Source organism: Lithobates pipiens, unplaced genomic scaffold, assembly GCF_037356315.1.
Source record: "Lithobates pipiens isolate NorthernLeopardFrog02 unplaced genomic scaffold, aLitPip1_a1.2 Scaffold_23, whole genome shotgun sequence".
In the NCBI taxonomy this organism is placed as follows: domain Eukaryota; kingdom Metazoa; phylum Chordata; class Amphibia; order Anura; family Ranidae; genus Lithobates; species Lithobates pipiens.
The window spans coordinates 201191734-201335912 of NW_027507785.1; the positions used below are offsets into that span (position 1 = coordinate 201191734).

At 44.0% G+C, this 144179-nt stretch overlaps 2 protein-coding genes and 1 long non-coding RNA gene across 5 annotated transcripts in view; 1 reads left to right on the forward strand and 2 right to left on the reverse strand.

The window, feature by feature from the left end:
- Positions 1–7190, reverse strand: part of EEIG2 (EEIG family member 2) — a 65524-nt gene extending 58334 nt beyond the window's left edge. Inside the window, exons 1-2 of one of the 3 annotated variants that reach the window (XM_077452768.1) lie at positions 6913–7190; positions 5540–6112 (exon numbers count right to left, since the gene is read on the reverse strand). In XM_077452768.1, coding sequence (XP_077308894.1) covers positions 5540–5688 — 149 coding nt within the window. In that variant the 5' untranslated portion in view covers positions 5689–6112; positions 6913–7190. Of the gene's footprint in view, positions 1–5539; positions 6650–6912 lie in introns of those variants that run through there. The other 2 variants (XM_077452767.1, XM_077452769.1) reach the window with 2 other exon arrangements.
- Positions 7191–41215: 34025 nt separating this feature from the next.
- Positions 41216–109546, forward strand: SLC25A24 (solute carrier family 25 member 24). Its single transcript, XM_077452770.1, has 10 exons — positions 41216–41510; positions 51704–51830; positions 55313–55400; positions 67769–67880; positions 72606–72764; positions 73766–73915; positions 83722–83829; positions 89868–90035; positions 94893–95043; positions 102023–109546. The coding sequence occupies exons 1-10, from the start codon at positions 41328–41330 to the stop codon at positions 102196–102198; spliced, it is 1422 nt and encodes a 473-aa protein (XP_077308896.1). The 5' UTR covers positions 41216–41327; the 3' UTR covers positions 102199–109546.
- An 18492-nt stretch (positions 109547–128038) lies between these two features.
- On the reverse strand, positions 128039–129450 carry LOC143927016 (uncharacterized). The gene is made up of 3 exons (XR_013262205.1): positions 129295–129450; positions 128773–128951; positions 128039–128664 (listed from the first exon to the last, which is right to left on the reverse strand). It is a non-coding gene; the product is annotated as an uncharacterized LOC143927016 (long non-coding RNA).
- Between the last annotated feature and the right edge of the window lie 14729 nt (positions 129451–144179).

Here is a 144179-nt window from a genome sequence, read left to right on the forward strand (position 1 = left end):
CATTTTTAGGATTCCTGGACATACAGATTTAAGTTACATCAGAGTTTATCACTGATTTACACTGTTTAAAATACTCAAACAACATTACATTTAAAAAAAAAAAAAAATGTGTTGATTTATCCATAACAATTTTTCAGATGTTTTTGTTTACAAAGCAGCAGTGAGTAATGGAGAAAAAATGTACTAGATACTGCCAGGGCACATGAATCACCTCCCCAATTACTGAAATGCAAGGTGCCGTAAGCCCGATTGGTATAAAGATGCTTTTGGATTTTTTTATTAGTATTCAGTGGGGCCAATCCAGGGTCAAAAAAAAAGAGAAAATGAAGAGATGTATATACAAGTACACTGCTCTCTCAGCTGCTGCTACTCACTCTGGTCTCACACAATGGCTGAAAGTCAATAAATACTGGATTTTTGTGCTTTGGGAGAATCTACTGATGTTATCTTAAACGTTCCTAGATGCGGGCACGCTGGTTTCAAGCTGTCAAGAAAAACGTTCAGATGAGGGTGCCTGAGCATCCCATGTACATTAATTAGGCCTATTTAACCGCTTAAGGACCACCTCACGCCGATGTACGTCGGCAGAATGGCACGGCTGGGCACAAGCACATACAGGTACGTTGCCCTTTAAGTGCCCAGCCGTGGGTCGTGAGTGCACAGCTGGTGGCGCACTCGCGACCCGGTCCTGAGCTCCGTGACTGTGGGACCCGCGGACCCGATCGCCGCCGGTGTCCCGCGATCGGATCACAGAGCTGAAGAACAAGGAGAGGTAAGTGTAAACAAACCTCTCCTCGTGCTTCCTACTGAGCCTGTGACTGATTGTCTGTTCCCTGTTATAGGGAAAGATGATCAGTGACGTCAGACGCCAAGCCACGCCCCCTATAGTTAAAAAAACAAAACAAACAAAAAAACAAAACAAAAAAACACACACACTTAACCCCTACACTGCCAGTGACATTTTTACAGTAATCAGTGCATTTTTAATTGCACGGATCGCTGTATAAATGACAATGGTCCCAAAAATGTGTCAAAATTGTCCGACATGTCCGCCATAATGTCGCAGTCACAATAAAAATCGCTGATCGCCACCATTACTAGTAAAAAAAAAAAATTATTAATAAAAATTCCATAAAACTATCCCCTATTTTGTAGACGCTATAACTTTTGTGCAAACCAATCAATAAATGCTTGTTGCGTTTTTTTTACCAAAAATATGTAGAAGAATACGTATCAGTCTAAACCGAGGGAAAAAAATGTTTTTTTTATATATTTTTGGGGGATATTTATTATAGCAAAACGTAAAAAATAATGCATTTTTTTTTCAAAATTGTCGCTCTTTCTTTTGTTTATAGCGCAAAAAAATAAAGACCGCAAAGATGATCAAATACCACCAAAAGAAAGCTATATTTGTGGGAAAAAAAGAACATCAATTTTGTTTCGGAGCCACGTCGCACGACCGCGCAATTGTCAGTTAAAGTGACGCAGTGCCGAATCGCAAAAAGGGGCTTGGTCCTTTAGCTGGAAAATGGCCCGGGTTAAGGTGGCAACTTTTTCAAAAAAAAAAAAAAAAAAAATTATACTTACCTGTTCTATGAAGTGGTTTTGCAAAGAGCAGCCCTGTTCCTCTTCTTTTTGGGTCCCCTCACTGGCGGTCCTGGCCCCTCCCCCCTGCTAAGTGTCCCCAATTGCAAGACTCTTGCTGGAGGCAATCACTCAAGCAGGCTTGCTCCCGTGAATGGACATTGTCTATTCATACACAGAGCATGGCTTGGGCCCTACCCTCACCCCACTCTCTCCTCATTGGCTCAAAGGCTGAGATTGACAGCTGCGTAAACCAATGAGGAGAGGGGGACCCAGGAGAGCCACAGCTCTCATGCAAGTCGCTGGATCGAGATGAGGCTCAGGCAAGTATAAAGGAGGGAGAGGGCTGCACCCAGAAGTTTTTTTTTACCTTAATGCATAGAACATATTAACCACTTCAATACAGGGCATTTTCTCCCCCCTTCCTGCCCAAGCGAGTTTTCAGTTTTCAGCACTGTCACACTTTGAATGACAATTGCGGCGCTGTACCCAAATTACTCGGTGAGCAGAGATTGAAGTATGTCGGTGCGGTTATCATGAATCCTCTACAATTGGCTAGCACTAGGCACACAATAGGGCCAATTTACTAAAGGAGTAAAGGTTGTTCTTAGCAAAGTGAATGTTAGTAAATAAGGTGACTGTGTTCACTTTACTGATCATGTGCAAAGGAAATTAAAAGAAAAGTAATGGATTTTTTTCCTAGAACGTAACTGGCTTGTTTAAGTGAATACACTTTCACTTTACTCTCTGCGGTGGGCTCTGAAAAACAATTTGCATTGGAATGCCACCCCCAGAATTCCTGTTTTTCAATCTCGAAGGGGATTTTACAATGTTACAATGAAATGCAGTAACGCAACTTTTGCTGTGTAATGTAATGGCGGCCTAAATTGATATGCTGGGTTAAACCTAGCATGCCACCCGATAAAGAGTCTAGCCTGGAGTGCCCTGCTTGAAACCCTCCTAAAAGAGGTGCTCGACAGGCAGGAACCCTCCTAAAAGAGGTGCTCGACAGGCAGGAACCCTCCTAAAAGAGGTGCTCGACAGGCAGGAACCCTCCTAAAAGAGGTGCTTAAAGAGGAAGTAAACCCTAATGGGTTTACTTCCTCTTTCATTCCCTGCAAAGGCAAAGCATAATGGACTACTATGCATCGCATAGTAGTCCATTATGTGTCACTTATCTGACACAGGTGCCAGCGATGTCACCGCTGTCCCGTAGTTCGGCGCATCCATCTTCTCGGTGGGTCTAGCCGCTCCGCCGCTGTCATTCGGCGAAGCCGCCACTCCAGCGCATGCACACGGGAGCCGCCACTCGCGGCACATCGCCGTTGACCGCGGCGTGCCTGTCTTTCGGCAAATATAGGAGATATTTCTTGGACCTACAGGTAAGCCTTAATCTAGGCTTACCTGTAGGTCAAAGTTGGTTGTAAGGGTTTACAACCACTTTAACAGACAGGAACCCTCCTCAAATAGGTGCTTCTTGTTTTAAACACTTGATACTTCAGCCAGAAAACATCCCATTATGGAGCGGTGGCCAGGGAGCCCACCCTCACTCTCCCTGGCACGACACCACACAGATCCAGGGTCCTGTCCAATAGAATAACTCACCCTCAAGCCAACTAAATAAATAACCACAGAACTGACACCAAGTATTCACCAACCCCAAGTGATTGCAGAACCCATATAGCTGTGCGGCGTTGAATGCCTCTACCACCTATGATTGGCTGTTGGCTTTGACAGCTTCCCAGTGGGATAGTTCAGGCAGGTTCGGACTCATGTCTGAACACGCCTGAGTTCTCCCCTACAGGCAATCAGTAATTTCAGAAGAGGCCACTAATGCCAATCGCTACATTTTTTTCATGACTGCTATCCAGTTATAACATATCGAAAACCAATGTTAAATACATACCTTTCTGGTAGGCAGTGTGTTGAAAGAGAAGTGCAGAACATGATAAAAAAAAAAAAAAAAACCTACAAACCTGGGTGGATGTAGCATTAGTCCAATGCTGCATCTGTCTCCTGCCACCTCTAAGACTGAGAATTTAGAGATCAAAGACCACAGATCACTCAGTTCCCGGTTTTCAGTGAGCAGAGAACCAGTGACTGTCGGTCAGCAGCTCTCTCCTCCAGCATTTACTGGAGTGCCAGGCTGCAGGAGTGGCTGGCTCAGGCTCTCAGCAGTGCGCCGAGAGCCTGAACATCAAAGTCAGAATCCCTCTGAGCTCAGGCGTGTTTGCAACTAGCACGTGCAGAGCCCGCCAGGAAGTCGGCACTGCACAGAGCTAATCACAGGCAGTGAGACGTTTTTCCCGATGTGCGGTTGCAGAGATCGAGGAATATCTCACTGCCTGCGATTAGCGCTGTGCAGTGCCAACTTCCTGGCGGGCTCCACACGTGCTAGTTGCGATCACGCCTGAGCTGATCCTTATTGGATACTCCGTTTTACATGACAGTTAATGCAACAGGCACACCCAAAACTCCAAGGGAGCAAAGCAAAGAACTATACCACTGAAATCAGGCTGGAGTCCCTCATAGACTGTAGGTGACCTAGTCCATCAGACTCCTCCTATACTTGAAACATTACTTTTGGGGGTGAACTGAATCCTTCCAGGACATTTTCCATCAAGCTAAACACGATTTGACCAAGGTTACCACTGTCTGACTCACAAGGTGCTGGCAATTAAGGATGTGCTCAGGTGTGTTCGCAAACAGCACATGCCAGGAAGTCGGCACTGCGGAGCGCTAATCACAAGCAATGAGACATTGTCCCGATGCGCAGCTGCAGAGATCGGGAAATTTCTCGCTGCCTGTGATTAGCACCGTGCAGTGCCGACTTCCTGGCAGACTCGGCACGTGCTGTTTTGCGAACACACCTGAGCTCATCCTTACTGGCTGAACACATTTTTTTTTTGTTTCTCTATTCTTGCTGAACAGTGTTGATGGGCGTATCTCCTACTGGAGCTATCGTATTCTGACAGCCAGCGGCGCTGCCTGGGATTATGCCTGAACAGTATCTGCATCTGATTGGATATAGACATTGATCAGTCAACAACTTTTCATTCAAAGGATGATGGGCAGCCCTTGATTAAATGTGCTTTGTGTATGGCCAGCTTTATATAGCTTCAAGATGAACAGTATTTCACAGAATGAAAGATTACGTTTTAACAAATAAAGATCGAAATTTTGAAAAACAAAAACAAAAATTTTTTATTTGGACAGGTGGCTGGGGAAGGGGGTATAAATAGGCATTTGAGCCAAGATTTTACTGCCCCAAAGGCTCACCATAAAGAAAACACATAGCCAAGGGGGGCTGTACACATGCCATGGATGTGATACTTTTTTTTGTAGTGACTGCAAATTTAACTTGGCTTGCCAACTTTGCCATAGAGGTCAATGGGAGCATGAGCCAAAATGATCCAAATGCTCAGGTTGTGTGCGACATTGCAATTCCATTAAAAATCTCTGTTTGCGCAAAAAAAAAAAAAAAAAAAACACACACACACACACACAACAGGAATTCAAGAGATGGCAGGATAGACCAAGATTTGATCCATGTATGGGTGGGCAGGCTGACTGTACCAAAATCAATCCATCGATTAACTTGGGTAAAACCAGCATGTCAGATTTTTAGCCTGTAATTATTGCCAGCGGCTATAGCTGCTAGCAGTAATCACTGTGGTCTCTGGGTAGGAACGGCTCCCCATGCCCGCCCACCCACCTGGAGAACACAATAGCTCCACGGAAGGGATTCCCCCATCAGCACAGACTATGTAGATAGGGGAATCCAGCTATTTTCTTTCCTGCAACCCGTGGTTGCAGGAAAGAACGTTGCATAATCTATGGTCGGCTTTACCGTTTACTAGGTCTGAGAAGAGTATCATTATATACTGGCAGCAGGTTGTTATTGTCAAAGCACTCAATACACAGCCAATCATTAGTGATCCTTCTATCCTCTTACCTGCTTGATTCCACACTGAAGCTGCCACCATCCAGAAGTCGGATTTTGCAGAACAAGATCCCATTAACAAAAGGAACAGAAGACAGTTCATCCAACTCAAAATCTACCCGAAACTTGAATTTCTTCTTTTTCATCATCATGAAAGCCATACACTGGAGGAGGCGAGATGTTGAACAGATGATGCGGCACAGTAACAGAGGCAAGCACAAGCAATGACCTAACAACGGCAATGAGTTTTGGCCCTCGGGATACAAAAGTGAATACCAATACAATGTTATTTCCAGATTCCACTCCCAGAAATCTATAAAAAAAAAAAAAATGTTTTATTCCACGAAGCAGCTTGATGTCAGTGAGATGTAGATTTTCCAAGTCAGCTTCTTCTTTTCTTGGAAGACAATGATCATCCTCTGCTCTGTGCTGCAATCACCTTCCTCCCAGTGTCCACTTCCTTTAACTGGAGCTCCTGACTATGCACACTGTGAGGTCACATTCTTCTCTTCTCCAATTTAAATGTCAACATCGAGTCCCACCCTACATCAGAAATCTCCATGGGTTACATCAGGGCAACAGTCACTAGAAGGGGGTAGAAACTCATCAGATACCAACATAATCTCAAATCAAACCAAATACACTGCCCACTCCCTATAGTGTGCGTCTAGGAGGACGTCATCCCATCGTATTGGTATTACCTAGAGACTTGATTCACATATGTATATGTCCAGCCACTTCACATATCAGATGTCAGTGATCAGCAATACTCTAGGTCTTCATTTGATTGTATTATCCACATTGATTACAGCTGCCAATCAGATCTCATCAGTATGGCAGTCTCTGTATAAGGGTCAGTGTGCAGTTGTGGCCCCCCAATAGCCCCCTACTGCACACAGTTTATCAGCTATAGGTCTACAAATCAGATGTCTGGATGTATGAGATCTGTTTTTGTATGAGACATCTATATGTCAGATCTGTAGGTGTATGGGATGCGTATATATGAGATCTGTATACATGGGATGTCTGGGTGTATCAGATTTGTAGGTGTATGGGATATCTGGGTGTATCAGATCTGTAGGTGTATAGGATATCTGGGTGTATCAGATCTGTAGGTGTATGGGATGTGTATATATGAGATCTTTATGTATGGGATGTGTGGGTGTATCAGATGTGTATGTTATGTGTATATCTGGGTGTATCAGATGTGTGTATATGGGATGTCTGGGTCTATGGGATGTCTGGGTGTATCAGATGTGTATATGGGATGTGTGGGTGTATGGGACGTGTATCTATGGGATATGTATATATGGGATGTGTGGGTGTATCAGATGTGTATGTGTGGGTGTAATTGATTGTGAGCTCCTATGGCTCCCCTCACACACATCTATCACAATGCTCCTGGGAAGCCGTCCACAGATGTGCTCAGCTGGTTCCTGCACAGTCCTGGAGGTGTTTATATCGTCCTGAAGGTATTTTCCTGAGCTCTCCGTCCCCTGGAGTCCAGTAGGTTGCCCCCTCGGCAGTCCCTAAGCTGCAGCTCCAATATTTGCAATCCTAGTACAGGCTGCGGGTTCCCCGGTCTGAAGAGATCGCTTCCTCCGTGTCCCGCCCGGATCACTGTCTCTCCTTCCAGACCCCACCAGGCTTCCGTACCTGGCCGTGTGTCAATAGTGTTGTCTTAGTGGCGGCACCTGGTGGGGAGATCCGCTATTGCAGGTGTAGGAAGTCCTAAGCACACGTGTCGTACAGGGACATCTAGCGAGGCAAACTGGTAGTGCATGGGGAACTTTAGAGAGTCTTTCCTATAGCATCTACAGCACTTTTAGTAAGCCAAATAAGAATATTGTTACTGTGGTGGGACCCAAAAATAGAATGTTTACCAAGACAAATAATAATGGTCTTATAAAAAAAATAAAAAAAACACTCCCAGCTGCCTTCTCCATTTTTGTTAGCTTTATTTTATTTAGAGGTGCACTGAACAGAAATTTTGGTGCCGAAACCGAAAATACAGTACATATAGCTCCCAACTGTCCCTGATTTGTCCCTCTGTGCCCCTTTCTCCCTCATTTGTCCCTCATGTCTGTCTGATGTATATATTTGTATATAAAATGCACTTTTTATCTTTCAAAAAGTGTTTCCCAGTGCTAAACCTTTCCTCAAAATTCTAAATTGCTGCATTTGTAAATTTTAAAAGCCAATATAAAGAAATAGTAGTGGTAAAAAAAAAGCCCATGTGGATTTAATTAACCTTTTTTTTTGGTTAATTCTCTTTTAAGGGAGTGTGGCAGGGAGCGTGTCCTATGCCTACATACGTTTGCTAGTAGGCGTCCCTCATTCCCATCTCAAAATGTTGGGAGGTATGAGGATGCACTTGACTGAAACTGAAAACGAAAATGACAGTTTAAAAAAAAAATCCATATATATATATATATATATATATATATATATATATATATATATATATATATATATATATATACCGCTATATCCACCTACATAGCTGTTCTCTATTTGAGCCCACTTACCATCTGCAGGAGTTATTGGAAGTTGTGTGTGCCTCCAGCACAGCACAGTATACATCTGTATATACCCCTTTATCTCTGCTGTTCTATAATAAAGGCATCTGCAGGAGTTAGTGGGTGTTCTGTGTACCTTCAACACAGTACACACCGATCGTTTTCGGACGATTTTCGATCTTGCTGTTGTGTAGTGGTTGTTGTCTGCGTGCCCTGACCGCAGTATACACCGCTATATTCACCTCACCTATATAGTGATCTATCTTTTATAATAGAGCTTGCAGTCAGTAGTGTTAGGAGATAGTGCGTGCTGTCTGCGTGCTCTGTAACCAGTACATACCGCTATATCCACCTACATAGCTGTTCTCTATTTGAGCCCACTTGCCATCTGCAGGAGTTATTGGAAGTTGTGTGTGCCTCCAGCACAGCACAGTATACACCTGTATATACCCCTTTATCTCTGGTGTTCTATAATAAAGGCATCTGCAGGAGTTAGTGGGTGTTGTGTGCCTCTAGCACAATATACACTACCCAACTGCTTTTTTACCCAACTCCCTTCAGGCCATTACCATGTCTGGAAGGCCAGCAAGGAGAGGCAGACAGGCGCGAGCCGATAAAAGAGGGCAAGCAGGCTCTGTGTCTAGAGACAACAGTGCTGTTCGTAGACGCGGTGCATTGTCATCAGCACGTGGCCATGGGACACGCTTGTCCTTCTTTTCGGCAGCTGGACATGTTGAGCCGCAACATGCCAACGACTTGGTAGAGTGGATGACCAAGCCTTCTTCATCCTCCTCATCCTCTCTCACCCAGTCTCAGGGTACTAGCAAAGCAGCTGCCAACGCATCGTCTTCCCTCCTCTCAATGTCATCATCAGTGACTCCTTCCCTAGACCCACCACGTCCTCCTGAGGAGTCTCCTGAACTCTTTGAGCACAGTGTTGGGTACATGCTCCAGGAGGATGCCCAGTGTTTTGTGGGCTCTGATGATGACACTCAGCTAGAGGAAGGCAGTAGCGTGAGCGCAGAGAGAGGGGATGCTCAAGAAGGACAGCAATCTGGCAGTCATGTTCCACAAGCTGCAGCATACTGCCAGGTTTGCTACAGCGATGAAGAGGGAGGGGATGATGAGGGCACTGACTCCACGTGGGTGCCTGGAAGGAGAGAGGAGGAGGAGGAGGAGGCACATGTCCAACGAGGCAGGATGCCCTCCGGGGGCCAGCTTAGGGGCAGCACACCGACTGAATCACACCGCAGAGCTCCGCCTGTGCAGAGCGCTGCCTCTGCGCGTTATTCTAAAAGTTCTTTGGTGTGGGCCTTTTTTGAGACGAGTGCATCAGATCGCACCGCTGCTATTTGCAACATATGTCTCAAGCGTATCTCACGTGGCCAAAACATCAGCCGCTTGGGCACCACATGCTTGACCAGACATATGTTGACCTGCCATGCAGCTCGTTGGCAAGCGTACCTCAAAGACCCACACCAAAGAACAAAGCGGACCTCTCCTTGCTCCTCATCAGCTGGCAACTCCAACCCCACTAGACCTTCAGTCCTCTCTGAAACCTGCTCTGAGAGGAATGAAGGTGTAGAATTAGGTGTGTCACAGCCAAGTGCTTCCGGGAACTCTGCTAGCGGTACACCCACGTCCGATTATAGCAGGCAAATGTCCCTGCCCCAGCTGCTGGACCGGCGAAAGAAGTTCACTCCCAGCCATCCACATGCCCAGCGGTTGAATGCTAGCTTGGCTAAATTGCTAGCACTTCAACTGCTGCCTTTTCAGTTGGTAGACTCGGCCCCCTTCCGTGAGTTTGTACAATGTGCGGTTCCTCAGTGGCAGGTCCCCAAATGCCACTTTTTCTCACGGAAGGCGATTCCGGCTCTCTACCGGCATGTGGAAGGCAATGTCCTTGCCTCGCTGGACAGAGCGGTCAGCGGTAAGGTGCATATTACCACTGACTCATGGTGCAGCCGGCATGGACAGGGACGTTACCTGTCTTTCACGGCCCATTGGGTCACTCTTCTGGCAGCTGGGAAGGATGCAGGACAAGGTGCAGTAGTGTTGGAGGTTGTTCCGCCACCACGCCTCCAAAATGCTACTATTGGTTGTGACACACCTCTCTCCTCCACCCCCTCCTCTTCTTCTTCCTCCATGGCCTCTTCCAGTGCTCTGTCCTCAGAACCAGCGGTGCTCCGTAGGCGTTCCAGGGGCTACGCAAATACGCAGGCAAAACGATGCCATGCCGTGCTTGCGCTGGTTTGTTTGGGGGACAGGAGCCACACTGGGGCGGATGTTTTGTCAGCTCTGCAGGGGCAGGCCGAGAGGTGGTTGACGCCACGCCAGCTTAAGCCAGGAATGGTGGTTTGCGACAATGGCACCAACCTCCTCTCCGCCCTCCGACAGGGACAACTGACCCATGTGCCCTGTGTAGCTCACGTCCTTAACCTGGTGGTGCAGCGGTTCTTGGGCAGGTACCCCGGCTTACAGGATGTCCTGAAGCAGGCCAGGAAAGTCTGTGTGCATTTCCGCTGATCATTTAATGCCTGTGCTCGGCTGGCTGAGCTCAAAAAGGAGTTGAACCTGCCCAAGAACCGCCTTATATGTGACATGCCCACCAGATGGAACTCAACATTGGCCATGCTGCAGCGGCTGCACACGCAGCAGAGGGCCATCAATGAGTACCTGTGCGACTACGGCACCAGGACAGGGTCAGGGGAGCTTGGTTTTTTCTCACCACGCCAGTGGGGCATGATCAGGGATGCATGCACTGTCCTGTCACCGTTTGAGCAGGCCACAAGGATGGTGAGCAGTGACAGTGCATGCATCAGTGACACTGTACCTCTTGTCCACCTCTTGGAGCATACGCTGCATGGAATAATGGACAGGGCACTTGAGGCAGAACAGAGGCAGGAAGAGGAGGACTTCCTCTAAAGGCCCCCTTTATCCAGACAGTGTTCCTGCTGTGCCACCCATCACACAGGAAGAGGATGAGGAGGAGGAAGAGGAGGAGGAGGATGATTGTGTCAGCATGGAGGTGGAGGCTGGCACTCAGCAGCAGCAGCAGCAGCAGTCTTGTAGGGATGATTTACAGTCCCAAGAAACACGTGGACTTGTACGTGGCTGGGAGGAGGTAGCTGCGGATCATGTTGTCCTTAGTGACCCAGAGGACTCCGGACCGAATGCCTCAGCTAACCTACGCTGCATGGCCTCCCTGATCCTGCAAAGCCTGCGGAAGGATCCTCGTATTCTTCGGATCAAGGAGAGGGACCATTACTGGCTGGCCACTCTCCTTGATCCACGGTACAAGGGTAAGGTTGCCGACCTTATCTTGCCATCGCAGAGGGAGCAGAGGATGAGACATCTCTGGGAGGCCTTGCAGAAAGGTCTGTGCAACGCGTTCCCAGAGACTGGGAGGTTACAAACTCCTGGTCCTGGACAACGTGTTGCTGAGGCATCGGTCAGAAGGAGCGGTGGAGAAGGTGGCCGTCTGACTGATGCTTTCAGACAATTTTTTAGTCCGCAGCCCCAAGGTATGATCGGTTCCAGCACCCATCGCCAGGGTCTGATTTACATGGTGCAGGAATACCTAGGGGCAAGGTCAGACTTGGACACCTTTCCCACCGAAAATCCTCTGGCTTACTGGGTCTTGAGGATGGATCACTGGCCAGAGCTTGCACAGTATGCAATTGAGCTACTGGCCTGTCCTGCATCCAGCGTACTTTCGGAACGCACCTTCAGTGCTGCTGGTGGCTTTGTTAACGATCACAGGGTGCGCCTGTCCACCGAATCAGTTGATCGACTGACCTTCATCAAGATGAATCAGTCTTGGATCACCCACAGCTACCAAGCACCTGAAGCTGATGTAACAGAAATTTTTTTTTTGAAATATCACATCCCTTCAGGACTGCCTATGCTGATGCTGAGTGACTGTCCTGTTATGTTGATTGTCTATCCTCTTCCTCCTCCGCTGATATGTTGGAAGAACATTTCTGATTCTGGTTGATGCCATCAGCCCAATTTTTCTGCCCCTGTTTAACAGGGGCGTTTAAGTACAATTTTTGATGCAATGCTTTGCAGCAGGGCTAATTCCTGCAATCAAACAAGAGTATATGGGAGAGGTTGCAGTGTGGTGGCACCAGCACCAGTGCCTAAGGCCCAATTTTTCTGCCCCTGTTTAACAGGGGCGTTTAATTACAATTTTTGATGCAATGCTTTGCAGCAGGGCTAATTCCTGCAATAAAACTAGAGTATATGGCAGAGGTTGCAGTGTGGTGGCACCAGCACCAGTGCCTAAGGCCCAATTTTTCTGCCCCTGTTTAACAGGGGCGTTTAATTACAATTTTTGATGCAATGCTTTGCAGCAGGGCTAATTCCTGCAATAAAACTAGAGTATATGGCAGAGGTTGCAGTGTGGTGGCAGCAGCACCAGTGCCTAAGGCCCAATTTTTCTGCCCCTGTTTAACAGGGGCGTTTAAGTACAATTTCTGATGCAATGCTTTGCAGCAGGGCTAATTCCTGCAATAAAACTAGAGTATATGGGAGAGGTTGCAGTGTGGTGGCACCAGCAGCAGTGCCTAAGGCCCAATTTTTCTGCCCCTGTTTAACAGGGACATGTAATTACAATTCTTGATATAATATTTCACAGGAGGGCCCCTTCCTGTGCCCACCCAGAGTAACGGTGAGGACTTATAGTGTTGTGGCACCAGCACCACAACCACCAAAGGTCAATTTTTCTACCACTGTTCAACAATGGCATGTAATTACAATTCTTGATATAATCGTTCACAGCAGGGCGCTCCAGCGCCCACCAAGAGTCACTTTGAGGGCTTACAATGTTGTGGCAAAACCAACACCTTGTTCCGCCATTTCTGCAGAGCATATAGGGCAGGCCCCTACTTTCAAACATCCAATTTACAAACATCTCCTACTTGCAAACGGAAGGAGACAACAGCAAGTGAGATGAAAAAAGATGTACGACAAAACAAATTATACAGGGGTGATAACCCTTCCCTATGTTTTCCAAAAAGCTTAAAAATCGTTTTTTTTGACAGGAGCTACACTTTAAAAATGTACCAGTTGAAAATTACAAACAGATTCAACTTAACACAACAAACCTACACAGTCCCTGTCTTGTTTGCACTGCCTGTATACTGCTGTTCTGAGTATATAGGGCCTGGGGGCCACACGCATTTCCTTTTTTTAATATGGGTACGGGGTTCCCCTTAATATGCGTAGAAGACCTAAAGGGGCTGGTAATGGGCAGGGAGGGCTACCCATGCCATTTTTCTCAATGATTTTCAACCATATTGCAGGAACCAGATATAACATTAAAACCGCAAGCAGTTTTAAATGGTGTTATTTCCGTTTAATGTCATTTTGTGCAGGGACTGTTCTAAACACGGGAAACACGTGGCACTTCACAGGCATACTACAGACACCCCCCAGGCACCATATTTAAAGGAATATTTCACTTTTTTTTTTCACTTTAATCGTCATTAAAATCAGTGCTCCCGCCAAAACGGCCATTTTTAAAAACATTTTAGGCATTGACCCATGTCCCCTGGGGCAGGAGCCAGGTCCCCAAACCCTTTTTAGGACAGTATCTTGCATATTAGCCGTTAAAATTAGCACTTTTCATTTCGAACGTTCGAGTCCCATAGACTTCAACGGGGTTCTAAAGTTCGTTCGAATTTGGGGTCCGTTCGAAGGTTCTGGTGCGAACCGAACCGGGGGGTGTTCGGCTCATCCCTACCCCTAACTCACATTCATGCATACACATACTAGGGCCGATTTAGACTGGAGCCTATTAACCTACCAGCATGTCTTTAGAGTATGGGAGGAAACCGGAGTACATGGAGGAAACCCAGGCACAGGGAGAACATGCAAACTTCAGGTAGTGCCATGGTTGGGATTCAAACCATCGACTGTAGTGCTTCAGTAAAGACAAAAGAAATAAAAATTTTATTTATTCTCTTTTATCAGTGATATTTCAAACTAGCGCTGGGCCTCCTCACTTCCAGGTTTTGTCTAGATAATTTCCTCTGCTCTCCGTCTTACATGTGCTCCAGCTCCAGGCCCTAATGTGTCTGTGTTGTCAGTCATAGTCAGTGTGTCTTCCGATTTCAGACTTGGACACAAAGTCAAGTGGTGACCCATCTCAAAGACTTCATCCATACTTCAGTACTGAAGCCATAAAAATGTAAATAGCCCAGGGCCCCATGTTGCACCACATCTGCCACCGAAATAAAGTGTGCCAAAATAAAAAGCAATGATTCCTGATTTACCGACTGGCCCCAATGTTGTCCACAAATGGGTAAGAGCTTTTTACTTCACTTTCACCTCACAGCTCCATCAGGCTGTGCTCACTCTATGCACATGCAGGAGATACATCATCAGTGCCTGCCTGGTGGGTGAAGCAAGAAGACAACATACCTGGAAGAAGAGGTAGATTACATGGAGGCCGTGGGGATGGAATGGAGGGGGGGAGCTTGGAGAAGAGCACACCTAGCACGAGTGATTATGTCATAATGGGAAGGTATACTATAGCAAATGCTGGCCACTCCCACTACCCTTTACCTCTGCTTTAAGTTGTGTCTAAAACAAAAAATGGAATATACCAGTCCTTAGGTGAGGCGGCTGCATTTGTTTTTTTGTTTTTTTTCTTTAGGCCACCATAAGAGTGGGACGATGAGCTTGGGAACTCTAGGCTTGCCTAGAGTTCCCAAGTCGGTGAGGTCATCTCATGAGATGACCTCTCTTTAGGCCACCATAAGAGTGGGACGATGAAATTACCTCACCGGCCTGCCTAGAGTTCCCAAGCCGGTGAGGTCATCTCATCGTCCCACTCTTATGGTGGCCTAAGAGTAGGATGATGACATGACCTCTTTAGGCCACCATAAGAGTGGGACCATGAAATTACCTCACCGGCCTGCCTAGATTTCCCAAGCCGGGAAGGTCATCTCATCATCCCACTCTTATGGTGGCCTAAAGAGAAAAAAAACAAATGCAGCCACCTCACCTAAGGACTGATATATTCAATTTTTGGTTAACAAGATCACAGCCCCACTATAAAGCCCACATGCTTTCCTTTTTGTCACCACACACAGATCACGATCAGAAGAATCATACACATTATGAATGGAGGAGGGGATCTCCCCTGCCCATTCTTAGAACACGCCGCATTGTGGGACAATAATATATGAATCCTATAAAGGGGGCAGGAAGGGGCAGGCGAACAGAGCAAGTCTTTCACACTCACACCTGCTCCTGTTAACCCCTGCAGCCCTGGAAGTTTTCTGCTCTGGGCAGTATCCAGTGGCATGAAGGAAAGATTTTCACATGCAGCAGCATCCTGCACCACGTCGGAGATACACATCATTACAGGTAATTCATGTGTTTGGTGGTGTACCTCTCCACTAAAAAAAATATTAGTAAATGTCAGTTTTAAAGTAGCACTATATGCAAAACTTTTTTTTCCCATTTGGATAGAGCAAGTGAGGTTTATAACCCCTGTCAGATTTTTTTTCACCATCTGTGTTCCATTGCAGAGATTTACCTTCACTTCCTGTCCCATAGTCAAACAGGAAGTGAGAGGAAATCCCTGCAAATTAAGGGAATTCATTGGGGACCCCGGGGCATAAGAACTAGATGTCCTTGACCTTGGCACCCCAGATGTTTTGGAACTACATTTCCCATGATGCTCAACTACACTGCAGAGTGCATGAGCATCATGGGCAATGTAGTTCCAAAACATCTGGGGTGCCAAGGTTCGTCTTTTGACTAAAATGCCATTTTAGTTTTAGTCGTATTTTAGTCTTATGACTAAAATGCCATTTCAGTTTTAGTCGTATTTTAGTAGACTAAAAAAGTGTTAATTTAGTCGGCGAAAATATTTTAGTTGACTAAATTAACACTGCTGGGGATAACCCAAAATGAAGGATTTTCTTTTACTTTCAATGATAAACAGGACAACTAGAGAGGGTGAATCACCTTAATGGGGGCTCAGACAGCAATAAAAACTGACAGATGTTCTAATCTCCCTCCACCCTATCCAAACCTAAAAAAAATGTTTCTCTTATATTTACCGACCAACACAGCTCCTCTCTGCAACAAATGGTTGTTAGCCTTATCACTATGAGAATACTAGGCATAATTGTAACACAACACTCAGAACTCTTAAGCCCCGTACACACGAGCGGACTTTTCAACATCCAAAGTCCGATGGACTGAGTCCGTCAGACTATTCGATCGTGTGTGGGCTGCAACGGACTTTTGACTCGCCAAAGTCCGAAGGACTTTAGAATATGGAACATGCTTCAAATTTTTCCGAAGGAACTCCGCCGGACCCGGTCCCTTCGAAAAATTCGCTCGTGTGTATGCTATTCCGACGGACTAAAACCGACGGTAGGGCAGCTATTGGCTACTGGCTATGAACTTCCTTATTCGAATCCAGTCGTACGTCATCACGTTCGAATCCGTCGGAGTTTAGTGTGATTGTGTGTGGCCAAGTCCGCTCAGCCGAAAAGTCTGTCAGAACTCCGTCGGAATTCCAGCAAATCTCCGACGGAACTCCTTCGGAAGTCTGTCGGACATAAGTCCTCTCGTGTGTACGGGGCTTTAGTTCCGCCCAGGGGGCGGTCCCTGAGGTTACAGCCCTCCACCCTGCAAAGCAGCCTCAGTTTTACTTTGCCTAGTAAAGGAGAAGGATCTAGGAACCCTGCGGGCCCATCGGTCCATGCTTTTTTACGCAGCTTGGGTTTTTGAGCAAGATGAATGATCCTGTGATCTACTATCAACAGCCAGCTGAGTGACAGGCTGGATACCCTTATCCTTATCCCAGTCCGGCCATCGAGCGTGTGCAGGTCGCAGCTACGGCTCGGCAGGCCATGACATACCTCAGCTCCAGAGGTGGTCGTGAGCTTTTATGCTCCGGGGCGTACATATGACCGGGCTACTGATGTCTGTGTTACAGTATGCCGAGGCCAGTAGCTACCCTGTACCGATCAGGTGTAGTTCTACAATGGAATGTCTCCCAGCTTCAGGACTGGTAAGTACAGCTCTCCCTGCCCCGGTGGGGTTGAGCAGCTTGGCATTCCCTGGGAGGTCAATTCGGGGGTCCCTCACCTTCCTCTCTTCTCTCCCCTGTCCCTATCTTCCCTCCCCTCCCCCTCACGGGGGGGGGGGGGGGGAATGCTGCATGTGGTACTGAGCGGTGTGTGTATAAGATCCCTGAGGGCTCTCACCTGGGATAGGGGACTGGCTGGCTGGTGGTGCCTGGATCCTGTGTGTTAAGCTACTGGGAGGTGCCTGTGAAGGTCTGGCTGTGTCTTCGGTGCAGCGATGTGTCTCTGCCACATTTCTGTCTCTGTCCTTCATGCCTGGCCGGCGGCCATTTTAGGTGTGGGCAAGGGCAGCAGGTCTTCTGGGCTTCAAGCGGCCATTTTCCCAGTGCTTCCCTATTCAGGACACTGGCGGCCATTTTCTAGAAGCCTGAGCACGTTTCAGTATTCTCCAGCAGCAGCTACATGTGCCATCAGCTTCCTGTCTGTTTTACTGGACGCTGGGCGGCCGTTTTATGCAGTCTGAGCATGTTTTTTCAGATAGTTTTAGCAATCGTTCTGACGGACTGCCACTGGCACAGTTTGGATTTCCTCTGCACCTGGGAGCACTAGGGGTCTACAGGCACTGCTGTGAACAGTGCAGAGATTCTCAGGGTGGTGAGTCCGGCGGGTTAGAGCCCCTCAGTCGGCGGCAGCAAGGAGGCTGTCACTGTCCTAAGTCCCCTTCGGGTGGCAGACAGGGTAGGGTCAGCATGGCTCCAGAAACTGATGTTTCTTCCCCCGAAATCCAGGCAATTGAAAGGTGCTAAAAAGCAGCCCCTGCCCCCCCCTCCTCTGGGAAGAGCTCTGACGCAGACTCGGTTCTGCTGAGGCCGGTGACCCCTGCTCTGTCTTGTCAGACGGCGCTGACCAGGACCATTTGGACAGTGAGGATGAGTCCCCTTCCGGGTCCGGGTGCAACAAAGCGCTAGTTGGAGCACTTATCACAGCTGTTCATGATACCCTGAAGATTCAGGAGCCAGCGGATCCCTCTGCTGATGTCCCATCCCTTTTGGGTCCCGCAAGCCAGCACGTTCACTTAAGCTGTTCCCGTATCTGACTTATTTTGACAAGTTAATTTACAAGGAATGGGGTCACCCGCAACTGACCTTTTTGGTCCCCAAATACATGGCAGTGCGTTACCCCTTTGAGGAAAGCCTTCTCAAAACATGGTCGGCTCATCCGGTTGTGGACTCCCCAGTATCCAGGTTAAATAAAGTAACCACAATCCAGGTTGAGGGGACGCTTGCATTCAAGGATCCCACGGACAGGAATGCCAAGGCAGTGGCTCGTTTTCCTTGTTGTTGTGGGGTCTGTCGTGCGACCTGTACTGGCATCCGCACTAGTGTCGCAGACACTGACTGAGTGGGCAAAACTCTTGCACCGCAAATTGGGAGAGCAACAGGCTTCCCCTGTCTGCGTGGAACTAGCAGACCAACTAGTGCAAGGCCTTAAGTACATCTGTGACGCGGCCCTGGATACTCTCCTTCTGTTGTCCAGGGCTTCAGTGCCAGCTGTGGTGCTGAGGTGCCTAATTTGGCTAAAATGCTGGTCTGCTGACCAGGCATCCAAAAAAGCCCTGACAGATCTTCCCTTCCTTGGCAACTGGCTCTTTGGAGCCTCATTAGATGACATTATTAAAAAAGCCACCGATGGTAAGAATACCCTACTCTCACAGGCCAGGAAGGCTAAGGAGCCACGCCGTAGGCAAAGGCCCTCTTTTTCCATTCATAAACAGATTTTTTGTCTGCCCGGAGCTTCGACAAAGCTTCCCCAGCCTGACAGGGCACCCACAGACGTTCAAAAACATCCCTGGAACCGCAAGCCTAACAAGCCTGCGAATAAAAGTGCTACCGCATGGAGGTTTGCCCCCACATATGTCTCCAGTGGGGGGTCGCCTTCGGGAGTTTGAAGCCCGGTTATCTGACCAATGGGTCTGCGATCTGATTTCCACAGGCTACAAGATAGAGTTTCTCTCTTGGCCGCCAAACAGATTCTTCCCCTCCAGCATACCCGTATCCCCAGCTCGCCGGGAGGCCCTCTTGGGCGCAGTAAGGGATTTGCTGAATCGCGGGGTGATTGTACCGGTTTCGGACTCGGAATGCTGCCAGGGATTCTACTCAATCACCAAGGGGGAACAAGAAGCACAGCCGCTGCACGGGAGGTCGCTCATATACTTCGGTGGGCAGAGCGACACGTACCGGCCCTGTCGGCCATTTACATCCCGGGAGTGGAGAACTGGCAGGCGGACTATCTGAGTCGACAGATGCTGGACCCAGGAGAATGGGCATTGCATCTGGAGATATTCAGGTTGCTGTGCCTGAAGTGGGGCACAGCAGACGTGGATTTACTGGCCTCCCGTCTCAATCGAAAGGTGCCAAGATTCGTGTCCAGGACAAAAGATCCATGGGCCGACGCGTCAGATGCGCTGGTGGCTCCGTGGGATCAGTACCAGCTGATCTATGCCTTTCCTCCACTGAAACTGTTGCCACGTCTGCTTCGCAGAGTGGAAGCCGAGGGGATTCCAGTGATACTGGTTGCTTCAGCGTCCTTCTTACGCAGACCTGGTGCGTCTGGTGGCAGACGCTCCCTGGCGACTGTTGTTGCGAGAGGCCCTTCTCAAGGTCCGATTCTCCATCCTGCTTTACCATCACTGGCTTTAATGGCATGGCTATTGAGAACCAGGTGTTGAGGAACCGGGGTCTGTCGGACTCGGTGATTCCAACTATATTGAGAGCACGGAAATCTTCTTCTCGGAAGATATACCATTGTACCTGAAAGGCCTATATCTCCATGTGTGAGGAGAAAGGATGGCATCCGCGCTCCTTTTCCATATCTAGGATCCTGCTGTTTCTCCAGCAAGGAGTAGACCAGAGATTGGCATTAAGCACCATCAAAGGGCAAATTTCAGCCTTAGCTGTCTTTTTTTTTTTTTTTTTTTTTATGTGGTTCGCCACGCAATTAAGCGCGCCATCCTTGCACAGCGGCCATGCAATCGATCCACTTTAAGTATATGTCCGTTCAGCTAATATTGGCCAAGGACTTAGCTGTCTTTTTTCAATGACCCCTGGCATCGCACTCCTTAGTGAGTACCTTCGTTCAGGGGGTGCGACATGTAGTCCCTCCGGTGCGTCCCCCATGGGATTTGAACCTGGTGTTGTCGGTGCTTCAAAAACTGCAGTTTGAAAACATCAGGGAGATTCCCCTGTTGACCCTTTCCCAGAAAGTGGTCTTTCTAGTGGCCATCACATCAGCCAGGAGGGTTTCGGAACTGGTGGCCTTGTCCTGCAAGTCCCCCTGACTGGTTATCCACAGTGATAAGGTGGTGTTTTGCGTCCGCACCCGTCTTTTTTACCGAAAGTGGTCTCGGTTTTTCATATCAATGAGGACATTGTATTACCATCTCTGTGTCCTAAGCTGAAGCACCCTAAGGAGGTGGCCCTTCACGCTCTGGACATGGTTCGGGCTCTGAAGGTGTATTTGTCTGCCACGGCTCCCTTTCGGAAGTCAGACTCACTGTTTGTTTCGGTGGCTGGTCCAAAGAAAGGCATGACGGTCTCGTCGGCCACCATTTCCAGGTGGATCAGACAGATTGTAGTAGAAGCCTACGCCTTGAAGGGGCAGGTGCCCCCCTTTTCGGTCATGGCCCACTCCACAAGGGCAATCGGAAACGTCTTGGGCCTTCCGACACCAAGCGTCGGTCGCTCAGGTGTGTCAGGCAGCAACCTGGTCGTCTGTCCATACGTTTACCAAGTTCTACAAGGTAGACGTCAGTGCATCGGCTGATGCCTGTTTTGGCCGCAAAGTTTTGCAGGCGGCAGTGTAGTTGCAAATGAATATGCAATGTATATTTTTTCATGTTTTTTCGAAAAAAAAAGCAGTACTGTTATGTTAATGCACTGTTGCATTACTTCCGTAGTTTGGTGCGGTCTGAGGATCACTCCTGTTGAGGATGCCCTGTTTTTTGTGGTGGTTTTCCACGCACTGCTGTTTTTTTGTGGGTATAGTTTCACTAGTTCCCACTTGCCATAGCGGATGAAGTTTTTATGCTGTTTTTCCCACCCCTTGTTTTGGCACTGCTTGGGGACGTCCCATTTGTTACAGAGAGGAGCTGTGTCGTTTGGTGAATATAAGAGAAATTAAGATTTTTTGTACTCGCCGTAAAATCCTTTTCTCTGTAATTCACCAGCCGACACAGCAACTGCCCCTCCTTTTATATTTACGTTATACTGGTTGTTGACATACTGAGGCTGCTTTGCAGGGTGGAGGGTTGTAGCCTGAGGGACTGTCTCCTGGGCGGAACTAAGAGTTCTGAGTGTTGTGTTATACTCTTACTATGCCATACTATGCCTAGTATTATTAGTGTTGGGGTGCAAAGCTATACTAATAATTTAGGGGTAGGTATCCTCATTCTTATATTGCATATAGTCAAGAAAGGGAGGCATGTGCACAAAACCCCCCCCCCCCCCCCCCCAAAAAAGCTTTTTCAATGTGCCGTGCCCAGATATTTGGAGGATTATCTCGATACCACAAAAGACATTAAATTTAACATTTTTATTACATAGAAAATTAAACAATTTATAAAGTACAAAAATAGAGAGATTAAAAAAAAAATTACAAAAAATTACAAAAAATTACAATGACAGCATATAAATCATATATTTAATACAGGGAGTTTTTATAATACATATATAATACATATAATATATTTAATACAGGGACCTCCTGGGCGGAACTTAGAGCTCTGAGTGTTGTGTTATACTCCTACTATGTCATACTATGCCTAGTATTCTTCTAGTGATAAGGCTAACAACCATTTGTTACAGAGAGGAGCTGTGTCAGTCGGTGAATTACAGAGAAAAGGATTTTACGGTGAGTACAAAAAATCCTATTTTTGCCTTTAGTTATACTTTAAATAGACATGTAAAATTACATTAATTAGCCTATGACAGTTTACTATGCCTCCGCTATGAATGAATAAAAAAACAAAACAAATGTAGCATTAACCCCCGAAGGAGCTGCTGGTTATTTTTGGGCTTACCGTTACCTTCCGTTTAGGGGATGTCTAGGGGATGTCCCGTGGTAGATGACCCAGTAACTTGAGACTGACAATAGATGCACTTGAATGGATTTTATTTGCATAACTCAAACCATTGAACAGTCTTTCAACTTGGGATCAGAGGGTTGGAAAGAGAAGTTCAGGTACTCTGAATGTCAAAGTCCAAAAACGTTAAAGAACTTGCTTACTTTGACTGCATCCAGAGAATAGCCATTCGCAGCTGGATGAACACTCAGGTTGGACAGTCCCTCTCTCACAAGGCCTAGCAGCATACAAGGTGCTTACTCAGGAACAAAGTCTTTGTCACAGACGTTGTTGTAGAACATGTAGGGAAACTAAGCTTTAGAACACTTGTAGGATACCTGGATCTTTCAGCCTGCTTTGCGATATCCACAAGACCGGATTCTTTCAGTAACTTCAGCCCTTCCAGGCTCTTGTTAAGAAAACCAACCCGTACGTGGTGTTCTTCTAAAGAGTCCTCCCTGGAATGCTCGAAGTCTCTCCTGAACCGGAGACGGCGCCCAACCACCTCATAATCCTCCTCTAGTTTCCCTGCCCTGGGCTAGCCACCCCCGAGGCATTAGTCGGGTGGATCCACACCCCAGGTCAGAGCCTTTCTGGGGGCTGGTCAGGAGGACCAGGACCAAGTAGACAGCATATCATACTGGACCAGAACCCTGAACCACGTGACGTCAGCATCTTAAATACCCTCCCCCAGATGGAACAGCGGGAGGGCCACTCCCACTGACCTGACTCCAAGGGAGAGAGTAATTTAAACACCTGACCAGACCCTAGTTCCACACCTGCCAGAAGAGACAGTGCCCCCTGTGGCCAGGCTGAACATTTCACAGTCCAGTCTGACTGATACAGAAGTCAAATTTAGACAAATAAACCCAAACCTAACTGCAGTTTAGGCAAAGTTTAATTTTGAAAAACACATAGCACGTGCTCTTCAGGAGCCCGCCGCTACACAAACAAAAAAATTAAAGCAGAACTTCAGGCACATTTTTTTTTTCCTGGTCCTTGTTGCTGATCTCCTACCTTCACCAAGTTTGCTATTCATGTTCTTCTGAGTTCTGTAGTTCCTCTGCAATAGGCTGCTGATCTTGCTAAAAAAAATGTTATTGCCTGGTGACTTCCTGTTTGTAAGACCGCTGGCTTCTATCCCTCTCCTCAGCTCAGCCAGCGGTCTGACACGCCCAGTTGCAGTCCTCTGAAAGAGCAGGAGAAAGCAGACAGGTTGTTGTAGGCGGAAGGGGTCTCACAGCCCCCGGTCTGTGCCGCCCATGGAGGAGGTGTCCATGCAGAGTGGGGTTTATTATTAGAAATCAGTTGTATGACACAGCGGGGATGTCCCGCTGTGTCAGGTATAGTATATCAAAACACTGAGCGTGATGTCTACCTCCCTCCGGTATTGGCACAGTGGGGTGTCAATCATAATACTGGGAGGTGGGACATCAGCGCTCAGTGTTCTCACCCCCCATGAGATCCCCGCTGTGTCATACAAGCGATTTCTAATAATAATCCTCACTCTACACTGGTGGTCCCTGACAAGCTACACTGGTGGGACAGACATGCTGCACTTGTGGTCCCTGGCATTCGGTACTGGTGGTGGTCCCTGACATTCGGCACTGGTGGGACAGACATGCTGCACTTGTGGTCCCTGGCATTCGGTACTGGTGGTGATCCCTGACATTCGGCACTGGTGGTGGGCCCTGACATTCGGCACTGGTGTTGGTCCCTGGCATTCGGCACTGGTGTTGGTCCCTGGCATTCGGCACTGGTGGTGGTCCCTGGCATTCGGCACTGGTGGTGGTCCCTGGCATTCGACACTGGTGGTGGTCCCTGACATTCGGCACTAGTGGTGGTCCCTGGCATTCAGCACTGGTGGTTTTTCTGACATTCGCCACTGGTGGTGGTCCTTGACATTCGGCACTAGTGGTCCCTGACCTTTCGGCTCTGGTGGTCCCTGAAATTCGGCTCTGGTGGTCCCTGAAATTCGGCTCTGGTGGTCCCTGACATTTGGTTCTGGTGGTCCTTGACATTCGGCACTGGTGGTCCCTGACATTCAGCTCTGGTGGTCCCTGACATTCGGCTCTGGTGGTCCCTGGCATTTGGCTCTGGTGGACACTGACATTTGCACTGGTTTGCATTTACAGTATATTAAACTGCTTTGTATTTATAAGGCTGTAACCTATCATACTGTGTGTTATGTATGGCTTGCTGGCTGCAGAATGAGGGGTGTGATTTATGTTGAAGTGGGCGAGTTCACATTTACATGTACAAGCCTAGTGCACCTCCTACATTCACTCACATCCCAAGGATTCATGGGAAATGTAGGCTGATTACAGTTAGACAGAGAAAGAAGAGGATATGATCCAATCACTATTCTAAAGCCGCGTACACACGGGCGGACTGTCTGGCCAACTTAGTCCGTCAGACAATCCGACGGACAGTCCGTCATACTTTCGAATGAACGGACTTGACCACACACACCACTTTTTGAGCTGACTAATACGGCGTACTAAGTCCGCCATACTATCCGCCCTACTTTTGAAATGAACGGACTCGCCCACACACGCGGAGGAAAGTCCGCTCATTTTGAGCGCGTCTCCAGGTAGGCGGGGCCCGCGAAGGAGACGTCGCTGACCCGCCGCCTGGTATGGACTTAAAGGGGAACCCCAACGCCAAAAAAACATGGCTTTATGTCACATGGGTTGGTCACATGGGTTGATGTCACATGGGGACTATGACATCGTAAGGGGGCGGGGTCACCATGTGACACCAACCCATGTGACATAAAGCCATGTGACACCGCCCCTTGTCCCTATATAAGTGGCCGCGCAGTGCGTCCCTGGCATTCCGGCCGGAGAGATCGTCGAGGCAACATCTCCTGGAGAAGAAGAAGAAGAAGAAGAAGAAGAAGAACGGAAGGCGGCGGCAGCGGCGACGGCAGCGACAGAAGACCGGGCCACCGCCTGTAAAAGAGCTATAAGAAGGCGCGGTGGCCCGGCAGAAGAACCGAAGAGGGGGACAAGACCCCCGAAGTCGGGAGAAGAGGCCGGCGGCGAGGAAGAAAGCTGGACTCCTCCGCTAGCAAAAGAGCTACAAGAAGATAGCGGAGGAGTCCGGCGAGAAGACCCCCGAAGACGGAAGACCCCCGGAGCTGTGCAATAAAGTATTTTATCTCGTGTGTTGTGTTTTTTTTGGTACTTTTATTTTACAGGTGAATGGGTAGGGGTACATTGTACCCCATACTCATTCACATAGGGTGGGGGGCCGGTATCCGGGGGCCCCCTTATTAAAGGGGGCTCCCGGATTCCGATAAGCCCCCCGCCCGCAGACCCCGACAACCAACGGCCAGGGTTGTCGGGAAGAGGCCCTTGTCCTCATCAACATGGGGACAAGGTGCTTTGGGGTGGGGGGGCCGCGCGGCCCCCCCTTCCCCAAGGCACCCCCCATGTTGAGGGCACGCGGCCTGGTACGGCTCAGGAGGGGGGGCGCTCGCTCGCCCCCCCTTTCCTGGCCGGCCGGGTAGCGTGCTCGGACAAGGGTCTGTTGTGGACTTGGGGGGGACCCCCACGCTGATTTTTTTCGGCGTTGGGGTTCCCCTTTAAGTCCATACCAGGCGGCGGGGCCAGCGACGTCTCCTTCGCGGGCACCGCCTACATGGATACCCACTAGAAATGAGCAGACTTTTCTCCGGGCGGGAAAAGTCCGCTCATTTCAAAAGTACGGCGGACTGGCATACACACGGGCGGATTGTCCGCCGAAATGCGAGTACGACGGACAGTATTTCGAACATTCCGAAATACTTAGTCCGCCGTACTGCACGCTGAAAAAGTCCGCTGAAGCCCACACACGAGCGGACTGTCCGCTGAAATGTGTTTCGGCGGACTAAGTAGGCCAGACAGTCCGCCCGTGTGTACGCGGCATTAGAGATCCTTCTTGCCAGAAAAGATGATGTGTTTTTTGAATCACAGAGCTGACTTCCTGAAAATTCGATCAGTCATTTCTCTTAAAGTGATACTAAAGGATCGCTTTTTATTTATTTTTAAATAACAAGCATGTCATACTTACCTCCACTGTGCAGCTCGTTTTGCACAGAATGGCCCTGAACATCTATTTCTGGGGTCCTTCGGCAGCTCTTGCGGCTCCTCCTCGCATTAGATAACCCCTTGGAGGGCGCGCTCCAGAGTCCAGCATTTGGTGTCCATAGAGGCCGAATGCAGGACTCAGTTCTGCCCCCCGGCGCCTGCGTCATTGGATTTTATTGACAGCAATGGGAGCCAATGGCTGCGCTGCTATAAATCTATCCAATCAAGAGCTGGGAACCCGTGGTGAGAGGGACGGCAGGGATGCACTGATGTAAATTCGGGCTCAGGTAAGTAAAATGGGGGGGGGGGGCTAGGGGGCCGCTGACTGCAAGGTGTTTTTTTCACCTTAATGAATAGGATGTATTAAGGTGAAAAAACACGAGCCTTTACAGCCCCTATAAACGGTAAGAAATTTCACAAATGTAATAACTCTTTAGTGTTTTGTGTGGGGGTGTACTAGTGGGGGATTTTTTGAAAGTTCTGCTCTAATGAAAACAAGGAAGGTATCGGTAAATTTACCGGCCCCTTCCCTGCTTTCAAATCTGGCAGATCCCCCACAGTAGCTGGCAGGAGGTGGGAGGGAAAAAACCTGGCAGCACTGTAGGGTGGGCGAAGGGAGCCAGGGAAGTACACAGGGGCCGAGGCAGCAGGGCAGTGATATAGAGGCAGTGGGAGCAGCATGTAGAGGAACCGATGCCCTCCATATCCCTCCTGCAGCCCCACTCCAAAATTTAAAATAAAAACGGTGAGGGGTCCCCCCCTCAGGATTTGAAGGGAAAACACAATGCCAAAAAAAAAAAAAAAAGGCAAGCGCCCCCCTGGACCAGGCCACATGCCCTCAACATGGAGGGTAAGTGCTTTGGGTGAACCCCAAAGCCCCTTGTCCGTATGTTGATGGAGACAAGGGCCTCCTCCCGACAACCCTGGGCAGTGGTTGTGGGGGTCTGTGAGCAGGGGCTTATTGGAATCTGGAAGCCCCCTTTAACAAGGGTCCCCCAGATCCCGCCCTCCATGTGAATGAGTATGGGGTACATTCTACCACTACCCATTCACCCAAAAAAAAGTGTAGCGTTCCAAAAAATAAAAGACGTTTTTGGAAAAGTCTTTTAATAAACATGAAGAATGTCCCCCGTCGTAGCTGGGTCCTCTTCTTCCAGTCTTCTCCCTCCGCTTCTTCTCCTGGTTCTTCTGCCTCCGCTGACCTGGTCTTCTTCCGACTCTGGCTGCTGCTGCTATGTCAGGCTCGGTGTCTGACATTTCTTATATTGCCATGGGGCGTGGCCATCCAGGGGATGTCACATGGAGATCCCGTCCCTCACCCCATGGCTATATAAGAAATGGCAGACACTAGACCCGACATAACAGCGGCAGCCAGCGTTGGAGGAAGACCCGGTCAGGAGAGGATAAAGTCATTGGCAGAGGGAGAAGAACCGAGAGAAGAAGCAAAGGGAGAAGACCGGAGGAAGAAGACACGGAGCTAGGACGGGGGACATTCTTCATTTTTAATAAATTACCTTTCCAAAACTCTCTCTTGTTTTTCTGTAACACTACACTTTGTTTTGGTAATCGGGTAGCGGTATAATGCCCCCCCTACTCATTAACATAAGGGCAGCGGGATCCGGGGAAACCCTTGTTATAGGGTGCTTCCAGATTCCGATGAGCCCCCTGCCTGCAGACCCCCACAACCAGTGGGGTTTCCTCCTCAAGATTCATACCAGACTCAAAGGGCCTGGTATGGTCGGATCAAAGTCAGATCCCGTTAATTGAAGTCCCATGGAAGTCAGACATGGAGTCGTAGGGCAAAGTCGGATCCGAAGTTGTACGGAGTGTCAGAGCAATGTGAACATAGCTTTAGTGAGACGTCACTCTGGAGGAATGAGCACAGGAAGCAGCAGTATCAGTCTGGGGGGAGGGGAGTGTTAGATGTACTAGCAGATTTAAATACACTAACAAATTGAAGCCAAACTCCAGGCAATACTTTATAATCACTTACAGAAAACTGTTTTTTTGCATTTGGGATAAGGGTATAACAACAAATAATCCATAAATAAAACCAAATCATTGTAAGCCCCCCTGTGAGCACTGCATATTTGCATACCAATTAGCAGACACAGCTGTTCCCAGAGAGCGCTCCTTGCACGCTCCCAGCACAGTTACTGGCGGCTAACAGAAAGCTCCCGATCTCTTCTTGTGGTCATTAGCTTTCTGATCATGTGACAGCCAATCACAGCGATCACATGATCATAATTCCTGCCACACTTACTGGCGTCTGAAACCTCTTAAAGGGCCAGGAGGTGCTGGCACAAAGGGGTAAATATTCAAAGCAAACTCCCCATCCATCCATATCTCCATGCTTTATTTTGCTCAGAGATCACTTTGGGAAAACTCCCCTAGCATTTCTGGCTGCAGCCATCTTGAGTAAGGGCAGATGATTCATGTAGCATTTACTTTCTGAAATCAGCCTGCCCTTAGCTTAGGCATGCAGGAAGGTGTGTTTAGCTGAGAAAACCACTCCTCCTCTCCTGAAGACTCCTGGGATGTTTGACATCATTTGCCTAGGCCTGAAAACCAAAAAGTAACAGAAGAAATGTAAAAAAGTTTAAAATAAGTAAATATGATATATTTTCCTATATATTTACTAATGCTAGAGGCATAAGGATTAAAAGTAGTCAATGTTGAATTAGCCCCAATTAGTGATGGACGAACTTCCGACGGGACGTTTCGCAAACGCGGACCGCGAACGCGGCCGATAGTTCGCGAACCGTAATGTTCGCGGCGGGCCCCATTGACTTCAATGGGAGGCGAACTTTGCAAACCTACAGGTCAAATTTGCAGCCACAAAATAATTACTAGCTGTGCACACATAGTCCCACTACATGTCCAATGACATGACACATGTATGAGGTGATCCTGGGATCGACAACTACAAGCATTCTTTTTTTATATGTGAAATTGTGACAATTCAGGACTGTGGAGCGCATGAAGGCAATGGAGGAGAGGGAAGGTCAGGGTAGGCAAAGAAGAGGGTGCAGGACATGATCAACCGCACCGTGATAGAGAGCACTGACATCAGCAGCGTGACATACAGCAATGACACCTGCACCGTGATAGAGTGATCTGACACCTGCACCGTGATAGAGTGATCTGACACCAGCACCGTGATAGAGAGCACTAGAGGTCGACCGATATATCGGCCGGCCGATATTTGGCATTTTTTAATTAATCGTCATCGGCCGATTGTGCTGATAAAAAAGCCGATTACATGTTCAGCTCGACTTGCAAAAGACTTCTGTAATTAATAGAAGTCAATGTAAGTTGCCTGAAGACATCAGTGAAGGACTTTCCTCCTCTCTGGGCAGGCTGCCAAGAAAAGATCAAAGTGATACAATGTTTCTTCTTCAATGGGCTGAACTCCCTGTGTAGAAGTTCTCAGTTTAATCATTTAAAGACTAAATCTTTTCTGACACTTGTTGCTTATAAGTAAAAATCCAGTATTTTTCTGCTAGAAAATCACTCAGAAGCCCCAAAAATTATATATATTTTTTTAGCAGAGACCCTAGGGAATAAAATAGCGGTTGTTGCAATATTTTATGTGACGCGGTATTTGTGCAGAGGTCTTTCAAACGCAAGTTAGCCCTTTTTTTTTTCGTCCAAAAGTTTTGAGTACCTGTTTTTGTGTATTTAATAAATCGTTTTTTTTTAAATCTAAATTATACATACAAGTGAACTGATTGGAGGTTTGTTTTTTTTAATAAATGTGTAAGAAATTTTCTGCATCACTTATTAAGGCTGCTTTCACACTGCATCGGGCAGGCGTTGACGGTAAAACGCTGCAAGTTTTAGCAGCGATTTACCGTAATTTTAGCCCCGCTATTCGGCTGCTAGCGGGGCAGTGAAGCACTTGTGCACCATTCATTTCAATGGGTAGGAGTGGTGGAGGAGCTCCAAAGATGCTGCTTGCAGGATTTTTTTTTTTTTTTTAACGTCCTGCCAGCGCATCTCCTCATTGTGAAAGAGCTCGGGCTTTCACACAGACTGCAGGGGAGCCGTTTTGAAGGCAATTTACAGGCGCTATTTTTAGCCCAAAATCGCCTGAAAAACGCCCCAGTGTGAAAGGTGTCCAACTTAGATTTTATGAGATGAAGGGGGGAAAAAAAAAAGGAAAAAATAAATAAAAAATCGGCCTAACATATTGGCCCAAAAAAATCGGCATCATATATCGGCCATCGGCCGCCACGATTTCTAAATATCAGCATCGGCCAGAGAAAAACCAATATCGGTCGACCTCTAGAGAGCACTGACATTAGCAGCGTGACATAATACAGCAATGACACCTGCACCGTGATAGAGTGATCTGACACCAGCACCATGATAGAGAGCACTGACATCAGCAGCGTGACATACAGCAATGACATCTGCACCATGATAGAGTGATCTGACACCAGCACTGTGATAGAGAGCACTGACATCAGCAGCATGACATAAAGCACTGACACCAGCACCGTGATATACAGCACTGACACCTGCACCGTAAGCAGCCCCAGGAGGAAGTCAGCATAGCACAGGGATGGTGGGAGCCCCTCATAATGAGCATAGCACAGGGATGGTCGGAGCCCCTCATAATATGCACAGCAGAGGTACAGCCCCAGGAGTAAGTCAGCATAGCACAGGGATGATGGGAGCCCCTCATAATAAGCAGCCCCAGGAGGAAGTCAGCGCAGGGATGGTGGGAGTCCCTCATAATATGCACAGCAGAGGTACAGCCCCAGGAGTAAGTCAGCATAGCACAGGGATGGTGGGAGCCCCTCATAATAAGCATAGCACAGGGATGGTGGGAGCCCCTCATAATATGCACAGCAGAGGTACAGCCCCAGGAGGAAGTCAGCACAGCACAGGGATGGTGAACTTTACAAACCTACAGGTCAAATTTGCAGCCACAAAATAATTACTAGCTGTGCACACATAGTCCCACTACATGTCCAATGACATGACACATGTATGAGGTGATCCTGGGATCGACAACTACAAGCATTCTTTTTTTATATGTGAAATTGTGACAATTCAGGACTGTGGAGCGCATGAAGGCAATGGAGGAGAGGGAAGGTCAGGGTAGGCAAAGAAGAGGGTGCAGGACATGATCAACCGCACCGTGATAGAGAGCACTGACATCAGCAGCGTGACATACAGCAATGACACCTGCACCGTGATAGAGTGATCTGACACCAGCACCGTGATAGAGTGATCTGACACCTGCACCGTGATAGAGTGATCTGACACCAGCACCGTGATAGAGAGCACTAGAGGTTGACCGATATATCGGCCGGCCGATATTTGGCATTTTTTAATTAATCGTCATCGGCCGATTGTGCTGATAAAAAAGCCGATTACATGTTCAGCTCGACTTGCAAAAGACTTCTGTAATTAATAGAAGTCAATGTAAGTTGCCTGAAGACATCAGTGAAGGACTTTCCTCCTCTCTGGGCAGGCTGCCAAGAAAAGATCAAAGTGATACAATGTTTCTTCTTCAATGGGCTGAACTCCCTGTGTAGAAGTTCTCAGTTTAACCATTTAAAGACTAAATCTTTTCTGACACTTGTTGCTTATAAGTAAAAATCCAGTATTTTCTGCTAGAAAATCACTCAGAAGCCCCAAAAATTATATATATTTTTTTAGCAGAGACCCTAGGGAATAAAATAGCGGTTGTTGCAATATTTTATGTGACGCGGTATTTGTGCAGAGGTCTTTCAAACGCAAGTTAGCCCTTTTTTTTTTCGTCCAAAAGTTTTGAGTACCTGTTTTTGTGTATTTAATAAATCGTTTTTTTTTAAATCTAAATTATACATACAAGTGAACTGATTGGAGGTTTGTTTTTTTTAATAAATGTGTAAGAAATTTTCTGCATCACTTATTAAGGCTGCTTTCACACTGCATCGGGCAGGCGTTGACGGTAAAACGCTGCAAGTTTTAGCAGCGATTTACCGTAATTTTAGCCCCGCTATTCGGCTGCTAGCGGGGCAGTGAAGCACTTGTGCACCATTCATTTCAATGGGTAGGAGTGGTGGAGGAGCTCCAAAGATGCTGCTTGCAGGATTTTTTTTTTTTTTTTAACGTCCTGCCAGCGCATCTCCTCATTGTGAAAGAGCTCGGGCTTTCACACAGACTGCAGGGGAGCCGTTTTGAAGGCAATTTACAGGCGCTATTTTTAGCCCAAAATCGCCTGAAAAACGCCCCAGTGTGAAAGGTGTCCAACTTAGATTTTATGAGATGAAGGGGGGGGGAAAAAAAGGAAAAAATAAATAAAAAATCGGCCTAACATATCGGCCCAAAAAAATCGGCATCATATATCGGCCATCAGCCGCCACGATTTCTAAATATCAGCATCGGCCAGAGAAAAAACCAATATCGGTCGACCTCTAGAGAGCACTGACATTAGCAGCGTGACATAATACAGCAATGACACCTGCACCGTGATAGAGTGATCTGACACCAGCACCATGATAGAGAGCACTGACATCAGCAGCGTGACATACAGCAATGACATCGGCACCATGATAGAGTGATCTGACACCAGCACTGTGATAGAGAGCACTGACATCAGCAGCATGACATAAAGCACTGACACCAGCACCGTGATATACAGCACTGACACCTGCACCGTAAGCAGCCCCAGGAGGAAGTCAGCATAGCACAGGGATGGTGGGAGCCCCTCATAATGAGCATAGCACAGGGATGGTCGGAGCCCCTCATAATATGCACAGCAGAGGTACAGCCCCAGGAGTAAGTCAGCATAGCACAGGGATGATGGGAGCCCCTCATAATAAGCAGCCCCAGGAGGAAGTCAGCGCAGGGATGGTGGGAGTCCCTCATAATATGCACAGCAGAGGTACAGCCCCAGGAGTAAGTCAGCATAGCACAGGGATGGTGGGAGCCCCTCATAATAAGCATAGCACAGGGATGGTGGGAGCCCCTCATAATATGCACAGCAGAGGTACAGCCCCAGGAGGAAGTCAGCACAGCACAGGGATGGTGAACTTTACAAACCTACAGGTCATATTTTCAGCCACAAAATAATTACTAGCTGTGCACACATAGTCCTACCACATAGCCAATGACATAACACATGTATGAGGGGAATCTGGGATCGACAACTACAAGCATTCTTTTTTTATATGTGAAATTCTGACAATTCAGGACTCTTGAGACAATGGAGGCGAGGGAAGGTCAGAGTAGGCAAAGAAGAGGGTGCAGGAGATGATCACCAGCACCAGCACCGTGATATAGAGCACTGACACCTGCACCGTGATAGAGTGATCTGACACCAGCACCGTGACATAACACATGTATGAGGTGAATCTGGGATCGACAACTACAAGCATTCTTTTTTTATATGTGAAATTCTGACAATTCAGGACTCTTGAGACAATGGAGGCGAGGGAAGGTCAGGGTAGACAAAGAAGAGGGTGCAGGAGATGATCACCAGCACCAGCACCGTGATATAGAGCACTGACACCTGCACCGTGATAGAGTGATCTGACACCAGCACCGTGATAGAGTGCACTGACACCAGCACCGAGATAGAGAGCACTAACAGCAGCACTGATACCAGCAACTTGCTGCTGGGCCCCAAAAATATGACACGGCTCAACCTCTTCAAACAGGAGGGTACGGGCATATAGTACGGTGTGCTTTTTTTGGACAAGGAAGTGAGCCAAATGAAGAAAGAAGGTCTGTGTGCTCGATTAAAAAAAATAGTTTCTAGACATATACATGGTCTACTGGTCACATGTGTTGAATTCCTCCGAGATCCATGCCTCGTTCATTTTTAGAAATGTGAGGTAGTTAACACTGTCGTGAGCTAGGCGAGTATGCTTATCGGTCACGATCCCCCCTGCTGCGCTGAACGTCCTTTCGGACAGGACACTGGACGAGGGGCAAGCCAACAGTTCGATTGCAAATTGGGCAAGCTCTGGCCAGAGGTCAAGCCTGCCCACCCAGTAGTCCAGGGGTTCATCACTCCTCAGAGCGTCCACATCGGCCTTAAACCCGATGTAGTCGGACACCTGACGGTCTAGGCGTTCCCTGATGCTGGATCCGGATGACACCTGTCGATGGGTCGGCTGAAAGAATGACCTCATATCAGAAGTCACCAACACATCTTCAAACCGGCCTCTTCTTGCAGGCGCTGTTAGATTGGTACCCGCAACCCCTTCTCTGGGAGTGGGAATTGCTCCTCTGCCAGTGCACACAAAAGCAGAATGCAGCATTTCTCGAAGCAAGGCCTGGAAGTGCTCCATTCTGACAGCCCTCTGTGACAGCTGTAACATTTCCGCCATTTTGTGTTTGTACCGGGGGTCTAAGTACGTTGCCACCCAGTACTGGTCCTTGACCCTTATGCTTTTTATACGGGGGTCCCTATTAAAACACTGGAGCATGAAGGCCCCCATTTGCACTAAACTGGAAGCGGTGTGGTGGCCTGGCTCCTGCTCATCATCCAGGATAATGTCGTCCTCTTCATTCTCCTCTCCCCATCCACGCACAACAACAGGGATCCCAGAAATGGTTAAAGCATGCTCATCTTGCTCCTCCTCATCCGCCCCGCACCATCCTCCTCTGACTCCTCTTCAGACTCCTGTTGTTCACTTCACACAATGCAATGCACGCTCCATAAAGAAGGCATAAGGCACCATGTCACTGATGGCGCCATGGCTGCGACTGACCAGTTTGGTGATCTCCTCAAATGGCCGCAGAAGTCTTCATGCGTCGCGCATGAGCAGCCACTGGCGCGGTGAAAAAAAAAACAGCTCCCCAGAACCTGTTCTGACGCAGAGTTCATACAGGTAGACGTTAACTGCACGTTTTTGCTGGAGCAGCCTATCAAGCATATAGAAGGTTGAGTTCCATCGTGACGGGCAATCACAAATAAGACGTCTGACCGGCAGATTGTGTCGCCGCTGAAAGTCAGCAAGGCGAGCCATGGCCGTGTAAAATCTTCTGAAATGGGCCGAGAATTTCCTTGCCTGCCGCAAGATGTCCTGGACCCCAGGGTATTTGACAACGAATCGCTGCACGACCAAGTTTAAGACGTGTGCCATGCATGGCACATGTGTAATTTTGCCCTGTTTCAATGCGCTAAGCAGATTGGCACCATTGTCACACACCACTTTACCAACTGTCAAATTGAGCGGTGTTAGCCACTGATCTGCCTGTGAACGCAAAGCTGAAAGGATCGCCGGGCCAGTGTGACTCTTGGCTTCCAGGCACAACAGACGCAGCACGGCATGGCAACATCTCACCTGGCATGTTGAATAGGTTCTGGGGAGCTTGGGCGGCGCAGCGGAAGAGACGCTAGCAGCGGAAAAGGAGGAGTCAGCCGAGGAGGAGAGGGAGGAGGATGGAGTAGGAGGAGGAGGAGAAGAAGAGCCAGGCCTGCATGCAATCCGTGGCGGTAAAACCAAATCTACACGGGTGCCACGGGTTACATGCTTGACGGCCTTCAGAAGGTCCACCCAGTGGGCAGTAAAATTGATAAACCTTCCCTGCCCGTGTTTGCTAGACCACGTGTCTGTGGTCAGATGTATCTTGGCACCGACACTGTGTGCCAGAGATACATTCACTTGCCGCTGAACTTGGCCATATAGCTCTAGGATGCCCTTCTCTGAGAAATACTTCCTTCCTGGGACCTTCCATTGTGGTGTTCCAATGGCCACAAATTTTCGAAAGTCCACCAGTTTATATGGCAGTAGTTGGCGGGCTATCAGTTCTGACAAGCCAGCCGTCAACCGTTGGGCAAGAGGGTTATCCGGCGTCATCATTTTTTTACGCTCGAACATTAGGCCCACGGAAGCCTGCCTTTTTGCAGAAAAACGTGAGCTTGGCGTGATGGAAGGTGGAGTGGAGGACAAGTGTGAGGAGAGAGGAGAAGTAGAAGACGAGGCTGGACAGTGAGAGCCTGGAGTGTGGCTTTGTGTGTTCCGTTGCTCCCACTGGGCTCGGTGATGGCAGCTCATGTGCCTTCTTAAGGCGGTCGTCCCTAGGTGAGTGTTGGGCTTACCGCGACTAATGCGTTGACTGCAAAGATTGCAGATGGCAACACTATTGTCAGCAGCGGACACGTTAAAAAAAGCCCACACTGCGGAGCCATGTGCCGGCGTCCTGGGAGCGCCAGGTGTGACCGCACATGGTCGATGACTCGCTCCTGATACATTAGCAGTCTGCTTTGTCCCTCCTGTGCAATGTAAGTTATTCCTGCTTCTCCTCCCTATCTGCTGGTCCATATCTCCCTCTGAACTCCCCTCCTCTTCCTCTCTTGTGGGCATCCACGTGACATCACTAGACACGTCATCATCGATGTCACCTTCCCCACCGCTATAAGTAGAGATCTTGGAGTAGGCAGCAACACCGGGGACCAACCTCCTCCTTGAGCTGATCTGGGTACTGTCGTCAGACTGCTGAGTGGCGGTTGTTGCTACCTCCTCTTCCTGATCCAATGCCAAGAGTGGCTACGCATCAGAAATGTCTTGATATGGATCGGAAAATAATTCCTGTGACTGAAGCGGAAGGTATGTGGTGGTGGTGGTGTCGTTGGTGGTAGTGTCTTTGGGGGTGCACATAGCAGAGAGTGAAGAAGAGGGTGCAGATCAAGAGGATGAGGAGGGTGCAGAAGAGTAAGGCTGAGTGAGCCACTCAACCAATTCTGGTGCTTCCTTTGACGTAATCGCACGCACCATCTGCAATTTCCCACTTTGGCTCAAGCCTGTTGCTCCTGCCCTACCCCTACCACCCCTGCGGAAGGGCCTGCCTCTTCCTCTGCCTGTCATTTTTTAAATGACCCTGTGACAAAACTCTCAGTCCCTATACTGATAAAGGACTGCTACAGAATAGGGCAGCAGTAGTGCACCTCAACCCTATATATTGTGGACCTATACCAGTCCTTAAGGATTAGCAGACTGTACCTCACTCAACCCTATAGACTGTAGTATGCTATACCTTACCAGTCTTTAGAAGGACCTTTGTGGAACTAGTAGGTTGTGATTAGCAGACTGTACCTCACTTAACCCTATATACTGTAGTACACTATACCTTACCAGTCCTTAGAAGGACCTTTGTGGAACTAGTAGGTTGTGATTAGCAGACTGTACCTCAGTCCCTATACTGATAAAGGACTGCTGCAGAATAGGGCAGCAGTCAGCAGTAGTGCACCTCAACCCTATATATTGTGGACCTATACCAGTCCTTAAGGATTAGCAGACTGTACCTCACTCAACCCTATAGACTGTAGTACGCTATACCTTACCAGTCCTTAGAAGGACCTTTGTGGAACTAGTAGGTTGTGATTAGCAGACTGTACCTCAGTCCCTATAGTGATAAAGGACTGCTGCAGAATAGGGCAGCAGTCAGCAGTAGTGCACCTCAACCCTATATATTGTGGACCTATACCAGTCCTTAAGGATTAGCAGACTGTACCTCACTCAACCCTATATACTGTAGTACACTATACCTTACCAGTCCCTATAAGGACCTTTGTGGAACTAGTAGGTTGTGATTAGCAGACTGTACCTCAGTCCCTATACTCATAAAGGACTGCTGCAGAATAGGGCAGCAGTCAGCAGTAGTGCACCTCAACCCTATATATTATGGACCTATACCAGTCCTTAAGGATTAGCAGACTGTACCTGACTCAACCCTATATACTGTAGTACACTATACCTTACCAGTCCTTAGAAGGACCTTTGTGAAACTAGTAGGTTGTGATTAGCAGACTGTACCTCACTCAACCCTATATACTGTAGTACACTATACCTTACCAGTCCTTAGAAGGACCTTTGTGGAACTAGTAGGTTGTGATTAGCAGACTATACCTCAGTCCCTATACTGATAAAGGACTGCTGCAGAATAGGGCAGCAGTCAGCAGTAGTGCACCTCAACCCTATATATTGTGGACTTATACCAGTCCTTAAGGATTAGCAGACTGTACCTCACTCAACCCTATATACTGTAGTACACTATACCTTACCAGTCCTTAGAAGGACCTTTGTGCAACTAGTAGGTTGTGATTAGCAGACTGTACCTCAGTCCCTATACTCATAAAGGACTGCAGCAGAATAGGGCAGCAGTCAGCAGTAGTGCACCTCAACCCTATATACTGTGGACCTATACCAGTCCTTAAGGATTAGCAGACTGTACCTCACTCAACCCTATAGATTGTAATACGCTATACCTTACCAGTCCTTAGAAAGACCTTTGTGAAACTAGTAGGTTGTGATTAGCAGACTGTACCTCAGTCCCTATACTCATAAAGGACTACTGCAGCAGAAGGGCAGCAGTCAAGTATAATATTCTTTCTATATTTGGAAGAAAGAATATTATACGTGTACAAGCCTATTACCATACCAGTCCTGAAAAGAACCTTTGTGGACCTAATAGTAACAGCTACTGATTAAACTGACTGTCCCTCACTGCCACACACAGCTTCCTGTCTGTCCCTATTTAAACTGACAAAACACAGGCTGCTGCAACAATAACTTGAATAGCACTCAAAACTATATCCTGTACTACTTTACCATACCAGTCCTGAAAAGGACTTTTGTGGACCTAATAGTAACAGCTAATGATGAAACTGACTGTCCCTGCTTCACACAGCGTCCTGTCCCTCTCTCAGCACTGACAAAAGACAGGCTGCTGCAACAATGACTTGAATAGCAGTGCCTCAAACCTATATCCTGAACTACACCTATACCATACCAGTCCTTAAAAGAACTTTTGTGGACCTAATAGCTAGCGATTTGGGTCACTGCAGTCTCTCCCTGCTCCACACAGAAACCTCTCCCTATAGTGACATACGAAAGAATGTAAAATGGCCGCCGGATCGGGTCTATTTAAAAGTTAGGGGGAATGTCCAAGTGTCAATGTGCTGTAATGTCTCAATTGGCTGTCCTGTACCACATGATGGATGTGTCATCATAGGTCAAAGTTCTTTTACACAGTAAACACGGAAGTCCGCCGGGCGAACAGCGGCAATAGTCTGCCGATCGGGCGGACCGCGAACAGCCGAAATAGATCAGAGTAACAGATCATAGTAATAGATCATAGTAGTAGTGATCAGAATAATAGATCATAGTAATAGATCATAGTAGTAGTGATCAGAGTAATAGATCATAGTAATAGATCAGAGTAATAGAGAATAGTAATAGATCAGAGTAGTAGTGATTAGAGTAATAGATCATAGTAATATATCAGCGTAGTAGTGATCAGACTAATAGATCAGAGTAATAGATCATAGTAGTAGTGATCATAGTAATAGATCATAGTAGTAGTGATCAGAGTAATAATAGATCATAGTAATAGATCAGAGTAGTAGTGATCAGAGTAATAGATCAGAGTAATAAATCATAGTAATAGATCATAGTAATAGAGAATAATAATAGATCAGGGTAGTAGTGATCAGAGTAATAGATCATAGCAATAGATCATAGTAGTAGTGATCAGAGTAATAGATCATAGTAATAGATCAGAGTAGTAGCGATCAGAGTAATAAATCATAGTAATAGAGAATAGTAATAGATCAGAGTAGTAGTGATCAGAGTAATAAATCATAGCAATAGATCATAGTAGTAGTGATCAGAGTAATAGATCATAGTAATAGATCAGAGTAATAGAGAATAGTAATAGATAGTAGTGATCAGAGTAATAAATCAGAGTAATAGATAGTAGTGATCAGAGTAATAAATCAGAGTAATAGATAGTAGTGATCAGAGTAATAGGACCATAGTAGTAGTGATCATAGTAATAGATCATAGTAGTAGTGATCATAGTAATAGATCAGAGTAGTAGATATCATAGTAATAGATCAGAGTTGTAGTTATCATAGTAATAGATCGGAGTAGTAGTGATCAGAGTAATAGATCATAGTAATAGATCATAGTAGTAGTGATAGTAATGGATCATAGTAATAGATCACGGTTGTAGTGATCAGAGTAATAGATCATAGTGGTAGTGATCATAGTAATAGATCATAGTAGTAGTGATAGTAATAGATCATAGTCAGGGCAGGACTTACCATTGGGCTTGACTGGGCTCAATAGGGGGCCCCGCCGAGATACATAGACGAGTGTACTCGGCTCAGCTTCGCTCACAGTGACACCCAGTCCCAACCTATGATGGACATAACACAGGGAATGGGCGTGACTGTGAGCCGAGCACACTACTCTCGACTCCACTCGGGACTGCGAGAGGACACGAGAGTCGCCGAGAGGACCCGAGAGCCGCCGAGAGGACCCAAGAGCCGCCGAGAGGACCCGAGAGCCGCCGAGAGGACCCAGAGAGCCGCCGAGATACACGGGACTCTGTATCTCGGTGGCACCATTTTTAAACTTCAAGACTGCAATGGCACTGGGGCAAGGCTGTAAATTACAAGGCTACACTGACAAGGCTGCAAATGACACTGCCACTGACACTGATGGGCATTTAAATGTACGTTTTTTTCCTTAAAATTCCCTCCTAAACTTGGGGTGCGTGTTATACGCTGGCGTGAGTTATACGCCGATAAATACGGTAATGTATAGAAGGTAGGGCCCTGAAAGTGACAAGCCCAGGGGCCCCCACCACCCTAAGTCCTGCCCTGATCATAGTAATAGATCACAGTAATAGATCATAGTTGTAGTGATCAGAGTAATAGATCATAGTAGTAGTGATCAGAGTAGTAGTGATCATAGTAATAGATCGGAGTAGTAGATATCAGAGTAATAGATCGGAGTAGTAGTTATCATAGTAATAGATCAGAGTAGTAGTGATCAGAGTATTGAAGTTGGGAGTGATGAATGTGGGAGGAGATGTCAGGCATGCAGTATCTCCCCCCCCCCCCCTCCTCCTCCTCCTCCTCCTCCTCTTCTCGGTGGAGGGAATTCCCTGCTCGCCCCTCCCCCTCTCTGGGCGGTGTCCTGTCACTGCACTCTTTCTTGTCTTTCTACATTTTTGGGTTGTCGGCCTGAGCTCTTCCTGATCCCGACCTGCAGTCCCCATAGACAGAAACCGGAGATGTACGATCAGGTCAGGAGATCGGTGCTGTGTCGGGCGATGTGTGAAGGATCGGACACTGCGTCTAAGTACGCCGAGCTCTTCCATAAGCTGGACATCAATCAGGATGGGAAGGTGGACATCCTGGAGCTGCAGCAGGGGCTCCGAGCCTTGGGGATGGCGGTGTCCCCTGGAGCCGAGGAGGTAAGTCCCGGGGAAGTATGTGATCTTCATGTGTGTGGGGACCATCATAGTCCATGTACTGTGCATTGGAGTCAGTGGAATTCTACTATACATATTCATGGTGTCAGGCCAGGATCCCTGAGGATCGCCATGTCCATGATGATCAGTATTGGTCAGGCTGTGTAGTAGTAATGATCAGGGTGGGTGCTCTATGATTGGACAGTGTACAGTATCTATGGCAGTACAGAGTTGGCGGTGTGCCAGCACTGAGTATAATGGGGGTTGTCAAGTGATTGAAATAAGTTTATTTATGTCTGTGAAGGTTTTTCTCTATAAGAGGAATTACAGAACTATGTGTGGATATAGCTGACTACAGCTGGCCATACACTGAAAATTGTGGCCACTTTCTGAGCAACCAGCTGAACTCTGCTCCGTGGGCGGCCTGCTTTATCCACTTCATTGGATAAAGGTTCTACTTTTGTCAAAGGAAACGGTTGGGAGATTTTTGTCTGAACAGTGGTTGCGTCCAATCAGATGCAGCCGCTGTACAGATATTTGGACAGTTGGTGGGGCCGGCTGTCAGAACACAATATCCACAGAGGGAGATCTGTTCATCTGCACTGATGATGATGAGCATGGATAATGGCCCTCAGGCTGGTAGGTTATACTAGTAAGTCTTAAGCTGGATACACACTATACAATTTTCTCTAGATTTTTCATTCATATGTACCAAAACCATATAATCTGAGGTCAAACCTTAAGAGTTTCAATGCGTATGCAATCATGCAGGCCCTTGCACTACAGGGTCTTGGTAAATCTAAAGGAAATCGGACAACAAAAGTTGTATAGTGTGTATGGGGCCTAATGCCCTGTACACGCGGTCGGACTTTCCAATGGAAAATGTGCTATCGGATCGTGTTATCGGAAAAGCCGATCGTGTGTGGGCTCCATTGGACTTTTTCCGTCGGATTTCCGAAACACAAAGTTTGAGAACTGGATCGAAAATTTTCTGACAACAAAATCCGATCATTGAAATTCCGATCGTGTGTCCGACGCATAAAGTGCCACGCATGCTCAGAATAAATTATGAGATGAAGGCTATTGGCCTCTTTATACTCCCGTCGTACGTGGTTTATGTCGCCTCGTTCTGAACGATCGGATTTTCTGACAACTTTGTGCGACTGTGTGTATGCAACACAAGTTTGGGCCAAAATCAGTCGGAAAAAAAACTGATGGATTTTGTTGTTGGAATGTCCGACCGTGTGTACAGGGCATAAGGGCCGGTTCACACTAGAAATCGCACGGGAACGCACTGCGTGCTCCTGTGTGATTCACATGCAGTTCAGTGTAGTGTCATTTGAGCCTGTTCATCTTGAATGGGCTCAAAGCACACTGCCCCACACCAAAGGTAGTCCATGCGCTATGGTTGCAGTGCATTTCCAAAGGTATCGCATGTACTTCTGTACCATGCGATCTGGTGCAAGCAGATGCACTGCATTTGTGATCTGCGTTTGCGGTGTCGTTAACTTATCATTGACACCCACTGCAGATGACAAGTGCGCTGCGATTTGAACACTGGGTGGGAAATGCCCATGGAATGCGGGTTTCCAGTACCACATTCTGGTGTGATTGGTGATTATAGCGGGATGTACACTCCTACTATACATTACAGGTGGACAAATCTGTGATGCCCACTATTCAATGGAAGCTGTCAGAATGTCCTAACCCATACCCAAAGCTGCTGTTCAGCTAGAAATTTTCCACCTGTCTCCCTTCCAAATTTTCAAGCAAATTTCATCCAGCTCAACAGTAGTGTATGGGCAGCTTTAAAGAGATACTAAAGCCTTCTCTTTTTTTTTAAATTATTATAATAGCAATCATGTTATACTTCCCTGCTCTGTGGAATGGTTTTGTACAGAGCAGCCCCGTCATCTTCCTCTGGGGTCCCTTATTGGTGCTCCAGGCTCCTCTTCTTCAGCAAATGCCCCCATGGAAAGCCACTTTCCATAGGGGCACCCATGCCTGCTTGCTCCCAAGCCCCCTGTCTGAGTCTATGACAGAGCAGGCGGCTCTGCCCAGCTCTTTTGGTAAAGTATTTGATTGGCAGCAGTGGGAGCCAGTGATTCCTGCAGCTTTCAATCTGCCCAGGAAGGAGGGAAACAGCGGCGAGAGCCAATGCTCTTGTACACTTCACTGGATCGGATTGGGCTCTGGCAAGAATAAGGGGGGGGGGGATTCTGCAGCATAGGTTTTTCATCTTAATGCATTTTGTTTACATTCAGCAGGGACTGTGACATTATGGCGGACATGTCGGCCATTTTTGACACATTTTTGTGACCATTGTCATTTATACAGCAATCAGTGCAATACAAATGCACTGATTCCTGTGTAAATGACACTGGCAGTGAAGGGGTTAACCACTAGGTGGCAGTGTAGGGGTCAAGTGTGTCCTGGGGGCATGTTTATAACTGTGGGTGGGCGTGACTGGGTGTGACACATCACTGAACTCTGCTCCCTGTGATTGGGAGCAGAGATCAGTGACATTGTCACTAGGCAGAATGGGGAGATGCTTGTTTACATTGGCATCTTCCCGTTCTTCCTCCCCGTGAGACGATCCCGGGTATCCCCATGGCGATTGAGTCCATGGGACCCACAATCCGACTCACGGAGGTCCTGACCTGTGCGCATGCGATGGCATGGCGGCAAATTTAAAGGGACATACAGGTACACCCATTTGCCTGTCCGTGCCATTCTGCCAACGTTCATCAGCGTGCACCGGTCGGGAAGTGGTTAAGGAGGCAGCGGCAGGCTTCCCAGCCCCCTCCTTAGCAACCAGCTATATACAATGTAAAAAACACAGTTAAAACACGTGTCCAAAAATGTGGCAAGCACCGCAAAAAGCACTGCAGAAACGCTCAAAAGCAACATGCATAGATGTGAATAGAGCCTAAGGGCCCATTCACAGCAGATACAATGGGATCCATTTTTGATTGTACTCCAACTGCATAGACCATCCAAAATTCAGGTTATTCTATGGGCATAGTTCACACCAGTGCAATAAAAAAGTACAGCAAGTTGCATTTTCCGCACTGCAAATGTACAAAAATGTGCTCAAATCCATGTAAATAAACTTAAATTCCCCACAACGCAGTGCACATAAAAGTCCAAAGAAGAAAATAAACTCACAGGAAATGCAAGTTTAGGAAAAGTGCACTGCAAATGCAGGTCACCGTGCATGCAAAAATGCGCAGTAAACATGCAGTTTGTGGTGTGAATGGGCCTTAAATTCTTGTGCGATTTGACTTTGGACATCAAAGTTTCATGACAAATCGCACACCGATCTTTTTAATGACACCTGTTCAAATCTTTTTTTCTGTAAACACGCCTCCCTTTGCTGTGATGTCCGAATTTATGTTTTAATAAATGTGCTTTCCCTATAGAACTTTTGTTTTACTCCTAGTTATTCTAACCTTGCCTATTCTCGACTGCTTCTATCTCCTCTTGTCATCAGTTCCTTATTGTCCTGCAGACTCAATATCCACAGGGAGTGGTGAGGAGGGGCACATGGATGTGACTTTGTTCACTTTACTGAACTTTATCAAGGGTTGTGTATTGCGTAAAGAAGTGTCATTTTATAGTGGAGCAAAGCTTTCATATCTTTTAGCAATTTGTAAGGAAAGGTTTCTTGATAAATTAGAACCCATATCCATACATTGCCTAAGCATATCCTGAAATGGATCAATATATACAGTGGTGTGAAAAAGTGTTTGCCCCCTTCCTCATTTCCTGTTCCTTTGCATGTTTGTCACACTTAAGTGTTTCGGAACATCAAACCAATTTAAACAATAGTCAAGGACAACACAAGTAAACACAAAATGCAATTTGTAAATGAAGGTGTTTATTATTAAAGGTGAAAAAAAATCCAAACCATCATGGCCCTGTGTGAAAAAGTGATTGCCCCCTAAACCTAATAGCTGGTTGGGCCACCCTTAGCAGCAACAACTGCAACCAAGCGTTTGCGATAACGTGCAATGAGGCTTTTACAGCGTCCTGGAGGAATTTTGGCCCACTCATCTTTGCAGAATTGTCCTAATTCAGTTACATTAGAGGGTTTTCGAGCATGAACGGCCTTTTTAAGGTCATACCACAACATCTCAATAGGATTCAGGTCAGGACTTTGGCTAGGCCACTCCAAAGTCTTCATTTTGTTTTTCTTCAGCCATTCGGTGGTGGACTTGCTGGTGTGTTTAGGATCATTGTTCTGCTGCAGAACCCAAGTTCGTTTCAGCTTGAGTACACGAACAGATGGTCGGACATTCTCCTTCAGGATCTCTTGGTAGACAGCAGAATTCATAGTTCCTTTTATCACGGCAAGTCTTCCAGGTCCTGAAGCAGCAAAACAGCCCCAGACCATCACACTACCACCACCATATTTTACTGTTGGTATAATGTTCTTTTTATGAAATGCAGTGTTCCTTCTACGCCAGATATACTTGGACACACACCTTCCAAAGAGTTCCACTTTTGTCTCATCGGTTCACAGAATGTTGTCCCAAAAGTCTTGGGGATCATCAAGATGTGTTATGGAGAAATTGAGACGAGCGTTGATGTTCTTTTTGCTCAGCAGTGGTTTTCTCCTTGGAACTCTGCCATGCAGGCCATTTTTGCCCAGTCTTTTCCTGATGGTGGAGGCATGAATGCTGACCTTAACTGAGGCAAGTGAGGCCTGCAGTTCCTTGGACGTTGTTGTGGGGTCTTTTGTGACCTCTTGGATGAGTCGTCGCTGCGCTCTTGGGGTAATTTTGGGATACCTTGATTGTGAACAGGTGTGGCAATAATCAGGCCTGGGTGTGGCTAGAGAAATTGAACTCAGGTGTGGACAACCACAGTTATAGTATGTTTTAACAAGGGGGGCAATCACTTTTTCACACAGGGCCATGATGGTTTGGATTTTTTTCACCTTTAATAATAAACACCTTCATTTACAAATTGCATTTTGTGTTGTCCTTGACTATTGTTTAAATTGGTTTGATTTTCCGAAACACTTAAGTGTGACAAACATGCAAAGGAACAGGAAATGAGGAAGGGGGCAAACACTTTTTCACACCACTGTATGTTGGGGCACCCAATATAAATTGCTTCTGGTCATTGTTCTCCAAATAGTAAAACAAAAATTGGGACCGCAGAGTCTAGACCTTTAAAAACAAATTGGCAATAGGAGCTCCGATTTATATTCTGACAGGTTCCCTTTAAAGCGGAACTAAACCCATTGTTGAAAGCATGTAATAATAACTGTGACAGTTGCTTGTGCTCTCAACTGAACTGTCAAGTCATCACAAGGCTGGTGTTCTAGCAGATCACATGTGCAGCACCATGGTACATGCAGACCAAACAGAGGCTTATGCCGTGTACACACGACCAGACTTTCCGACGGACTTCCGATGGACTTGGCCACACACAATAACACCAAAGTCTGACAGATTCGAACTTGATGACCTACGACCGGACTAGAATAAGGAAGTTCATAGCCAGTAGCCAATAGCTGCCCTAGCGTCGGTTTTCATCCGTCGGACTAGCATACAGACGAACTGATTTTTTGACCGGACTCAAGTCCGTCGGAAAAATTTGAAACATGTTCTAAATCTAAAGTCCATCTGATTTTTCGACAGCAAAGGTCCAATCAAGCCCATACACGGTCAAATTGTCCAATGGATTTGTTCCGTCGGACCTTTGCTGTCAAAGCCCGGCCGTGTGTACACGGCATTAGGGCGGCCATAGATTGTTAGAATCTTGGCCAGTTCAGCAGGAATCTTTTGAGATTCAAACCATATATGGGCATGCTAAATGTACCAAGTTGATCAACTGGGTACAACCAGCCTATTGGATCTTACATGTGATTTTTTTTTTTTTTTTTTTTTGCTATAACCACTGGCAATAATCCCTGTCTTCTCCTGGTGGGGATTACTAGATTATTACAGATTGATAGCAGTGGAAGCAATTTGCTCCCACTGCTGTCAATCAAATCTGTTGATGCACGGGGTGGGGTTGAGTTTTATTTTTATTTTTTTGCCATGATTAGTCATATTCTCAATATAAATGCCAACATTTCACAATTTCTGCCAGGGTATCCAAACTTGAGCACAACTGTCATGAATTGCACTGCCAAAGAGTTGTATATTGCTCCTATGGGTCACAGGAGTGCACTTTCTGTGCTCCTGTGACCCTGATTCAGCTGATAGTGTGCTGACGTCACAGAGCCAGTCCAGGCTCTGCAGGGATCCCAACTATAATTTCGGGATCTGCCCAGATACCTGACTGCCAGCTGCCTGTGCCTGTGCCTCTCAGCGTGCTATTGAGAGCCTGAGCCAGTCACGTCTGGCACTCCAGTGAGCGCTGGAGGGGCAGAGCAGAGAGCTGGAGACATTCTCTGTGCTCTGCTTACTAAAAAACCTGAGAAGGAGCGATCAGCGTTTTTTTGATTGCTCGGCTATCGGTCTTGGAGGCAGCAGGGGAATGATGCAGCATTGGGGCAATGCTGCATCTACCTAGGTGTGTATGACTGTTTGATGTTTTTATTATTTTTTTTTGATTGAAAACCCACACTTCACTTTTAATGTCCCTTGCAGTAACGTTCTGTACTATTTACCGCAACACATACTGTAGGTGTGATGGCAAACTAATAGTTACTGCATTTTGCACATCATTTTTGTTCTGTGCAATGCTTTGTTGCATAAACCTGATGTGGAAAGAATGTTCCCCCAAGGAATAATGGAGACCTATTCCCTATGTAGCTGTTCTCTTCTTCCTCCCTTTTTTTTTTTTTTTTTTAATTGTTTTTAAACCAGACTGAACTAATAGGTAGTGTATTGGGGATCATTTTTTTTTTCCACGTATATAAATATGTGCAGACCACATCGTTATATTCCTGCTTACCATTCATACTTTTGTCACGAAATAAGTAACCTTTATAGATTTGCAAGTAGTGACCTGCCTCACACACCTTTAAATAAACAACTCTCCTTCTAATACGGTTAGCTATGGTACTCTGTTTCTATGTAGTGAGTAAACGGACTGAACACCTATCCCTGGAATGGCTTCTGGTATGGTGACTACAATAAAACATGAAAACATAAAAATAATGGCTGTGTGCCACACGCTCCCTGCATGCTGTGCACCACGCGCTCCCCGGCCCCCCCTGCATGCTGTGCACCACACGCTCCCCGGCCCCCCCTGCATGCTGTGCACCACGCGCTCCCCGGCCCCCCCTGCATGCTGTGCACCACGCGCTCCCCGGCCCCCCCTGCATGCTGTGCACCACGTGCTCCCTGGCCCCCCCTGCGCGCTTGTGCGGCACGCGCTCCCCGGCCCCCCCTGCGCGCTTGTGCGGCACGCGCTCCCCGCCCCCCCTGCGCGCTTGTGCGGCACGCGCTCCCCGGCCCCCCCCTGCGCGCTTGTGCGGCACGCGCTCCCCGGCCCCCCCCCTGCGCGCTTGTGCGGCACGCGCTCCCCGGCCCCCCCCTGCGCGCTTGTGCGGCACGCGCTCCCCGGCCCCCCCTGCGCGCTTGTGCGGCACGCGCTCCCCGGCCCCCCCCTGCGCGCTTGTGCGGCACGCGCTCCCCGGCCCCCCCCTGCGCGCTTGTGCGGCACGCGCTCCCCGGCCCCCCCCTGCGCGCTTGTGCGGCACGCGCTCCCCGGCCCCCCCCTGCGCGCTTGTGCGGCACGCGCTCCCCGGCCCCCCCCTGCGCGCTTGTGCGGCACGCGCTCCCCGGCCCCCCCCTGCGCGCTTGTGCGGCACGCGCTCCCCGGCCCCCCTGCGCGCTGTGTGGCATGCACAGGGCTGGATGTTGCACCTGTGCCCCTCAGGCAAAGTTAAAACAGCAGGATTTGACGCAGTGCAGTTGCTCCACAGTTTAGTAAATGAGGTAAACCTTAACTTTGCAAAGAATACCCAATCTCGTTCAAGGAAAATTAAAAAATACAGCATTTTTGCTTGCACATGATTGGATGATGGAAGTCAGCAGAGCTTCTGCTCATTTACTAAGCTCTGGAGCAACTGCTCTTGAAGAGTACAACTGTACTTTGCAAAGTGCACAGTATATTGGGTTTATTTACTAAAGGAAAATCCACTTTGCACTGAAAGTGCACTTGGAAGTAAAGTCGCTGTAGACCCGAGGGGGACATGCAAGAAAAATAAAAAAAACAGCATTTTAGCTTCCACATGATTGAATGATAAAATCAGCAGAGCTTCCACTCATTTCAGATCTACCCCTTAGATTTAGAGCGACTGCACTTCCAGTACAAAGTGGATTTGCCTTTTGTAAATAACCCCCTATTTGTCTTTAGTAAATCAACCCCACTGTGTTTCTCAATTTAAGCTTCTGAACAGTGTCCCAAATGCTCAGTTTTACATAGCAATGACCCCAGCCACAGCGCATCACATCTTTATTCAATGACCCCAGCCACTTCAGTAATACAGAGCAAGTCTAAGTTGCCATTTTTACAGCAAGTAATTTTTGGCTAGAGTAGCAGAGAGATGGATTGGGCCTATGCCTTGTGCACCTTGATGGGGTTTTTCAGCTGTACGTCATACACCACAAATCTGCAACCAAAGAAAACTTTCCTTAAAGTATAACTCAAGGCAAAACTTTTTCCAATTTTAAAATAGAGACCCGTCAGGTTTTTATTGCTGTCTGGACCCCATTAGAGAGATTATTCCTCTGTATTTGTCCTGAAAGTGAAGGGAAAATCACACATTTTTAGTGGTTTCCAGAACAGTAATAGGGAAAATGATCTTCTAGTGGGGACACTAGTTCTGGTGACTACCATGATTCCCTCACTTTGGGGGGATGTCTTGTCTTTGGCTATGTGACTGAAAGTGAAGGGAAGTCTCCTCAATGAGACACAGATGGCAAACAAATCTAACAAGGGTTCTAAACCCTCCCTAATGCTGGCCATACACTAGCTGAAAAATCATTTGAAAATCTGTCATTTGGACCATTCATTCGTTTTTTAATTCAGGTGCAAATAAAAAATAGTTTAACTTTTCAGAACCAAAAAATCCAAAGAAACAGGTTGAAAAATTCTGCCGAACGATTAATTGAAAGGTTAATGTGTTCCTTCCCCAAACTGTTTGCACTAGGCATATGTGACAAAATGAACAAAAAATTGATTCATTTATGTCCATTGAACAATTTATCAATCAAAATTCGGTCATTGCATGATGGCAAAATCGTTGCCATCGGTCGAAAAATCATTCAAACGCATTTTTGAAAAAACAAACACTTGGTCATGAGAGCAAACGATATTGCCACCATGTAATGACCAAATTTGGAACAACAAATCGTTCAATGGACATGAATCGAATGAATGAATCTCGTTTTTGTTTTTTGCTTCTGGGTCACACATGCGCAGTACCAACAGTTCAAAATTTTAACGGGCGAGAAACGCATTAACCTTTCAATTTATCCGCTTTTCGGCAGAAGTTTTCCAAACTTTTCCTTTTTTGATTTTATTTTATTTATTTATTGGGCTCAAAAACATCACAACAGGTTTTCGCCCTTTTAACTGGATGAAAAACAAACTGTCCAGATGACAAATTTTCAAACGATTTCTCGTCTAGTGTATGGGCACCATTACGTTATACAAAATGAAAGAGTTTTTTTTTTCTTCATTTCTATTTTAATAAATACGGAGGCTGCCATCACTGACCTAGCTATCTTAAAATGCTGTTTGTTTGTTTCTTCTGGGCATGTCCATGAATGCATAGGGTTCTGAACACAATCTACACAGACTAGACATCCAGTGTGCATGTGGCCTTACAGTAAACCTGTGCTTTTCATGATGGCAAAGCTCCTTTTAATCCTTCCTTCTCTCCCATGCAGTAAATGCTTACCCTTCCTTTGCTTTACCACTACTCCATTCTGCTGCGGGGATCAGGAGAAGCCCCCCCTGGGTAGGCTATAAGTTGTAGCTTATAGGACTATGGGTTGACTCCATGTGACAACGATGGAGCTTGTTGATTTCCCAGTATTGATACATGGCGTGAGTCACATTGACCCAAAAGTACCTAGTATTTCTTATGGTTCTGCAGTTGGAGAACAAAGGAAAGTGAAGTCCTATGGTTCTGGGTAGTGTCAAGGTAAGCAGAGCTGTTGCTTTGGCCTGTAGGATATCATTTTAAAATAACGGTTTGTCTCTTGTTACCTTTTTTTCAGAAAATTGTTGCAGCTGGTGACGTTAATAAAGATGGAACACTTGACTTTACAGAGTTCATGAAATATCTAGAAGAACATGAGAAGAAAATGAAAATTGCTTTTACAAGCTTGGACAAAAACAGTGATGGTGAGGAAATAAAGTCTTCCTTCCTCTGCATGCATGTATTCAAAGCCCAATTCCAGCCAAATCTTATATACATTTTTTTTATTGAGTAAGGAAAGCTGTGTTTTTTTTTTTTTTTTTTTTTTGTGTTAGCGTGGTTTTAAAGGCAAAAGGGTTTTTACCCTAAAGCATTCTCTGCTTTTCTTTAAAATAAACAAACCTTTTTAAAAGTTCTCCCCAAGACCCCGTTAAACACTTATCTGAGCCCAATCTTGATCCAGCATGTGCCTGTTTTACAGCAGCTCTTCTCCCCTCTTTCTCATCTCAAAGAAGACGCAGCAGCATCCTGGACATTGACGTTATCTATAGTTGCACACAGCCCAGTTCTGGAGATCTGTGTTTATTTCAATATATACTGGAGAAGTCTACCCAGGATGGAGGTGACTTGGAGAGTACAACAAAAAAATAAAAAAATCACCTCTGTTCTACAGATCTAACACTCTTTTCCTCTCCCATAGGGATTTGCAGTGATGAACTATACATATATTGTAAATGCAAGCTGTTTTCCTATTCTATACCTACTCAGAGTCAATAGGTATCTGTAGTCTGTCCATTTGCTGAACATATATGACCAGCTGTATGCTTGAGCTACTGCAGACACTGCACGCGAAACTCCTCCCTGTTACCGATTGCTCCAACTTTTATATCCATTTAGATGTTTTCTTATCCTGTGTGCAGTCTTGAAAGCATCCTGAGGTCCTGCCTTTTGACATCACAACCACATTAAAGTGGTTGTAACCCTAAAACTGTGACAGTCTCTCCCCTCTCCCTCCCTGTATACATGAGAGCTCTCCTCCTCGCCCCTCCTGCAGCTTTCCAGCTGTATCCTCTACTGATTATCCTGCCATTAACAATAGTGTATTTGTTTTTTAAATGAAAAGGCTAAATACCTTTTCCACACCGCCGGTGTGCAGTCACATGATTTCCCCCCACTGTGCTGGCCGGCTGATGTCACAGTAGAATCCCACATAAAAAAAAAATCGCAAACTTTTGTTGATGGCAGCCTAAACCAAAAGGGGTACATGTAAAGCCACATAGTGACTTTACAAATACTTTAAGCTGGCTATAGACAATACAGTCTGATTTTACAGTCTCCATATACAGTGGGGGAATATAATTATTTTATCCCCTGAAGATTTTGTAAGTTTGCCCACTTAAAAAAAGAAATGAAGGGTCTATAATTGTTATATGTGTTTTAAATGATAGAGACAGAATATCAACTAAAAATTGATACAAATGGTATAAACTGGGTTGCAGTTCAGTAAGTAAAATAAGGATTTGATCCCCTACCAACCAACAATAATTTTGGCTCCCGCAGACCGCTACAGTAGGTGCTCATGTGGTATACAGATTAGACCTGTCAATTTAAGAAGGTGATCCTAAAACTCGTTATGTGTATAAAGACACCTATCCACAGAATCCTTCTTCTATTCAAACATCCGCAAGATCAAAGAGCCATCCGAGAATGTCAAGGTCAAGATTGTAGACCTGCACAAGGCTGGAATGGGCTACAAGACAATCGGTAAGAAACTCAATGTGAAGGAGACAACTCTTGGAGCAATTATTCACAATTGGAAGAAATCCAAAATAACCATCAATCTCCCTCGGTCTGGATGCAAGGGAAACAGCCCAGAACTACATGGGAGGAGCTTGTGAATGATCTCAAGGCAGTTGTGACCACAGTCACCAAACAAACCATTGGTAATTGAAATCCTGCAGTGCCCACAAGAAGACACATGTACAGGCCCATCTGAAGCTTGCCAATGAACATCTAAATGATTGGGAGAAAGTGCTGTGTACAGATGAGATCAAAATTTTATTATTTGGCATTAACTCGATTAGCTGTGTTTGGAGGAAGAAAAATGACCATGACCTTAAGAAACATTATGCTTTGGGGCTGTTTCTCTGCTAAAGGTACAGGCTAACTTTGCCGCATTGAAGGGCAAATGGACGGGGCCACGTATTGTAAAATCTTGGGTGAGCACCTTCTTCCCTCAACCAAAACGCTGAAGATGGGTCATGGATGGGTCTTCCAGCATGACAGTGACCCAAAACTTACCGCCAAGGCAACAAAGAAGTGGCTCAAGAAGAAGCATATTAAGGTCATGGAGTGGCCTAGCCAGTCTCCACACCTTAATCCTATAGAAAATTTATGTAGGGAGCTCATACTTCGAGTTGCTAAGCGACAGCCAAGAAACCTTCAGGATTTCGAGAAGATCTGTAAAAGAGTGGACCAAAATCCCTCTTGAGATGTGTGCAAAACTGGTCACCAACTACAAGAAACGTCTTGCCTCAAGGGTTTTCCCACCAAGTACTAAGTCATGTTTTGCTTGGGGATCAAATACTTATTTTACTCACTGAAATGCAACAAATTTTATAACATTTGTATCATGTGTTTTTATTTTTTATTTTTCTAGATTTTTCTGTTGATATTCTGTCTCTATCATTTAAAATATACACCTATAATAAAACTTATAGACCCCCCCCCCCCCCTTTTTTTTTTTTTTTTTTTTGTAAGTGGGCAAACTTACAAAATCCGCAGGGGATCAAATAATAATTTTTCCCCAATGTAGATTTACCATTATTACATAAAATGATGACAGACCTAAGCAGTCTCTTCAATTTGTATTAAATCAGGCAGGCCCTTGTACTACATAGTTGATGCTAGATCTAAAGGTAGCTTCAAAGGAGATTGCATAGTGTATGTTCAGCCTTAGACTTTGTTGCAGATGTTTTTCCAACGCTTCATTGTACGAGTAACCAAGCCGTATGCTGTTTTTTTATTAACATTTATTTCAAGCAATTTTTAGGCCACCGTTTTACCTAAAAAGAAACCTAAAATATAACATGCAGCTTCTTGAGGTTTTACACATGCCACAGCCATGCTTTTTGTGGCCCCAGCAAAAATATTACTCTGTCAGGTTTAGCAGGCAGTACCATTACCAAATGCAATCTATTCAAGTAAATAGGATTCCACTGCAACCGCAAGCCAGAAGCTTTTCTCGTAGTTGTGACTAAGTACGTATTTATATAGAAAATCCCCATTGTCTGTCAAAAAAGTAGTCTATCGCAGATGGCTTTTTAGAGGTGCAGTAAAGTGCTGCAGGTGTGAACGATCCTTTTTAGCCGATTCAGCAAATTTTAAAGTCTATAGCAGAGATTTCCCCAGTACATGAAGTTGTTATATTGTACCTATCATTAGTTGAATTGTGTTCATTTGTCTTCTGCTAACAGTCGCACTACAAGGAAAGGGCTGGGGGGTGTTATTACATAGTAATGTATACGTCTCTTAGAAAAAAACACTGTTCCAGTTGCAGGCCGTGGTTTAACAGCACAGAGATTACATATGTTTGTGCTTTTTCATTTGCAATAATCTTGGAGCGTATTTTTTTAATTTTACACAGATAACCTTTTCATCCACTCGTCTTTCACCTTTCTCATTCCAGGAAAGATTGAAGCATCTGAAATCTTAAATTCCCTTAAGACTTTAGGTATCAACATTTCAGCAGACCATGCTGAGAAAATCCTCAAAAGGTAAGTACGTTACAGGCAACTTCCAGGTAGCCCTTTTAATAATACTAATAGCATCTGCAACATGAAATTGAAAGCACATATATAGCCAAAACGTTTTTATCTTTTGGATTGAGTAGGGAAGGGTTTTACCCTCTGGGGATTCCTCTTAAGCTGGCCATAGACAGGGCAATTTGCTTTCCTGCATCCACAGGTTGCAAGAAAGAGAAAATCATTTGATTTGAATCCTTTCCTCTGAGCCATTGTGTTCTCCCAGCGAGAAGAGTCGTCCCTGCCAGGAGAACAGTGATTACTACCATAATAGCTGCATGTAAAATGCGACAGGCTGGTTGTACCAAAGTTGATCGATTGGTGTGACAGGGGTCTAAAATGTGTTCTCATTTAATGACTTCCCCTTGCCTCTTGTTCTGGGGGCAGTTGTAATTATTTTCAGTCTCATTTCCTGTCTGGATGACAGTGGGTACTGAGACAAAGCTGAATCTCCCTATGAGGGACATAGCACGAAAACTTGACAGGGAATCTAATCTATTCCTGTTCTAGCCCCCCAAAAAATTGCCCCCCCCCCCCGGGCAGTTTAAGTGATAATGTGCTAGTATGCACTGCATACTAGCACATTATGATTGACTTAACTTAAAATGAAGCCCTCCAGTGGCACGCTGTCAAAGCTTCTATCGGTCTTCCTTCTGCATGGGAGTCATGTTTGCAGCACTCTTAATGGATGGCATACTCCAGTGACTTCACCACCCACTACAAATGTGAATATCTCCTAAACCAGTGATGGCGAACCTTGGCACCCCAGATGTTTTGGAACTACATTTCCCATGATGCTCATGCACTCTGCAGTGTAGATGAGTATCCTGGGAATTGTAGTTCCAAAACATCTGGAGTGCCAAGGTTCGCCATCACTGTCCTAAACTGTACACTTTTTAGCAGCTATTCACTGTACCTACAGGTAAGCCTTAATTGTAAGTCGTATCCCCTTTTAAATGGATTTACAATACTAGTTACAAATAACAAGACAAAAAATGAATGGTCCATTTAAAGATGAAATAAGAAATAGTTTTTTTGTGCACTATTACCCTTCAATCCAGAAATTTCCCATGCAGTGTTCGTTCATTCGTTCATTCTTTCTCTTATGGACAGTATCATTTTAAATAGGTTATAAAACTCTTTGTGGAAGTTGTATCTATAGGTAAGCCTTATTCTAGGTACTGTAAATATCTCCTAAATGTGCACTGTTTAGGAGATATTTACTGTGTTTTGCGCTGATGACATTGGCGCATGCGCTGTGAAACCCCCCCGTGCCATGACTAGCGGCTCCGGACAGTCACAGAGCCGGATTCCGCGGCCCCGGAAGGCAGAGGGGCAAACATGGATGTTGCCTGCAGGCGGGATGCAATGCACACTAGCACATTATGATTTTACTTTGAAGGGGCATAGGAAGGAAGTAAAAGCCATCAGGATTTACTTCCTCTTTAACCTACTTGTTCTAAACCCGGTGGTCCTGGACCCGCCCCAGACTGTGACTGGACAGCAAGAGGAGAAACCTAGCGTGCACGATACGGTCCTCTCTCTGTCACTCTGCTTTCACATCCTGCCCACATGTTTCTTGAACTGATTGGCTCCTTGTATTGCTTGTTTCTCTTGCACTCCGGCCCTGCTGGAGGTACTTGCACTGTTTGCAATTAAAAAATAAAAAAACATTTAGGCCTCATGCCCATGGACATTTTTACAGCCACTTTTTTGAGCGTTTTTTTTGCAGCTTAAAAACGCCTCTCCATGTTAGCCTATGGCCTCATGCCCACCATGGCGTTTTTGAGCTGTAAGTGGCATAGGCGTTTTTAAGCTCCCAAAAAAAACAAAAAAACAGTACCAATGCGTTCTGAGGCTCCAGCGTTAGAGCTGTAAAAATGCCAGATGCTGGTTTTATGGTGTTAAATGCGATTTAACTGGGCTTAACGCTGTATATACAGCATTATGCACAGTCCCGTGTCTCCCTGTCTCTATTCAAAATCAATGGTTCCCTGTGGGAACGCATTAATTTGAATAGAAGTCTCACCAGAAGTTGGATCAAGATGATCCAACTTGCGGTGCGACTTGTGTGCTGAGAATCTTGAAAGAGGAACGCCAACAAAATTTTGCGTGAGGTTCCCACCAAGATCCATACCAGATCCTTATCCGGGCACACAGCCCGGCAGGTCAGGAAAGTTCTTCGGGGGAACTTCATGCTAAATTTTGTCGGGGTTCCCCTTCAAGATTCTCAGCACACAAGTCGCATCATCTTGATCGGTCTTCTGGTGAGACTTCTATTCAAATCAATGGGCTCCCATAGGGAACCATTGATTTTGAAAAGAGACAGAAATGCGGCTGAAAGCTAGTGTGGCTAAACGGGTATTGACGCCAGTGCAAAACTCCCATAAAATCTATTTTTTTTCTAAGGCCGCTTTTTTCCCTGGCGTCGGTACTAGCTTTGCAGCTTGTTTTTTTTAACACGTCCGTGGGCATGCATTAAAAGAGAAGAGTGCTGAAGGGGTTGCACAGAGAGAGGTGACTGACAGTCAGTGTTCTCTGCTCTGTGCAGACTGAGACCCCACTAAACAATGGTCATCACACAGCTTTCAGCCTTGGAGCTGGCGTGGGACAACTGCAGTGTCACACCGATGCTGTGGCATGGAGGGGAGTATGGATGTGTCTTTTTAGGTTATGTGTTTTTCCTTTCTTTTTTTTACATTTCTTCATTTCCAGGTCTAGACAAACAATGTTATACATCCCAGGAATTTTCAGGAGGGGAGGATGAGTTTTCCCAGCTAAGCACATCCTCCTACCTGCATGCCTGAGCTAAGAGCAGATTGATTCCAGGAAATAAATGCTATATTTGCCCTTACTCAAGATGGCTATAGCCAGAAATGCGAGGAGGGTGTTTTTCAATGTGATTTCTTAGCAAAATAAAGCATGGAGACATGGATGGTGTAGTTTTTTTCTTTTGAATATAAAAAATGAATTAAATATCATTTTTGACTAGTGGTAGTCAGCTGCAGTGTAGTTCCTTTTTAACAGTATACTATAAAAGCCTACTACTGCCCTTTTGCAAACATGTTGAAAAAATTGGTCATCACCTGTATTTTCAGCAGTATGTGGGTGTGTCTCGTTGTTATATTGTCTATGGACATTATAGTTATACGGTATGTCAACATGGTGACTCATCTTTGTTAATGGCATAGATGTTAATGCTCCCTTAATCCCATGGAACATGCCAGCAATTATGCTTGTGTTTTATATACTGTGGGCTGGAGTTACTAAAAATTGGGGAGAGAGATGTCCCATGCAAAAACATGTATTTTTAGTGTAAATTGCTTTATTTTTTATATCTAGTGCCACCCCCGAAGGAGTCGCTGGTTACATTTTGGGTTCTTTGTTCTGTGCCTTGACTCCAAAAACATCCTCGGCTCTTCTGACACACCTGGTTAAATAAAATTACTGCAAACACATTGGACACATGTGGTAAATGCTATTATCCCGACTGTGGATTATCACCAAAAATAGACACAGACACACACACAGACACACACACAGGTAGTGATAAACAAGTTGAATATATTGGCATGGTTTAACGCATATGGAAACTTACAACACTGTTAAACCTTGCTACAAATAACTACCGTAATACATTAGAAATGACAACCTTCAATATTTAGCAACTGCAGGTATAGAAAGGGTAGTAATCTATATGCCCATAACCCAGGCGCTGAGAGGGAGGAGAGAAGACTTGACAACTTCTCAGCTCCTTCTGGGCCGCAAACTCCTTTGAGAGGCAAACCCACAACAAAAACAAAAGGGTTTCACAAGTACAGTAATGTTGCAGGTCCTGAGGTGAAGAATACTAGTGTCTTCTGCTAGCAAACGGTGGGGCCCTTGTTTTAAAAGAGTAGGTTTAAACAAGCTTGCATGGAGCAGTAATCCTCTAGAATGTTCCGTTATATCCGCAGATATTTAAAAGGGCAAACTAGTAGAGATGGCAGCTCCAAACAAGAATCCCGTGACAATAAAAAGGGAAATTGGTGTCTGCATCCAGTGTCCGTATGGTGTCAAGAAGGATGTTGGCTTTGCACCTTCTCGCCAGTCCTCTGTGATGACACAATGATAATCCTAAGTGCTGGTTCAGGCTCCTGATGCTCCTAGTGATATAAGGCACTGGATCCCCTTCTGAGGGCCGATTGAGATGACTGGTAGCAAAACTCGCAAGGTGAAAAGGCAGCGGCTGACCCGATACCTGGTGGATATTGCAATCCCTAAAATCGCGTGGGTTGTCTCCACAGAGCTGGGTGCCGCTTGGGTCACCAATCAGGGTTCCTGAGCTTAACCACTTCCCGACCAGCGCACAACGCTGTACGTCGACAGAATGGCACGAGCAGGCACATTGGCGTACAGGTACGTCCAATATTCAATGCCACCCTGCCATCAGGAGCGCGCCGCCGGCGGCGCGCTCCCGCGCTGGTCGGGACCCCCGTGAGTCCGGTTGCGGGACCCGCGGACTGGATCGCCGCGGGCATCCCCACGATCGTCTCACGGAGCGGCCGAATGGAGGAAATGCCGAGTAAACAGCATTTCTCCATTCTGCCTAGCAACTAGTGACGCTGATCTCTGCTCCATGTGATTGGAGCAGAGATCAGTGTTCACTAAATGAAAGCCCAACCCCCCCACAGTTAGTAACACACCCCTAGGAACACTTAACCCCTACACTGCCACCCACTGGTTAACCCCTTCACTGCCAGTGTCATTTACACAGGAATCACTGCATTTATATAGCAGTGATTACTGTATAAATGACAATGGTCCCAAAAATGTCCAATGGGTCCCCCACAATGTCGCAGTCACAATAAAAATCGCTGATCGCCGCCATTACTAGTAAAAAAATAAAAAAATTATTAATAAAAATGCTATAAAACTATCCCTATTTTGTAAACGCTATAACTTTTGCGCAAACCAATCAATAATCGCTTATTGCGATTTTTTTTTTTTTTTTTTTATTTTTTTTTTTTACCAAAAATATGTAGAAGAATACGTATCGGCCTAAACTGAGGGAAAATTTTTTTTTTATATATATTTTTGGGGGATATTTATTATAACAAAAAGTAAAAAATAATGCGTTTTTTTTTCAAAATTGTCGCTCTATTTTTCTTTATAGCGCAAAAAATAAAAACCGCAGGGGTGATCAAATACCACCAAAAGAAAGCTCTATTTGTGGGAAAAAAAGGACGTCAATTTTGTTTGGGAGCCACGTCGCAGGACCGCGCAATTGTCAATTAAAGCGACGCAGTGCCGAATCGTAAAAAGTGGTCTGGTCTTTGACCAGCAAATTGGTCCGGTCTGAAAGTGGTTAATAGTACGTACGGTACGGGAACGTGTGGTTGACACATTCTGGCTCACCTCTAACTTGCAGCGCTCTCCTGGTCATCTCAGGAAAAAGTCTCTCTCTCTCCACTCTCTGGTATCAGTGTGTGTGTGTCTCTCACACTGATGCCTGATGTCGGCATGTGTTTCTCTCCTCACTCTGGCATAGGGTTGCCACCCGTCCAGGATTCACCCGGACAGTTCGGGTTTGGAATCTTGTGTCCGGGTTTCAGTCTGCCTGAAACCCGGACACATTATTTAGACTGGGCTGTGGCTCTCCAAGTAACTGAGATACAGTGGAACCTTGGATTATGAGCATAATCCGCTCCAGGAGAATGCTTGTATTTTAAAGCACTCGCATATCAAAGCGAGTTTCCCCATAGAAGTCAAGGGAAACTAAGATAATTCATTCTGCATTGACTTCTATTGCATGCAATACCGCATGTGGCCAGAGGTGGGGGGCACCGAAAATACTCTGGGATAGCTTGGCTGAACTCAGAAAGCCATCAGAAAGGCTCGGAAACACTCAGGAACTGAGTATTTCCAAGTTTTTCCAAGTATGTCCGAGTGATTCTGAGTATTTCCAAATGGCTCCGAACTGTTCCAAGTGTCACTGGTGCCCTCGTACCTCTGGCGAAATGCGGTACTGCACACCCCATTAGCTTGAATTCTCAACGTTTTGCGAGACAACACTAGCAAACCGAGTCAGAATTGAAAAAAGTTGCTCGTCTTTCAAAATGCTCGTTAACCGCGTTAACCAAGGTTCCACTGTAGTCACACAAATCTGTTGCCATTCGGGAGCTACAGGTCGCTGTCTGGGGGGGACAGGTTTGGCATCACTGGGGTGGACCATGATGTCAGAGCAGTTTGGCCACACCCACTGTTTGCCACAGCGAGCTGCATTACTACCACTCTCCTTGGGGCACCCAAAGGTGTCCCAGGTCTTTTATAATCCTATTGTGTATACCACGAAAACGAATGTACCCTGTGCTGCTAAAGTGTTCGGGTTTGGCTTGAAGAAAAGGTGGCAACCCTACTCTGGCACCTCAGTTTCTTCCCCTCACACACTCCTCTCTTTACTGTTAAGTGTCACTGTGTCCCAGCAAAGGACTTTTTGAGCCTTGTTATCTCCCTCTTTTAAGAAATCTCCTCTCCTCTGACTCCTGTAAGCACTCTTTCTTTTACCTCAGTACTTCCCCCCTCTTCCATCCCCTCAGCACTTCCTGAATCTCCCCCTTTTTCACAGTATGCTCTGTGTCAGAGTTTTTCTGGAAGGATAAGTCAGCATCTCTCTGTCTCCATCTTGTGGCCAAAAGGCGAAATTGCATTACAACATGCCTACTACATATATTAAAGAAGGAGGAGCCCCATGGTGATGTCATGGGCCGTGGCACAGACTCCCAGAAGTGGGAACAGGATACCTGTCAAATCCAGGCAACAGACCCAGAACAGTCTTAATTACTGAGATGGTGCTCGGAGAAAACTGCAGTGGCGTTGGATGTTGTGTGTTTTTTTTTTTTTTTTTTCCTTTCTTACTTTTGAAGTTATGTTTCTAAGGGCAGGTTCACACTAGTGTGATGCCAGACATTGCAGGTGTTTTGCACTGATTCGCTGTGCAGATCGCATGCGATGTGAATTCATCCATACAAACTATGGCTGAATTTGCATCGCATCTGGCCCAAACTCATACAGGACCCTTCTTTTTTTTTTTTTTGTTCCGCACTGTGATCTGCAAACCAATTAGGGGGTGTCATTAACTTTATATTCAGACACTCAGCGTTTCTCAGAGGGCACTGTGAACCACCGGTGATTCAGGTGCGATTTGGGGAACCTGTACTGGATTCACAGGGTTTCACACCAGTGGGAACTGAGCCTAGAGGAGAGACAAACCTGTTATGAGGAAACTGTATGATGTGAAGACACAAAGTTGTTACAAAGTTATATATTGAATCTTTAATCTGTAAAATGTTGCTGTTACTGCAGACGTGCTATTAATGGTTACTGTGTCACACCAAGCTACAACAAAAGGACTTGTGCAATACTTCAATAATCAAAACTTGGAATTATGGGGAAATTGCATTTCGGAAATGTCCTTTTTGTTGGACCACAGCGTGTTACAAAGGAGCACTTTCTTTTCAAACGTAGTCCCCATTCACATCTGAGCTTCTCAGAATTATGTCAAAACATGCAATGTGTGTGTGGTTTTATTGTTTTATTTAGTAAAGTTGTTTATTTTTTTTATTTTATTTTAAGAAATACAAACAAAACATACAACACATGTCATGCAGGACGTCATAAATACAAAAACAAAACAAAAACATTGAACATAAAGCAACTTCCTAGAGTGGGGGGGTCAGCAACCAGATTGTGAACAGATGTCTGGTAGATCACAGTCGCCATCCCAGAGCATCAAACGTGGTTTTCATCGTACTATTTGCCAGAAAGTATTGGGTCCTTTCCCACGGGCTTGTCCGCCCGACGGACTCCACTTGTTCAGCGGGGGATCGATCTTCTGATCCCCCTGAGCAGGCGGATGACAGGTCCATCTCTGCTCACTGTGCAGAGACGGACCTGTCAGAGCCCTGCTCTCCTCTATGGGGAGATCGGATGAAAACGGACTTGTCTGTTTTCATCCGATCTGCCAGACGGATGCAAAATAGGGTCTCCATCTGTCTGGAGTTCACAGAGGATCGAATAGCGGTGGGTGTCAGCGGACATGTTGGTAACCGCCCCAATTTACAACTAGCCTTTTCAACAAGGTGCACATTTAAGGGCAATGTACATCACAAACCAGCAAAAACTTTTGACCTTCAATTGGGATTGCTACCTCATCCCTTTAAAACCAAACCCATATTAATTACACAGGTTCTGTGGCTGATTAAGGTGGTAATTTCACTTGGTGCCTTAACTGCATTAAATTAGCCCCAGAACCTGTATGATGTGTGTTCTTCAGCTCTGCTCACCTAAGACAACAAAGCTGAAGAGACACCTACCAGAAATAGGTACCTACCAGAAAAACGTTTCCAAAACTGGCAGAGGAGAGGAGAATCATCATTTTAGGTGAAGTTCCTAGTTTTAAAGCAGATCTAAATGGGTGGTTCTAAACCTTTCTACTGCCATGATGCCTTGATAAAATTTCCCAAGTTGTGGGGACCCCTAACAGTAAAATTTTCGTAGTGTTGGTTGTCAGCACCCAAGGCAAGACAAGTAATTTGCCCCCCTAAACCACAGACATTTAGCACTCCCTAAGTCCCTTCCACTCAGACAGTATTACAACCCCTTATGGTACATTTTAGGATGTAAACAAAACAAAAAAGGAAGGCGCACTGACCTAGTGCATTACCATAAATGGAGCTTTATTGAAAACAGAACAAATAGCAAAATGGCTACTCGCAAACGAGTATTGATAAAAGGCAAAATCAATACAATTGGATCCATCGCACCGAACATCGACACATCCAGATCTGATGTCAGATGAATCCACAAATACCTCAACGAAAACACTGACTCATTTCAGGGGTGAACCCCTTTCTTCAGAGCCAAAATAAGCAATGGTCATGTTCTCAAATTTTCTGAGCATGTGTACACAGTTCCGACGCACAAAAGTCCACGCATGCACAGAATCAAGCAGAACTGGCTATTGAACTTAATTTTTCTCAGCTCGTCGTATGTGTTGTACGTCAAGGTGTTCTTCACATTCTGAATTTCTGACGTTTGTGTGGCCGTGTGTATGCAAGACAAGTTTGAGCCAACATCCTTCAGAAAAAAAATCCACGGTTTTGTTGTCGGAAAATCCTATTGTGTGAACGAGGCATTACAGTTAAATTCTTTTTGATCCTTTTGGATCCCTTTGAGGTCTGTTCAATAGATCATTGGAAACATTTTATCTGTTCAGTAAGTGAAAAAAAATTCCTATTAATCCTACACAGAAATCAAATAAGCATGTAACTTTCTGTGCGCTCTGCCTCTTCTGCTCTGATGTCTCAAGCACTCTTACCAGCCCTATTCTGTTCTCCCCTCTAGACTACAGAACACCTCCCACCTAAGTTATGGAAATGAGGCGAGCCTCAAATGAGAAGTTATGTAGTTCAAATCTGGAGCGCACAACCTAGAAAAAAACAATCCTAATTCACTATAGAGTACAGTGGGTGGGTGTATTCACCTTAGGACAGGAAGCATATTAAGCATATTCACACTGGTGGAATTACATGTACACCGGTGTAAGGGCTGTTTTTGCCCACATGGGATGCACAATTCTGTGTATCTATGTGCAGTTCTATTTTTATTGGCATGTAGAGGCTGCACCCAATCTAACATCTGTGTGTGGGTGCCTGTCCCTGTCTGCATTCATGAACATGTGCCCGCAAGCTCATGGATATCAAATTAGAAACGGTGGCTGTGTCTATGCAGCCGCTGTGTCCAGTTGAAATAAATGGGACTGCCTGCATGGGGATGCATGAAACGCCTGTGTGCCCCATGTGAGCAAACACAGTCCTTGCATGGGTATACGCTTAAAGCCGAATTAAACCGCAGCCTTTTTTTTTTTTTCCCCTTCAATTGAAAGGCATGACGTGCTAGTATGCATTGTGTACTAGCACATTATGAAATGCTTACCTTTAGAACGAAGCCCTCCAGTGGCAAGCTGTCACCCCTGACAGGGCTTCCATCTTCACACGTTTTTTTTTCTGAGTTTGCATGCGCGCGGGAGTTAGTGACTGTGCCACGGTGCTCTGAAGGGACGGTGGTATGCTGTCCCTTCAGAGCACATGCGCCAGTGATGTCATTGGCTGCATACAGTGTGAATATATCTTAAAGGGGTTGTAAAGGTAAATGTTTTTTCACCTTAATGCATTCTATGCATTAAGGTGAAAAAACATCTCACACTGCCGGTGCCCCCAGTCCCCCCCGTTTTACTTACCTGACCCCTCGAAAGTCCCGCGCTCGCCCCCGCCGTCATCTTCGCCGCTCAGCCTGGCCGCTGATTGGCTGGAGTGGATGGATTGAAGGCAGCGCAGCCATTGGCTCGCGTTGCTGTCAATCACATCCAATGATGCGGCACGCCGGGGGGGCGGGGCCGCGTCATACAGCGAGCGGCTATAACCGCCGGCTGTATCATAGGAGTGTGCCCGCAGGTGCTTCTCACCATGCGAGGGAGCTTGCATGAACGTGAGAAGTACCTGCGGGAAGAAGCGGAGACAGCCGCCGAGGGACCCTAGAAGAGCAGGTTCGGGGCCACTCTGTGCAAAACGAGCTGCACAGTGGAGGTAAGTATAACATGTTTGTTATTTAAAAAAATAAATAAAATTACTTTACAATCCCTTTAAATCGTACAGGTTTAGGAGATATTCACTGTACCTACATTAAGCACTATTATAGGCTTACCTGTAGGTACAAGTTCACAAACAGGGTTTACTTCCACTTCTAGTATGATTTTGTGAGGTATATATGTATGTATATATGTATGTATGTGTGTATATATATATATATATATATATATATATATATATATATATATATATATATATATATATATATAATGAAATTGTGATTTGTATTTATTAAAAAATATATATATATATATTTTTTGCAATCCCCCTCAACAGCAGCACTAGAAAGAGGCAATGGCAGTACTTTTAGCCAATCAATCCCTGATTTATTGTCGTATGCTTACAAGGAACATTCTGAATGCCAGGGGTGGCCCTTCCATTAAGAGCGCACAGGCCCCCTATCCATACGTTCGACCCCCTGATCTACATATAGGGCGGTGGACGCATGGATTCCAATGGCGGGAGGGGGGTTTGAAGCACGTGATTTGTCAGGGGCTCTAATAGGCTTAAAAAAGGATGGGCTTTGTGCCCCAATCCTACCCAGTTGTGTGATAGTAGCGAATGAAAATTCGTTATCGCCACACTGATCCTTCTGGCCAATTAGGAAGCGGGTCTTGAGACCCATCACCCAATTGGCTGAAAGGACAGACTAACCTATTTGATGCCTAGAAGGAGGGAGGAGCTGCATGGTGGAAGCCGCTGTGAAGCTCCGCCGCCCTTAGGAGCCTACATACCTGCCCGCAACCTAGATGAGGTAAGTGCCGGGGGGGGGGGGGGGGGTTGTTTGCCACCCCCCCCCCCCCCATCCCTCCCAAAAGAAAAAAAAAAAACACCAGCCACCACTGCTAAAGTCACGAGAGCTTGACTGTAGCAAAGAGAAAAGTCCAGCCACCAGGCTGGTTCTGCTATCTGCTGAGACCGTATAAGGCTACCCATAAAGGCTAGGATTTAACTACTTTAGCCCCATTCACTCTAACTTCATATTCCTGATATGTGCCTGCTGTACCATGTACGTGTATGAACACTATCCTGTTCTCTTTGTATTGCTTCATTTGTGTGAAATCCCTTGTGTTTTTACCAGTTTCTCTGCTTTCATATAAAAAAAACAGACCATGCTAAGCATGAGGGCACAGCATGGTCAGTTCTCTAACTCTTCTGAGAGCTCAGCCTCCAATGAACAGACCTGTCCTGACATGCCTCCCCTGCACAACCATTCACTTGGAAAATCACCGCACTGCTGTTTCTCCTCCCTCAGCTCTCTAAGCTACTTATTTAGCCGAGAACCGAAGTTATGTAATCATTTTATAAAAAGATATTTAGTGTGTGTGTGTGTGTGTGTGTATGTGTGTGTGTATGTATATGTGCATAGAGATATAGATAGATAGATATATCTCTATATCTATTTATATCTCAATAAAGCTGGAGCTCAGGTTGGAAAGAGGGAATTGAATGTTTTTTGTTTTTCCATTTATAAAATATACGGTAATGAAATATATGAAGTTGTGCCCCAGAGAGGTTTTTTCATTTATTAATTTTTTTCCCCTGAAATTACATTGAGTTATATTATTATATGGATAGTATAACAGCTTTTTTTTTTAATCAAAATAAAAGTTTTGATTACACGGAATTTATTTATTTATTTTCACTTGGCAGTATGGATGCAGATGGCACCCTGACAGTAGACTGGAATGAGTGGCGGGACCACTTTCTGTTTAATCCTGCAGATAACATTGATGAAATTATCCGTTACTGGAAACATTCCACGGTAAGTTTGATCAGAAGCAGGGACTGGTGGGAATATTCTTCATACTGTCCTAGAGATGCGAGAAGACTATGCTAAAAAAATCATCTACATACGATGATTGATAAAACAAACACTGGCAATAACATAATTACACATGAAACAATATCTTGCCATATAAATGTGATGATACATATACAGAGTAGTTTCACTCCGATGTCCGGTAGCACTTTCTCGTGTCCAACATCCAGGATAAGTCCTAGCGGTACCCAATGTGTTTCAGGTTCAAAGTCCTTTCATCAGGGGTAATTATATAAGACGATTTATATTCTGATGAACAGAAAAGTACAGTGTAATTTTATGAGCAAAACCATCATTTAAACTGGCATAATGAGCATAGTGTAACTGAGATCAATGAAGGCAGGGGAGGGGCTAGTGTGGAGGGGAAGAGGACAAGCCTAGAGGGGATAAGGGGGAATACAACGTACCTAGACCGGATGAGTGGCATCATAATCAAGAACAGAATGGCGATATTGCAGCAAGAATACATAAATATAGAGTTATCAGTGGATGGCGTGTATAGAGGCTTTTGCTTTAACCTACACCCTTGGAATATTTTTGATCCAATGGGAGATGATCATACAAACTGGTCCTTCTGATAGAAGTTTAAATAGGCAAAGACATACAGCTGTACAACCACTATCATCTGGTGGTCCCCCCAGCTTACCAGACCGGGGTGACCACTAGATGATAGGTTGTCAATATGCACATGTGGAATTAAGGTCTCCCTTCAACCTTGCTGCATCCAACTGGACCCAGTAGTGCTCAGAAATGAATACATGTAAAGAGCGAGCGCTCTTATAGTGCAGTACATTGGTATAAAAGCTTTAATGACAAGGTAAAAAGTGTGCACTTAAAAGACGCTGTAATTGTTGAGGCTTCTCAACAAACAGACATGTACAGCGTTCCTAGGGGCTCCACTCCAGGCAGACGGTCATCCAATGAGGAGAGAGAGTCCCTGGAGTGGAGGCTTTTGTGCACATCGCTGAATCGAGAGGGGGCTCAGGTAAGTATTAGGGGGGCCTAGAATGCATGAAGGTAAAAATAAAGTCTCTTCTCTTATTGATATAAAATTTGTGTGCTATGGTAGTGATGGTGACCAAAATGGTAGTGGTTTTGAAAATTGGATAGGATACCTTTTTTTTACTTGTAAAAAGAGTACATGGCCTCTCCCAGATAATTACAGAGTCCCGAGGTGGTGGAGACATTTGATATACTTGGAATGAGTGTTCTCAGCCTTGTAAACGTGTGGCTGTAGACAGCAGTGACGAGCAGATCGGAGGCAGGTAAGTGCTTATTGTAGTAGATGCAGGTTTAGGAGGCAAATCGAGAAAAACAATGGACAATACATGTATGGACTATGCAGTCATTGTATGACCCTGTTGGTCCCATCGATGGGTACATTTTGGCTCAGGTTTTTCATGTCCAGGATATTAAAATTTGGCACAATGCTTAAAGTGTTTGTTAACCCTAAGAATACAAACACTGCCAGACCGTCTATTAGAGCCTGGCAGAGCACACTGCAGTAGTCTTTCATAAAAATGAGCATTGTAAATACAAAAATCCTCAGGCCAGTCACATGATACTAACAAATTCAAGCCAAACAAATGTTTTTTCCTTTTTGAGATAAAGGTTTTACATAAATACAATGGGATCATTGTAAGCACCCCTGCCATTGTTAAATGGTTTGTTCCTCAGAGTAACTGCTACATCTGCAGGAGAGCCTGTTCTTTTGAAAAACAGACTTACTGGCCAAAACAAGCAAAAAGGTGCAGTGCAGATACCTCAAATTGTAGTACCCAATAGTCCAAGGGTAGAGATAGAAGAATGTGTGTATGTACACATATATATATATATATATATATACACGCGTAAATATATATGGCAATGGGTCAGTCAGGGCGGCCACCAAGAAAGGCAGAATCGGGTTGCAATAGGCTAGAAGAAAAATAAGGAAAGGGGCGCCTCTGAGTATGCATCATAAAAACAATTTATTAAACAACAATATCCACTCACATGAAGGAAAGAAGAGTTGCATTCAGGTCCGTTTGCTGGGCTGAAGGGATGATATGGGACTGCAGGTCACAGCAGATACTGTAAAGCTGGCACCACATCAGATCCAGGCAGGAAAGGGTGGGATGGCTGAGCGCAGCGCGGTCACCTTCAGTGATCCAGACTAATTCGTATCAAAGTCAGCTGGAGTCAAACAGTGTCCATCGAGCAAGGATAAAGGTTCCAAAAATAATTAATGATGGAGGACCTGCGCCAATGCTTCTGAAAGACAGACACGGACGTAGAATCAGAACGAGGCTTGGGGAGCAAACACAGCGTGGCGCCTGGCAGTGACGTCACGGATATGCGACATGTTTTAGAACTAGCATGCCATTGGTGGAGGAATAGCCATGTTCCTTTATCGAGCATAAAGTGTGTGGGCACAAAGGGAAACTTGTGTCCACACACACCATAAAAAATTGAAAAAAAAAATGACTTATTGCTATTTTCGTATGAAATTTTTTTTCCTTATCATTCATCAGTTTTTTATGGTGTGTTTTATTCTCCAGCATTGTGTCTTTTAATGTGACTTTTAACGTTCATTTCCTTTTTAAGATTGCTGACTTTTTTTCCCCTATGTATACTCTGGCCCCACACACTTTATGCTTGATAAAGGAACGCAGCTATTCCTCCACCAATGGCATGCTAGTTCTGAAACACGTCGCATATCTGTGACGTCACTGCCGGGCGCCGTGCTGTGCTTGATTCCTAAGCCTCATTCTGATCCTGATTAAAGGCCGCGTCTTTCTCCATACTGATGCCGACCAAACATTGTGGAGCCGTGAGTGGCCAGCTAGAAGCACTGGCGTCTGTCCTCCACCATTAATTATTTTTGGAACCTTTAGGCCCCTTTCACACATGCGGACATTATGTCCGTATTTCATCCATCCGTTTGCAAGCATCCCTATGGGATAGCGGGTGTCTGCGGATAAACATCCGCAGACACCCGCTATCGTCCGCCTCCGCTATTGTCCGATTCTGCAGACGGAGGAAAATCCTATTTTTCTATCCGTCTGCAGAGCAGATCGGATGAACACGGACATCCGTTCACCATAGAGGAGAGCGGAGAGCTGACAGGGCGGTCCCTGCACAGTGTGCTGGGACCGTCCTGTTATCCGCCAGCAAGCGGATCATCACGGGGCGGATCATTACTGATCCATCCCATGTGAAAGGGGCCTTATCCTTGCTCAATGGACCCTGTTTGACTCCATCTGACTTTGATACGAATTAGTCTGGATCACTGAAGGTGACCGCGCTGTGCTCAGCCATCCCACCCATTCCTGCCTGGATCTGATGTGGTGCCAGCTTTAGTATCTGCTGTGACCTGCAGTCCCATCTCATCCCTTCAGCCCAGCAAATGGACCTGAATGCAACTCTCTTTTTCTCCATGTGAGTGGATATTGTTTAATAAATTGTTTTTATAATGCAACTCTTTTTCTCCATGTGAGTGGATATTGTTTAATACATTGTTTTTATAATACATACTCGGAGGAGCCCTTTTCCTTGTTTTTAGACTTACTGGCCAGATAATGAGATGAAAAATAAAGGAAAACCTAAAAAAACAAAACTAATGCAGCCTTCACATATAGGAATGGTTAAGCTACAATATAATACACGTTTGTTTGTTTTTTGGGGGTTTAATACTGCTTTAAAGTCATTGTAAAGCCCCATACACACTATCAGATTTTCTGCTGATTTTTGTCTTCAGATTTACCAAAACCATGTAGTGCAAGGGCCTGCCTGATTTGCATACAAATTGAAACTCCTAAGGTTTGACCTCCATATTATATGGTTTTGGTAAATCTGAAGGAAAAACTCAGCAGAAAATCTGATAGTGTGTATGGGGCTTAAAGGTTTTGTGTGTTTTTTTATTTAATTTTTTTTAAAATAACAAATATGTTATACTTGCCTCCTCTGTGCAAGGGTTTTGCACAGAGCAGCCCCAATCCTCATCTTTTGGGATCCCCCGGTGGCGCTCCCGGCTCCTCCTCTGCATCAAGTGCCCCCACAGAGAGTCGCATTCCAGGGCGCTCATGTGGGAGCGCTCCCGAGTTTGGCTGCTGCGTCCATTGACACAGACAGCAGAACTCGGCCCTGCCCCCCTGTTCCTGTGTCACTGGATTTGATTGACAGCAGTGGGAGCCAATGGCTCTTGCTGCTATCAGTCTATCCAATGAAGACCTGAGATAGCAGCTGGAGCTGCTGGGCTTGTGCTCCTCGCTGGAACGATCAGATTCAGGTAAGTAAAAGGGGAGCTCTGGGGGGCAGCTGCAGCACAGGAGGTTTTTCACCTTAATGCATAGAATGCATTAAGGTGAAAAACAACAAAACTTTATTCCTCTTAATTCTGTAATTTGTGGCTTACTGTCTTAGAACAAACCTACAGATGAGTTCCTTTTTTATTTTTATTTTTTTTCTCCCTGACACTCCTGATCTGCATACGTTTTCTGGGCCAGTGACTTAAAAAGTAATGAAACCAGAGGTTCTGCATAAAAGCCAGGCAGGTAGTATTTTCAGGACCACAGCAATGAGAGCATCCATACTTTCTCAAATGTAAATGTAATATCTCACTGTCTGTATTCTAAATGAAATTAAATATTGAGAAGAGCCGATTTGATTATTTGTTAATGTTTTCAGGTCCTGGATATTGGTGACAGTCTCACTATTCCGGATGAGTTTACAGAAGAGGAGAAGAAGACTGGTCAGTGGTGGAAACAGCTTTTGTCCGGAGCAATGGCTGGAGCCGTGTCCCGTACAGGAACTGCCCCTCTTGACCGTTTAAAAGTCATGATGCAGGTATTTCAGCTCGTTCTTGTTCTATTTAAAGCTTTTTATGATTTATGGCATTTTTTTTAGATAAATTATAAATGTACAGTAATTATTTTTATCCCTTTTTTTTTTTTGGATATGCTGTAAACAAAAAGGTAACTATGCTCTGGTGTCTAACAAGTCTAGTAGCTCCCCCCTGCATTCGTTTGTATCAAACTGTTGTGCTAGCTGTCCAGCTACCTAAATTCACTGGAATAAAATTTACCTCTAAAGCCCCGTACACACAATCGGAAATTCTGCCAACAAAATTCAGACGAGAGCTTTTGGTCAGAAATTCCGTCCGTGTGTATGCTCCATCAGACTTTTGCTGGCGGAATTCCCGCCAGAAAAAGATTGAGAGCAGGTTCTCAATTTTTTGGTTGGAAAAATTTACGATCGAAATTCCGATCGTCTGTACCAATTCCGACGCGCAAAATTACTACGCATGCTTGGAAACAATTTGACTCATGCTCTGAAGCATTGAACTTCATTTTCTCAGCTTCGTAGTGTTGTTCGTCACCACGTTCTTGACGGTCGAAAGTTCAGAGAATTTTTGTGTGACCGCGTGTATGCAAGCCAAGCTTGAGTGGAATTCCGTTGAAAAAAACATCTTTCTGACGGAAAATCAACTCGTGTGTACGGGGCATACCTCAGTCACCTATAAAATGGTTATCAGATCCCCTATCTGAGTGTGGGTCAGAAAAATATGGTCTTTTATAAGGTTTTAGTGATTTTTTAGAAAAATTGAATAACGCCTCTTTGGGGATCAGGAAGCAATTATTTCCCCTGCTGGAGCTCATTGGATCATGCTTTATTGGGTTTTTTGCATTTCAACTGTTAGTATAGGATTGTATAATTTTTTATTTTTTACCTTTTTTTTTTTTTTTTCAACCAGACTATGTAACTACTGTATGTAAAAAATGCAGAAATGTTGTGAATTACATTTGTAATGTCATTTTTAAGAAGAACTCTATATATAATTTTGCTAGGTACATGGGACCAAAGGAAACTCAAACATGTTGGCTGGTCTGAAGCAGATGGTGAAGGAAGGAGGTGTGCGATCCCTCTGGCGGGGAAATGGAGTTAATGTCATCAAAATTGCCCCAGAGACAGCCATGAAATTCTATGCATATGAACAGGTAAGGCTGAATGTATACAGACACAAATATAGAACAGAACTTTGTAACACTCCAACAATTTGGGCAGTGTAGAATGACAACAAAATTGGTATGGCAGGCTAGTATTTAAAGGACTCAGTTCACCTTTTGAAAAAAAATTGACTATTCGGGTTAGGGGCCAAATTAGGTTTAAAAAAAAAAAACGCTGTGCAGCTCTAGAAACATTTTGCTTAGCTTTAAATGCCATACCAATAAGCAACTCCAAAGCCTGGCCAAAAAACTCCCATTGTAAATGATCAACCCTGTCCTGCCGTGTGTATCTGGGATGTGCCACACATTGAGGTGTACCCTTGCCATCACAGGAGAAAGCATTCTCTCTTATTCAAAACCCAGGCATGCGCAGTGCGCTCTCCCGGATGTAGCTGCAGCATCCGGAAATGTGGTGGCTGCATATATTTTAATTTTTTTTTTTTCCCCTGTTTATTTTCACGGAGTAATCCTGTGAAAAACATCTTTCCTGTCCTAAGGGGCTACTCTTACTGCTCCTCCAGTGTATCTATGGACATGGTCATGTCCATGGTCTACAACACCATCCTGGTATAAGGAGGCTGGTCAGAGTGAGCCATCGGGGTCATCAGGGGCTGCAATTGCTTCTGACACTTAAGCCCCTGTCTATATAACTGAGCAGGTTTTCTCCTTAGCTATGAGTGGTTTGGAGGAAAGATTAGTGACTTTAATCACATCTTCCCAGAATGGAAGAAAATGCATTAGGTCCCCTTCTAACACCCAGGATCCTCTAATGGAGGAACAGTGGGAGGGGGAAGATGAGTCCCCCTCAAGGGACCGTGAAGAGGCTGATGATTATTCTTCTGAGGAATCGAGTGGGGAAGGACCTTCTTCAGCTTCACATGCTGAGAAGTTGCTGGTGCATTCTCTTACTGAAATGGCCCACTCCACATTTAAGCTACCCTTAACGGTTTTGGTTGAAGAACCCACTTCCTATTTGGGTTCTTCTAAAGCCTCCTCAAGACTTGCGTGCCTTTCCTGTCCATTCATTACTAGGACAGCTGGAAATTACTAGAAATTCTGAGTGGGATCACCCAAATAAGCACTTTTTCCCTCCTAAAAAGTTTTCATCACCTTATCCTATGGAGGAAAAATTTACTAAGATGTGGAGTATACCAGCAATTGATGCTACTATATCCTTTGTGAATAAAAGTTTGACTTATCCGGTGGACAATGCGCAAATGCTTAGGGATCCAACTGATAAAAAATTGGAATTCCTGTTAAAAAACATTTTCTCAGTGGCTCAATCTGCAGTGGCGGCAATTGGGGTATGTAAATCCTTGAGGGACCATTTGAAACAGGTGCTCAAGGTGTTCCCTGAACAGCAGGCCCAGGAGTTAGCCGAGCTACCAGCAGCTTTGTGTTTTGCAATTGACACATTCAGAGATTCTTTTCTTCCAACCTCTCGCCCTATGCTTGGGTGGGTACATATTCATAGAATCTTATGGTTGAAAAGTTGGTCAGCTGAAGCGCCATGCAAAAAGCTCCTGGCTGGATTTCCTTTCCGTGGTGAAAAACAGTAAAAAAATATCAAGTGGGAAGAGTACCCTTTTGCCAGTTAAGAAAAAGAGTAAATGTCCCTCATTTAAACAAGCTCTTTCTTCAGTGCCAGGGGCATCAGCCTTCAGGCAGTCGTGATAGCCTCCCCCGTCAGGTTCAAGAGGTAAACCTCAGGGTCAACCCCAGGGACAAAAGAAATCCTAGGAGAAGAAACCCACAAGACAGAACGCTAAAGCCTCTTTATGAAGTGAGCTCCCCCGCTCGCTCGAATGGGGGGAAGACTTCTGCAGTTCTCAAAGGTCTGGCAGAAAGAATTTCAAGACAGATGGGGGGTCTCCACAATAGCTCTAGGTTACAAACTAGAGTTCCGAGAATTCCCGTCTCCTCGTTTCCTCAGGTCAGATGTCCCCCAAAGATCCAGAGAAAAAGAAGTCTCTCTTTCTAGCGTTGGACCGACTTTTGTCGCAAAAAGAGATCATGTGATCCCCATGGAAGAGCAGGGGTTTGGGTTTTATTCAAACCTTTTCACGGTGCCAAAACCAAATAGGAATGTTAGACCCATTCTAGATCTCAAATATCTAAACCGGTTCCTGAAAATTCGATCTTTCCGCATGGAATAAATCCGATCAGTAGTCTCCATCCTACAATGAGGAGAGATTCTGCCATCAATCGACATCAAAGATGCATACCTGCATGTACCTATTTTCCCCGCTCACCAGAAGTATCTGCGTTTCGAAGTAGAAAAACTTAATTTTCAGTTTGTAGCCTTGGCTTTCGGTCTAGCTACTGCACCTCGGGTGTTTACAAAACTTCTGGCCCTTCCTCTGGCCAGATTAAGGACTCAAGGTATAACGATAATAGCATCCATGGACGACCTACTCTTGATAGACCGGTCTGTAGCCCGCTTGGACCAAAGCATGGTCACCACAGTTAACTACCTGAAATACCTAGGTTGGGTCCTCAACCTAGAGAAATCTTCTTTAAAGCCAGTAGGAAGATTAGTGTACTTGGATCTGGTCATAGATACAGCCCAGAAGAAGGTGTTTTTTCACCCCAGACAAAGATCAGCGCCATAAAGGAGCTGGTTCAGGGGGTCAAGGCAAAGAAGGGTCCTTCCATTCACCTTTTGTATGAGGTTGTTGGAGAAGATGGTGGCTTCATTCGAAGCAGTTCCATATGCTGAGTTTCATTCAAGACTGCTACAAAACAGTATCCTATCGGCCTGGATCAAGAAGATTCAGGCACTAGTTTTTCCAATGCGTTTGTCGCCAGAAGTGCATCAGAGCCTCAGTTGGTGGAGGATATCCAAGAATCTGCAGAAGGGGAAATCCTTCTTACCTGGAAGGTGGTAACAGATGCCGGCCTTTCAGGTTGAAGATCAGTCCTGGAAGAAGCGTCTGTCCAGGGGAAATGGTCCAGAACCGAAAGGACCTTGCCCATCAACATTCTAGAGATTCAGGCAGCACGTCTAGCCCTAAGAGCCTGGATATTCAGGTTGCAGAATTCCCCTGTCAGGATTCAATCCAACAATGCCACAGCAGTGGCTTATATCAATCACCAAGGGGGTACCAGAAGTCAGGCAGCCCAGGGAGAGGTAAACCATATCCTAACCGGGGCAGAAAAACATGTGCCGTGCATATCGGCAATCTTCATTCCAGGGGTAGAGAACTGGCAGGCAGACTACTTAAGTCGCCAGCAGTTGTTCCCAGGGGAATGGTCCCTTCACCCCAACATCTTCCTGGCTATATGCCAAATATGGGGGACCCCAGATGTAGATCTGTTTGCTTCCAGGTTCAACAACAAAGTCGACAACTTTGTGTCAAGAACAAGGTTCACTTATTTATGCATTCCCTCCTATTCTGCTGCTACCTCGACTTCTTCGTAGGATCAAGCGGGAAAAGAAGTCGGTAGTTCTTGTGGCCCCAGCGTCGCCAAAAAGATCTTGGTATGCAGAAATAGCGAAGATGGTGGTAGGAGCCCGATGGCCCCTACCACCAAGTCCAGACCTGCTATCACAGGGACCAGGGTTCCATCCTACTTTACAAACGCTAAATTTAACGATTTGACTATTGAAGCCCACATTCTGAAGAATTGTGGGCTTTCAGGCTCAGTGATACAGTGGTGCCTACCTTGATTAATGCAAGGAAGCCAGCTTCCAGAGTCCTCTATTATAGAGTCTGGAAAGCATATGTTTCCTGGTGTGAATCCAGGGGTTGACATCCTAGGAAGTATGTTATAGGTAGAATTCTTGATTTTCTGCAAATGGGGCTAGAGATGAAACTGGCCTTGAGTACCATCAAGGGCCAGGTCTTGGCCTTATCAGTATTGTTTCAACGTCCTCTTGCTTTGCATTCTTTGGTCCGAAGCTTTTTACGGGGGTAACGGTAATCCACTGATTAGAGCACCCCTGAACCCTTGGAACTTGAATTTAGTTCTGCCGGCATTACAGAAACAGCCTTTTGAGCTGATACAACATATTCCTTTGGTCCTTTTGACAAGGAAGCTAGTTTTTCTGGTAGCCATTTCTTCTGCAAGAATTGGCGGCTCTTTCTTGTAAAGAGCCATATTTAATCATTCACAAGGATAGAGTAGTATTGCGTCCTCATCCTAGCTTTCTGCCAAAGGTGGTTTCAGGTTTTCACCTAAACCATGATATTGTTTTACCTTCATTTTTTCCAGAACCCTGTTCTAAGGAAGAAGAGTCGCTACATTCTTTGGCTGTAGTGAGAGCAGTCAAAATATATTTGTAGGCGACTGCTCAGATTCGGAAAACAGATGTTTTCTTTGTGTTGCCTGAAGGTCCTAGGAAAGGACAGGCAGCATCGAAATATACTATTACCAAATGGATTCGGCAAGTGATTATTCAAGCTTATGGCTTGAAGAGGAAGGTTCAATCTTTTCAAATCAAAATGCACTCCACCAGAGCTGTTAGTGCTTCATGGGCAGTGCATCACCAAGCCTCCATGGCTCAAATCTGCAAGGCGGCAACCTGGTCTTCAGTACATACATTCACCAGATTCTATCAGGTGAACGTAAGAAGGCATGAGGATATTGCCTTTGGGCGCAGTGTGCTGCAGGCAGCAGTATAGGTCCCCAGGTCTACTTGCACCCTACTTTATTTGTGTCCCCTCCCCTCAGGTGGCATTGCTCTGGGACATCCCATACAGTTATTACTATGGCTCTGTGTCCCGTGATGTACGATAAAGAAAATAGGATTTTTATAACAGCTTACCTGTAAAATCCTTTTCTTGGAGTACATGACGGGACACCCAGGTCCCTCCCCTTTTTCTGGTTACACGTGTATTGCTTTGCTACAAAACTGAGATACTCCCAGTAAGGGGTTATATGGGGAATTGAACTTCCTGTTTAGGGTGTGCCAGTGTCCATCCCCTGAAGGTGCCAAATAACCCATACAGTTATTACTGTGGCTCTGTGTCCTGTGATTTACTCCAAGAAAAGGATTTTACAGGTAAGCTGTTATAAAAATCCTATTTTTGTGTTTCTAGTTCAGGTCACAGGAGGCGACAAGAATTTTAGCATTTCAGGTAATGCGTGAAGTAGAACTGGTGAAGCAGTCCCAAAAGCTTGCATATTTAACAGCTTAAACCAGAACTAAAGTTCTGCTGTAATGAGCAGGCAGGTTTTTCATTGAAACACACCTAGCTGCCAGCTTGCTGTCTTTTCCAACGATGTAAACTGAGCTGCATTTGCACAGATTGGCTTACAGCATTGGCACAGTCCCCGTGTGCTGGAATGATGACCTCCTTTACATGTACACGTCATCCTGCACCATTGGCAGAATATGGATGAAGATGCCGGAGAGGCTACACCATAGATGATCTGAGGGCTATTAGCTTTAATTTATCCAATAAAGGCTATTGCCTGAAATCGAATACCATGGTAATGCCTGGACATACGCTTTAAAAAGTAGCATATTGCAATGCCTCTTGAATGTTTAATACAGTTTTCCTCCTGAAGGTGTCAGTGTTGCTCTTGTTAATTTGTAACTAGTTCAGAGTAACCTAATGCCATCGTTTTTAGAGCAACTCTCACCAAGAGCTAACTGCATTAGCATTCCTTAAAATATTGCTTACCATAGTTTAACATCTTCATGACCAAGTTCAAAACAAACCTTTACGACCCAAACCCAATTTTACAACTTTGTGTTATTACAACTGTACGTATCTTCACAACTACTTAGTGTATCCAGGTGGATTACAGTGCCTTAAAGTAGTCATACCCCTTGAAATTTTCCACATTTTGTCACGTTACATCAAAAATGTAAATGTATTTTATGTGCTAGACGAAAACAAAGTTGTGAAGTGGAAGGAAAATGATAAATGGTTTTCAATTTTTTTTTTTTACAAATATCTGAAATGTGTGGCATGCATTTTGTATTCAGTCCCCTTTACTCTGATACTGCTAACTACTATCTGGTGAACAAATTGCCTTCAGAAGTCACCTAATTATTAAATAGAGTCCACCTATGTGCAGTTTTAATCTCTGTATAGCTACAGCTGTTCTGTGAAGTCCTCAGAGGTTTGTTAGAGAACCTTAGTGAACAAACAGCATCATGAAGGCCAAGGACCACACCAGACAGGTCAGGGATAAAGTTGTAAAGTTTAAAGCACGGTAAGGTTAAAAAAAAAATATCCCAAGATTTAAACATCTCCTGGAGCACTGTTCAATCCATCATCCAAAAATAGAGTATGGCACTGCAAAACTACCAAGACATGGCTGCCCACCTAAAACTGACAGGCCAAGCAAGGAGAGCATTAATCGGCGAAGCAACCAAGAGGCCCATGGTAACTCTGGAGGAGTTGCAGAGATCCACAGCTCAGGTGGGAGAATCTGTCCATAGGACAACTATTTGTCGTGCACTCCACAAATCTGGCCTTTATGGAAGAGTGTCAAGAAGAAAGCCATTATTGAAAGAAAGTCATAAGAAGTCCAGTTTGCAGTGTGCAAGAAGCCATGTGTGGGACACGGCAAACATGTGGAAGAAGGTGCTCTGGTCAGATTAGACCAAAATTGAACTTTTTGGCCTAAAAGCATAACACTATGTGTGGCAGAAAACTAACACTGCACATCACCCTGAAAACACCATCCCCGCCGTGAAACATGGTGGTGGCAGCATCATGTTGTGGGGATGCTTTTCTTCAGCAGGGACAAGGACGATGATCAGAGTTGTAAGTGTGGGAAGATGGGTGGAGCCAAATACAAGGCAATCTTAGAAGAAAACCTGTTATGCCGCGTACACAGGATCGGAATTCTCGTCGGAAAAAGCTCTGATGGTTTTCCCTTTGGAATTCCGATTGTAATTTTGCTCAAAATGTCTTGCCTACACATGGTCAAACCAAATTGCGATGGTCAATAACACCACGACATACAACACGTTCGACTGCACTATAAAAGGGAAGTTTAATGCTTCCAAGCATGCGTCAATTTGTTTCCGGGCATGCGGCGGAATTTTGCGTGTCGGAATTGCATACACACAATCTAAAAATCCGATAGGTTTTCCATTGCAAAAATTAAGAACAGGCTCTCAATCTAAAGACCGTCGGAAATGCCGACAGAAAAAGACCGATGGGCATACGCACGGTTGGAAAATCCAATGAAGAGCTCCCATCGGACTATTTCCATCGGAAATTCTGGCTGCGTGTACGTGGCATTAGTCTGCAAAAGAATTGAGACTGGGGTGGAGGTTCACCTTCAAGGAAGACAACGACCCTAAACATACAGCCAGAGATACAATGGAATGGTTTAGATCAAAGCATATATGTGTTGGAATGGCCCATTCAAAGTCCAGACCCAAATCCAATTGAGAATCTGTGGCAAGACTTGAAATTTACTGTTCAGATGCTCTTTATCCAATCTGACAGAGCTTGAGCTATTTTGCAAAGAAGAATGGGAAAACATGTCACTCTCTCTAGATGTGCAAAGCAGGTAGAGACATACCCAAAAAGACTTGCAGCTGTAATTGCAGTAAAAGGTGGTTCTACAAAGTACTGACTCCAAATGAATACAAATGCACGCCACACTTTTCAGATATTTAAAAAAAAAATTGAAAACCATTTATCATTTTCCTTCTACTTTACAATTATATGCCATTTTGTGTTGGTCTATCACAAAATCTCAATAAATGTGGAAATTTTCAAGGTAGTATGAATACCTTTTTAAAGGCACTGTATGCTTTTTTTTTTTTTTTTTTTTTTTTTTCAGGACACATTTGGCTTTTAGTTTGTGGTTACTATATACTATCTTTTGATACTGCCCCAAAATAGTAAAAAATAAATTTAAACTTGCTCTGTATATTTTTATGACGATTGTGGCATTACCACATATGTGTGAGTTATTTACCTGTATTAGGGCCAAGGAACGATAGTACTTTTTTCTTTTAGTTTGTCCTACCTAAACAGACTGAAGCTGAATATAAAACCTTGACTGACACTTATACAGATTAATTAGATCAAGCCCTGATCTAATTAAAGTGTCTGTAAAGCCTAAGCATTTTTTACCTTAATGCAGTCTTAAAAAAATGTTTAGGCATCAAATTTGCTGTGCCCTCAAAATAACTTGCTACAAAGCCATTAATGTCTAAACCGCTGGCAACAAAAAGTGAGCACACCCCTAAGTGAAAATTTCTAAATTGGGCCCAATTGGGAGCCAGTATTTTATGTGACCACCATTATTTTCCTTAATTAACCCTCTTGGGCATGGAATTCACCAGAGCTTCACAGGTTGGCACTGGAGTCCTCTTCCACTCCTCCATGACGACATCACATAGTGGTGGATGTTAGAGACCTTGCGCTCCTCCACTTTCTATTTGAGGATGCCCCACAAATGCTCAATAGGGTTTAGGTCTGGAGACATGTTTTGGCCAGCCCATCATCACCTTTACCCTCAGCTTCTTTAGCAAGGCGGTGGTAGTCTTGGAGGTGTGTTTGGGGCCATTATCATGTTGGAATACTGCCCTGAGGGAGAGGATCATGCTCTGCTTCTGTATGTCACAGTACATGTTGGCATTCATGCTTCCCTCAATGAATTGTAGCTCTCCAGTGCCAGCTGCACTCATGCAGCCCTGACCATGACACTCCCACCACCATGCTTGCACACTTGTCTTTGTACTCCACACACGCTTGACATAATATGAACCAAATAAGTTTATCTTGGTCTCATCAGACCACAGGACATGGTTCCAGTAATCCATGACCTTAGTCTGCTTGTCTTCAGCAAACTCTTTGTGGGCTTTCTTGTGCATCATCTTTAGAAGAGGCTTCCTTCTAGGATGACAGCCATGCAGACCAATTTGATGCAGTGTGCAGCGTATGGTCTGAGCACTGACAGGCTGACCCGTCACCCCTTCAATCTCTGCAGCAATGCTGGCAGGACTCATAAGTCTATTTCCCAAAGACGATCTCTTTATATGACACTGAGAATGTGCACTCGACTTCTTTGGTCGACCGTGGCGAGGCCTGTTCTTAGTGGAACCTGTCCTGTTATACAACTGTATGGTCTTGGCCATCGTGCTACAGCTCAGTTTCAGGGTCTTGAAAATGTTCTTATAGCCTAGGCCAGTGATGGCGAACCTTGGCACCCCAGATGTTTTGGAACTACATTTCCCATGATGCTCATGCACTCTGCAGTGTAGTTGAGCATCATGGGAAATGTAGTTCCAAAACATCTGGGGTGCCAAGGTTCGCCATCACTGGCCTAGGCCATATTTATGTAGAGCAACAATTCTTTTTTTCAGATCCTCAGAGAGTTCTTTGCCATGAGGTGCCATGTTGAACTTCCAGTGAACAGTATGAGAGAGTGAGAGGGATAACTCCAAATTTTACACACCTGCTCCACATTCACACCTGAGACCTTGTAACACTAATGAGTCACATGAAACTGGGGAGGGAAAATTGCTAATTGGGACCAATATTTACATTTTTATTTAGGGGTGTACTCACTTTTGTTGCCAGCGGTTTAGACATGATTGGCTGTGTGTTGGGTTATTGGGGACAGCAAATTTACACTGTTATACAAGCTGTACACTCACTACATTGTTGCAAAGTGTATTTTTTTTCAGTGTTGCATGAAAAGATATAATACAATATTTACAAAAATGTGAGGGGGGGGTGTACTCACTTTTGTGAGACACTGTATGAGTTACATGGTCATCAAGGGGGTAAAACAATAAATCGTTTTGTAGGGTTATAATTGTTTTTTGCAGTATGTAAAATGTACAAAAAACGCCTTTTTTTTTCTTTCAGTACAAAAAGCTGTTTACCTCTGAAAGTGGGAAGCTGGGTACGGCAGAGAGATTTATAGCTGGGTCTTTGGCTGGAGCAACAGCACAGACTTCGATCTATCCTATGGAGGTACTGAAATCTATCTAATGAATTTCAATTATTATTATACAGGATTTATATAGTGCCTGCAGTTTTTTCAGCACTTTACAACGTGAGGGCACACAGTGCAGTTACAATATAATTCAATACGGGGTTACTAGGTTGTGTTTGGGTTACCAAGTTGAAATACCAGTTGGTTTTGCACTATGTTTAGGGGGCAGGAGGGGCATATGGATTCTTCTTCTTTCTACTTTTGCAAATTGTACCCTAAACAAGCTTGCAAGCATTACAGAGTGTTTTATAAAAGCAAATGCACATTTTATTTAGCTCAGTTTTTATTAAAATCTATTCCAAATACAGTCCTTGTGTCTGTGTGCAGTGATTCTTCCTGCTTTTTGACAATGGTACTATTATGTGCAAATCCACCAAAATTACTCTTGGTGTTCAGTTCTGCTCCACCCAACTAATGAGTAAAGCTTTGCTTGATATTATTATAAAAAGTCCACTTGAGAAGATGAGGCTTTGTCCATTATGGGTGGACCAGAGTAGAGCACCAAGAGTATTCTTGACAGATTTGCAGAAGATGGCACAGTTGTCACAGATTTTGAATTTGGAAGAAGCACTGAACACAGACTTGAAGCGGAACTAAACCAATTGATTTAACAGTTTTGAAAAAAAAAAGTATATTCCCGGCACATTTCAGTCACGTTGGTTTTGCTCTCCATCAAACTGTCAAACCGTCAAATAGCTGGTGTCATAACTGATCACATGTGCAGCATCATGGCAGTTGGAGATCAAACAGAGGCCTAGATGGCAGCTTTTTTAGCTGAAAAAGATAGGAGGGGTTAGTTCCGCTTTAATCAATTAAGCCCCAGACCAATTTTTGCAGCCAAAGGACCATGCCCCTTTTTGCGATTCGGCACTGCGTCACTTTAAATGACAATTGCACGGTCGTGCGACGTGGCTCCCAAAAAAAATTGGCGTCCTTTTTTCCCACAAATAGAGCTTTCTTTTGGTGGTATTTGATCACCTCTGTTGTTGTTGTTTTTTGCGCTATAAACAAAAATAGAGCAAAAATTTTAAAAAAATTCAATATTTTTAACTTTTTGCTATAATAAACATCCCCAAAAAATATAAAAAAACATTATTTTTTCCTCAGTTTAGGCTGATACGTATTCTTCTACATATTTTTAGTAAAAAAAAAAATCGCAATTAGCGATTATTGATTGGTTTGCGCAAAAGTTATAGTGTTTATAAAATAGGGGATAGTTTTATGGCATTTTTATTATTATATATATATTTTTACTAGTAATGGTGGCGATCAGCAATCTTTATTGTGACTGCGACATTATGGCGGACACATCGGACATTTTTGACACCTTTTTGGGACCATTGTCACTTATACAGAAATCAATGCTATTTACATGCACTGATTCCTGTGTTAATGACACTGGCAGTGAAGGAGTTAACCACTAGTGGGCAGTGTAGGTGTTATGTATGATGTTATGTGGTTTTTTATTGTAGGGGGGCGTGGCCTGGCATGTGACGTCACTGACCGTCTTTCCCTATAACAGGGAACAGAAGATTGGTGACAGCCACAGTAGGAAGCACTGGGAGAGGTTTGTTTACACAGACCTCTCCTCGTTCCTCAGCTCTGTGACCCAATCGCGGGACACCTGCGGCGATCGGGTCCACTAGTCCCGCGGCCATGGTCACGGAGCACAGGACCGGGTCAGGAGTGCGCTGCTGGCGATGCGCTCGCGACCCACGGCTGGGCACTTAAATAGCAACATACAGGTACGTGCTTGTGCCCAGCCATGCCATTCTGCTGACGTACATTAGCATGAGACGGTCCTTAAGTGGTTAACCACTTGCTTACTGGGCACTTAAACCCCCCTCAGTCCCAGACCAATTTTCAGCTTTCAGCGCTGATGCACTTTGAATGACAATTGCGCGGGCATACAACACTGTACCCAAATGAAATTTTTATCATTTTTTTCCCACAAATAGAGCTTTCTTTTGGTGGTATTTAGTTACAGCTCGGAGTTTTATTTTTTGCTAAACAAACAAAAAAAGATGCAAAAAAAAAAAAAATCATGTTTTAATAGTTTGTTATAAAATTTTGCAAACGGGTCATTTTTCTCCTTCATTGAAGTGCGCTGATAAGGCGGCACTGATAGGCTGCATTGGTGGGCACTGATGGGCTGCATTGGTGGGCACTGATAGGCTGCACTGGTGGGCACTGATAGGCATAGTTAAGGCGGCACTAATAGGCACAGATAAGGCGGCACCGATGGGCACAGATAAGGCGGCACTGATGGGCAAAGATGGGCACAGATAAGATGGCACGGATGGGTGGCACGGATAAGTGGCACGGATGGGTGGCACGGATGGGCACTGATAGGTACCACAGATAGATGGGACTGATGGGCACTGATAGGTGGCACTGATAGGTGGCTCTGATAGGTGGCACTGCTGGGCACTGATGGGCGGCACTGCTGGGCACTGATGGGCGGCACTGCTGGGCACTGATGGGCGGCACTGGGGTGCAGCACCTTTGAGGCAGATTGGGTGGCACTGTGGGTGGCACTGTGGGGTGGCACTGTGGGTGGCACTGTGGGTGGCACTGTGGGCATTATGGGCACAGACGGGGGGCACTTACTTTTACTTTGTTAAACTTCAGGATGGCACTGCGGGAGGCAGGTGGGCACTGGCAGGTGGCATGTGGTGACTTTCATTGCTGGCCGTGATCGGGACTGATGTCCCGATCACGGCCGCCGGTGATCGGCTTTTTTTTTTTCTCCTCGCGCTGTCAGCGCGAGGAGGAATAATAGCCGATTACCGGCTCCGTTCTATCACATGATCAGCTGTCATTGGCTGACAGCTGATCACGTGATAAGGGGTCGGGATCGACCCCTTACACGGATCGGTGATCAGGCGAGTCTCACGGACTCGCCGATCACAGAGCGCGCCGCGCGCGCCCCTCAGGGGGCGCGCAGGCCGCTCGTAACCGGGACGACGTCAATAGACGTAGTCCCGGAAATCTAGGTCCGCGCTAATGCCGTCATTCGGCAATAGCGCGGTACCCAAGTGGTTAAAGGGGTTGTAAACCCTCATGGTTTTTCACCTTAATGCATTCTAAAACCTTCTCTCATGCTGCAGCCCCCCAGTGCCCCCGTTTTTTTACTTACCTGAACTCAGTCTTTTTCTCCCCAAGGACAAGCAGGTGTCTCGTGTCCTGATTGGAAAGATTTATAGCAGCACAGCCATTGACTCCCGCTGCTGTAAATCAAATCCAATGACGCGTGGGGCGGGACCGAGTCCTGCTTTCTGTGTCAGTAGACTCAGAAGCAGGACTTGGGAGATTTTTCCAAAGGGGCACTCGAGAAGAAGAGGTGCTATCAGCGCCGCTGAGGGACCCCAGAAAAGGCCACTCTGTGCTTAACCAGCTGCACAGTGGAGGCAAGTATGTTTGTTATTTACAAAATAATAAAAATAAATGAAACTTTAGTAACCTTTAAGCATAGGAATGAACAATGCGAATTGGATGATTTTTTTTTTTTTTTTCAATTTTGTTGCTGGAGGCACTAATTCAAAGAGCATATAGAAAATGGGGTGTTTTTGTAATGTCTTCCCCTCCCCCCATTATATACGTGTATCTCCACAAATAGCTTGGTGTATATTTGTTTCACTTTGCAATCTATTTTGCTATACCACATTGCACAAGGAGGAGATTAGGAGGTTATAGCACTGCACATAATAAAGTACAACACTGGGGGAGAAAGGGGTTGTTTTTATAAAGGGTGTCATAAGTGCGACTCCTGATCGACCAGATGGTGCTTCCGCCAGCTTATCATAGGGCCCAGCAATGACCTGATAAGCTTTGTTGGTTTCTATGATATAGTAACCTGGAAGTGATGACATCATATGACTTCCGGGTTACCCTCTGATCTTGGTGTAATCAAATGCTTTTAAGTGCAGAGTAGGGATTTGGGGACCTGTCACATGTCTATTGCTGTCACAAGGGATGTTTACATTCTTTGTGACAGCAATAAAAGTGATAAAAAAAGAATAATTAAAGCGACCGTGTTAAAATAGAAATAAATTAATAAAAAATGTATGTGCCCCCACCCGCCTGTGCTTTTGCACAAAGACGAACGCACGCATTGGTCTCGCACAAACGCAAACCTCGATCGTCCCACACATGTGAGGTGTCGCCACATAAGTCAGATCATGGGGACTAATTCTAGCACAAGACCTCCTTTGTAAATCTAAAGTTGTAACCTGTAAAGGCTTTGAAAGCATTACCTGCGGATGATAAAATTGACATAGTTTTTCACTGTTCCACAGGCGTGTGCAATTTTAAAAGCGTGATATGTTTGGTATCGATTTCCTTAGCGTAACATCATCTTTTTATTGTACCCATAAATTGGGTTATATATGTGTTTTTTGCATTAGAATTAAAAAAAGTGCATTTTCCCCAAAGAAATTGTGTTTGAAAAACCGCTGCGCATATACTGTGTGACATAAAAAAAATTGCAAAACCTACCGTTTTATTCTCTAGGATCTCCTCTATAAAAAAATATGTATTGTTTGGGGGTTCGAACAAATTTTCTAGCATATCTTGCATATCTCCTCTGCAATAAAAGCCTCTCTGCATGCTGTTACTTTAGTTCCACTTTAAATTGTGTGTGTCTGTTTTGTGTGTTTCACAGTCTGTTTATACTTTTATATCTGGTATTGGGACAGAACAATGCAGCGCAAGACGCCAGCGAAGTCTGTCCTGTGTGTTCAGCTTTTCAGATGCACTGTTTCAGCATGATTCTGAGGGAACAAAAGAACATGTTAAGCCCCATATACACTATCAGATTATCTGCTGAGTTTTTCCTTCAGATTTACCAAAACCATATAATATGAGGACAAACCTTAGGAGTTTCAATGTGTATGCAATCAGGCAGGCCCTTCTACTACATGGTTTTGGTAAATCTGAAGGAAAAACTCAGCAGATAATCTTATAGTGTGTATGGGGCTTTAGAGTGACTTTGCAATGCTGAACATGCGCATTAAATGCAAAACGATATATAAACATTGTAAGAACGTTTTTCTAATAAAAAACAAAATAATAATTTAAAAATATTTTAGCTGCAGTTTTTTTTATGTAATGCGCTCACACAGTTTCATACAATCTGTGCCTACTAAAGCTAAGGAAGTACCATTCAATAGCCCCACTATGTGAGGGCAGCATGGATCTGTTTATGGATATCGCTGCTGAGCACTGCATGATTTATCAGCTAGCAAGATAAATGGCATCATTAATAGTGCGTGGCATGCTGAGAATTGACCCTGAAAGTTGAGTGGACACTGTGGGATATTCAGTATTTTATACCAACACCTAAAAAAAAATAAAAAAACACAAAGACTTCTACACACCCTAAAGAGTTAACTACAAAAAAGATGTATTTCTTTAATAAGCGATGTACAACAATTTATTAGCACAATAACCCAAAGTTCCCCCCATATAGTCCAACCCTCCCCAAAAATATTCCTCTTAAAACAAAACACACTATGTAGGGCAAAAAAAACCCTTGTGAGACCGAGGGTCAAAAAGTGCAAAAACGCCACAGTAGGCAAGCCCTACTGATTACACCCCTCCCCCAATTAGCTATTCAATGAGCTCTACGTATTTATATTAGGTGGGATTCCCATTGATTAAATTTTGTGTGTGTGTGTGTGTATGTGTGTGTGTGTGTGTGTGTGTGTGTGTGTGTGTGTGTGTGTGTGTGTGTGTGTGTGTATATATATATATATATATATATATATATATATATATATATATATATATATATATATATATATATATAATATTATATTATTTTAGCTCTCTATAACGTATGTGCAATAAACAGTATATTTTGATGGTGGGGGGAGGGAGACGTGGTAACAGCAGTCCTGGGTGCCATATAGTCTGAGAATCCACCTAGCAGGACAAGCCCGGTTTCTAAAATAAATTTGGAATAAGTGAATGACGTTTGCGTTTGTATTTTAACTGAAGGTTTGTTGTTTTCCAGGTCATGAAGACTCGTTTAGCTGTGGCGAAGACCGGACAATATAATGGAATGTTCGACTGTGCTAAGAAGATTCTAAAAAGGGAAGGTGTCCGGGCTTTTTATAAAGGATATATTCCCAATATCCTGGGAATCATTCCCTATGCGGGCATCGACCTTGCCATCTATGAGGTAATCTTTGTAATTTTATATATTTATTAATGTTTAATTGAACCTTTTTTAGATCTGATATATCTCCTGTTTCAGTAATCTAATTGCATATAATGATTACACGACTATAGACCACGTCTGACACTGTTCTGGAACAGAGCTTAAAGTGATACTAAACGCACACTGTTTAACCACTTCAGCCCCCTTAATGACCAGGCCATTTTTTTTGCGCTATGACGCTGTCGCTTTAACTGACAATTGCGAGGTTGTACCCTAACAAAATTGATGTCCTTTTTTATTTTTTTCCCTCCCACAAATATTCATAGAATTATTTTGGTGGTATTTGATCACCTCTGCGGTTTTTATTTTTTGCACGATAAACCAAAAAAGACCGACAATTTAAAAAATATGTATATATTTTTTACTTTCTGCTATAATGCATATCCAAAAAATATATAAAACACATGTATTCATCAGTTTAGGTCAATATATATTCTTCTACATGTTTTTGGTAAAAAATAAATAAATAAATCGCAATAGGTGTATATTGATTGATTGGTTTGCGCAAACGTTATCGCGTCTACAAACTATGGGAAAGATTTCTGGGCTTCAATTTTTTTATGTTTTTCCTGGTAATGGCAGCAATCTGCAAATTTGAGCAGGACTGCGACATTGCAGTAGACAAATCTGACCCTAAGTAACACTTTTCGGGGACCAGTGACATTATTACATTGACTAGTGCTAAAATAATACAATGATCAATGTATAAATGACGCTGGCAGGGAAGGGGTTAACGCTGTTATATATATATATATATATATATATATATATATATATATATATATATAGTGGCTGGTCGGCAAGTGGTTAATACACATTGTCCCTTCTATTCCTGTATGTGGATGATGGCACTATCGTTTTTAATAAAATGAGAACCTTTTTAATCGTCAATATACAACTGTCGCATGACTCAGCTCTTCCCCAGCCTGTCTGCAGGGAAACATAAGCAGGAGGAGCTCCAAGTCTTCTGCTGCTGGTCACATGTTCAAATAAAAAACAAAACGCCTTTGGATTATAGAGTAAAAATAAATAATATCAATCAACTGTTTTAAATTTGTCACACTAATATATATATTTGAAATCAAATCTCTATTTTGTGGAAATAACATAGTGTGGGTGGATTTCCACCAGTCTCAGGCTTTGTCACACCCCTCCCACCTGTGTCTTAGAATAAGAGGGAGGTGAAGCATCCATTAATCTACATGTATTAACCCGACCCCATCACTGAAAACTGAGCATGTGCAGAGTTGCCACTACAGATGCAAAATCCCTAGCTGAATTGGGGACATGAGCAGAAGGTGGAGATAGAGAGAGAGCTGCAGGATCAACCAGGTATTTTTTTTGCAGAATACAGAAAACTTATCTCATAGTAACTATGAACAGCATGTAATACACCATCTTATTGATAGTTTTTTTTTTTTTGATGATGTGGGTTTTAGTGACACTTTAAGGTAGTATTAAATCCTTAGTGGTTTTTAGCTTAAGTGTATATTGCCTCACAAAATAGGAGTAAATCTATTTGTGTGTGTATATGTATATATTAGAAATATTATTAACCACTTGCTGACCAGCTCACGACAATATACATTGGCAAAGTGGTACTGGTGCGCAAAATCCCATATGGGTACGTCGGCCCTTTATGAGCCACCAGAGGGTGGGAAGGGAGACTCTCTAGGCTACAGAGCCATGTGTTTCTGTTGATGCACACCGTATAGGGAGGTCCGCAAGTAAATATGTAGAAGCTACATTCTCAGTAAGTGGTTAGATTAGCAGCTAAATACTGCGGCAACATGGCTCGGCTACGCAAATCGCCGTCATGGTATGTTGGTACCATAGACTGCCACTCGGTTACTGGAACTCCTGCTCGCCCATGGATGCAATCACCGCTAGGGTCCCGCGATCGCTTAGGGCACAGCGAGAATTGGGATCTATGTGTGTACACACACAGCTTATGGTTCCCTGAGGGGAGAACAGACAGATCTACTGTTCAGACAGTATGAATAGACAATCTGTCATCTCCCCTGCACAGTCCCATCCCTCCTTTGCTCTTTTTTTGTTTATAGTGCAAAAAATAAAAACCGCAGAGGCAATCAAATACCACCAAATGAAAGCTCTATTTGTGGGGAAAAAAGACGTCAATTTTATTTGGGTGCAAAGTCGCACGACCACGCGATTGATAGTTAAAACAACGCAGTGCCGTTTGGTCCTCTGTGTCCCATTGGGGAGTTTTTCCTTTAATTTCCTGTCCTGTAGCCAAACAGGAAGTAAGGAGAAATCCTTATAAGTTAAATTAAATGGACCCCCAAGTCACAACTAGTGTCCCCATTGGAAGTGCCATTTCTGTGGGCGTTTGCATGCCAACTATCTACAGAACACCTCCAAACAAAGTCATATTTGTTTTTTTTTCACCAGTTTTAGAAAGTCATAGCCTTTCATTTTTAATCCAGCTTATTTTACTGTCCGTGTCTACTTTGTCATATCATTTTCTGTAAATATTTTATTTTCTTTCACTAAAAGGATTTTTAAAAATAATTTTGGCTGATCTTGTAAATGCTCTATAAGAAGAAATAAAAGAATCCTTACCTCCGTTGAAGAACACTGCCATATTTGTGAACTGGTATCTTCCGGTTTGGCTAGACTATGGGGGAGATTTACTAAAACTGGAGCACTCAGAATCTGGTGAAGCTGTGCATTGTAGCCAATTGGCTTTTAATTTCAGCTTGTTCATTTAAGCTTTGACAATAAAACCTGAAAGATGATTGGTTTCTATGCAGGGCTGCATCAGATTTTACGTACTCCAGTTTTAGTAAATCCATCCCAATGGGTGCCACGGACATTGTTACATGTTGGTACGTTTTTACTGTTTGTGTGTAAAGGGTTAAGCCAGGGGTGTCCAAACTTTTTTCAAAGAGGGCCAGATTTGATGAAGTGAACATGTGTGAGGGCCGACCATTTTGCCTGAAATTCTTTGAACCATTAAAATTTGGTTGAATTTGGTAGTTCGAGCACTAATACACTGCCATACAAGAATTCTCTTGCCTTTGCCGAGCTCGTTCCCAACACACAGACGAATGCTCTGCTCTTTAGGGGTACCGTTAATTCTTAATGGCACCCCACATATTGGAAACGTGGGGTGCTTTTGGTGCCGTGCAATAAAAAAAAAAAAAAAGCTCAGGGACTTCTTTCTCTTCATTTTTGTGGGTAGGGAAGCCCATTGAAATGAATGGGCTGCCCTACACGCAGCATGCAGCCACACGGATGTGAACCAAGAGCTTGTTGGAGGGGAAGTAAAACCACATGGTTAAGCTGTTTTTACCACCCCCAACTTCTCCCACTTTAGCTGCAGAGGGAGAAGCTGGGGGTGTACACATGCTGTGGCTGCAGCTGGAGGTATACCTAGGGTGAATGGGCCTGCACTGCAACTACCCCGTAACTGTGTGGATTGAACAGTTGTGGTATAGTGATGCTGCAATTACAGGCTTAAACAGGTGGTGAGGAGTCAACATAATGCCTCTTTACCACCTTCCAAATGCCTCTGAAAAGCGATCTGTGTATGGATTGCTTTTCAGAGGAGCAGCAGTCCTGGCTGCTATCACACACACAAGCCCCAGAAAAGCAGTTCTGATGGTACAAGAATGGGGGGGGTCTGGATTAAAATAACATGCACACACACACACATAAAGACAAATACATATATACGTACATACATACAGACACATGCACATATATACAGATACATACAGACATATACATACATGCATACATACAGACACATGCACACATACAGACACATGCACACAGATACATACAGACACATGCACACAGATACATACAGACATAAATGCACGCACCTACATACAGACATAAATGCACGCACCTACATACAGACATACATGCATGCACATACATGCGCACACAAGTACAGACAGACATGTACATACAGACATACATGCACACACAGACATGCATACATGCACATACATACAGACATACAGCTTCTCATAGTGCTGGGGATTGGCTCATCTGACAGCCCTGATCCCGCAGCACACCAGGCGGGCCATTCAAAACCGGACCGCGGGCTGCGATTGGCCCGCGGGCTGGACTTTGCACATGCCTTGGTTAAGCGCTGAGTAAACCGCCTCAGTGAAGATCTCTGTCTGGATCGTAGATTTTTGTCCATTGAGCTGGAAAATCTCTGCCCAGGGTGGGAGCGTGACCTGTCACATGAGGTACAGAGGGTATCATTGTAGTCCAAATGAAACCACCAAGCTCCTCATTCACTCCCCTGTTATCTCTCGCCTTTACTATTGCAACTCCCTTCTCATTGGCCTGCCTCTCCATAGGCTATCCCCTCTTCAGTCTATCATGAATGCTGCTGCCAGACTTATCCACCTTACCAACCACTCAGTGTCTGCCAGTCCTCTCCTCCAATCCCTACACTGGCTCCCAATCACCCAGCGAATTAAATTCAAAATACTAACCACAACATACAAAGCCATTCATGACTCTGCCCCGAGCTACATCACCAATATTGCCTCCAAATATCACCCAAATCGTAAATTGTTGGCGCTATATAAATCCTGAATAATATGTGCAGGGGAGGAGTTTGTTACTGTGATGACAGGTTCTCTTTGGAGTTATCAGATGTCTGTTAGAACCCTGTTGGTTTCCTGGTGTCCCTGAGATACAAATGAAGAAAGGGGAATCCCTGATCCACATTGTATCTAAATATATATTTTGCTATCTCTTTCTCTTTTGACCTTTTTAGCTGGCTGACTTCTACCAGAAATAACTTCTGTCCCCATTTTCCTCCTGCAGACTCTTAAGAATGCTTGGCTGCAAAAATATGCTACAGATTCTGCCAACCCAGGGGTCCTGGTCCTGCTGGGATGTGGCACTGCTTCCAGTACCTGTGGCCAACTGGCCAGTTATCCATTGGCTCTCATCAGGACAAGAATGCAAGCTCAAGGTAAACATACAATTTATCAGATTTTGTTATCTTTACCAAAATTAGGTCTTTTGTGCAAGGAATTCTTCCCCCCCCTTATATGTGGATCTACTATTCTCTCTTCTTAGGAAAGATGTATATTGGCATATTGTGTATGCCTGTGGAATGAGCGGAGCCTGAATCATGGCTTGCAGAATTCATACAATGAGTGTATGTGTAAGCACAGCATCCATTAGCACAAACACTCATTGAACGGCCTGTGATCTGGATGCCAAATGGGCAGAACTGATTGATTTGATCACCCTGATGTACAGCCAAATTGAATAGTGGTCCTGGCAACTATCTGCGTTACCGCACACCATGATTAACTCATTAGCAACAGAAACATACTGCAGAAACAGGATTTTGTGACTTTTGGGAAAATACAGTGCTTTGGCAAAAACCTCCATTGCATATCTTAGTTTGATATTTGATAAGATATTCTCATTTCTTATCCATGAAGGCATTAATACAATGTGCCTGTCTTCATTAGCTTCCGTATAATAGTGTTTTTGTCCTAAGACCTGATATGGTCATTCCATTTTATGTCGCAGAGCATTGTCTGTCTTTATGATTTATCAAAATGATGTTTTCATCGAAATATTGGCAAAAGACTAACTTTATTTATTGAAATACATGATAACTGTTTAATTTGCCAAAGAATCTGTACCTCTCTGCAATTGCTTTGTACTCTAGGCAACCCTGCCGCACACCACAACTGGTCCTCAACCACCATGCAGTAGCAAAGCTTGGTCAAAGACCAATCCTAGCCTGCTGATTGGACACAGAGGGAGCAGAACCATACTGCAAAGCCATAACTCTATCCACATGTGCACTGCAGGCCTGATGTGGTTACTGGAACTGTCACTTCCATCTTGAGCTTTGTTGTCCTTTAATCCACTTGGCAGTGCTGCTGTACAGTGCATTAAGAAACAACTGATATCAAGACAGTTTTTAGGTACTTAAATTAGTAGCATTTAAAATAGTTTTACTAAAATGTACCTGCCTTAATTTGTGTTTGATATCTACCTGGAGTTTAGCTTTTAAAGAAGAACTCTGGGAATAAGCCAGGTAGGCTACATCTCTTGATCTTGATGGACTACACATAAAGTGGTTGTAAACCTCAGACATGAAATGCGAACAAAGCATACCCCTCTATAGTGTGTTATTGTCTCAGTTCAAAGCACGGAATGTCATTTCTGTTCTCTTTCCTCTGCTATAAGCATGAGTCACTTCAGACAAGTTTTCCTGACACCAAGAGAAAAAGGGTGACAGAGGAGGGATCTCCATCTGATTGACAGCCTCAGCTTTGTTCCTTTATGCTGTGTGAAGTAAGGGTGTGCCCTTTCTTGCCAATAATTTTAGCTCCCTGCCCCTTGCTTTTTAGAGCTGAGAGATCCTGTGTAAATCCAGCACTTTGAATGTAGAGGAAAGACGGTTTTAGATAAACAGGTACAACTTATTTTGGAGGTTTTGTTTAATCTCTGTGTATCACCTGAGGCTAGTCAATACACTTGGTATATGTAAGGGTTTGCAACCACTTTAAGCTCATGCTCACAGTCCAGAGATCTTTGTCCTTCATGTTGCCAAGCTGGCACGCTTTCTCTTTTACTGCTCCACTTTGCAGCCAATCAGAATTCTTTGTCAGCCCAAAATTTTTTTTTTTTTTTTTTTTTTGTTGCAAAATCTTTTATTGAAGCATACACATGGTACAGAGAATGTAAATACTGACAAACAGCTGAGCAACCAAAATTGGTTAAAGAACAATGCTAACAATAGAACGTAGCAGACAGAAACCACTTATACAACAACACGTAATAGGTATCTGGCTGTAAAAAAATGCAATTTTGAGTAACCAATCAATATTTCAATTGTAAAACCGAGATTAAACAACGATTGCCACTCAGATTTAAAAGCATCCATGGAGGACTAGACACCTGATCACTGTCGGAATGGTTGGAAAAAAAACTATAGGAGGGGACTACATAAGAAGGGGTCTACGGCCGGCTCAAGCGGGCAGGGAAATCAGCGCCCACTCTAGCATTGTGAGTATTTATAAGAGGGCTGCACGTGCGACAAGTGGCTATATGAAGGAGAGAGAAAAAAAAAAAAAGGAAAGAAAAGAAACCCCCCAAGAAGGGAGAACCAATGGACAACTGATTGGATTTGGAAACCTCATGGTGGTGAGACTCCGGTTAACAATTGGAGACATTCTGCTGAATTACGGAAGTGATGCCAACAAGCCCAAGTCGCCCAATATTTAGAGGGGGCATCCCTAGCTTGACCGATTAAATCTTCCATTGCAGCTACATTGGAGACTCTGTTAATCGATGGAGGGCGGTGTAGTGGATTTCCATAAAACAGGGATACACATTTTAGCGGCGTTAAGTAAATGCAATACGAGAGAGCGGTGATATGTTTTGAATGGGAGTGTCGAGTGATGAAGGAGCATTTGGACCGGGGTGAAGTCAATATGGCGTGTGGTAATTTGACAGATTAGGCGGTGTACCTCTCTCCAAAAAGGTTGCAGCAGTATACAGGACCACCAAATGTGCAGGAAGGAACCAACGCCGTCTGCACATCTCCAGCAAACCGGGGATATGGTAGGATTACGTTTGTGCAAATTGTTAGGTGTGAGATACCATTTGGTAAGAATTTTAAAGCTATTTTCTTGAATCGAGACATTGGATGAACCCTTGTGAATGTGAGTATAAATGTTAGACCAATCGGATTCTGATAGCGATAGAGATAACTCAGTTTCCCAACTGCGAACTGCCAAATTGTCCTTCGAGCTATGAGCCGAATAGAAAAGTGCATATATGACTGAAATGAGGTGGCGTTGCGGTTCCGATTGTGTGCACAATTGTTCAAAAGGCGTAAGTTGTCTAGCAAAATCCGGTTTAAATTGGCGGTCTGTCAGGAAATGCCTAATTTGTAGGTAGGCCCACATTGGAAAGGGACGTCCCGAGGGACGCGTAGGGAGATCGGAAATCGATAATAGTCTGGAATTAGAGAAAAAGAATTGAGCCCTAACCTCGGGTGTATTCCATAAGTCGGAGAGGAAGGTATCAGATTGTCCAGCCGGGAAGGCTGGGTTGAGTTTAATAGGGGTTAATGGACCCTGAGGAGTAGAAATGTGATGAGCTCGACATGCCGAGCGATATGCATGTAACGTACCCGCAATTAGCGGATGTAGTGTGCAGGTTTGAGGAACATGTTCAGGGAGTAACCAAGGTAGAGATTTAAGCGGGATCTGGGAAAAAGCGCCTTCTATGTTTATCCAAGCTTTGGTCTCCGAATGGAGATTCCAATCAACAATTCTGGCTACATGACTAGCTAAATAGTATTTCTTAATGTCCGGAAGGCTTATACCACCTTTGCCTTTTGGTAGAGACAATCTGGAAAAGCTTAACCTGGCTCTTCGTCCCTTCCAAATAAAATCGGTACAGAGGGATTGGAAAGATTTAAAAAAAGCCGGAGGCAGTTTTATCGGTATCGTTTGAAAAAGATATAACAAACGAGGTAAGATGTTCATTTTAATAATCGAGGCTCTTCCAAACCAGGAGAACATCCCGGTAGACCAGGCGGCCAGATCTGCCTTGATGGTTCGGAGGAGAGGGACAAAGTTTGCTGAGTATAAGTTTCCCAGATTGGCAGGTAATTGGATGCCTAAATAAGTGATGGCTTTATCATTCCATCGAAAGGGAAAGTTTTGGCGGCATAAATCAAGCATTTCAGAGCTTAAAGATATGTTTAGAGCTTCAGATTTTGAAAAATTGATCTTTAGATTGGATAGTACATTAAAGGCTTCAAGGTCCGAAAGGAGGTTAGGTAGGGAAATGAGGGGTTCGGAGAGGAAAAGGAGAATATCATCCGCAAATGCGGCAATTTTATGTGTCATAGTACCAATCTGAATCCCCTTAATGTCCGGGTTCGAGTTCAATTTACGAAGGAGGGGTTCTAAGGTAAGGAGGAATAATAGGGGAGAAAGTGGACAACCCTGACGGGTCCCATTGGACACGGAGAAGGCGTCCGACAAATGACCATTAACCCTGACCTGGGCTGTAGGGGACGTATATAGAGCCATGACAAGTGAGATCAGGCGACCAGGTAATCCTACTTTTTGCAGTACCTCTTCCATATAGTCCCAGGCCACTCTGTCGAACGCCTTCTCCGCGTCCAGAGAGAGAAAAAAACCCTTTTGTGTAGAAGAGGAGGTCAGCCAGTGGTGTATAGAGAGCGCTTTTATCGTGTTGTCTCTGCCCTCCCTTCCCGGCACGAATCCCACCTGATCCAAGGAAACTAGCTGGGGAAGGAGGGGGAGAAGGCGATTAGCCAGCATTTTTGCGAAGATTTTCAAATCCACGTTCAGTAAGGAAATGGGTCGGTAGTTTGACACCTGTGACTCATCTTTATGAGGTTTGGGAATCACCGTTATGTGCGCCCTAAGAGTATCTCTGGGGGGAGGTTTATCCGGTGAAATTGAATTAAATGCCGCTAAGAAGTGTTGTTTTAAAGAAACTATGAAAGTTTTATAATAGCTGGAAGTGAGGCCATCGGGCCCGGGGCTCTTCCCCGGTTTCAGCTGTTTGAGGGCCGCCTCAAGTTCTGAGGCAGTGAGTGGACCTTCCAAGGAAGTCGCTGCATCCTGTGAAATAGGGGTAGGAGCGTACTTGTGTAAAAATTCGGCAATGATCTCCCTTCTGTGTGTCCGGCCCACCTGTGGTAAATGTTCCCTAAGGTTATATAATTTAGAATAATATTGAACAAACTGGTTTGCAATCATCTGGTTTGAGACCACTTTATTACCCTTAGGATCGGTGAGTGAATGTATAGTTCTAGTGGTCAGCCCAAAATTTTATGGGTATTTCCCTGACAACCAGCTTGCTGCAATGAAAAGCTCAGGAAGGGTGGAAGATCTCTACTAGGGGGGTGAAAGTAAGCATGATTCAGAAAACCACAATCCTGTACCCTCTGTAGGGATGTACTGTAGCTTTGTCAATTCATTCCAGCCGTTTACCTTTAAAATTATGTATGCATGTCCATTGTAAAAACAATGTATAAAATGAAGCCATTGTGCCAAAATCATATCTAAGCTCTACACTCTGGCAACTCAATTTTAAATTATGGATGTGTTATCTGGCATAATAATAAAATCTGCAAAAAATAAATTTTTAAGAGCTTTACCTATTTATAAAGCAAAGTGGTGTAATCAACCGTTTCATCATATTACAAAAATAATGAATTTAATTAAATTAAAAAAAAAAAAAAAAAAAAGATTCCCACAAAGTTTTGCACACACAATAGATTTATCCTATTTAGGCACATTGCACATTTATTAGCACATTAAAGAGCAACTGATCTCTGGAAGTTGTGCCCAATAAAAGGCAGGGGGCAAAGGCCTGGTCACCATATTGCCTGTGGTATCCATGCGCCGATGCAGCTGTCTTTCCCTTCTTACTCTCTACTTACCATTCCTGCCTTGTTCTGCACTGCCTCTGTGTGGAGGGAGGCATCTTGGAAGTGGTAGGGCTTTGCTTCCTCATGTTGGAGCCTTCAACAAGGAGAACAGAGCAGCTCAGCAGTTATGCCGCGTACACACGACAGGACTTAAGTCTGGCAGACTTTCGACGGAGTTCTGACGGAGTTCTGACGGAGTTCTGACTGAGTTCTGACGGACCTTCCGAATGAACGGACTTGGCCACACACAATCACACCAAAGTCAGACGGATTCGAACGTGATGACGTATGACTGGACTAGAATAAGGAAGTTCATAGCCAGTAGCCAATAGCTGCCCTAACGTCGGTTTTAGTCCGTCAGACTAGCACACACACGAGCGGATTTCTGGGTCCGGCAGATTTCTGTCGGAAAAATTTGAAACATGTTCCATTTCTAAAGTCTGTCAGACTTTTGCAAATCAAAAGTCCGCTGCAGCCCACACACGTTCGAATAGTCTGCCGGAATCATTCCGTCAGACTTTTGATGTTGAAAAGTCTGGTCGTGTGTACGGGGCATTAGAGGAAGTTCAATGGAGTAACTCTTAAACTCTAGAGAAGGGGGAAGTGGCACTGTTCAAAAGATGGAAATAGAACCTATGTGTAAATTCAAGTAAAAGAAGATAAATTCTAATGTCACTTCATCCTCATTTTTTTTGTTTTGTGTGTTGACGCATTACACAGAAAATATTTTTCATATTTTTTTATTTTATATTCTTTGTTTTTGTTTACCACATGTGTTGTATTTTATACTTATATCTGTCTTAATTATTTCTGATTGAAGCACCATTCACTTTATATAGGGTGTGTTGGCAATACCCACATCAGTAGATTATAATTTATCTTCTTTTAATTGAATTTACACATAGATTCTATTTTCATCTTTTGAACAACGCCACTTCCCCTTCTCTAGAGTTTAATTATTTCTGGACTCCCCCTAGGTGGTGTTCTCAATTAGGGAGGCTGCAGTTCTTTTTCCCAAGCGCGGATATCTGTTGTTTTTACAATGGAGTAACGCGTCTTCCTTTTTTATTTTTTTTATTTATTCATTTATTTATTTTAAATCAACTTGCTTCATTTATTACATTTTGCCTCAGTTGATCACACTTCATCATTCATCCAACTTAGTTTATTTACCAGTTCAAATGAGTACCCACAAGGGTCAAAGTAATCAAAACACCTTGGTGGTGTCATAAACTGTTAATCTTCCCGAAAATGTGTGTGAGGTGTGGTAAGATGTGGGCTGTGCAGCTCGAGTTATAATCCAATCGTCTTGTTGCCATGAAGTCAATGATATGTGGTGATTGTTTTCAATTATATAGCTAAATGTGGAAATTATTGCCAAATCACTGAAGTAAAACATTTTGTGGTGGGAATTGGGACTACTTTTAAATAGGCAACTATAAGAGGGGTTTTCCGTAATTTCCATTGCTTTTATTTAAGAATTTCCTTCCATCTTTTGCAGCATCTATAGAAGGCGCACCTCAACTTAGCATGGGAGGCCTCTTCCGCAAGATTATCGCTAAGGAAGGGTTTTTGGGCCTGTACAGAGGAATAGCTCCAAACTTCCTGAAAGTACTCCCCGCTGTCAGTATCAGCTATGTGGTGTATGAGAAGATGAAGGTCCGGCTTGGGATCTAGAAGTAGGGAACCTTCAGCCTTCACACTCAGGAAATCCATTGTGTGCATTGTGTGTCTGTGTGTTATTCTGAGAGCTGAGCAGTGTGCAGTGAGTATTGATTGTGTTGCTGCAGACCGTATTGAAAGTCTCCATGGCAAACGGAACACTGCCAAAATGTAGAATATTAAAGTGCAGCTCCACTTATGTCAAGAAAAAGCAGTCCCTTCTAGCAGAAATGAATATTTTCTTCTTAAAGTGTATGTAAACCCTAACAATGAACTTACTTTTTTTTTTTTTTTGGTCTGTTCTATACCATTGGAAGTGTTGTCTACTTATCTCTCCAATAATTAGAAGTGCAAGAAAAAAATAACCTGTTGTTCCTGCCAGAATTTTAGCTAGCTTGTAATTTCTGTGTGCTCTGCACTTGTCTTATCAGCTCTGCCCAGGTCCCCTGTGAGCTACAGAACACCTCTTATGTTATAAAGAGGGGGTGTATTCTGTAGTCCTAACACAATTCTTGTCCCGGGGTGACAACACCGTGTATACTAGCACATTATGCCATTAAGTTGGAGGGGACTTGGGTTATATTTTGTTTTTGCTACCACTTTAAGCAGTTATGGCAACTGTGTTTTTTTTTTTTTTTTGTTTTACTTTTGGTATAAAAGTTGTAGCTAAAAGCTGACCATTGCAAGCACTCCTGTCAGGGTTAAATCAATTTAACCCTCTGACATTTTTCTGGACAGCTTGATGTTAAAGTGGAACTAAAGTGAAAAACTGCAAACCGGCAGGCTTTTTATTGCAGAAGAAACATGCAATAAAATGCACTTACCTGCCTGTTTGCAATCCCCTGTAGAGTGTACACTGAGCTGCGCATATATTGTTGCGTGATGATGTCACTCCCATGTCGGTCAATCAAGATGGCCAAAGATCGGCAACTGAAAGAAGCTGGGCACTAGATGCTGGTGCCAGCGAGGTAAGTATCTGTGCCTTGAGTTCTGCTTTAAAGGAAGTTTAAAAATTAGACTTACTGGGCAGTTCACTAGGTGCCAAAAAGCATGAAAAAAAAAAGAAATTTCAGCCTCCTATATCGAAGAATGAGTAAGCTGCAATATTACATTTTTGTACATGGGTTTAGATACACTTAATTATATTTTTGTTTTGCCAGCACTTCTATTCAGCTGACTGCTAATTGTGTGTTTTTTTTTTTTTTGGTTTTTTTTTTTAAGCATCTCACTGGTGTCAGTAGGTACCTGAAATTTTACTTTAAATTTTGTGTAGGCTTTCAGGAAAAGCAGGGAGCCTATCACACAAATAGGTAGGGAGAAAAAAAAACAAGCTTGATTAGTAATTATGTCAAATTCTCTTTAACAAAATAAAAGCTTTAATGAGGCACGCAAAAATCAATGTCCCGTCTTGCTTCAGGCTTTATTTGATTTCTGTGAAAACTTTTGCTGTGCAGTAGACCTTGGCAACAAAGTATCGCCATCCAGCAGATTTGTATAGTCAGACTAATGAGAATGACTTCTGATTGGTTAAGAGGTACCAAATACCAATGATCTTTGCACTTTTTTATGAAATACAGTTGCCTGTAAAACTATGCAAAATCTTGAGTATAAACAAGCTTTGTGTTCTTTTTTTTTTTTTTTATAGCCACTTTTTCTAATTTTTGCCATTTTTTTTTTCTGTCCTTTTTATCATGTAGAATTGTTATACGCAGTCTGTTATTAGAAATTCAATATTCAGTAGCCAATACCAAAGAGTTCTTAATGTCCTGAGTATATCTTTAGTTTTTTTTTTTTTTTTAAAGTGTTCTATATGAAGTGCAAACTTTATAAATGCATAATTTGTTTTATAGAAGTAAAAAGGTCATCGGGAATGTCTTCCAACCATATTTAAACATTGGTTAACTATCATGTGCGTAGGCATTGGAGTATATCTAAAGCCAAAACTTTAATTTAGGTAAAGCAGAGAAATTTTACAACCCCTATACATTTTGTTTTTATTTTTGCTGTTTTGTCCCTTTTCGAGAAATTTCTGTTTACTTTCTGTCCTAAAGCCACAAGAAACTGAAAGGTGCCATTTACTGGTGTACTCACAATCGGCATGGTTTAACTGAACTGTGCCCGAGTTGATTGTTCCCCCTCTCCTTTCCTCCTGTGGGTCTGCAATCACACTGGGCTGTAAAGAAGAGTTCCTGAGCACACTTGCATCATTGCCTCAGTGATCCCTGCTTCTGTGCTCCGTGATCTATGGAGAGTTCTTTACGCAGACACGATTGGCACTCACACTAAAGCGAACCATACTGGACCACAAGTGAACCATGCCCAGGACCACCTCTTCAGGTGGTCCCAGGCGCAGTTAGGAGTAACCTTTCTACACAAATGAACCAGACCAAGGGGGTGAACCATGCCTTGGTATACCCTTAATTATCCCTAACAGTTGTCAAAGGAAGAAAATGTCTCCATTGGAAGATTCTCCTCCTAGTGGTCACCAAGACAAATGGAAAGGGTGAATCCCTCTATCAGGGATACAATATAAACCTGATGGGGTTCTAACCCTCCATACTTCCTGAAATGAAAAGAATTAATTTTGGCAGGATCGTTTTTTGCTACGTGAGTTTAAATATTTATTATGAGAAAGCATCCTGACTATTGTCCTCTTATCATTCTTTAATTTGTTCTTTAGAGCTCTTTCAAATCAGCCTGTGTCCCAAAACACATATGTGCTGGTGTACATTGTACAGGGGCAGTGTGATGTTTTGTTACAATACATCACGCCGTTTCCTGTTTTTTTTTATTTTTTTTTTATTTATTTTTTTTTTACTTTGAGTGTCAATATAATATACAGTGAGGTGTGGTACGTTGCGTAAAAATGCAGGTCTGCATTTTTACACAATTCATGCCAACCCAAGTCAATGAAGACATGCAACTGAAATGACACTTGGTATGCTCAAACATATTTTTTTATCTTCCATAGTTTGTAAATTTATACCCACATTTTTCACCAATGCGCTCATGTCACCCGGACACGCCACATCTTAAATCGGCAGGAGGGCTCTGTGATTGGCCTTCCTGATCATATGATGGCCGTGATCAGTGAGTATGAGCTGTTTTTTACAGCTCTTTACTCACTGATCACCAATCTAGTGTCACCACACAGTAAAAACACACAAAGTAAGAACACATGTCCCCAAAACACAGGTCCCCACATAGTAATGATCCCCAAAACACATGTCCCCCACATATATAACGCAAAATCACATGTCCCAATGATCATTTGCACACATATGTCCGTAATCACCTGCGCACATCTGTACATGATCATTTGCGTACATATGTCCGTGATCACACAAACCAATTATTATACACTTAATAACAGGATTTTTTTTTTTTTTACCAAAAACATGTAGCAGAATAAATTTTGGCTTAAATGTAAAAAAATTTGATTTTATTGGATTTTTTTAAAAACAGAATAAAGAAAATATTGTTTTTTTTTTTTTTTTTTCCAAATTTATGCTCTTTTTTTCGCTTATATCGCAAAAAAATAAATAAAACTGAGTCTTGAATAAATACCACCAAAAGAAAGCTCCTATTTGTGCAAACAAAATAATAAAAATTTCATTTGGGTACAGCATTGCATGACCGCACAATTCTTTTTGAAAGTGTGAGAGAGCTGAAAGCTGAAAATTGGTCTGGGAAGGAAGGGGGCAAAAGTGGCCAGTATTGAAGAAGGTTAAAGCAAAATATCTCTCTCTTTTTTGTTTTTTATATAACTTAGCTTGGGAATAGTGTAGGGGTTAGATAAAATCCACACATATGTATAATATAATATAAATTATTGTTGGATTTTTTTTTTTTTTTTTGCTGTCTGTATCCCATTGCAAATATTTACCTTCATTTCCTGTCCTGGAGAACAAACGGGGTAGGATTTGTCATTTTGTTGCTTGGATAAGAATGAGGATAGTGGTATTTGCACAGAACTTAAGAGTTGTGGGTGAAGGCATGATATCCAAGGGACATGACATTGCTCAGTTTCCCCTGAGCCAGTGATGGAGACACAGACTCTTCCAGGGACACCATAGTGCCAAGATAAGGTTTTGAAGGGTAGTGGTATTTTTGTAGTACTAGTGAGTAGGGCAATTGGGCATATATTTATAGGAACTGGGCTGGGGATATGGTGATATTACAGGAACACTCTGTAATACTGAATGTGAAAAATACAACTAGTTTTTCAATGATTTTGCGAATTGTCACAATGGATGGTATTCCATCCGTATGCCTTTTATATTGGGTCTTTTACATATTAGTGCACACTAAGGTGAATGTAGCTATTACTTTTTGGGTTGGGGATAGAAAAAAAAATTCCTACTGTGGACAACTTCATTATTCTTTCTGCTGTTATAAAAAATATATATATTGGTACTAGCAGTAGGTGCACATATCCATAGCTGTTTATTTTTTTTTTTTTTTTTTATTACTACCTTCTCGTAGTAATTATATATTTTACCTGGCAAAACAACCACATTCTCACCTTGCGTAGTGAAATATTTACTAGTTGGTGTTTTGGCATATATATACTAGCAGTCAGTGTTTTACAGGAGCAATACTTGCGCCCATTTCCCTTCATAGTTACCAGTTTGTCATCTCCATAGAATCAGAAATATTGTACCAGATGGTAAGGCACAGGGGTCAGGTGAAGCAGGCCAATCAAATAGTCGGAGTGAGAAAACTCTATAGAGAAATATGTCCAACAAACATGAACCAGGTAGAACGAGTTCTTGTAACCCCTTTGCTTTATAAGTAACGGGTATTTTGCATATGTTCTGTTCCTGGCTGTTACCTCTGATTTGATCACACCTTCTGATTTTGTTGATCTGCATACTTGCTCGGGTTGAGTCACTTTAAAAGCAGCAAAGGCAGCACAGCAACATAACAGCCAGACAAACAGGGTTTCACAGTATGAAGGCATTGGTAGCCCCTATGTGTCTCTAATAACAGCCTGACTTTCAGGTTGTGGGTTAGCTTTAGAGATCGGGCTCGGGGTATGAATTGTGTTTTATGGTGAACTGAAATTGTTTTTATTTCGTTTAATGGGGTTTATCTATTAGATAGTATTTTCAAGTATATTATATTACATTTTATCTGATAATGTCATTTTACAGGTCTTTATCATTTTAGTTTTTGAAGGTGTAAATGGTGTAGGGGTCCAAAATGGATGCACCAAAATTACCACTCCAGTTTTATTTCAGCTACAACGAATGTATGTTTTTAGAAATACCCTATAAGTAATTTGGGATTCCGTCCACACACACCTTCGGTAGACCATTGTGAACGCTGGTAGACGTTGCTTTTTTACCGAAACAATGTACACAGAGAATATTTTTATTTGTATGTCACTCTTCTCCCAGTACTTGTTGAAAGGCCTTGGTGAATATAAAGAAAATCAGATTGTGCCAGCAAATATCGAGTGCCAGTCTCTGCTGTTTGTAGAGTTGAGGCTCTTTCACATAAGTGGTCGGAGTCCAAGTCCATGGTTTACTGCCTCCCCCTCCCCCAGATTCTAACATTACAGCCTGACAGGCCTGTATACATGCCATGATCCTTTGCTTTTAAATCGGGTTGCAGAATTTAAGAGACGACACCGATTGTCAAACACTCTCTCATAGAGATCAATGGGGGGAAAAAAGGTAACCGCGCACTGCACCGAGTTTGACGCATTATCACTGCATTAATCTTGGTCAGCCCATACACCACCCACTGTGTTGTAACAAAGTGACTGATGTGAACATACCCTAAATGAGGATGCAGGCCTCTTAAAGATAGCTAGCATAGCCCATGATGAGACATTATACTCTTTTAAGCTAATCCTGCTCTACTAGTGACCAAGTCCACACTGCAGTAAAAGTGCTACACTAGTTCATGTGTTAGAATGTTATTACACTGATGCTCAAATTGACTCTCTAGTTCAAGGCATGTTGGGATTTGTAGTTTCGGCACAGCTGGAGTGCCAAGATTGCCTACCCTTGCTCTAACTTACGAACACGGGTGAAAAAAAAGTTCTTGTTTGGGCTGTTGGCTTATGGGCCTAAATGCAGCCCATACATGAATCGAAGAAAAAAAAAATTAGTCTATTCTCCTATATACATATTCGAGGTGGATTAGGGAATCCTCCCTGCTGAGCTATTGTATTCTGTCCCCGCTGCCAGCTGATCAAGCAACAAAATCCAACAGGGCAGTTGTACAAAAGTTGATTATAAAGGCCCGTACACACGATCTGACTTTTTGACAACAAACATGCAAATTTTGGAGCAACATCCGACCGCGTGCACACTCCATCGGACAAACTTTTTCCGCTTTTCATCGGACTTTTGTTGGCTGTGCGAATGGACAAACTTTTTAACAACATAAGTCCGATGGAGCAAAGTCTGATCGTGTGTACGCAAAACCATTGGACTTTTGTACAAGGTACAAAGATGCATCCTCAGAACCAATGCAAAAGATCAGACAACAATACAGAAGTTGACCAAAGGTGGCGCTGGAGTAATTGAACGTCCTCTTTTGAAGTGTCATCAGTGCATTGAAACGTCACTACGTTCGTGTTTGTTGCCTAAAAAGTCTGATCGTGTATGCAATACAAACTTGTGGACTACGCCCTTTGTACAAAAGTCCACGGGAAAGTTTGTACAAAGTCCGATTGTGTGTATGAGGCTTTAGACCAACTTCTGTAAAACCACCCTGCCTGTACATAGATCGAAAATTCTGACAAAGCAGATGAATTTCAACTCGCGTTTGGCCACACTGTTTTAATTATATTTGTCCTTAAAATTAGCATGTCATCAAATCCACTGGCAATCCTAGGACTCTTTAATAATACCAATGTTCATATAGCTTCATGCTTTCATTTGTCTTTTGCTGCATTCATCATTGTTCAATACTGAAGAACTGATCTAAAAAGTGAAAGTGAGTGCGGTCATTTTAAAGGGTGTAGATCACCCTAGCGCAATATGTTTTTCCATATGTGGCCTTTCAAATGTTTTACTGTGCATTACTGTACTATTATGATCCTTTGATAGTCAATACCATAAGCCATGGGACCGGAAAATACTTTGGAAAGACCTCAAAACATCTGGCCAGCAGTGTTTTTGTTGTTAGAAGTTTACATGAGTCCGACCACTTCCAAATGTTTGAATAAGCGTGAGTGTAAATCATTAAAAAGAGAGAGCTGTGATGCGGTGTATGTGGTTTACAGGTTTGTTCACTGTAACAAATCACCAAAGACATTATTTCATATCTTACAGTGAAATTATTGTGACAATGGTATGTAAATGAAATTGTCAATTTATGAATAAAATTTTCTTTGTTCACTTTGCAGCTGATATAAGATCATTATTCTAAATACATACTATACACCCAGGAATACAATGATTTATGTATTTATAACACATTTTGGGTATAAGCTGAACACCTTGATTTTAAAGCTGACGCAGATATAAAATACACTCATTTATTGTAGGTTTGCATTAATTGCTAAAACCTTAAAGCAGTATTTAAACCTAAAAATAAAAATTTCATATATTTCAATAACACACTTCCTGTCTAGGGGTATCTCAACTCCAGATGGAGGAGCAACGGAGACACCCTTTGGACATGAGCATTGTCAGGGAGAAGGGTTGTGTTAGACCATCAGATTACATGGACTTGACTAAAAGATTGAGCCTGGGTTCACACTATAGCAATGCAGGACCCAGCACAATTCCAATGCTCTCCCGCAGGCAATTCACACTGCTCTCAATGACACCCCCAGATCCGTTCACAGATCGCAGTGCGAACCGTGGCTTCAGATTGGAATCAAATAGTATGAGTGTGAACACCCATGCGATCCGATTCCAGTGCGAGGAAAAAAATGTCCCTGCACCTTTTTTGTGCCAATCTAATGCGAGTACAGCCATACGTGTTCGCTATAGTTTGAACCCCAGCTAACTATTATAGGCTTGCCTGTAGACACAAGTTCAAAAATAGCATTTACTACCCCTTCAAGCAGTTACAGCAACATTAAATGAATAAGAGCAGACCATTGCAAGCACCCGTGTAAGTTTTAAATCGGGAGTCGTCAACCACTGGGCCGTGGGTGCGGGCCACCAGCATGAGACACCTGGGCGGCAAGCATGAAAGAGCTGGGTGGGTGGAAGAAGCGAGCGGGAGGGGAGGGAATCACCACTCTTCTTCTGCCCTCACAGCCGGTGTTCTGTCAGTCTCAGTGTCGGAGGTGCAGCAGGGAGCAGAGAGATGACATCATCTCACTGCACGCCCCGCATCACCGCTCTCTTGCGGCTTCTCGCTGTGAGAAAACTGAGCATAGGGCTCTCCTTGTTCAGTGGCACAGATTCTGCCCCCCCCCCGACAGCTAATCAGGAATGCCCGTGGGTGGAGCCAGAGAGTGACGGCTGAAGGCATCCCGGATCCTCTCTGCCAGGCGAGACTGGCTGCAGCATTAAGGAGGGAGACACCCTGCTACATCCAGAGGGGCGATCCCACAGAGATGTGAGGTCATCAGTGACAGGTGAGCTGTATGTGGGAGTAGAGGTGGGGTGTGCTGGGACTTGTAATTCACCCCCTCAGCTGTCTGCCTGACATCATAAGGGGTGCTCCACTCAGTGCTTGCTGGAGGTCTGAGAGATCACCCTGAAAATGCTGAGTGCCTGGCTGTCCCTGGGGTCTGATTCTCCGTGCCTGGGAGAGCATGTAGCCAGTGCACCGCTTCAGATCTACATGGGGGGTTCAGACCAGCATGGCAGCCCGGCACCTGACATTTTCAGACTGAGCAATGACAACCTCCATATTCCTCTCCATTCTACAGCCAGAACCGGTGCTGCTATTCTGAATGGGGTGAAGCAAAGGCGCATTTGGAACCCACCTCTGCACAGTGGCCTGCCTCTGGGCTAAATGGACCAGTGCTGCCACCAGTGCAGTGATGGCGGGCAGCATGGCAAGTGACATTCCACATCTGGTGACAGGCAATGTGGCAAGTGACTTTCCGCATCTGGTGGAAGGCGACGTGGCAAGTGACACGCTCAGGGCTCCCACTGATTCGGCATTATGGTGAGTTGAACTATTACATTTATCATTATTACTACAATGTAAGAATAGAAATAATGCACTTCAATCACCCTGACACCATATCAAGCATGGTACCCTGTTGATTGAAGCACTAACACCAGCCATTGCCGCAAAGAATTGTATGCCCCCCCACGTCGCCCCTGACCCCCCCCCCCCCCCCCCCGAAGGCCCTAACCCACCGGGCCTTGGAACAAATTTTCTTCCATGCAGCCTGTCCCCGGTGCCACAAAGGTTGGGGACAGTTGTGTTAAATGGTTTGTCTCAACTCTCTGACACTTTAGCTGGCTTACCTTCTGAATCACCAAGTTAAAATGAAGAAAAAAAAGCCAAAAAATTTCAGCCACCACATTTGTGAATTGGTAAACTGCAATATGTTTTTTTGCTTGTGTTTATTACAGCTTTAAAAGCAGCCGTTAACAGTACATAAATTTGTCTTGGTATTGGCCTCTTGAAATCCACTATACCAACATTTTTCGACCAGGGTGCCTTTAGATTTCTTCAGAGGTGCCTCGGCAAAATGCTTAAATATTGGCTGATGCCATTGTGTCATTTGTACCAAAGTACTTTTTTTTTATCTTTAAATGTGAGTGTTCCTTATTTTAATAAATACCCTTTTCATGGAATTGCACACCCCGCTCCATAATTGTCTACCCTTGAGAGCCATCAGAAGGATCGTGGGAACATCTGACTTCTAAGCCGGAGGTCGTCAACATGGATGCCCTCATCTTTTGATGTACTTCACCACAAGCCTTGTTGACTCATCAGGGGTACTTACTTTTGAGTCCAAGCTTTCCGGTAAGCCTTCATCCAATTGGTGGTGGATATTCTACTTGCAACTTTCTTTACACCTGTCTTCATCTTTGATGCCATGAGTGAGAGGTGAGGGTGCTTGTAAAACAAGAGCCTTCCAGCAGTTCCAGAGAAAAGATCTAGGCCAAGTTTCTCAACCTTTTCTACCTTGGAGGAAACTCTGAAATAATGTGCAGATATATAGCTCAGAGAACATTAGTGTGATCAGCGAGCTGTTGATATAACAATATTCAATTGAAACCGCATTAAATAATAATAATAGATTAATTAAATAAAGTAGAACTATAGGCAAACCTTTTTTATTTTGGATAGAGTAGAGGAGGGTAATAACCCCTGCCATTCTTTTTTTCCTGCCATCTGTGTCCGATTTGTAGAGATTTTTTTTCCCACTTCCTCTACCATAGCCAAACAAGAAGTGAGAGGAAATTTGCAAATTAATGGAATTCCTTGGGGACCCCTAGGTCACCAGAACTAGTGTCCCCATTGGAAGATTTACCCTCTATTACTTTTCTGGGGACAATCCAAAATATTGGATTTTCTTTTACTTTCACTTTCAATAATAATGGTAAACAGGATAAATCGAGAAGGTAAATCTCCTGAACAGGAGCACAGATGGCAATAAAAACTGACAAGCCTTCTAATTCCTCTCCACTCTATCCAAACCCAAAAAAAAAAAGTTTTGCCTTCAGTTATACTTTGAAACTTACCTCTGTCTCATAGTTGCTAAGGTTATATAAAGACTCCAGTTCCATCGTGTATGCTTGTCTCTACCACTTCCCATGTTCCTGTATATTGTGTTTGGTACGATGCCCAGTTTCAAGTTTTTTTAAATTGGTGACACCTCCCGCTGAAACCACAGATTGTGCAGCAAAGGAGCTCCACAGCCTCCGTATCGCATCCTGCCCTCTGTATAACTCTGTATCATCAACACTGAAACAAAACTATCCCAACCTCTATATCATTTATGAAAAAGTTAAACAGGATTGGTCATAGTGGTACCCCACTTATAACTCCAGACCTTTCTATTTATCACTACCCTCTAGACAGGCAATTGCAACCAGTTTTCTACCCAGGCACATACACAGTCATCAATTTGAATAGACCTCAATTTGTGGATTAAGCGTTACTGGGGTACTGTGTCAAATGCTTTGGTGATGTCTAGATACACCACATCTACAAGCCTTCCTTTATCCAGATTACAGCTCGATTACTCATAGAATCTTAATAAGTTTGTCTGGCAAGAACGATTTTTAATAAATCCATGCTGGTTACTACTAGTACTATTATCAGCAAATTCTTGGATATGGGCCCTTATCATCCCTACAACAGTTTGCAAACTATTGATGTTAGGCTGACTGGCCTGTAGTTTCCAAGTATCTATCTCGATCCATTCTTGAATATTCGTACCACGTTGGCTTTCCAATTGTCCACTGATACCATTCTGATCAGTCTTTCCTTAAAGATTAGGAATAGCAGTCTAGCAATGACCTGGCTAACTTTTTTGAGGACTCTAGGGTGTAAACCATCTGGTTCTGGTGATTTGTTTGCATTACGTTTTTCTATCCTTTGAGAGCACTGGCTTTTGTTAGCCACACTGGCGTGCACAGGGGGTATGCCAGATGTGCCGGGGCGCACCCTAATCTTTACATGCAGTGCAAATTCCCCCTAGTGCCTGGGCTTTCCCCCCCCAATGTTACGCCCCCCCCACAGCGCTACTGGTTTCCCTGTCATCTCCTCTCCCCCTGGCTGCTGCGGGGGATGTTTCAGAATGGAGAGTGGGCGAAGGAGTTAGTAAATGTCATTTATCAGCCCCTTCCTTTTCTAAATGAACACAGAGAACACACTCAATCACTGTGTTCATTTACAACCGAAGCATAATAAACTGTTTACTATGCTTCATTTTGTGAATGAACAGGAAGCCGCTCAGCACAGAGCAATTCCAATTCATTCACTGTCCAGTACAGCTGAGACTGCATAGAAAGGCATGTGTGTTTGAGCTTTGGGGTGCACACTCTAATGCAGTAGGCTGCGCACAATTATGCACATGGGTACACTCCCTGCTGTGCTGTTAATATCACCATCTTGTCTTTTCTAGCACTCCTTTTTCATATTAAAAGCATAGTTGCCTTCTGCTTGTCACTTGTAACCAATACCCTCTGCCATTGTTTTTTTTTTCTATTGATATATTTTTTTAAAAAAATCTTGGGATTCATTTTACTTTTCCTTTTCCTGTGTCTCTTGTGTTCTATTTTTGCAGCCCTAAAGGTACTCTTGTATTTCCTATTGCATTCTTTGTAGTGCTGGAAAGCTGCTATGGTAGAGTCCTGTTCTGGCACACTAAAAATCTCCGGACTTCTCTTTCCATCTTATGTGATGTCACATACAAGTGCCTGGGATGGATAGGAGGGGAGTGTCCGTGGGGAACTGCACCGCTCTGTATGCAGGGTAGGAGCACATCATGATAGAGTATTCGCAATCTAACCATCACCTCTAGTCAATAGGTAGATTGTAGCGGAAACCCCTGGGGACTTCTTGTGGAACCCTAGGATTCAGAAACCCTGATCTAGACAATAAACCGCGCAAAGAGCATCAAACCAGTAGTGGATAATTTGTTCACTGTTGGTTTGGAGCTCTTTCTAATGCTACTCTTTGGGTGTATCTATCCCCAGATAGGTACTAGACAGTGTCACTGTACAGCAAAGCTTGTACAAAAACAAGGGAGCTGTGGATGATGAGCTGAATTGCACACCACACCTCCACCTACCCCAATCGGGAACAAACAGCTGCCAGAGAGGTAAAGCACTCTGACAGCTGTCCATTCATGGGGGAATTGGCACTAACACATCCTTTGTATGTTACACAATACAGTTGGCTTTACATACCATTTTGAATGCAGCTTTTGAATGACCTAGATGTTTGCTACCCTCTGATGAGAAACCTAATACCCATAAGGGTTTTCACCTTGTTCATGCTCTCACAAATTGCATACAGATGTTTCCTTCTGCAGGAAACTTATTTATGTCACTTTAATTACCCTTGCTATTTTGGTTAGAGCTACTCCTATTATTATGTCTCAATAGTTGACTCTAAAATAAGAATTGTTGTGATAATTGTTAAAAAAAAATCCTTCCCTTTCAATACCCCCATAGTAAGCCTTCCCTGGGCAAATCAGGAAATATCCCATCTCTTGCTTGTTGCGCTGACCCACTGATTTCAATACTTTAAGCCACTGACCCAGGACATGAATGCAAATGACTTCTGACTTTCCTGATTTTCATACTTCTTCCAAGCCAGGGACTCTTGAAGCCAGTAGCAAGAGATCATTAATGTCAGCTGTCAAATTTCTCTCAGAAATAGTTTTGGTTAAAATAATTTAGACATCAATAACATGTAAAGCATTCCATATACCACCTTGTTTCCATATATATACCAAATACCATGCATTTTCTCTTTCAAAAATGTAGTGGTGCACCAAAATTTCAGCCGCTGAAAATTATCGTCCGAAAACAGTTTTTTTTTTATTCAGCAGAATGAAAAAAAACAGCCGATACCGAAAGGGGGTGTGGTCTGCCCAGGCTGTTGCCCATTGCCGCCCAGTCCTCCACTCACTGTGATCTCTGAGTTTCACTGAGCTTAATTGCCTGGCCGCAGTAACAATGTCCTGCCTCCTGTGATGGACGGCACACTGATCCAATGGTGGGATATTGAATCAGCATGACATGATTACAGGAGGCGCGACATTGTTGCTGCGGCCCGGGCAATTCAAATCCAGCTCCGGGACCCCAGGAGATTGCCCCTGATGTGGGTATAGGCAGGCTGCACACGATGGGCACTGGTAAAGCTGCTGGGCATACATGATGGACACTGATGGGGCTGCTGGGCACTGGCAAGCTGCATCTGGACAATGATGGGCTGCATATGACCGGCACTGGCAGGCTGCATATGATGGGTACTGGCAGGCTGCTGGGCACAGGCAAGTTGCATATGATGGGCACTGGTGAGGCTGCTGGCCACAAGCAGACTGCATTGATCTCTTGTATCATGTCTGCAGTCTCTGACCATCTTCTGGTCTCATGTATGCAGTCTCTGACCATCTCCTGTAGTATGTCTGCAGTCTCTGACCATCTCCTGTATACTGTCTGCAGTCTCTGACCATCTCCTGTATAATCTCTGCAGTCTCTGACCATCTCCTGAATCGTGTCTGCGGTCTCTGACCAACTTGTGTATCATATCTGCTAGAGGTGCATCGAATGGAAATTTTGCTAAGCATGAAATTTATCGTGTGTATCTGAAAGGATAGCTGTGAGTTTTTCATTTACCATGATATCATTCATTCGGGTTTTAACTGCCTCACAGCTAAGTACAGGTGATTTCCATGCCCTTGCTATAGTTAACTTGGTTGCGGTTAAAAGATGCTGCGCAAGCTGCCGCACCGGGCGACGCAATTATGCAATCAGCTTGCATAGAAGAGCTTCATAGGGGTCCCTTTTGAGATTAGTGTGAAATAAGTTATGGAGAAATGTATAGATTCTGACCCATAACCTGCAAACCTTCGGACATGTCCACCAAATGTGTGCCATATTGCCCTCCCTGGAGCATCCCCGGAAGCATAGAGTAGAGTAGGCTGGGATAAAACGGGCCAGCCTGAACGGTGTATAATACCACCTGTAAAGTATCTCTTATACATTTTCTAGGATAGGAACATTTTTTGAACACTTGCATAACACTTAATCTGCCACTTCCCCCTGGGTCCCGCTATCTCCCAAACTCCACCTCCCACTGAAGATAAGGCCATACATGTGGCTTTTAAAAGGACATTTTTGATTTATTGGTACATCTCTTGGAGGTGAGACAATGGTGGCGCTATATTTGCTGCTGTATAATAAACCTGCAGGTTGGGGACCGAGAAGCCACCATTAATCTTATGGGCATATAAGACTCGTTTATTGATTCTGGGTCGGGTGGGACCCCAGGTAAACTTCGAGAGTTTGCGTTGATGTTTATGCAAAACTTGTAAAGGGACTTGGACTGGCAAAACTCAAAAACAAGAAAGCAGCTTTGGAATATGTAATATGAACAGCTACTATCCTAACAAACCAAGATAATGGGTCCAGGAGGACAACATACGGGTACCCCTCCTGATAGGAAAGAGACGATTCAAAACCATAAGTCCCTGATTTTAACATGAGGGGAATCGTATAACTTCAGTACCCATTGTAAAAAGAATGCTCCGAAACCATAATGGCGGAGTACAGTCATTAGGTAAGGCCATGAGGTGGCCAAGGCCAAGGTAAGGTAAGGCCAAGGTGTCAAAGGCCTTATTCATGTCGAGGGACAAAAACATCGTTGCCAAAGAGCAACTATGAATTATATGTTGAAGTTGTACTATCCATCGGATTGCGTCTTCCGCCTGTCGCGTAACAAAAATGGCCTGATCCTTCTTAATCAAACGAGATAAAAAGGAATTTAAGCAATTGGCAAAGATTTTAGTTTGTATTTTCATGTCTATTAAGTGAAATGGGCCTGAAATTGACCCAAGATGAATGGTCATGGTCAGGTTTCTGGAGCATCACTATGTTAGCGGTCAGAAGATTTGAGGTGAAGGCCTGGTCATCTTTTACAGAATTGAACATAGCTGTTAGGTGGGGGAGCCAAAACATCTGCTGTTTTTTCTGTACTAAAGTGCCATAAAGCAATCAGGGCCTGGCCGCTTGCCTACTTTTAACTCCTTTATACATTGTAGAACTTCAGTTACTTGTATATCACGATCCATGAGAGACATGTGGGTTTCAGATAATGTGGGCAATGACCATTCAGAAAAATATCTTGATCCTGACAGAATAAGGAGTAGTAAGGCGATAGCGAAATTCATCTAGGACCAGCATCGGATTGCCTGCAAGGTTGTTATGAATGATGCGTAAGGTGATATTTTGGGGCGAAGGTTTGCAACCTAATAGTAAACATCGTATTGGGTTTATTCACTTTGGCATATCATTTCTGGTGAGCCCAGTGCAGATTACACTCCACCTCATCTGTTAAACATAAGTCCAGCTCTGTACGAGCCCAGTCTAAAGGCCCGTACACACGGTCGGACTTTTTGACAACAAACATGCAAATTAGCTGTTTTGGAGCAACATCCGACTGTGTGTACGCTCCATCGGACAAACTTTTTCTGTTTTCATCGGACTTTTGTTGGCTCTGCGAACGGACAAACTTTTTGACAACAGAAGTCCGATGGAGCAAAGTCCTACCGTGTGTACGCAAAAGCATCGGACTTTTGTACAAGGTACAAACACGCATGCTCAGAACCATTGCAAACGATCAGACTACAATACAGAAGTTGACCAAAGGTGGCGCTGGAGTCATTGAACGTCCTCTTTTGAAGCGGCGTCAGTACGTTGTGATGTCATTACGTTCGTGTTTGTTGTCAAAAAGTCCGACCGTGTGTATGCAATACAAACTTGTGGACAACACACTTTGTACAAAAGTCCACGGAAAAGTTTGTACAAGTCCGACCGTGTGTATGGGGCTTAACAGTTTGCAGTTAGCAGTAGTAGGTGACTGTTTGAAGGTCATGGACGGTGACGAGGAGAACCTCCACAGTGTACCATGCCAACAGTCACTCTAGCTTATGCTTCGCTGCCAGTTGAATAACATGGCCCCTAAATACTGCTTTGTATGCCTCCCAAAGAGTCGCAGAAGAAGAGACTGAACCGGCATTGAGACAGAAATATTACACAGGCGCTTGTTTAATATCAGCCTGCAATTCCTTGAGAGACAAAAGCAAGTCATTTATAACTCATGAGGAATATTGATATTTACACAGGAGAGAGTGGCAAACAACCAGGAAAGGGTCATGGTCTGACCAGGGATCATTTAAAATGGAGGCAGACACTACTAAAGGGAGCTGTTTCCATAGCATAAACATATGGTCGATTCTGGAGTGAGAGTGGTGAGGATGAGAATAATGAGTATATTCCTTACACAAGGGCTGAAGCTCTTTCCAGAGGTCTATCAGATCATGACTTTGTAAGGAATGTGAAAACTTTTTAGCATCAGGTGAAGGAGATACACGTTCCGAAGGATATTTGTTCAGGGCAGGGCTCAGCTTTACATTAGTGTCGTCTACGAGAAGACTCAGGTAAGTAGAAATCGGGGGCTGGGGGGCCAGTGACTGCCATAAATTTTTTTAACCTTAATGCATAGGATGCAGGGCATGAAAAAGCAGATGAAAATTTAGAGCATAACAAACCAGTAAAGCTGAAATGCATCAAGTAGTGTCTCCAGAGGCCCACAAGGAGGTCAGAAGTTGACCATGACTGTCGTCTTAGTCAAATGCCAACACATTGGAGGAGCAGTGGTCCGTCTGAACCACTGGGCAACTTGGTATAGTGAAATTAACTGTATGAATACGAGCACAAACCCTAGCACAAAGGGGGTCCCAAATAGAAGATGTTTTGTTAATTAAGCAGAAATGGGTCCCTCAACCACCCAGGGCCACCCTCTTCATTCGGACCAACCTAGGGCGAATAAGCAACCAGTAAGTGAAAGAGCAACCTTAGACCCCATACACACTATTAGATATTCTGCAGATTTTTGACTTCAGATTTACCAAAACCATGTAGTGCAAGGGCCTGCCTGATTGCATACAAATTGAAACTTAAGGTTTTACCTCATACTATATGGTTTTGGTAAATCTGAAGACAAAACTCTGCAGAAAATCGAATAGTTTGTATGGGGCATTAGTAAACAACTAAACCATTAAGAAGAAACCGTTGTAATAAAGTGGGTAACATGACCAAAAAGGTAAGCCAATGGCAATAAAACCTAGGACTTCCCCACCCTCAAATGAAAATGGTAGATCACTCCCAGCATTCCACAGTAAATAGGGAACTGCAAAGGGTCTGAGGTGATCACCAAATTTATGGGAAGTAGAACAAATTTATGGGAAGTCAAGTGACAATGTGCTCTCCGGTCCTGTTACAATCAGCAGCCTCCTGGGTCAAAGATAACAATAAGTAGCCAGCTAACTAGGCACAGACTGTTATAGGAGAGTCCCACCACTGAGTACACAAATAATTAAATGGGAGAAGCACAGGAAACCAACACAGACCTCCTAAGAGAGCATGTGCTCAAATATGCCATCCTGTGGTTATAATGTGGTGGTTTAAAATAAGATTACATTCCAATGTAAAATAAAATACAAAATATACAGCAACAACAAACACTCTTGCTCATTAATGTGATATCCGGGTGATCAACCTCTCAAGGGATGCTGTCTCAGGCTTTGCTGCCCCCCAGGACATGGGGATGTGTCAGGGCAACAATAGAAGGAGGACTCTAGGACCCAGCATATCAGAACAGGAGGACTTTTTGACTCAGTATCTGTCAGAGCAGTAGAAGGGCTCTAGAACCAAGCATCTCTGGCAACACATCACATGAGCCTTTTTAAGGAAGCCAGCCCTGCCTGCTTCCCGTTCTTGACCTCGGCTTTTTAAGGAAGCCAGCCCTTGGCTGAAGTGCTGTTTGATCTTCAGCCGTTACCAACGTTCCTATGTTTCTTCCTGTTTCCTGTGATTCTTGATTACCGACCCGGCTTGCTCCAGACCTATCTTCTGCCTGCTTCCCGTTCTTGACCTCGGCTTGTTTAACGGATCTCCCCTGCTTGCTACCTATCTTGACCTCGGGTTCCACCTGACCTCGTCTCCTCTGCTACCCACCTGGCACCAAACCCTGGCTTGTACCGTCCACCCTCTGTCTCCGGGACCCTAGTTGCCTGCTACATCTCACAGGCGCCATCTGCCTGCAGCAGCCCCGCAGCACTTCAGTGGTGTTCCTGAGCCCTGTCTGCAAGCAAGTTTACAGGCGACCTTTGCTACTTTGGACCTGACTCTTCCTTTCTCATCTCCAGGGGAGTCTGGAACTTGGCTGCAAGGGAAGCCCTCTCTCCATTGGCCTCTAGCACCTAAGGTACCTGATAGGATGTCCTAATAGTCACTAGAAAAATCAAAGAAAAGAGTGCACCAGCCTAGTGCATTATCCCAAGTACACTTATTGATTCTAAAAATTAAATATAAACTACTTACAAACATATTTGCAAGGGCCACCTCGTCGTGGCAATTAGTCCTGAAACCAACAGTCTCCAGATCGCAGAGGAGAAGACATCAGGGCCTTTGCTGGCTGATGCGTTTTGAAGGAATACCTTCACATGGGGTGGAGTTATGACACACGAAGTTCCTGTATGATACATCCTGGACTCTTCTTATGGTGTTTGGACTTTCATAATATTTTGCATGACCTTTTTATCAATATACTAACTTTATTTATCATTAATTAATTATCAGTTTGTAATCACTTTTGTATCACCATTTGTTACATATATCATGTTCCCAGTGCAGCATGGTGTTTATTGAGATGATTTATTTTTCACACTACATGTCAAGGATTGGAAGTAATGGGAAGAATTTACAATATCATGCACATAGGAACAGGAAGTGAAGGGGAATCTGCCCCGTTAGGCCACAAACAAAAAATCTGACAGATCGGTTCTCTCAAAAAACCTCTTTCTACAAAAGAAGTTTTTTGTCCAAGATACTTTTTCATATCTTGAAAATTTTTCTATAGATATTAATCTCTATAATGAAGTTAATGACCGGATCATCGATCCTACTGGAGTTCCATCAATTAAAACAATACAAGGATCCTATTCTCTGTAACATATTCATCTGTTTTTTGAATCAAGACTTTAACAAAAAAATAGCAAATAGATTTTTCTTTCTGTAAGTACAATTAATACCGTCTGAACAAAGAAGAATCATTCCTACTTGGCAAGCAATATGTGGACTCAACCTGGCATGATGCAAACTACCATTGTGATGAAGATCTTCTGCTAGGCCTAGGGCTTTTGGCAATACTTATGTGTTTATTTGGATTTCAAGGCTCATTTACAGAAGATCATATGATCTTTTTCTCAACCCCTGGGATGAAGAGCACACATTTTTCACAGTTTTCTCCAAATATAGATAAGAATGTGAGGAAGAGAAACACAACAGATCAACATGCATCTGGAATACAAGATGTTGGCACTCTGGAACATTTTAAAAAACGGAATATCACTTTACGCATTTGGAAATGATTTTCTTACAGTCTTGGGCAGATAGGCATTCCGATAGAGATGATCAAAAAATTGTCATTATTTTAAAAAAAAATTAAGAGGATACAGCATCTATTTCTACTGTCTATTAAAATATACTAGGAGATCCCTGCAATTGATTTTATTCTATTATAAGCACATATCTATTATAAGCTCTGTCTCTCATTCTTTGACTATATTGAAGTTAAATACCAACATGATCCAAGAAGGAAGCATTACCACTTTTTACTCACACATACAATTATCCAATATTCTTCTCTTTTAGGGTGCCATGCTCCAATGGAAAATAATCTAGGGACTTTGATGAAAAAATTCAATATATGCAATATTAAGCAAACCTCATAAAAACTGCCACTGAGGTGGAATTCTAGTGTTGCTTTTCCATAGTGATTTGCTTTTAGAAATACATAGCAAATGCAAAAATCATATTTAGATTTGGAGTGTACCTCTAGTCGAAACTGTCATGGACAATAATGGATAGTAGACCTCAATGCTATCTGCATGTTGGAGAGTTGGAGAGGATGTGATCCTATAAAAGTGCTGAGAATCAAGAGGTAATGTATTTTTACATAGTTGAAAAAAGATACAAGTCCATCAAGTCCAACCTATGTGTGTGATTATATATCAATATTACATTGTATATCCCTGTATGTTGTGGTCATTCGGGTGCTTATCTAATAGTTTCTTGAAAGTATTGATGCTCCCTGCGGAGACCACCACCTGTGGAAGGGAATTCCACACCCTTGCTGCTCTTACAGTAAAGAACCCTCTACGTAGTTTAAGGTTAAACCTCTATTCTTCTAATATTAAGGAGTGGCCACAAGTCTTGTTAAACTCCCTTCTGCAAAAAAGTTTTATCCCTATTGTGGGGCCACCAGTATGGTATTTGTATATTGAAATCATATCCCCTCTCAAGCGTCTCTTCTCCAGAGAGAATAAGTTCAGTGCTCGCAACCTTTCCTCACAACTAATGTCCTCCAGACCCTTTTATTAGCTTTGTTGCCCTTCTTTGTACTCACTCCATTTTCAGTACATCCTTCCTGAGGACCGGTGCCCAGAACTGGACAGGTGTGGCCGGACCAGAGTCTTGTAGAGCGGAAGAATTATCATTTTTTCTCTGGAGTTGATCCCCTTTTTAATGCATGCCAATATTCTGTTTGCTTTGTTTTTTTTTCCATTAAACAGGTAATGTTTATTGAACATTATTGCAGAGATTACAATCACAGTGGCATACACCGAACATTCAAAAGGTGTTGCATCATAACCATAACAGTAGATAAGAGACATTTCTCCATTACAGTAGCCATTATGTATCACAGCCAAGGAAAGTCCTAACATCGACCCATTATTTACTGCATCATTACATCAAATTCCCTAATCACACTTGGCAGCCTCCTGCAACCATCTATCCCAAATTCTATGATATTTAGCTGGGCAACCCCTATTTTTATATAAGAATTTTTTATATGGGAGCGTGAAATTAACTTCCCGTTTCCAGTCCTCAACTCGGGGTGGAAGGGGCCTCATCCACTGTCTAGCTATCACTTTTCGAACAGAAAACAAGGTTTCCTGCAGGAAAGTGTTAGTAACTTTATCTAATACGTCAGGAAATATCCCCAGTAGACAGGGTTTGGGGTCGAGAGCCAAGGGCGAGCCCATAACATCATGTAGAAATGATACTACTTGTTTCCAAAGTTCCTGCAGTTTGGGGCAAGACCAGATAAGATGGAAGAATGTCCCAGTCTCAAAAGTACACATCGGACTGAGCACAGATTGATTCGTATTATATTTGGCGGTCCTAAGGGGGGTGAGGTATGCTTTATGCACATGATGTAAATCTGAGTAAGCCTGTCTTGGAGCCTAGGGGACACCATCTTGCACGTCTCCAGAGCCTCCTCCGATTCCTCGTCTGTCAGTTCACCCACATCACCCTCCCAGCGGGACTTCAGAGCATACGCTAGTCTCGCCGAGACGGGGGCCGTAAGCATACCATAAAAGCACGAGATAAGCTTTTTGGGATCAGTATCCTTCACTATGGCGACAATAGGATTGGGAGCAGGCCGAGGCAATGACTGCGGAAATTGTGCTCTAAGTGCATGCTGAACCTGTAGGTACTGAAATAGCATAGTGTTTGGAATACCAAATTCCTCCTGCAGCGCCTGAAACGTTTTAATAGTGCCATGGTGAATCAGGTGATGCAGGTAGTATATTCCCCTCGATAACCATAACTGAACACCCTGGATCTTGTGAAGTTCCGGCAATTGTTTGTTATGCCAAAGTGGGGTATAGTCATTTGGTGATATAACATTCAATTTAGTGGATGCCAGATCCCAAATCCTTCTGTAATGAAAAAGCATGGAGTGTTTACCTGGCTCCACTGCAGAGCTCCCAGCCCCCGTCGAGATAGCAGCTATCGGATCATCTGCAATTTGTGCCCAAGTAGGGCAGGGAAGGGTTAGAAAACGTTGTTTATCAGTCTTGTCTACATGAAATAGTTGAGACAGTTGTGAGGCAACATAGTAGTGATTTAGATCTGGAAGAGCCATGCCCCCCATATCAGTCGGGCTTTTCAAAGCCTGCCAAGCAAGCTTGTGTCTATTATTCCCCCATACAAAGGGCCTAAGGAGACTTTCAAGGGATTTAAAATATTTCAGCGGCAAGTATACCGGGGCATGCCACAACACATACAGTACTTTGGGTAATAGGACCATTTTAATCAGATTAACGCGCCCCCAAACCCCAAGGGGGAGGCGAGACCAGGCCTGAATCTTGGTACGCACCAGGGAGAATAATGGTTCTACATTCAGCGCAATGTAATCCGCTGGATTCCTAGAGACATATACACCCAGATACTTAATAGTGCCAACTCGCTGAAGAGGCAGACTGGCCTGAGATTCTGACTGTGGAAAACTGTCAATAGGTAAAATTTGGGATTTTTCCCAGTTTATACGAAGACCGGAAAAGCTACCAAACCACTCTATCATGTGCAGGGCCTTTGCGAGGGAAGGGCCAGAGTCCGCCAGGTACAACAGCGTGTCATCAGCGTATTGACTGATTTTTTCCGTTAGTCGACCCATCGTCAGTCCCCTGATCGCAGGGTCTGCACGAATCGACACCGCTAAAGGCTCAGCAGCCAAGGCATATAGAAGCGGGGACAGTGGGCACCCCTGTCTGGTACCCCTACTAAGGCCAAACGCCCGGGAGGACCACCCATTCGCCCTGTTTGCTTTGTTAGCAGCATCTTGGCATTGCATGCCATTGCTGAGCCTATCATCTACTAGGACCCCCAGGTCCTTTTCCATCCTAGATTCCCCCAGAGGTTCAGCCCCCAGTGTATAGATTGCATTCATATTTTTGCCACCCAAATGCATTATTTTAAATTTTTCTACATTGAACCTCATTTGCCATGTAGTTGCCCACCCCAGTTTAATTTGTTCAGATATTTTTGAAAGGTTTCCACATCCTGCGGAGAAGTTATTGCCCTGCTTAGCTTAGTATCATCTGGAAATACAGAGATTGAACTGTTTACCCCAACCTCCAGGTCGTTTATGAACAAGTTAAATAGGATTGGTCCCAGCACAGAAACCTGGGGGACCCCACTACCTGCCCCTGACCATTCAGAGTACTCCCCATTTATCACCACCCTCTGAACTTGCCCTTGTAGCCAGTTTTCAATCCATGTACTCACCCTATGGTCCATGCCAACGGACCATATTTTGTACAGTAAAGGTTTATGGGGAACTGTGTCAAATGCTTTTGCAAAATCCAGATGCAGCATGTCCACGGGCCTTTCTTTATCTAGATGGCAACTCTCCTCCTCATAGAAGCTTAATAGATTGGTTTGGCAAGAACTATTCTTCATGAATCCTTGCTGATTACTGCTAATGATACCATTCTCATTACTAAAATCTTATATATAGTCCCTTATCATCCCCTCTGAGAGTTTACATACTATTGATGTTAGGCTAACTGGTCTGTAATTCCCAGGGATGTGTTTTGGGCCCTTTTTGAACATTGGTGCTACATTGGCTTTTCTCCAATCAGCTGGTATCATTCCAGTCACTAGACTTTCAGTAAAACTTTTACAGGTTGAATATACCAGTTTTTTTCCTTGGGCATACCTGTGCATAAAGCAACCAGCCAAGAGTTAGAACCAGAGTGTGGCACAAAGTTGACCAGCAAATTCAGAAACAGGGAAAGGCCAAAGGCCAGAGTGGGCAGTAAACAAGCATAGTCAAATACATGACAACATCAGTAACCACTATAGCAGGAATGCAGGACCACAGATTGAAATCTTACGCTTGGAAATTAGCCTATTACTCTTGGGTGTTGGCCTTATGAAGGCCTGGGTGAGAACTGGCTGTGTAGCCACTATGTCAATCAGGGGGTGGAACCTGGCCAAACCTGTACATCCAATTTCTATGGATCATAGTAGGATGCAGTACAAAGTAAGAGAGGTTACATGGTAAACTTAACTACATAGCGTTTCAGATCAGCTTTGCTGCTGATCTGTGACAAAAACATTTGTTTTTTTTCTGTAGGAGAGGGTCAGACCTCAGGTTTTGGTTTCCTACTAAAAAGACAATACAGTAATAGCTAATAAGTGCCATGGCCCCCCTCTTTATTTGTTTATCTTTCTGGTTCTCTTCTTTTCTTTTCATATTTTCCCTGTTCTGAAAATTTCATAATATGATATTCTGGAATATTTGTTATACTGTCATCATTTTATTCTCTCCTGACTCCACAACACTTCCTGCAGCTGTTTGTTCTGTTTTGCTGATTTAGAGAATTTATGTAGTTCCCTCACTGCTTGTTCTATTATACTTTCTAGTAAAACCTTAAAGTACAACTAAAGACTCCTGTATGACCAGCCTCCATAAAGTAAATAAAAGCGTCCATTTTCTTCCTTGACTAGGCAAATTTGTGTCTCACATGTTCCCAGACACTGCAGCTCACAGTGGGAGGCTTCCAGCAACAGTGGGAGAGCTGCCAATTCACATAGAAGTAGCCAGGACTAGGTTGGGCTACAGCATTTGTCAATCAGCAGTGCCAATACTAAGAGACATGCCCCCTGAAAAGTTTCCCATTAGTCAGGGTTGCCAACCCCCAATTACTTTTTTTCTACTGACAAAACATCGAAAATGACGATTTTTTTACTGACAATCTGAAATATGACAGTCAATACATTTGATATTTAAAGGCTAATTTCACTTTTAACAAAAAAAATAATAATGGATGCGCATTGCAGGGGAAAAAATGTGCATTCATTTTTTTTTACACAGGGGCCAGCAAAAGCATTGCACCCGAGATCAGTAGATTAGTGGATCAGGGGTGAAATGTCAGGCTCCTGCAGACACTTTCTCCAGCTTTCTCTCTATACATCAGATTCTGCAGAGTCCCCCCAGAGTGCTGTCTTACATCAGAGCCCCCTTACACCAGTGTCCCCTTACACACCTTTTCACCTTGGTCCTTGGCGTGGCAGGTGGCTGGCGGGAAAGGCTTCTAAAAAAAATTCACTTGTTGTTGGCACCAAACTGTGCATGTGGAGGCAGCTGAATGGTGAACTGCTGGGTTCAGCCACAGATTGGGCAGTAGGGGGGGGTGAACAAAAGCCATGACTGATGTGCGCCATAATGTCACTGTAAGCAAAAAAGGAGGGGAATTTTGGGACTTTAAATGAAGCACAAGTATGTGCCTCCATCCCGGTAATCGGTACGTAATAAAAGGGAGTTTGGGACTTTAAAATGAAGCACTAGGATAATGGAGGTAGGTTTTAACCAAATTGAAAAAAATATATATAAAATTTTTTATTGATTGTTCGGAAACAGATCATAAAAAATAATAAAGATCAAATTCATAAAGTATATAGGCGTAAGTACAGTAGAAGCATGATATATAGTATTCACATATAGCAGCACATAGTAGTAATAAATAAAATAATTGGGTAATATGGCATGGTAGTGCCTATGACAGCAAAACCGACATCAGCAAGTACATCCACATAATACATATGCATCCACTAGATGTAAAACAAAAATAAATTTAGTATGTAGTTAAAAAAGTAAATTCATAACAAATTCATAAAGTATATAGGCGTAAGTACAGTAGAAGCATGATATATAGTATTCACATATAGCAGCACATAGTAGTAGTAAACAAAATAATTGGGTAATATGGCATGGTAGTGCCTATGACAGCAAAACCAACATCAGCAAGTACATCCACATAATAGATATGCATCCACTAGATGTAAAACAAAAATAAATTTAGTATATAGTTAAAAAAGTAAATTCATAATAAAATAAATATAGTTCCATATAAAGTATAACTGGGACATCATTTCAAAAGCTCGACGCGTTTCGTGGGTGTCTCCCCACTCATCAGGAGCTGATGCGACCAAAAAATTCCTATGGAATAGAATAAAGAATAATATAATATACTAACCATATACCAAATAAAAAAAATAAATTAATGGGGATTTAATGCGTGTAAATGGTTAGCCAGGGCAGACTCACCAATCCGGATGGAAAGTGCAGTGTGCGGCAGTGGGCGTAGGGTGGGCCATGGGCAAGATCCCTCCCCGGGAACTGAGGCGGCATAGACATGGATGCGATATCAGGCGAAACCAAAAAGATACAGCAGTGTTGAAGAGTATCAGATATGGAATGTGTGGCAATTGTTGAAAACAACATATCTAAAAACAAAATGTTAATAGTATGTATGATTAATGAAAATAATGTGATGCAAAAGTAATTGAAAATTGATAGTGACCCTCAGAGAGTACAGAGAGAGTGCTGGCCATAAGCCAAGTATATACTATGTAGTAAGTATATGCAGATGAATGTAAACAGTGAATGGTGTGCAAAAATTAAAGAAATGTAATGGTGTAAAAGAAAGTGTGAGTGTGCAGTTTAACAAAAAGTGAAGAAAATTGATGAAGGGGTGTACATAGACCATGATAGACAAGGAGAGTGACAGAATTACCAGTCAGCAAGAAAAGAAAAGGTGTGAGTAGTAGGAGAAAAAAGATTTTTCACCTAAACATCGCTCCTAAAACACCAGCAGACAAGATATTAGGATGAGAGATCCGTCCAGCCGGCGTCCTGCCAATAAGGTCTGCAGACACCGGTCAGGGCGGCTCTGATAATAAAGGCCCCTTTAACTATCCACAGCTGATACTGATTGCACAACCAGCATGGAGAAAAAATAAATAAATAAATAAATAAAATATAAGGTAAACTTTAATGATAGTAATGGTAATATTTATAAAAGCTAGTATAGTGGCTTAAGACAAAAGGTAGTAACCATGAGCATAGGCAGGGTCAAGTACAATCAGAACAGAGATGAAGTGTGAGTAGAAGGAGAAAAGAGATTTTTCACCTAAACATCGCTCCTAAAAACAACACCAGCAGACAAGACGGCCAGTGTGTGCAGACTCCATGCAGAGACCAGCCGCACACACAGCTATCTCCGAGTGGGGTTTAAATATGCCGCCAACGCCACGTAAAGTCACTGTCACTGTAAAGCTGCCCTGCTGCCATATGCGAGGCTGAGCTCAACAGTTAAATTGTTACTTAAACCACAACAGTAAAACCAGTCGGTATATGCGGTAAAGCATGCTTGTTATACTCATCTAAAAAACCTAAAAGGTTAATTCTCCACATTGTGTTAAAAGGCTGTTTGATCCTGCCTCCTCTGATCCTTCCCTTCTTTTACTGTCCCCAATCAATCTCCTGATAAGGCATAGCCTTTAGAGTCACTTTGCACATGCTCAATTTGGTGTGTTTTGCTAGAGAGTTGTTTTTTTCTTGGGCAGGTGCATGTGATCAGCAGAAGGCCAATCAGCATTGTCCAGGCAGAGGGTCAGGGGTCCTGCAGCCTCATAGGACAATCAGAGTAGCATGAAAACTCCTCCTACAAGCTTTAACCAGACACTAGTAGAAGTCACAAGACTGCTATACAGTATACTGCTGATGCAAAAAAAGGTATTTAGCTATTTATAATTACTAAAATAATCAAATTTCCATGTTCTGTGGGAGACCTGATATATTAAATGCAGGGTCCTGGGTTTAGTAACACTTTAACCATTCAGCTGCTTCCAAATGGCAATGAGTAGCTTTTTTTACTGGCATTTTTCTACCATCTACAGGTATTTATGAGTGCTCAGCACGCGTTGAACATGAACATGTTTTTTTTACCTTTGTTGAGCGGCAGTGGGCACACATGGATCATACAGACGGGTTTTTTTTCAGGGGGATAGTGGGGGAACGCAGTTCCAACACCTCCAGCACAAAATGTATGTAATGGCAAGGGGTGCTGGGGATGTGCTGGAGGGTCTATAGCGACTACGCTGGTGGGGTTCTAATTTTGCGTGGGAGCTATTGTTGCTGATGGAGGATCTATTGTTGCTGGGAGGGGGTTTTATATTTGTGGGGGGGTCCGTTGTTGCTGAGAGGAATCTACTGTTGGGAGAGATGTCTATTGTTGCTGGCTGCTGGAGGGTCTATGGATGCTGGCTGCTGGGAAATCTGTTGTTGCTGGGGTGGATTTTTGTTGCAGGGGGCATTGTTGTGTGAGGGAACTATTGTTGCTAGCTGCAGGGGATCTATTTTGCTGCTAACAAATTCTATACAAATTACTTAGTGCCACAGAATGAAACTTGGTTCTGTATTCTCTACCGGGAGGTGGGTAGGGAGTGGAACCAAGGGATGGTGCTCGGAGGTGGGTAGGGGCGGAGACAAGGGGTGACTTAGAAGGGGGGGTTCCTGCACCTATTCTCTGAGAAAAAAAGCCCTGCATACAGTATACACACACACTGTACACACAGACATGGACACCAGCACTTTTCATCTAAAAAATCTGCCTGATCTATAATTTTGTTGGTGCTTCCCTTTTCCTGGCATACTGGGATTTGTAGTGCCCCAGCAGCTCACAGGCACATGGGGTAGTAATACAGGAGAGGAGGCCATACCTGTGTACTGGACTGATGAGCAGGTAATGGGGTAGGGAGATTGTGAGAGATCTCAGAAGACGTCCTCCCTCCAGAAGCAGTGCACACAAAAAAAACAATCCAACAGCCTCAAACAGGAGCCCTACTACAGAAAGCCCCCCCCCCCATCCTCCTGCCCACTAAGACAAACCTCTGACAAGACTATATTTTGCTCAGCCCAGCCTGCTTACCTTCTCCTAGTAGGCTGAAGTCCATCCTCCACTGCAGGATGTGCAAACTCCTCCCCCTCCTGCCCGACATCTCCTGTGATAAAGTAAAATAAGGCGCACTGGGGAAGAGGGAGGGTACAAGTAGCAGCACTCGGAGTCAGAATGATCATCGGAGCCTCTCGGATGGCTCCAGTCTGGAACTGCGCATGCACAGTTCCGAGCCAAGCGTGTCACAGGCTTGCATATTTTTACTGGCTGGCTTTTCACCTTACTAGTATTTACGGGCATTAAAACATTTCCATTTTTTATTGGATGCCTGTAAAAACACAGGTGGTTGTTAACACTGCCATTGGTATTTGAAGGTGCAATCTATTTGAAAATGGCAACTTTGCTCTAAATTCAGAAGCTGTGCAGTAATTACTGCTATACCATCACAGGAAGCTGCATTTCTAGGACTTTGCAGGGGACTAAAACTAAACTGTAAATACAGAGGCATTTCTGCATTAAAGAGGGATTCCACCAAAAAAAAAAATATTAAAAGCCAGCAGCTATAAATACTACAGCTGCTGACTTTTAATAAATGGACACTCACCTGTCCCGGGTTCCAGCGATGCCGGCAGCCGAGGCCGATCGATCGCTCGGCTCTCGGCTAGTCACCATTCTAGGTGAGGGAATCAGGAAGTGAAGCAAATCGGCTTCACTTCCCGGTTCCCTACTGCGCATGCGCGAGACGCACCGCACAATAGGAAATCTCTGCGCTGTCACTGGGACCCGTGTGTGTCCCAGCAGACAGCGTGGCAGGGCAGGAAATGGCGTAGACTCCCACGGGAGTCTATGCCCGGAAGTGGGTGAAAATACCTGTCTTTGACAGGTATCTCCACCCCCCTCCCCCCTGAAAGGTGTCAATTGTGACACCGGAGGGGGGGAGGGATCCGATCAGCGGAGGTTCCACTTTACTTTTTTTTTGTTTTATGGGAGATCACAGTTCCACAAAATCTGAATTAAAAAAAGTACAGTGAACCGCATAGAACAGTATAGTTATACTGTGCCTGTAACGCTGGGGAAACTGGGATTGCATTGCAAACAATGATCCTAGTAGCTGTGCAGCTTTAATACAAGCAGAGACTAGACTGGCAAACAGGAACATCACTGCTGGCAGTGTTACAAGTACATTTGCAATGGAGCCCACATAGTTTAAATTCTCCAGTGGATAGAGATGTGAATGAGCTATACTATAGGAACGCCTTGCTCACACATGTGCAAATGTAAAACGCAGGTCAAACCTAATCCACTAGGGTGGTAAAAGGCATCATCGCCCCAGCCTGTCCCTGTGTGATTTCTTTACATCATTTCATCTCAATGCTGACTAGCCGACTTCCCTGCTGATACTGATGTTTTCATTTGTTAAGTCTTTCCAAGGCACTAACATGTATAAGAATGTGTATGACAGAGCTTACTGGAAATTGGATTACAATATACACTTACCGGCCACTTTATTAGGTACACCTGTTCAATTGCTTGTTAACACAAATTGCTAATCTGCCAATCCTATGGGAGCAACTCAATGCATTTATGCCTCTAGACGTGGTAAAGACGACCTGCTGAAGTTCAGAATGGGGAAGAAAGAGGATTTAAGGGACTTTGAACATGGTATGGGTTGTTGGCACCAGATGGGTTGGTCTGAGTATTTCAAAAACTGCTGATCTACTGGGATTTTCATGCACAACCATCTCTAGTGTATACAGAGAATAGTCCAAAAAACAGAAACTATCCAGTGAGCGGGAGTTGGTGGTATTTGATCACCTCTGCGGTTTTTATTCTTTGTGCTATACAAAAAAGACAGGCGACACAATATTTTTTACTTTTTGCTATAATACATATCAAATAACAAAATGTAAGAAAACTAATTTATTCATCAGTTTAGGCCAATATGTATTCTTCTACATATTTTTGGTAAACAAAATCACAATAAGCGTATATTGATTGGTTTGCGCAAAAGTTATAGCGTTACAGCTCAGATAGTTTCACTGTAGTGTAGTGAGACCGTGTCATTCATACATACCTTAGTGTAGAGTAGGGACAGTTCCGATAGCATCAGCGTAGTGACGGTTGAAAACTGTCTATTTGATTGCGTTACTGCCAGTTTAACGCCATTTACTTTTGTGTGTGTTACTGCCAGTTTAATGCCATATAGTTCCATGTGCGTTACTGCCAGTTTAATGCCATATAGTTTTGTGCATTACTGCCAGTTTAACGGCATTTACTTTTGTGTGCGTTACTATCAGTTTAACGCCATATAGTTCTGTATGTATTACTGCCAGTTTAATGCCATATGGTTCTGTGCGTCACTGTACGTTTTGGCGCATTATATTGCAGTATATTATAGTGTATTCGTGGAGTGTGTCTATATAGCGTGAGTGCTCCAAATTAAAGTGCACCAAATACTTCTTTACATTGAAAGTGCATCTATGTACAGATTTCAACTTTTTCTTTACGTTTTCTTATAAGCACCACCCCCCTCCCTCCCAATAATGTCTAGGAGGAGAACAAGGAGAGGCAGATGTTCCCTTGGCACTGTAAGGGGGCCAGCAACAAATGTGTCCACAGGGGATAGGTGGACGTTGTGGTTAGTCCTCAGGCAGGGCATCATTTTCTCTGTTTAGTGAGTTTGCTCATGCTATCCAGCCATAGCATGCTGAGGAGATGGTGAACTGGCTTACTAAACCTTCCTCATCCTCCTCATCCTCTGTCACGCAAGCAGAGACAAGTGTACAGTCCCCTGCAGTTGCTAGAGTGGATAAACTTGCCTACTTGTCCACATCTATTCCTGCCATAGCCCCAACCAGGCCCGGACTGGCCATAGGGCACACCGGGCGTTTGCCCGGTGGGCCGCGGGTCGCCGGGCCGCATGTCACATCTCCCCACTCTGCAGCTGCTTGGCCGGCCCTGCTCATTTGCCGCTGGTCTCTGCAACAAGCTCCGCGGCCGGCTCCGTGGTTGACTCTGTGGAGACGGCCGCGGATCCCACCCGGATCTACTCCCCACTATCAAGGCAGCGGGCTGGGCTGCTCCTTGTGCCAGCGCCGCTCACCACAGCCGTCTCCATGGCCACCTCCGTGGCTGTCCAGCCAGCCTTCTATTCAACTTAGGAGGAAATGAAGAGGAAGGACAGGTCATGTGACCGTGAAGGTGGAGGAGTTGGAGGAGACCTCCTCTGCCTGGTGTCGTAAAAGGACCTGTGACTGCTAGAAAGGTAAGTGACACTATGCCAGCCTGCATATATGTATATATTTTTTTTTATGCATCTTGGCTGATAATGTGTGTTTTTCTTTTTTTTATCATGCCTGCCAATGTGTTTTTTTATTCCTGCCTGCCAATGTTTTTTTTTTTATCATGCATGCCAATGTGTTTTTTTTTTGTTATCATGCCTGCCAATGTGTTTTTTTTTATCATGCCTGCCAATGTGTTTTTTTTCCTGCCTGCCAATGTGTTTTTTTTTTATCATGCATGCCAATGTGTTTTTTTTTATCATGCCTGCCAATGTGTTTTTTTTTCATGCCTGCCAATGTGTTTTTTTTTTATCATGCCTGCCAATGTGTTTTTTTTTTATCATGCCTGCCAATGTGTTTTTTTTTTATCATGCCTACCAATGTGGTTTTTTTTATCATGCCTGCCAATGTGTTTTTTTTTGTATCTTGGCTGATAATGTTTTTTTTTTCATGCCTGCCAATGTTTTAAACTGATCTTAATAAAAAATAAAAGTGGTCAGTCTCTCTTAGAGACCCCTTTCACACTGGTCATCTCCTGTATTAGATCCGCAGTCTCTGGTCATCTCCTGTATTAGATCTGCAGTCTCTGGTCATCTCCTTTATAAGATCCGCAGTCTCTGGTCATCTCCTGTATTAGATCCGCAGTCTCTGGTCATCTCCTGTATTAGATCTGCAGTCTCTGGTCATCTCCTGTATTAGATCCACAGTCTCTGGTCATCTCCTGTATTAGATCCGCAGTCTCTGGTCATCTCCTGTATTAGATCCGTAGTCTCTGGTCATCTCCTGTATTAGATCCGCAGTCTCTGGTCATCTCCTGTATTAGATCTGCAGTCTCTGGTCATCTCCTGTATTAGATCCACAGTCTCTGGCCATCTCCTCTGTTAGATCCGCAGTCTCTGGTCATCTCCTGTATTAGATCCGCAGTCTCTGGTCATCACCTGTATTAGATCCGCAGTCTCTGGTCATCTCCTGTCGTACTTTTCTCAGTGAGCAATAATAATGTGCAGTATCCTCTATCAATGAATGAGGAAGCAAAAATGATGTGTTGTAACCTTTAACAACCAGTCAGTGATCAGTAATAATATGCTGTATCCTCTGGCAACCAATTGCAATTGCTTCCTGATCTTCTGCAGTAAACTGATTTTGAGTCTTACTGCTATATGTTAAATGTCTAAGCCCTTGTACACACGGTCGGAGATTCCGACGGAATGTGTCCTATCGGACAGTTTGTGTGTGGTATGCATCGGACTGTTTCCGTCGGAATATCCGTCGGACCCAATTTTCCAACTTGTTGGAAATATTTTCCGACAAACTGGTCCGATCGGACATACTCCGATCATGTGTAGAGAATTTTGATCGGACAAAGTGCCACGCATGCTCAGATCAAATTCCTACATCAAAGCTATTGGCTACTAGCCTGAATGTAGTCCCATCGTAACGATCTGATTTTCTGATAACTTGGTCCGACCATGTGTATGCAACAGTTTCGGACACAATCCGTCGTACAAAATCCGTCTGACAAAATCCAACGGATTTGGTTGGCAGAATGTCCGACCGTGTGTACAGGGGCTAAGAGCGGTTGGGGGGCCCCAAAATACATTGAGAAACCGGTTGCCATTATTTATAATTAGTTTTTTTTTAAAATGGGCTGCTCAGCTTAGAATGCCTGGGCCTATTTTATGTCCCAGTCCGGGCCTGGCCCCAACATCAGCCATTGAGGAGTCAGCTGAGTAATTTGACCACAGCGTCAGCCACTTGCCCCTTGATGATGCCCAGCCATTATTGGATTCAGATGTTGGTTCTCAGGTTAACGATGACAGGAACATGAGCCTAGATAAAGGGAGGAACATTGGTAGACAAATTGGCATTCATGTTCCCCAAGCCACAGTGTATTACCAAGTTGTCTCCAGTGATAATGATGAAGATGGAGGAGATGGAGATGATGATGATGAGGTCACCGATGCGACTTGAGTGCCAGATAGAGCAGAGGAGGAAACTGAAGGTGAGGCAGCACAACCCCAAGGAGGCCAACATCAAGAAAGAGTAGAGAGCAGCGACCCTATTCCATCACATTCCATCACATTCTGCAACTGTTATCTCCCTCAGCTGTCTGGGCCTTTTTAAGCACATCTGCAGCAGATTGCACTGTTGCTAACTTCAAACTGTGTCTCAGGTACATCAAACGTGGCAAAAACACCAACTATTTGGGTACCACATGCTTAACAAGGCATTTAACATCCAACCACTCAGACCGTTGGCAAGAGCACCTAAAAGCCGCAAAAAAGGGGCACAAATCTTCCTTACTCAGTCTGCCCCAGCTATAACGAGTCATTACCTCTTAGCAGCCTCCACTGACAGGGATGATGGTATAGAACATGGTGTTCCAGGTCCTAGCAGCACATCTGCCAGCAGCACACCACCAGCTGTAGACTGTAGCCGGCAAATTTCTCTGCCCCATCTGCTGCAGCGGGAAAAAAAAATACAGTCTCTGCCACCCACATGCCCAGCGTCTTAATGCAAGTTTGTCAAAGCTGTTGGCTCTCCAACTTCTGACTGTTGGATTATGCCCCCTTCCGTGAATTCGCACAATGTGATGTACCACAATAGCAGGTTCCCAGTCGCTACTACTTTTCACGTTCTATCTCCCTACCCATCTCTCTACCATCACGTGGGAGGGAATGTTCTGGCATCCTTGGGCAAGGCAGTCAGCCGTAAAACTTCACTTTACTGCTGACATGTGGTCCAGCAAGCATGGACAGGACGATATATTTAGTTCACAGCACACTGGTAGCGCTGCTTGTAACTCAAAAGGATGCAAGACAGGGCTCAGTGCTGCAGCTTGTTGTGCCCCCCACGTCTCCATACAGCTGGTGGTGACGATGCCAGACCTGTGAGCTCTACTCCCTCCTCCTCAGCCACCTCCATGCCCTACTCTGCAGAATTGTCCTATGAACATCAGGTACCCCCTAAGCGTTCAAAGGGCTATTCCCAAAGTCAGGCTAAGGGGCTTAGGGGACAGCAACCACACCGGAGCAGAGATTCTTGCAGCTCTGCAGGGACAGGTCCAGAGGTGAGTCACACCTGGCTGGAGCCAGGAATGGTGGCGTGTGATAATGGCTCAAACCTCCTGTCCGCCCTTAGACAGAGAAAGTTTACACATGTGCCATGCCTGGCACATGTCCTCAATTTGGTGGTGAAGCATTTCTTAAATATGTGCCCAGGTTTGCAAGATGTGCTAAAGCTGGCCAGAAGAGTCTGTAGCCATTTCAGGCAGTCATACACAGCCAGTGCTCGGTTGACTGAAATTCAGCGGGAAATCCACCTGCCCATAAACCGCCTGATTTGTGACATGCCCACCAGGTGGAACTCGGCTTTGTCAATGCTGCAGCGGCTATACATGCAGCAGAGGGCCCTCAACAAGTACCTGTACGAATCCGGCACAGGTACTCGTTGATGGCCACACCAATGGCTGTTCATTAAGGATGCATGCACTGTATTATTACTATTTGAGGAGGCCACAAGGATGGTGAGCCGTGACAGTACATGCATCAGTGACACAATCCCTATTGTGTTCCTGCTGGATCAGACTCTGCGTGGCATTGGGCACTGGAGGCAGAGCATCAGGCGGAAGAGGAGGACTTCCTTTCCTCTCAAGGCCCACTTTATCCAGACACCAACATTCCTATGTCACAGAACACACAGGAGGAGAGAGGCGAGGAGAATGAAGGGGAGGATTATGGCATTTTCATAGGTTTCAAAGAAGAGGAAGACATGTGTCAAACTGTAAGTGATGGCTTTTCAACCTCAGGACCCTTGGGAGTTGTGCGTGGCTGGGAGGAGGAAGTTCCAGATGCTGTCATCCTGAGTGACCCTGAGGATTCTGCTTCTCAAGCCTCTGCAAATTTTAGGTGCATGGGCAACCTCATGCTTCAAAGCCTGCGAAAGGACCCAAGAATACGTGGCATAAAGGAGAAGGATGATTACTGGTTGGCAATCCTCCTTGACCACCGTTATAAGGGGAAGGTCTCAGAACTCATCCAGTCCTCACAGAGAGTGCAGAAGATAAAATCTCTTGAGGACACGTTAAAGAGGATTTTATTGAATGTTTTTCCTGACTCCAGTAGGTTACAGTGTGGTGGAAAACTTTGTTTTGAGTCTTCTGTTGGTCAAGAGAGGAGCGTTGGAGAAGGCGTCTGCCTAAGTGAGGCATTTTGGAATGTTTTAAGTCCTCACCGCCCAGAGCTGTCAGCTTTCACATCCCATCAACAGCGTCTGCATCACATGGTGGACGATTGCCTTGGAGCCAAAACAGAGATGGAGAGCTTTCCAGCTGACGATCCACTGACTTACTGGGTCATGAGAATAGACCACTGGCCAGAACTTGCCCAGTATGGTATTGAGTTGTTTGGCTGCCCTGCATCCAGCATGCTTTCAGAACGAGCATTCAGGGCTGCAGGAGGTTTCATTACTGATCATAGAATGCATCTGTTCAGTGACTCCGTGGACTGTTTGACTTTTATAAAAACGAATCAGTCCTGGATTACAAGCTATGAAGCCCCTGATGCCGATGTTGCTGATTAAGTATTTTTGTGATGTGGAATCTCTGCAGGACTTCGAGGCTGCCTAGCTTTGAGGGTGTTTCATCTGGAAGAATGTTTTTGGTATAGGTTTCATGGGCAGAATTAACACCCAAATAGTAATTTTTCTGCACCTGTTTGACAGATGCATATTATTGCATTTTTTTACAGCAAGGCCAATTATCACTTTCATCAACATTACCTCTATAGGGTTACGGTGGGAAGGCACCACTGACACCCTAAGACCAATTTTTCTGCACCCGTTACTTCTATACAAAGTCAAAGTGACATCAGAATGTATCCAAAAAATCTCTAAACTTGTTCCCAGTGCACTACATTGTGGCCTCATCATACACTCTGCCTCCCCAGCTGTTGCTGAGCAAAATAAAGGTAGCTTGCAGGGAAAATGTCATTTTTTTTGGCTTTATAAATGCAATTATTGCTGCAGCAGATTCTAGACATGGTAAAGATCTGCCACTTTACAGTAGGACTAATGCCGTGTACACACGACCGGACTTTCCGGCAGACTAGGTCTGACGGTCTTCCCGACGGACTTTTCAGTGGAGTTCCGATGGACTTCCGAATGAACGGACTTGGCGACACACGAACGGACTAAGTCCATTCGAAAGTCCATTCATTTTGAACGTGATGACGTAAGATGGGACAAAAAAAGGAAGTTCAATAGCCAGTAGCCAATAGCTTCCCTTGCGTTGTATTTGGTCCATCGGACCAGCATACAGACGAATGGTTTTCCCAATAGGAATTGAGTCAGTTGGACAGAATTGAAACATGTTCTATTTCTAGGTCCGTCTGATTTTTTATATGAAAAACGATCGGATTAGCTCACACACGATTGGATTGTCAAACGGACTGATTCCGTTGGACCTAGTTTGCCAGAAAGTCCAGTCATGTGTATGTGGCATAAGGGGACCCCCAGGAACTATATTAGAAGGAATTTTTGATTTTTAGGCTTTCACTTTAAACATCTAAAAATCACTGCTCATTTAAAAATGAAGTTTTTCATAAACTTATTTTTTATTGATACATGTCCTCCAGGGCAGGACCTGGACCCATATAACCATTGTATCCAATTACTTGCACATAAGCCTTCAAAATGGGCTCTTTTGATTTTTGACGTTCGGGTCCCATTGGTTTTAATTGTTATTTGGGTCTGAACTTTCATGGTGTTTGAAAGTTCTGGTGCGAACCAAACAGGGGTCCATTCAGGCCATCCCTAGCTACATATGACAGGCACTGGTGAGACTGCTGGGTACAGGTATGCTGCATATGATGGGCACTGGTGAGGCTGCATATGACAGGCACTGGTGAGGTTGCATATGACAGGCACTGGTGAGGCTACATGTGACGAGCACTAGTGAGGCTGCATTGATCTCTTGTATCATGTCTGCTAGAGGTGCACTGAATGGAAATTGGCTAATACTATGAGCAGTGTGTTTAAGTTTAAGTAAGAGTACATGATACAAGAGATGGTTAGAGACTGAGGACATGAAACAAGAGCTGGTCTGAGATTGCAGACTGCATTTTTCTTGAGCCTTTCTTGCACTAAAGGTGCCAATAATAGCCAACAATAAATTCATATTAATTTAAATTGATATTACGGTAATTAAAAAGTAGAATATAATACACTTGTTTATAAAATATATATAAATATTTTTTAAAAACAGTAATTTTCAGTTTCGGTACCAAAATTTCCATTCGGTGCACCCCTATTAATTTGGAATGTAAAATGTGCCTATTGTTACCTGTTTCAAACCCCCACATTGCTTTTCCAGCATAATGAAAAGAATTCAATGTCTTCTCTATGGTCAGTAACTTTAAGGTGAATATACTGTACATAAAACAAAGGCATTGGTTGTATCCTTAGTAGAAAGGGAGGTAAATGTCCTAAAGAAAGATTTCACATTTTGTTAGCAGGAGAAAAGTGAAATACTTTCCCGCCCAATTTCAACCATTTATGCTCTACTACTCTCTGCTTCAACCCCAAGAGCACCATAGCTACATAGCTGAGTGGGAAAGGGAATTGGGGAGTACAATCTCACACACAAGACACAAGATAAAGCATTTATGTGGACACATAACATGTCATGTAAAGTACAAGAAAAAAACTTTAAACTAATATCAACATGGTATTAATATCTGGTTAGGCTTGCGCAGAATATTTCCTCAAAAGTCTGGGCACATTGCTCCATTTGTGGTGGACATGCCCAAGAATTGTTCCCTTTTTGGATGACTATATTTAACGTATATAATTTTATAACGAATAGAGAAGCTGCTTGTATGCTACAGATAGCATTGCTGTCCATCCTTCCAAGCTCTGCTAGGGAGATCAAGGAGGGACTCCTACGCTTTTGTTTGTCGGCTGCAAGGGCTGTAATACCAAGATTTTGGAGCTTTCCTGTCCCCCCCAGGAATAGAAGAGTGGGTAGAGGAAATGTAGTATTTACAAAGAATGAAAGAATCAACCACAATGATAAATGACAACAGCGAGAAATTTGTTGAAGTATGGAAATATTTCTGTGCATCCTCAAAGATGAGGGAGTTGTTGGAAGTGGGATGCATAATACATTTGTTAATTGGTGGCATGGGGGCGTGGGTGAAGATGATGGGGGAGAGAGGAGAGAGAATTTTTTTTTTTCCTTTTTTTTTTTTCTTTTATTCCTGAGTGGCTGGGGGTTGGGTTTATGGAGTAGATGTCTCAAGAATTCTTCGCCTTATAGGAGATTATAAATGTATATGCAGGCCTCTCTATGATAATGTAGAAAGTGGTAGATTTTTTTTGTAATACAGAGATGTAATTGAAGACTATGTGAAAAATTCTGTTTGTGTTAATATTGATGCAAAACGTCAATAAAAATCATAATAAATAGGAAAAAAAAAGTTTTAATATAGTAACTTTTTTTCAGTTTTCATTTTTTCAGTTAAGTTGTTGATATATTGACCGGTCATACTGCTAAAAGCTTACTAAATAACACATCGCATACTATGTTGTCAGTCACTGTCAGGTTGCATTTTGATGTTTCTCCTCTGCAACCTACATGTCATACTATCTACATTGCATTATCCTCTCCCACATAGATGTTTTCTCCACCTTATAAGTTGGTTAAATTTGGAGCATCTTTAGTCCAAACATTATCAAAGAGGTCAGTGTGTTCCTGATCCTCTTCAATAAACCCTTCTTAGTGCGGTTTGGTTCCCCCCTCCAATCCCCTACCAACTATAGTTCCCATTTTTATTTCTATTTTATTCCCTCCCCAGTCTACTCCACTAGGTTCTACCGCTCTATAAGTACATCAGGAAGATTTTTCTTTTGTTACAGGTGAAAAACACCCCAATCTCCCATATGCTATCCATACAGTATACTTCTTACATTGTTCATGGACTGAATGTTCTAAATTGATATCTGAACTTAAAACGTATTAAAGCTCAAGTAGTGTTTCTTCAGGAAACACATTTTGACCTGGAAAGAACTCCTAAAGCCTAGTACACATGATGAGATTATCGGACAATTTTTTTTTTTGCATGCTAGTCTCCATATAAAAAATAGGCGGTTACTAAGGTTACAAAGATTCTCATATGACAGAATAAAAATTTGTTAGTAATGTAATGTATTGTATTTATTTTGTATTTTTGGACAAATACTGCACTAATTAAACAAAAATCATATGATCTGATTTCGTACGAGAAAAGTTTTCATGCCTGTCTCTTCAGGTAATTTTGGATAAACTGTGAAGATTGGCTCTCGAATGTTGTGTACTAATGATCAGATTATCATACGATCATTTTGGAAGCGGTATTTTTCATTCAGTATTCTGCTATGAGATGCTATGATACACATGAGGATATCTGGGACTGAGCAGGCCTTTACCTAGGATCTTCCAATTCTAAATCCAAAGGAGTATAAATACTGCTCTTTAATCAAATTCCCTGGCAAGACGGAAATTTTCCAAGACATGGAAGGATGCCTACTGGTAGTAAAAGGCACTATATATAATTGCAAGGTCACATTGGCCAACAAATTTCAACAATTGATTTGTTTCTGGAACCCACTGCCCAGCATAGAGAGGGTAACCATATCATTGGCTGTGATCTTAATGTGGTTTTAGACCCTTTAATTGATGTTTCTCGGCACACCTATCCTATTTCTGCTCTATGCAGGATCAAAAATCTCTTTACTCCTATGAATTGATTGATACCTGGCGAGTTAATCACCCCTGGGATTATACATACTTTTTTACATACCATAATACCGTTTCATGAATTGACCAACCCTCTATCCCATTTCTCAAGTCCTCATAGATCAGATCTTTTTCTATCTCCGATCTCGCTCCTATACCTTGTATCTTAAATTTGGGCCCTAATATATCCAAACAATGAAAAAGGCAATAAAATCAATATTTATTCAAGATACTACCTTTAAATCACAAGTTCTCCAATACATCACTTTGTTTTTCTCTACCAACTCTAGTACTGACTCTTTCCTTCTCACGTGCTGGGAAACACATTAATGCTTCATAAGGGGCACTCTAATAAAACTAGTTACTCAGAGAAAAAAAAAAACATTTCCAGATGAATTGATTCTTTGATTGCACACATCAGGGTGCTTGAAAGTACTCACAAGCAGACCTTTGTACAGGATATTAAAGAAAACCAACTTAATGAGCTGCTTTCTGATAGGGCTAAAGAAAAATTAATCAGATGCCGACGCACCATTTATGAGTATGGTAACAAACCAAGTAAGCTATTAGCTAGAGCCTTATGGAATATAAGAACTAGGAATTACATACTACAAATAAAAAATGTGTCAGTAACAATTTTTAATGATTCCCCTTCAATAGCTTCCACATTCTGGTCCTATTCCAATTTACTGTATATAACTTACTCCTGCAAAATAATGAA

Coding starts and splice junctions, on each gene's coding strand:
- SLC25A24 (XM_077452770.1), top strand. CDS start 41,328: ATGTACGATCAGGTCAGGAGATCGGTGCTGTGTCGGGCGATGTGTGAA. Junction 72,765..73,765: donor GTTTAAAAGTCATGATGCAG/GTATTTCAGCTC, acceptor TAATTTTGCTAG/GTACATGGGACCAAAGGAAA. Junction 90,036..94,892: donor TCGACCTTGCCATCTATGAG/GTAATCTTTGTA, acceptor TTCCTCCTGCAG/ACTCTTAAGAATGCTTGGCT.